A 118324-nucleotide genomic window follows, 5' to 3' on the forward strand; every position below is an offset into this window, starting at 1 on the left:
AGGAGAATTTCCAGAGTGCAGTTTGGTTGCCCCTTAAGGAAGTTATCACCAGTTAAAGGTAACCGCTGGTTTAGCTGTAACCGGTGAACAGTAGAAACTGTTTTTTGGCTGCACTTCACACAGACTTCGAGGGACATCGACCTTGTGGACAAAGTCACCCCATTGTGTTTGTGGACTGAGTGGTGGCCCCAGAAAGACCCCTGACACTGGCTTAGCATCCTCAGGATCCTTGAGCATCTGGTATCCCTTGCATCAGGACCACTCCATTAAACTCAATGGTGGTTTGCCCTGAGAGCCTGGAACTGGACTGGAGACTGCTTTGACTGTGAGGTACCTGTTCCACTGTAGCTTATTGGTCCCATTGACTGGCTACCTGTCGGAGCTGGTCACCACAAGAGGTCTTTTAAAGCGGCTTTCAAGTTATATGTTGTGGCTAACATTAATTCAATAGTCGCTGTAAGATTACGATGATCTATTCTGTGATTTATTGTGTCATTTCTCAGGGACCCTCAGGTGTATTTTGTCATTGAAGTGTCTATTTATATTTAAAAATACAACCTATTTTTAGGTCTCGACTATTATATTCCGCAAGGAATAAATAGACAAGAGTATTGTGGGCAAACCAAGCTCTGAAACCAGTGGATTTTGGACAGTTCGTGTGGCTTACTGGAGCGGAAAGCACGTCCACATCAAAGCAATCAGCCTCCCTCCCACAGGCATGTGAAGCTTCCCCCAGCGTGCGCTCGGCCTCAGGCTGTTTCACTTTCACGGCCGCGAGGCCGTGCTTCAAAGGGATCCGCTCCCCCGCCCCCTGCTTCACACTTTAAAGGAATGCTCTCCCCCACCCCCCCAGCACCCGCCTGTTAACCGTCCATTGGGAGTTTGCAGTCTTTTTGCCGTAAATCTGGTAAGATCCTTTACATCTTTTCATGGCTATCCACACGCTGCCCTGAGTTAGCTTTGCAAGACAACCTTTTGCTGGCATTAGTTACGTTGCCTTTTAATCCCCGTTTTTACATATTTCCTAGGTACTTCACGGCACCGCCGTTTCTCATTTTCTACACAGGCACCTTCCATGCTGGATCTCCGCCAGTCCGGTAATATCTGCACTGATGTTAGTCATCAGCTGTTTTGCAGTCGCAATTGAATGCACCTTTTAACGCTGAGCATGTTTTGTTTCAGGTTACCCTAATATCCTACCCATCCTTTGAATACTACACCGTTCATTTTGATACAGTCATTTTGATTATACGACCGGTGGCTGTGAGTTCTGTTGGTGTGTTTTCTTTTTTGTTTACGTCTTTTTTGCTACTCATCACCACAGAGTAGCATTTATTATTAATTTTATAACTTGCGGGTGTTATTTACTTATAGATTGCCTCAAACATCTTGGATTTTCGTCACAATAAAATACACTGAACATAATCTTCACAAAAGTTATTTACAAAAGTTTAAGCTATTGCCATTATAAATTACAATCACTTTTATTTAAGTATTAATTATTAAAAAAAATTAAAAGCCATTGTTATTTGTAATATCAATACATCTAAGTCACGTACATACAAAACATGTTGCATTACAAATGCTACAGGTGTCACATTTGCGAAAGTTATAACTATTGGCATGGTAAATGACAAAGCTATTAATTTAGCTATTTTCAAAAACAACATATAAATAAAAAAAATGTCATTTACAAGACCAATAGCTCAAACTTTCCTAATGCGAGACCTATTGCATTGCAAATGCTTGTTATAAATTGGTGTTGAATTTTTATTAATCTGTTTTGGTACTTCATAAAGCTAGGACCCACACCTACTCCCTCCGACCACACCAGAATCATCATTGACACCAAGCCCATCATGAAATCTCAGATCAACGTTATCTCCTCTGCCTGCTTCCTCACTTTGGGCATGTTACGCAAGATCTTCAAGTGGCTACCCCTACTCACCAGACATACTGTGACAAAGGCCCTCATCTCTAGCCGACTGGACTACAGGAGCTCCCTCTACGTGGGAATCTACACACACCTCCTAGAAAGACTTCTGACGATAGAGAACACTGCAGCCGTACTCATCCTTTGCCTTCCCCGATGAACCCACATTACACCCCACCTCAGGCAACTCCCCTAGCTCCCCATACAGAGGAGATGTCAATTCAAGCTGCTGACCAAAGCACACAAGGCTCTACACAACCAAGGACCCACCTATATCAACCACCGTCTGAACTTCCACCAACCATCGAAAAGACTATGCTTTGCCTCCCTCTCACTTGCCTATACTCCACCCATCTACCAAAGTAGAAGTGGAGGGCGCTCCTTCTCTCCCTTCACAGCAAAGACCTGGAACAACCTCCCCAATGCAACTCCGGACTATCACCTCACTTCTGGAATTCTGAATGGCCATCAAGACCTTACTGTTCAAATAAGCCTCCGGGACCTGCAAGTGCCTGGATTCCCCATTGCGCGATTAGCCACTCTTTATAAATCCTGATTGATTGATCGTTTCCAAGCTCAACTACCATCTACTCCATCCCTGCTCAAGTAATCTGTTTTCCATTCACCTATAGTATTTTTGCATTCACCTCCCCTCAGTTACTCTCTAACCTCTATCCCTCCACATTATTTTTCACCCGCCACATGTTACCTGTGATACCTTCATATTTTTCTTGCTTTTATGCAACACTTTCCATGCTGGGATTTTCCAGCCCTTTTTAATTTACAATGCTAAAAGTAAAATTGCAAGTTTCAGAGAATAATATGCTGTAGCCTAAACATTCAAAACTAGGTTAAGGATCACAGCTGCCACTTAACAGCCATGATGGTAGTGAAGTAGCATAATTTTGGCTCCATCCTTTTATGTTTGGTTATGCAACATACATATTTATATGTGGCCTTATGTATTTGTGTGATGCAGTAATACTAAGGAGATATAGTGTATCAAAGGTATAAAAAGAGCATTTATTGTGTATTTTTGACATATATGTGTGTGTGCATATTAAAATGGTACCTTTTCAGAAACATCTGGACTGCTGATATTAATCTTCTGTAGGTTTAGATTGTAAGGTGGTGTGCTAAAATGCCATCAATGCAGTGCATTTGTCAGGGAATAGTAAGAATGAATCATGTGTCAATGCTTTCTTTATAAAATGTGACCATTTGTCGTTTTAGTTTATTAATACATTTACTAGATTATTTTGCTGCGTAAAAGAGTAAAGTATAATATAGCTTGATATATTTATTAGCAATTTCATTTATTGTATTTAATGTAGGATGTAGAAATAATATGCAGAAAACTGTTAAGTTAGAATGAATATGGGCCTTGAGCTTTCAGTTGAGACATTTAATATTAACGTAAAAGTTATTTTTCTGCATGTTTTCTCCTCAGCCGGTGCAAACCAAAGGCATTTATTAGTTAGTAAAAAGCACATTGCATGTCTGAGATAGTAAGGCGAGGAAGAACTGGCATGGTCAAATAATTTCAATGAAGAACAGAGGGAGTGTTACCGGTAGGCACCATCAGATGAAGGGAGGCACCAAAAGATGCTTTGGATGCGGGGACTGGAATATTGGTGTAGTGTTCAAGGTACCAAGTTTATTTTTGGGAACTGGAAAAGTACTGCGATGTGTATAAGATCATATTTCTTGAATGTTCTTTGTGCATTTAATTAGTGAACCCACCTTGGAGTTAATCAGATTCCCTTTAGAATTGAAGAGGAACATACCTTTCTTGACATTTCTGACAGTGTGTCTTCGTGCTATACATGATTCTTTACCTATAGAACTTCTCCAGAGGTTCTGATGCTGACACCTTTCTTTCTTCCTTGATTCAATAGGGTTTTCCCTAGCCGTTGTCTAGTGTAGGGTTTAGTGGATGTTGCAAATCTTCTCCATGTTTGGGGAGAAAGATTGAACCATTCGTCTAGTCATCATATACTTTTCCTTATTTTCTGTATTGCTGCCACAGAAATTCTTATATGCTCTTTGCTGTTGATGACCACTATTGTTCGATGCTTTGGTCTTCCTTTGGTAATCCTGTATTTTTGTAGTATTTTCTTGAAATTGATATATATCAGCCTGGCTTTGAGTTTGTAATAAACCTTTAACTTCAAGTTATTGACTCGAGCTTTTATTGGGTGGTCTTAAATGATTACACTGCACCTTAAGATTTAAATTTACGTTACCCCCTTTCCTCTCAGGCTACTACAAAAGTCTATTGACCAGAGTTTAATTGGAATAAATGGACCACAGCATTCCCAAAAGCATGAATCAGTCTCGAACAGCTTTAGACTCCATTTTGGCCTCTTGTCTAGGGATGTGTTCCTTTTGATCTGTGTCCCTTATGAGCAGTGTATGATAAGTATTAGAGGGGAGATAGCCTGCATCTAATAAACTCATTCTATAACCCAAACATGACTACATGTTAAATACAACAAACAAAGAAATGTGAGTAAAGGTATTTATAAATTGTGGCAAGCAAAAAATAAACAACTGACATCTCGCTATCCACAAGGGACTACTGCTTGTGTAGTATGATGAACAATCAAGTAGAATCCAGTAGAAGATGCTTCCGAAAGGAAAGAAACTTGAAAAATAAGGTTCTAAACGGAGAAGAAAACCTTTTACTAAGCAGTTCAAGCATATTGGAACCGAGAGCCCCACTAGTAACCGACCATCGGTCGCCCTCTACTTATATGTGCCAGTCGCTGTTTGGTTTTCCTTCTTCCTTTGACTGCTGCCTTTGAACACCTGCTGTATCAAGCTTTTACCTGACCGGTGAGTGTGGACACGTTCCTGTTGCAGAGCAGATTACACATCGGTCGCCCACACTGAACCAGTTCGGGGAAGGAAAGGCGAATGGGTGACCTTCAACCGAAGTACAAGTGTTAGCAGTGCTACAAGTGAAGTACGTGACCTGTCATCGTTCGCCCTCAACTTTAATTGTGCCATCGGTAAATTGCTCATTTCTCGGACAACTGTGTTTCTGTAGCCTACATGCTAGTCTGCCTTCATCCGTGTTCCGTGACATCGCCTAGAACTACGGATCTGTCAGCTGCATCGTGTGTTTAGCCGCCTTGCCTGCTCTTCATAATACTCGAAAGTGTTTTTTGTGGCAGACTAAGTACATTTTATTCACTGCTGGCAGCCTACAGTCCACAGGTTTGGTATCGGACTTAAAGGTAGAGTACAGTGCCTGGATAATCACACCGCAGGTGAGCCCATCTTATATGCAGCATTTTATCTGAGTTCTCTCTTTTGTGTTTTCACACCCACGGTGGCACGGCACATTGCGCTGACATTTTATTTGTTTTTATTATTTTCAACAAACTTTCATTTGGCAGTTTAACCGCCTTGCCACATTCAAAACACGCTTGAGCTCCTCACCGAGCGCATGCACTCAGCGCATGCCACCTCACCTGCTTTCCGTGCCAACGTCATCCTCCTCTATGACGTGAGTCTGCTGTCAGGGCCGGCCCTAGGCATGTGCAAACTGTGCACCTGCACAGGGCCGCCAAACCCGAGGGGCCGCCACGACAACCGACCGAGCCGAGGATCGGATCGGATTCGGAACTATCACTGGCGGCCCCCTACAGGATTTGGCGGCCTCCGGGCAATGGCAGCGACGGCGCGCGAGAGCGCTGTTGTTGTGTACAGTCATAGTCATTGGGTTTGGTTTCACTTGAAGTTGCCCAGGCAGCCAGGCAGCCAGCCAGCAGTTGGGTCCCAGGGCCGTCAATCTTACCCTATGATGACGTGACGGCCCTGGGACAGCCCCCGCGCGCTGTACGCAGTGCGCAATTTAGCCGCTCAGTGACGCGTCACGGTGCTGTGTGTGGTCACGTCACGCTCCACCCCGTGGCGCCTCACTGTGAGCGGTGCGTCACTGTGAGCGGTGCGTCAACTCCGAGCTCGTCACGGTCACAATCCCCATCGTGTAGAGAAGAATTAAAAATCATATCATAAAGAACAAATAAATTAACCGACTCCTCGTCCTGTCGCCCGATCATCGATAGAGACACTAGAACACCTGAGTGTCCTCCGACAAGTCTCTTCCCCGAGAGTCCGACTAACGCCGGTGAGAGACTGTGCTCACAAAATATATTTATAATGACTTGTAATAATGGCCTGCCTGTCTTTCCAGTTGAGCTGCCTATTAATGAGTATGATTTATCATGAGTGTACTGTTAATAACATCTGATGCGCTGCGTAGTCGTCAATAGTACTGAATGGTATTGGTTTGTCTCTGCGCCACATTATGTTCACGAGACACGACACGCGTGTGTAACTATGTGAGGTGGTGCCTGCCTGAATGGCTTTTGAGAAGAGAGTAAGACTGTGTTCCTTGTCATGTGTCACCCCAATGGTTGGTTCTGTATTAAGATAGAGTCATCATAGACATTAAAAAGGCCAAACTGCAGTTAGACGTCACATCGGGTGAAAAGGCAGGGTCTTCGTCGGTCGACAGCACAGCAGGACGAGAATGGATTTCAAAAGGTTTGCCAGCCAGGCCTTGACCTTACTCTTCAGCTCTTCTTGTGTTTTGAATGCGCCGCAAGGCCTGCCGGGATAGATTTTTTTGTAAACTCAGACAACCACCTACTCTTAACTCTGGCTACGAGCATCCAGGAAGATCATACAGGTAGTACGCACAGGCCTACTGCGCACCTCATAGAACAAACTGCTAGAGGTTTACTGTTAGAAGACATACTTATATACTGTGCAATTAATTAATTTCGTAGGATTTAAAACAAATTAAACTTAAAGAGACGGGAGTAACCTCGTTACTGTTTTAGTTCACGTTTCAGCACGCAAACACCACCACGACGCAACTCTGGGTCGTTCGGTTGCCAAAAAAATGAACTTTTAAACACCACCCGCCCCCGTGCCTCCCGCCAACGCTCCGGACTTGTATTCAGTTGGTTTTGTTAAGTTCACCTGTGTTGCCATCGCAGGCCCGCTTCACTCCTCCCTTTATTTTTGAAATGTAGAAAGCGAAGTGTTTGTTAAAAGGGTTAAACAATGCCATCATTTTGACTCGTGTTTAATTTCAGCAACAAAATGCTTACCGTCGCAGTTTGTTTCACCTTTTCGCATCAGATCTGTGTTGAAGCCCAGCAGCCAAAGGTCCCTTGGGATACCTTAATATAGCTTATATTGGGATCAATCCTGCCTAGCAAGTTAGCGAAGCCTATTTGACCCCTGCACAACATAGTGAACAAAAAACTACACATCCCAGAATGCAAAGTGCTCTTGGTTGAAAACAAGCTCTTGGTGTGAGTGCATGCCAATAGACACGATAAAACGGCAGAGTCCCGATTTTTTAAAGGCCAACACTTTTATTTTAGGTGACTCCCGCCTAAAACCCCCTCTGCTTTAATGCAAGTCAATGGGAATAATCAATTCCTCTTAGATTTTATTCCTTGTCTTCCTGAGCTCCGCCCCGTCCGGACCCGATCTTCCTGGGGCCCCCACCTACTCTCCCTGCACAGGGCCACCATGAGCCTAAAGCCAGCCCTGCTGCTGTCAGTATCATTGGGGAGCACGCTATCGACGGGAGCCTTCCGGTATCTCCCACGTTGACGTCGACGTGACGCCATTTTGACTGACACTTTTCATCATTTCATCATCTCATGTGCAGTCTACATTCCATCTCTCATCTCAGCATTCTTTACAGCGATAGGCACGCTTTGTTATTAATTTGCGACCATCGGTCGGTCACTAGTGGGGCTCTCGGTGCCAATACGCTTGAACTGCTTAGTAAAAGGTTTTCTTCTCCGTTTAGAACCTTATCTTTTAAGTTTCTTTCTTTTCGTTCCGTTTCGTTTTTCTCCTTTTGAAAGTCTTTAAAATTAACATGGAGGTATACCCCACTCCGGGTACCAAAATGTAGTATGATGAACAATCAAGTAGAATCCAGTAGAAGATGTTTCCAAGATGTTTATTAGATAATTAAATATATAAATTATGAACCCCACCAGGAGCAGACTGTATCATGCTCAGCCCCTTCAGCAACTGACCTAACTCTCTCACTAACGTTCTGAATACTAACATTCTAAACTACAATCACAATGCTGAGCATCATATTACGATTCAGAAAAGGGGGTGGTGATGAACAGAGTGTCTGAATTAAGCAGACCACTCTTACCCAGTCCAAAGATCAGGGCTTGATACATCACCGTTTTTTTAGCTCACTGCACCATCCCAGCTCAGAACCTGGCTACATGCAAATTAGTCTGTTCCTGTCCCAGTGCATGATGGGAACAGGGCAAACCAAACTACCAAGCCAATTCTTATACTGGGAAGGAAACAAGCTTCCGGGGACCGGTTTCTGGCATTTCAGCCGTCGTCGGCCCGGCTTGCTTGAATCCTGATGGTGCAATGAGCAAGGGACTCACATCTGAGTATACCCTTCCACGCTTATGGTGGACAAAATGATTCAGAAAAGGGGGTGGTGATGAACAGAGTGTCTGAATTAAGCAGACCACTCTTACCCAGTCCAAAGATCAGGGCTTGATCCATCACCGTTTTTTAGCTCACTGCACCATCCCAGCTCAGAACCTGGCTACATGCAAATTAGTCTGTTCCTGTCCCAGTGCATGATGGGAACAGGGCAAACCAAACTACCAAGCCAATTCTTATACTGGGAAGGAAACAAGCTTCGGGGGATCGGTTTCTGGCATTTCAGCCGTAGTCGGCCCGGCTTGCTTGAATCCTGATGGTGCAATGAGCAAGGGACTCACATCTGAGTATACCCTTCCACGCTTATGGTGGACAAAATGATTCAGAAAAGGGGGTGGTGAAGCCCTGATCTTTGGACGGGGTAAGAGTGGTCTGCTTAATTCAGACACTCTGTTCATCACCACCCCCTTTTCTGAATCATTTTTGGCCACTATAGGTGTGGCAGGGTATACTCAGACATGAGTCCCTTGCTCACTGCACCATCAGGATTCAAGCAAGCCGGGCCGACGACGGCTGAAATGCCAGAAACCGGTCCCCGGAAGCTTCTCTCCTTTCTGGTGAAGAATTGGCTTGGTAGTTTGGTCTGCCCTGTTCCCATGATGCACTGGGCCAGGGACAGACTAATTTGCATATAGCCAGGTTCTGAGCTGGGATGGTGCAGTGAGCTAAATAACGGTGATGGATCAAGCCCTGATCTTTGGACTAGGTAAGAGAGGTCTGCTTAATTCAGACACTCTGTTCATCACCACCCCCTTTTCTGAATCGTTTTTGGCCACTATAGTTGTGGCAGGGTATACTCAGACATGAGTCCCTTGCTCACTGCACCATCAGGATTCAAGCAAGCCGGCCCGACGACGGCTGAAATGCCAGAAACCGGTCCCCGGAAGCTTGTCTCCTTTCTGGTGAAGAATTGGCTTGGTAGTTTGGTCTGCCCTGTTCCCATGATGCACTGGGCCAGGGACAGACTAATTTGCATATAGCCAGGTTTTGAGCTGGGATGGTGCAGTGAGCTAAATAACGGTGATGGATCAAGCCCTGATTTTTGGACTGGGTAAGAGTGGTCTGCTTAATTCAGACACTCTGTTCATCACCACCCCCTTTTCTGAATCGTTTTTGGCCACTATAGGTGTGGCAGGGTATACTCAGACATGAGTCCCTTGCTCACTGCACCATCAGGATTCAAGCAAGCCGGGCCGACGACGGCTGAAATGCCAGAAACCGGTCCCCGGAAGCTTCTCTCCTTTCTGGTGAAGAATTGGCTTGGTAGTTTGGTCTGCCCTGTTCCCATGATGCACTGGGCCAGGGACAGACTAATTTGCATATAGCCAGGTTCTGAGCTGGGATGGTGCAGTGAGCTAAATAACGGTGATGGATCAAGCCCTGATCTTTGGACTAGGTAATAGTGGTCTGCTTAATTCAGACACTCTGTTCATCACCACCCCCTTTTCTGAATCGTTTTTGGCCACTATAGTTGTGGCAGGGTATACTCAGACATGTGTCCCTTGCTCACTGCACCATCAGGATTCAAGCAAGCCGGCCCGACGACGGCTGAAATGCCAGAAACCGGTCCCCGGAAGCTTGTCTCCTTTCTGGTGAAGAATTGGCTTGGTAGTTTGGTCTGCCCTGTTCCCATGATGCACTGGTCCAGGGACAGACTAATTTGCATATAGCCAGGTTCTGAGCTGGGATGGTGCAGTGAGCTAAATAACGGTGATGGATCAAGCCCTGATCTTTGGACTGGGTAAGAGTGGTCTGCTTAATTCAGACACTCTGTTCATCACCACCCCCTTTTCTGAATCGTTTTTGGCCACTATAGGTGTGGCAGGGTATACTCAGACATGAGTCCCTTGCTCACTGCACCATCAGGATTCAAGCAAGCCAGGCCGACGACGGCTGAAATGCCAGAAACCGGTCCCCGGAAGCTTGTCTCCCTTCTGGTGAAGAATTGGCTTGGTAATTTGGTCTGCCCTGTTCCCTTGATGCACTGGGCCAGGGACAGACTAATTTGCATATAGCCAGGTTCTGAGCTGGGATGGGGCAGTGAGCTAAATAACGGTGATGGATCAAGCCCTGATCTTTGGACTGGGTAAGAGTGGTCTGCTTAATTCAGACACTCTGTTCATCACCACCCCCTTTTCTGAATCGTTTTTGGCCACTATAGGTGTGGCAGGGTATACTCAGACATGAGTCCCTTGCTCACTGCACCATCAGGATTCAAGCAAGCCGGGCCAACGACGGCTGAAATGCCAGAAACCGGTCCCCGGAAGCTTGTCTCCTTTCTGGTGAAGAATTGCCTTGGTAGTTTGGTCTGCCCTGTTCCCATGATGCACTGGGCCAAGGACAGACTAATTTGCATATAGCCAGGTTCTGAGCTGGGATGGTGCAGTGAGCTAAATAACGGTGATGGATCAAGCCCTGATCTTTGGACTGGGTAAGAGTGGTCTGCTTAATTCAGACACTCTGTTCATCACCACCCCCTTTTCTGAATTGTTTTTGGCCACTATAGGTGTGGCAGGGTATACTCAGACCTGAGTCCCTTGCTCACTGCACCATCAGGATTCAAGCAAGCCGGGCCGACGACGGCTGAAATGCCAGAAACCGGTCCCCGGAAGCTTGTCTCCTTCCTGGTGAAGAATTGGCTTGGTAGTTTGGTCTGCCCTGTTCCCATGATGCACTGGGCTAGGGACAGACTAATGTGCATATAGCCAGGTTCTGAGCTGGGATGGTGCAGTGAGCTAAATAACGGTGATGGATCAAGCCATGATCTTTGGACTGGGTAAGAGTGGTCTGCTTAATTCAGACACTCTGTTAATCACCACCCCCTTTTCTGAATCGTTTTTGGCCACTATAGGTGTGGCAGGGTATACTCAGACATGAGTCCCTTGCTCACTGCACCATCAGGATTCAAGCAAGCCGGGCCGACGACGGCTGAAATGCCAGAAACCAGTCCCCGGAAGCTTGTCTCCTTTCTGGTGAAGAATTGGCTTGGTAGTTTGGTCTGCCCTGTTCCCATGATGCACTGGGCCAGGGAAAGACTAATTTGCATATAGCCAGGTTGTGAGCTGGGATGGTGCAGTGACCTAAATAACGGTGAAGGATCAAGCCCTGATCTTTGGACTGGGTAAGAGTGGTCTGCTTAATTCAGACACTCTGTTCATCACCACCCCTTTTTCTGAATCGTTTTTGGCCACTATAGGTGTGGCAGGGTATACTCAGACATGAGTCCCTTGCTCACTGCACCATCAAGATTCAAGCAAGCCGGGCCGACGACGGCTGAAATGCCAGAAACCAGTCCCCGGAAGCTTGTCTCCTTTCTGGTGAAGAATTGGCTTGGTAGTTTGGTCTGCCCTGTTCCCATGATGCACTGGGCCAGGGAAAGACTAATTTGCATATAGCCAGGTTGTGAGCTGGGATGGTGCAGTGAGCTAAATAACGGTGATGGATCAAGCCCTGATCTTTGGACTGGGTAAGAGTGGTCTGCTTAATTCAGACACTCTGTTCATCACCACCCCCTTTTCTGAATCGTTTTTGGCCACTATAGGTGTGGCTGGGTATACTCAGACATGAGTCCCTTGCTCACTGCACCATCAGGATTCAAGCAAGCCGGGCCGACGACGGCTGAAATGCCAAAAACCGGTCCCCGGAAGCTTGTCTCCTTTCTGGTGAAGAATTGGCTTGGTAGTTTGGTCTGCCCTGTTCCCATGATGCACTGGGCCAGGGACAGACTCATTTGCATATAGCCAGGTTCTGAGCTGGGATGGTGCAGTGAGCTAAATAACGGTGATGGATCAAGCCCTGATCTTTGGACTGGGTAAGAGTGGTCTGCTTAATTCAGACACTCTGTTCATCACCACCCCCTTTTCTGAATCGTTTTTGGCCACTATAGGTGTGGCAGGGTATACTCAGACATGAGTCCCTTGCTCACTGCACCATCAGGATTCAAGCAAGCTGGGCCGACGACGGCTGAAATGCCAGAAACCGGTCCCCGGAAGCTTGTCTCCTTTCTGGTGAAGAATTGGCTTGGTAGTTTGGTCTGCCCTGTTCCCATGATGCACTGGGCCAGGGACAGACTAATTTGCATATAGCCAGGTTCTGAGTTGGGATGGTGCAGTGAGCTAAATAATGGTGATGGATCAAGCCCTGATCTTTTGGCTGGGTAAGAGTGGTTTGCTTAATTCAGACACTCTGTTCATCACCACCCCCTTTTCTGAATCGTTGTTGGCCACTATAGGTGTGGCAGGGTATACTCAGACATGAGTCCCTTGCTCACTGCACCATCAGGATTCAAGCAAGCCGGGCCGACGACGGCTGAAATGCCAGAAACCGGTCCCCAGAAGCTTGTCTCCTTTCTGGTGAAGAATTGGCTTGGTAGTTTGGTCTGCCCTGTTCCCATGATGCACTGGGCCAGGGACAGACTAATTTGCATATAGCCAGGTTCTGAGCTGGGATGGTGCAGTGAGCTAAATAACAGTGATGGATCAAGCCCTGATCTTTGGACTGGGTAAGAGTGGTCTGCTTAATTCAGACACTCTGTTCATCACCACCCCCTTTTCTGAATCGTTTTTGGCCACTATAGGTGTGGCAGGGTATACTCAGACATGAGTCCCTTGCTCACTGCACCATCAGGATTCAAGAAAGCCGGGCCGACGATGGTTGAAATGCCAGAAACCGGTTCCCGGAAGCATGTCTCCTTTCTGGTGAAGAATTAGCTTAGTAGTTTGGTCTGCCCTGTTCCCATGATGCACTGGGCCGGGGACAGAATAATTTGCATATTGCCAGGTTCTGAGCTGGGATGGTGCAGTGAGCTAAATAACGGTGATGGATCAAGCCCTGATCTTTGGACTGGATAAGTGTGGTCTGCCTAATTCAGACACTCTGTTCATCACCACCCCCTTTTCTGAATCGTTTTTGGCCACTATAGGTGTGGCAGGGTATACTCAGACATGAGTCCCTTGCTCACTGCACCATCAGGATTCAAGCAAGCCGGGCCGATGACGGCTGAAATGCCAGAAACCGGTCCCCGGAAGCTTGTCTCCTTTCTGGTGAAGAATTGGCTTGGTAGTTTGGTCTGCCCTGTTCCCATGATGCACTGGGCCAGGGACAGACTAATTTGCATATAGCCAGGTTCTGAGCTGGGATGGTGCAGTGAGCTAAATAACGGTGATGGATCATGCCCTGATCTTTGGACTGGGTAAGAGTGGTCTGCTTAATTCAGACACTCTGTTCATCACCACCCCCTTTTCTGATTCGAGCATCATATTACAACATCTCCCTCCTTTACAAAGAAAAGGGAGAAATGAATAAGGCAAGTTATAATGCAACATACTACAGCTTGTTCTTTGTTTATGCACTGGGTATTTTAGTGCTTGCTAGCTTGCCTCCTGTCTCTGCTGGCCTAGCCACAAAAAATCCATGATTTCTAAACATTCTTCCCTTAGTGGTGGCTCAGGTGCAGTGCTGAGGGTCTGTCCCAGAGGAGCCAACCAGCTGGAGCAAGTGAAAAGGATGCTCCTCCTTGGCGTATGCAGCTGAAATTCATTTTGTTTGCCTTGGGAGCTGCAGTCCTGCATACAGTACATCTGAGTGTTTGAGACTAGCAGGGACCAAGCAAGCGCTACACTGCCATTACTAGTGATAAACACTGATTTCCATGGAACAGAGAGACAAAGTGTGCTGCCTGTGTCTGCGGTGGAGATCACTGTATTGGTGAGAGTCTTGTTCTGCTCTCAAGTTGACAAGCAGCCGTGGAGGCCTAGGGGGACACAAGGTCAGGGCACCGAAGGCTTTCTTAAGCTGCTGGGCAGGGACAAAGGGCAAGTAAGGGCATCAAGGTGCACTCGGACTGTCAGCGTTGTGATAGGAAATAAAGCTGAGACTGGTCAATGGTCAATCAAAGCTGAGCAGACAGGTTGTTTGCCTGCAGTGTAACCTGTGACAGTGACATATAACAGCGATTCTAAATACTGCATAATGTCATGAGAGGAAGTATGAGCGGTGCTGCGAATGGCGATGTATAATCAGGACCAACGGAATTATGTGATTCTGCAGTGGCAGCATTTTCCACATAATTATCGATTTGGCACATTTGCCATGTAGCTCATCTTCTGCAGATTTTGCAGATTTTAACAAAAATATTTTTCCAGCTCAAACGGGTCAGCATATTACTCTTGTATAGTGCACACAGTAAACCGAGATTCCCATAGTTGTTTTTAACTGCCCACAATTGAGATCAATGCTGAAGATTGAGATAAATGCTGAAGCCACTGCCAGTTTCTTACAGTGCCTGTTAATGGGTCATTGAGGTTTTGACAATACATGGTTATCCAATCCTTGACCTGTTTGTAGAGAGCATTAAGAAATGGTCATTGTTAGATTTCGGGGTCTCTAATTGGCACAGGTAGGTACTTGTCACAAATAGGGACCCTGGCCTCTAGTCAGGGTAAGAGGGATACACTCTTTAGATAACCCCTGCTCATCCCCTTGGTAGCTTGGCACGCGCATACAGGCTTATCGAAGGCAATGTGTAAAGTATTTGTACCTACACTCACAGTAACACAGTGATAACACCACAAATGGACTCCACACCAGTTTAGAAAAAATAGAAGTATTTAATCTAAACTAAACAAGACCAAAACGACATAAATCCAACATACACAGTTCAAGAATATGGTTACAAAATAGTTCTTAGGGTTGCATTATAATAATCCACAGTTGCGTCACGTTTTAGCCAAAAGTACCTTCAGATGTGACAAAAGTTCCAAGTAAAAGCTGTAGAGTTGAAAAACAAGCGATGCGTCACTCCTGAGACCCTGGGGAGGCAATGCGACAACCCCGCTGGACACAGCGGGCGTGTTGTGGTGACTCCGGTCTGTATGGGGAGGGATGCAATACCTTGTATGGATTCCGGTGCGCATGTTTCGTAGGAAGCGTCTCGCAAAGGTATGATGCGACGATCTTTGGAACGGCGACGATCTCAGGTGCAGCGGCGATGCGCAGCGTCAATCTTCTCCTCTCACGGGCGATGGCTCTGCAACGACATCGCAGCGACGTGATGCAGTCCGCAAACAAGCAGTGCGACGATCTCACCCAGCGACAACAGGCTCTGCGACGATACTCGCAGCGATGGTAACCTTCCCGCACTGGAGCGATGCGTTCCGCAAGCGAAGGATGCGTCGGTTCTTGCAGCGGCAACAGGCGCTGCAACGATCTCGATCTTCGCGGCGGCGGGAATTTTCTCGCACTGTCGGGGATGCGCTCCGCAAGCGAGCGATGCGTGAAGCTTTGCAGAATGTCTTTAGTTTCTCCTTGTCCAGCTTCTCAACAACAGGTACAACTTCCAGAGGCACCACAACTGGCCCAAGCACTCTAGAAAGGACAGAACTCTCTCAGTAGACAGGGGGGAAGCTGGGGGTGAAGTCCTTTTGTTCCTGGGACTTCTTAACAGGGAGCCAGCTCAACTCAGGCCCTTGGAGATCTCTTCAAGCAAGGGGACACAGCACAAAGCAAAGTCCTTTGTAGAATCTAATAAAAGTGTCAGACTCAATAAATGCTGTATCCAAGATGTAGTTTTATTTCCAAGTTGAAGTCACAGGATAAGCAGTACAATAATCCAAAGTAGTATGGTACAAAGTAGAAAGCCCCACCGGGAGCAACAGCCCTGCTGCTCAGCCTCCAGAGATGAACTGACACAGACACTTAAACATACACAGAGGCAATATTCCGTGACGTCACAGAGACTGGCTGAGTAGCAGAGAACAGGACAAAGTGAAAGGACAGAGAAGAGTAGAAGGCAGGATACCACACACCTCCCTCCCTAACGGAGACAATAAGCAAAATTAAGGAGGCGAGTGGCACAAAAAAAGAACATATAACAGAAGCGAAAGAATTTAAGAAAAACACTAAAAACACACATAACACACTTCTCCAATACACACGAGAGAGAAGTGTAAATAGAAAATTTCAAGTCCAAAAATAGACAATGCAACTTATGCAATAAAATGTACAAGTCCAAAAATAGACAATGCAACTTATGCAATACAATGTACTATACTTGTACATAAAATGGAGTATATAGTGCCTCCAAACTCAGGAATGTGAGCTACAGTTATGCTCTACATAAATTAACAGAAACAGGGTGAAAACGTAAAAGTGCTCCCCCAACCTCAAGGTGGACTAAAGTAATGTCCATCACAATTTACATGTAGGGTGGAGCGTAGAGTGCCCCCCAAAACATAGTAAGGTAGACTTTTAAATCATGTCCTACACATACTTACTTGTAGGGTGGAGGGTAAAGTGCCCCCCTAAAGCTAACAAGATGAGCTAAAATCATGCTCTACACTAGTTAACACTAGAAAGGGTGGAGCGTAAAGTCCCCCCTAAAATCTGTAAAGAGAGCTTAAATAATTCTCTACACAAATCAACATAGGTGAGGAAAGAACAACACCAGTAACAAGAATTGAGGACTGAAATCCCCCAGCTCCAGTACACAGAATTAAAAATGTAAATGCTCAGGAGTAATCAATAGGATTGAGCATGATGGAGCAAGGTGAAGAACAAGATTTTGTTCAAACTTGTGAAGTTAATCTCCCATAACAAGTAATTAAATTGATAAGCTTGCGGTGAAATTACTAATCAACTTAGTTTAAGAATACATTCATCAATACACGCGGGATAAACTAATGTGCTTTATGTTGCATATGCAAAGAAAAAATTATAAACTAACCTTGTCTATTGTCTTTGTCAGTATTAAATGCAGCAGTTAAATTAATGGCATGTGCTTATTTTGTGTGCTTATGTTATGTTTTTTCTGTGATGAAGAGCTTAAGGAGTTTGTGCTGTTCAAAAAGGAAAAGTAATTATAATGCTGCTTGATTGTGCTTATTGCTAGGTAACATAATTAACAGGATTAATTAGTAAAGGGGGCGGGTAACAGAATGGGTCTCAATTCTTTAATTAATTGATGTCTTGTGTTTGTTTAATAATAGTTTCCAAAGTGAGGACTAAAGGTGGTTCAGAAAATATGGCTGACAGAGCTGCCGATGCAAAAGCTTGTCCAGAGTGAAGTCTTTGCACATGCGTAGCTGTGAAGATTTTTACTGCACTGTCATCGTTAATAGAAAAGCAGTTCTTTGGTCGCGTTGAACGTGCTCATGGAGAGAAGGCTCAAGGACAGGAACTTAAAGTGTCTGCCAAGGTTAGGAAGTAAATGTTCGAAACTCGAGGAAAAAGTAACTTTCTTGAGGAAGCTGAAAGATGTGGACATGAAAGACAATAGGGCTTATTTGAAGCCTGGACTTGGTCAAGAGTCGGAGATGACCTAATAATTTTATCATGGACTGACACAGGACAGCCTATGAAAAGCTCGGATTTGCTTAAAAGAATGTAAAATGTAGAAAGTTTAGCTAGAGAGAAAGGTATAAAGTCTGACACTATGAGCAAGGAAGAAACTCTTACTTTCCGATTCCAGAGTGACGTGACATGCTGATGGACCTTTGGCACATGTAAGGACAGCAGACTTTTTTTTTTTTTTTTGAAAACCTTTATTTATCATAAACATGGTACACAGCGTCTGCCTACAACCACTGCGGGCCGGCCGCTATGACAATATATAACATTCCAAGGTACCTTGTGTTGCAATAGATGACAAAAATAACAACACTACGGTAGACTGGCAAGGAGCCACAGGAAAAGGATAGAGAGGGTTTCATTTTGTAATTTTGACGAATCGTCCTAAAGTCAGATCGGGTAGCTGAAAGGGCGGACCAAGTAAAAGGATATCCACGAGTTAAACATCATTATCAAAATACTGGCGTAAATCATTACAATAAGGATACACAAGCACCGAAGTACATATCACCCCAGTTAGCGCCCGCCCAGTCAATATATCACATCAGGAGTTGCAATCTAGCTTGTCTACGGTATAGTAGGATATAAGAGGGATCATTCTATACCAACGATGAAAGGATCCTACGACATACAAAAAGGCACTTATTACATGGGAAAATATGCAAAAGAAAATGCGCCCTCAAACAGTAGTATAAGAGGGGAGGAAAAGCAGGTTATGTAATCATTCAGTAACTATGCATTAAAATCGATATCCTGGTCGTGAATCAATAAACCTTGCGATAGTGACATAGACGCAAAGCGCGAAAAATCGTCCCGGAAAGAACTAAACCCAACCCCCATCTGACGCGAGACATATAGGAAAGAAGAAGAGAAACAAGAGAAAAAACAAGAAGAAAAGGCCATAGAAACAAAAAAGAAAACAAAATCCAGCCCCAACCCCCCCACCCTGCACGTCGAAGAGGCTACGGCCCACCCCCCCCCTACTAACGTGCCTGTCGCCCCAAGAATACCCACATAAGGGAAAAGACATGGGAAAGTCAACACAACCAGACTCCCGCCCCACCCCATTCGCACAAAGCAGCTCAGGCTCGATCACAAACAGACCAGCAGGTCGACAAGCAATGGCGGCGTCGTAGTATAGTTCAGCAAAGCGTCCACATCATAATGGGTGACCGGGGATCAGTCCTGCGATGTATAGAGGAAGATTTCACCCCTGTCCCAACTTGACCCTTCCGTCAATACGTAGCCACTGGAAGTTTGCAATGGGGCACCGCCCCGGACGAACAAGGTGGCCAGGCGGGTAGAACAAAAGCAATTCCGTGAGAGACCCCAGAAGCAAGGGACTGAGAAGTGATCTCCTCAAGACATGTAGGCACAAGAACAGGGCTCCGAGCAAATCCCTCAGATTGTGACCCAGTAGGGGCAGCACAAGATGGCTGGGTGGTGAAACAGGCCCATAAAGGCAATCCGCACGTTTTGCAGCACTAGGCCCCGATGTTACATTCACGCGGCCGGTTAAGTGGGATCTGTGACCAACATCATCCAGGGCCCTCCATGGCACCACCAGTAGACACGTAGCAGGCGCATTCAATGGCGGCAAAGATCCGCTCACGACACTACTTCTCACGGGATCGCCGGAGCCTTCTTCCCACGGCTGGGTGATAATAGCGTCTAGGCGCCGTCCAAGGTCCCTGGTCCCATCCACCCAGGTAAGGCGCAGGGAGCGCAGAGCAGCAATGAGGTCACGAGCCGTAGGTTCCATGGTGCCTAGCCGATATAAACTCACTCGCTCTCTGGGTATCTTCTACCCCGGCCAGTGTCAGTGGCCCCCACCGAACCGCCCAGCCAAAAAGTTAGTATGAAATCCACCAGAGCGGGGGCTGGCGCCACCTCCAGCTGCTACGATCAATCCGCCATTACACTTTGCCAATACACAGTTCACTCAGTCACAGGGTGCCCCATAAGAAGCGCGGGCAGCATTAGCGTTATGTGGCACAGAGTCTCAGTAGCAGGGACAGACCCACCAACTGTGCGCAGGAGCGCCGACCTCCATACCTCCGAGGTCTGAAAACGATGCACCGGTCTGCCCCAGGTCCGCCAGCGCCAGCAACGTTGCTCCCGTTCCAAAATGGCGATCCCAGCCCGTCCAGTAGATCCACACGCAGCACAGAGAACAAAGGAACAGTCTTACTAGGCGGTGGATCAGATCTCCAGCGTGTGCGTCCGTGTCTGTGGCGGCGCTAAATCCCCACGTCCGTCTGGGATGGCGCAGTGTATCTCCAGCAGCTCCAAGATATGGGCTTCGTGGCCCGCAAAGCCGCGACCTCGAGTGGCATCCGCGGCCGGCATCAACATCCGGTCCCTCGGCCAGCAGTCGGACGCCGCCACGGCATCAAGCAAAAAGGGTGAATGGAAGGGCCGCCGATCACGGCCAAGCGCCGGAGTTGCCGCCCGCTAATCCTCGCAACTTCCGACGCCGTGTCAGCATTGCCCGAGCTTGTGCGACCCGGGGAAGAGCAGGATATTCAAAGGATGAATGCCGTGGCGAGCAGAGCTCGCGGACTAAGCGGCCATCTCGCTCCGCGCTCGGCCACGCCCCCGGACAGCAGACTTTTAAATGATTTTTCCTTTTTAGGTGAAGTGAGAATTAGTCAGGGAAATAGATTATGGAATGGAAACTGTTATTCTGCTAATACTTCGGTTTTCTGAGCTTGCTGAGAAAATGTCAGTTTAATTCATTTCCTCATTTAAATGCTGCTTTCTTAATTGCTTATAAAAAAAAGATTTTAAAACGTATATGCTTTTTCTTTATGAAAATAAAGTTAATAAAATTAGATTTGAAAAGACAAGCTGGTCTTGTTTATTCATGGTCTAGTTTCCATCAGTTGATCCAATCACCTTAGTGGTTTGATTAATAAATAATAAATGTTTAAAACCATGGTGAAGATAAATAAACTGCAGCTGTATATAATAATGTAAATAATATGTGAATAGTTTTATTAATCATACCACCTGATTCAGTTGCTCAAAAATTGTCTCATTGGTTTTATGGGCCTTTATATGTGTTTCATGATTAATGGTGAGCATTGAGGTGATAGGTAGAGTTTATGAGACAGTTTTTCAATCAGAGCGCTGGATCAAGCATAAACAGCAAGAAGGAAATAGAAGAGTAGAAGGCAGGATACCACATACCTCCCTCCCTAACGGAGACAATAAGCAAAATTAAGTAGGCGAGTGGCAGGAAAAAAGAACATATAACAGAAGCGAAAGGATTTAAGATAAACACTAAACACACACATAACACAAAGTATGGTACAAAGTAGAAAGCCCCACCGGGAGCAACAGCCCTGCTGCTCAGCCTCCAGAGATGAACTGACACAGACACTTAAACATACTGTCACGGTTCGCGGCGATACCGCGGCCGGCCATCCCCGCATACACACAAAGAACGCCGGATACTCACTTCCGGCCGGAAGTTGAGTCCCCGGTCTAGTCCAGGGCAGCAAACTGGTAGCACAGAAGCACTTCCGGGGGAAACGCTTAAACATCACGTTTCCCGCCGGCTCTGTGCTTTGGATTCCGTGCTGGAGGTTCCTGTGAGGCGGACTACTTTCGCCTTTTGCCGAGACCTGCCAGTCTCTCTCAGAGCCAAGCCGTGCCGGAGCGCTGCTCAGCTGTTGCGTCAGCTACTCGCGCTGGAGCGCTTGTTGAGGCTCACCTGTCACTTCAGAGGCACCACGCTGGAGCACTGTTCTGTCCTCACGTATGCACTGTTCATGGGAGCTTGCTTGTAGTTCCTCCTGGGTGATCCAGGGAAGTGCCTGTTAGTGTTTCTTTTACCCTTACCGCGCAGGAGTGCCTTGAGGGTGTTTGTAGACCTTCCCAGGAGTATTTTGTTTTTGGGTCTTGTACATTTCGGTTTCCCACCGCGCAGGAGCGCTACTAGGGAAACAGCTCAGCTAACAGACTTGTGTTGCTGGACTAAGCATTACTACCGGATACACGTGCCGGAGCGCTTGTGTTCCTGTTTTGAATTGGTTCATTTGCCGCCGCGCAGGAGCGCTTCTTTATGGTTTGGACTTGGGTGAAACGCGCAGGAGCGCCTTACCTGAGCTTTTCATATTCCGGAGCTGAACCTGTCTGTGGACCTGATTCCCGGAACTCTTGGTCAGTCCTCAGAGGGTGACTAGGTCTGTGTGTGCATGTGTGGGGTGGTTCTTTTTCTGTTCTGACCCTTTCTGATCTGTCCCTTTCTTGGTTTATAGTTGACACCGGGACGCCCGCCAGCTCCACCCTATTATTTAGCCCTACACCCTGGCTCCCATCCCTGCGTCCATCTCATCCCTGCTGGGTATTGCCTTCCACGAAGGTCAGGTGGGTACAGGGATGGGTGCTCTTGTCGTCTCTGCGGAATTGCGTCACAAGCAAAGGTAAGACTTGTGGGGCACTTGACACATACACAGAGGCAATATTCTGTGACGTCACAGAGACTGGCTGAGTAGCAGAGAACAGGACAAAGTGAAAGGACAGAGAAGAGTAGAAGGCAGGATACCACACACCTCCCTCCCTAACGGAGACGATAAGCAAAATTAAGGAGGCGAGTGGCACAAAAAAGAACATATAACAGAAGCGAAAGGATTTAAGAAAAACACTAAAAACACACATAACACACTTCCCCAATACACACGAGAGAGAAGTGTAAATAGAAAATTTCAAGTCCAAAAATAGACAATGCAACTTATGCAATACAATGTACAAGTCCAAAAATAGACAATGCAACTTATGCAATACAATGTGCTATAATTGTACATAAAATGGAGTATATAGTGCCTCCAAACTCAGAAATGTGAGCTACAGTTATGCTCTACATAAATTAACAGAAACAGGGTGAAGACGTAAAGTGCTCCCCATATCTCAAGGTGGACTAAAGTAATGTCCATCACAATTTACACGTAGGGTGGAGCGTAGAGTGCCCCCCAAAGCTTAGTAAGGTAGACTTTTAAATCATGTCCTACACATACTTACTTGTAGGGTGGAGGGTAAAGTGCCCCCCTAAGGCTAACAAGATGAGCTAAAATCATGCTCTACACTAGTTAACACTAGAAAGGGTGGAGCATAAAGTCCCCCCTAAAATCCGTAAAGAGAGCTTAAATAATGCTCTACACAAATCAACATAGGTGAAGAAAGAACAACACCAGTAACAAGAATTGAGGACTGAAATCCCTCAGCTCTAGTACACAGAATTAAGAATTTAAATGCTCAGGAGTAATCAATAGGATTGAGCATGATGGAGCAAGGTGAAGAACAAGATTTTGTTCAAACTTGTGATGTTAATCTCCCATAACAAGTAATTAAATTAATAAGCTTGTGGTGAAATTACTAATCAACTTAGTTTAAGAATACATTCATCAATACACGCGGGATAAACTAATGTGCTTTATGTTGCATACGCAAAGACAAAATTATAAACTAACCTTGTCTATTGTCTTTGTCAGTATTAAATGCAGCAGTTAAATTAATGGCATGTGCTTATTTTGTGTGCTTATGTTATGTTTTTTCTGTGATGAAGAGCTTATGGAGTTCGTGCTGTTCAAAAAGGAAAAGTAATTATAAAGCTGCTTGATTGTGCTTATTGCTAGGTAACATAATTAACAGGATTAATTAGTAAAGGGGGCGGGTAACAGAATGGGTCTCAATTCTTTAATTAATTGATGTCTTGTGTTTGTTAAATAATAGTTTCCAAAGTGAGGCCAGAAGGTGGTTCAGAAAATATGGCTGACAGAGCTGCAGACGTAAAAGCTTGTCCAGAGTGAAGTCTTTGCACATGCGTAGCTGTGAAGATTTTTACTGCACTGTCATCGTTAATTGAAAAGCATTTCTTTGGTCGCGTTGAATGTGCTCATGGAGAGAAGGCTCGAGGACAGGAACTTAAAGTTTCTGCCAAGGTTAGGAATTAAATGTTCGAAACTCGAGGAAAAGTAACTTTCTTGAGGAAGCTGAAAGATGTGGAAATGAAAGACAATAGGGCTTATTTGAAGCCTGGACTTGGTCAAGAGTCGGAGATGACCTAATAATTTTATCATGGACTGACACAGGACAGCCAATGAAAAGCTCGGATTTGCTTAAAAGAATGTAAAATGTAGAAAGTTTAGCTAGAGAGAAAGGTATAAAGTCTGACACTATGAGCAAGGAAAAAACTCTTACTTTCCGATTCCAGAGTGACGTGACATGCTGATGGACCTTTGGCGCATGTAAGGACAGCAGACTTTTAAATGATTTTTCCTTTTTAGGTGAAGTGAGAATTAGTCAGGGAATTAGATTTAGGGAATGGAAACTGTTATTCTGCTAATACTTCGTTTTTCTGAGCTTGCTGTGAAAATGTCAGTTTAATTCATTTTCTCATTTAAATGCTGCTTTCCTAATTGCTTATAAAAAAAGATTTTAAAACGTAAATGCTTTTTCTTTATGAAAATAAAGTTAATAAAATTAGATTTGAAAAGACAAGCTGGTCTTGTTTATTCATGGTCTAGTTTCCATCAGTTGATCCAATCACCTTAGTGGTTTGATTAATAAATAATAAATGTTTAAAACCATGGTGAAGATAAATAAACTGCAGTTGTATATAATATTGTAAATAATATGTGAATAGTTTTATTAATCATATCTAGGGCTCCCGGTTTTCCGGCTTTCCGTTTTTACGGATTTATACATATAAATACAGACGGAAATCGATATTTCCTTTGTCTGTATTTATATGAATAAACGGCTAAATACTACTAAATGTTGCTGCGCTCTGCCGTGCTCCAGTGAAGAGTTTCCTTGCCACGCCCCCGTTCCAGGAAATTCCTTGCAATCCTTCAATCAGGGTCTTTTACTGCCCTCATGTGGGCTTTTGGGCGCAGGGTCTTTCAGTGATGATCGTGCCCCTCAGCCTATCCTGGTCTGATCATAGCGTCATTGTGTGGGCATTCCAACACCTCCGGCCCCTCCCTCATAACTTTTGCACTTTATTTCGCTGGCTCACCTGCCTATTCTTCCTGTTTGCCTGCACTACAGATGACTGTTTCCCTGCACTACGGACCACCAGGTGTGAAGGCGCCTTACTGTTGCCACCGTCGGCTTTATCTCTGCGCCAGCCCGCCGCCTTTCCTATTCACAAGATAAGTCTCTAACGAGTCAGAATTGCTTGTTGTGGCGGCTCTGCTTGAAGTGCGTGGGCGTACAGTTGGGGGCATCACCTCGGCTCTCAAAGCACGGGCAGCGAGTGGAGGAGCGACTGAATCACCCTGGGTGCCCCTGCACTGATTTCCCTGCCAGGGGCATGTGAGCATGTATGGTTTCTCTGCCTATGAACTGGCCTTGGAGTTGTAAGTGTTTATTTATGCATTTCTCCAACCGTGATTCTCTCCTCCGTCATCCCGCCTCGCAGTCTACTTCGACTGACCTCATGTTTTGAAGTACCCCCCCCTCCCAGGCCCTCACTGTCCCCACCCCTCCCAAGTCCCCTACCAGCCCCCTTCTGAACTTGCCCAAGCCAGGAGTGCACAAACACGGGTGCTTTTAAAACACGAACTCGAGAGGCACCTCTTTTATTAGATAGCTCCCAGAAGCTTTCCTATCCGTTATTGGGCCCTCGGTGTCTGTTTAAGAGATCCCAATGTTTTTAATACCTTAGTGCCAGGGGCGGGGGCGGTGCGGGGTGCCCGGGGTGGTCTGGTCAATTAATTTACTTTTAAGTTTGTATGTCGAGCAGGACATTGTTACCATGGTGTAAAAAAAAACTCAGACATTTATCGTGCATGTTCCCCTAGAGAAATGTTTTAAGATACAGCTCACTTTAGAGACAGTTTTTGAATACACATCCACAGGAGAGTAAATCGGAAGTGACGTGTGTATGGAGGGTGGATGTTTCACACCAATCGCGCTTTTGCCTATAGCGTTCATTGATTTATTTAAGGTTTTTGTGGAGCGCAGACCACATCACGTTACCTAAGAGAACTTTGCATTGGAGTGATGCAATGAGGAGAAATTAGTGAGCATACATATATAAAGACTGTATATTTTGAAATGCCATTTTACCCACACGTACTCTAATCCCAGAGAACAGGCTGGATTAGAGCAGCAAACAGAAATTCTTAGATTACAGTGGTTCCTGTTCAATGCTAGCCATTAAGATCTAATCTAGAAACAGTGAAAGACTATGGAAAGTGTTATGTGTGATGTTCCAGAACCACAATTGAGAACCAGGCATGTCCAAGGTGTGAGATATAGTAACTGTAATTTTGTGTTCAACTAGGAGCGCTTTCATTCCTCTTGAACGTGCTGTTTGTAGGGACCGTTCTCAGGACGGAGGAATGCTATTCCACCTCTTGGTTGCTGCCCAGAGAAGGATTGGTGAAGATGTTTGCGCTTTTTGAATTTAGGGGGCTAGTGTGCATTGTCAATCTAAATAAATGCGGAGAAATACTAGCTGTAGCGGCGTCTTTTCCTTGTGGCAAAAATAAATGCGGAGAAATACAGAAATAATGCCCAAAAAATAAATATGAATAAATACAGACGGAAATGGCAAAAAAATAAATACCATAAAACCGGGAGCCCTAATCATACCACCTGATTCAGTTGCTCAAAACTTATCTCATTGGTGTTATGGGCCTTTATATGTGTTTCATGATTAATGGTAAGCATTGAGGTGATAGGGAGCGTTTATGAGACAGTTTTTCAATCAGAGCGCTGGATCAATTACTTGGTAGCAGAGTGATGGTTTCTATGGTAACTTGTATGTTACATGGTAATACATAGGATTGATGTCTAAAACATGTTAAGTTTGTTCAGTTGTTATATGTAGTCGAAAGGGTTTTTCCAGCAGTGTGAAAATTTCTGATTTGTGCCAGCATGAGAAGCGTGACAGGTGAAGTTACACAGTGCATTTGTTCTGTTTCAAAATAGTGGTATCGCCGTATATCACAAGTGTTGTGGTCGTACAGCTCAAGTTTAGGGTTTTTAGGTGTGTACGGTGGAATGTATAGTGAGGATTGTCTATGAAATAGTAGCTTTCGTGTATAGGGACTTCTGTCCTGTTTTAAAACTCATCGTGAAAAGAGTAGTAGAATTTATCTAAGCTTGAGTGAAGGGTAAGGAAGCGTCGTCTATCTTACTGGCGAGTGAGGATTTCTATTTGTGGGTTAAAGTCCTACTTAAGATTCATGTATGCATGGCTAGGGATTTTTCTGTATGAATGTGCATAAATGAATTTGTAATGTACGATTGAGTGAAACTCTAAATTAACTCTAAGGAGGTGTAAAATATCTCTGTATGTGCATTTAGAGAGAAACGAGTTCGTTATTACCTGCTAGAAGGGTAAAGCAGCCTTACTTTATCGACAAATTTAAATATTCTGTGAAAATAGTGTTGTCTATTTCACGTGATAAGAATACTTGAATGTTTGAGAAAGCTATCACTTTATTTTAGCGAAACAGACAAATGGTTTGTTTTTGTGGAGTTATTAACTGAATTCAATTGAAAGATTTGTAAATATGGCGCTGTGAAATTTTTTTGTAAAGGAGGTGTCAGTTTAAGGAGAGGTGTGAGAGACAGAGCAGGTGCAGCGGTAGCATACGTCACAAGTGTCGCGCTGTGATTGGCTAACATACGTCACAGTATTTGCGCACAGATTGGTTCATGTGACTAAGGCAAGCTTGCAGCTGATTGGATCATCCTGAAAAGGAGTAATTCTATTGGTTGAGCAAAATAGTGACGAAGCTTAACTTGATTGGTTTGTTGCTAAGTTTCGCGCATGGATTGGTTGGTGTTGCGGAAAAACAAGGAAGTTGTTACGATCTTTTCCGAAGTAAGGGAAATTGTTTAAAAACATGGACTACTATTACATAAAGGAGAAAAAGAAGCTTTCATGGTTTCAGAAATTGAAAAATAAAATTAAACCTGACAAGAAAATTTTAACGCGGGGTGGAAGATTACTTCATAAGTACAAAACACCTGCAGCTTATATGTTGGGTGAATATGGTTATCATACTTGTCTTTGGATTGAGAATTGGATGAAGTATACTGAAAATGATGGTGTATTAGCATGGCCAGAAGATGGATCATTTAACATAGAAGTTTTGAAAAATTTAAGAGACAAAATGATGAAGCTTGTACCAAAGCCTAGACCTACTCAATTTGAAGCTTTAGTTGAATGGGATGATGAAATGTTTGAATTACAACGAGAGAGTAGGAGAATATTAAGGGGAACAGGATTAGGTCTTGATAGAGAAACACATGAGGATAGAATGCGTCGATGGAGAAGTGCAGACATGTGTGATGGCTTGTATCCAGTGAAATTAATTGATGAAGTAACTGGACAAAAGAGTGCCAAAAAGAAATAGAAAAATAGTGAAGAAAGTGATTCAGAAGATGCGGTATTAGAAGAAATTTATACTAAAAAAACGCCACCTTATCAACCAGTTTGTTCATGGTTTTCTCCAAGTGCTCCTCAAAGAGAAATTATTGATGAGATATCTCCTGAAATAAATCCGAATAATAGAAAAACACCTGAAAGAGTAGAAACAGGACGTTATTCAAATATATCAGGAGAAAATAGTAATTATACTGAAACCCCAGTTCAAAGAAATGAAACCCCAAGAAATGGAAATAGAACAGAAAGGTATGAGGGATTACCAAATACCTCAGAATATATTCGTTCTACGAATTAATTAATACAGCAGTTAACTAAAAGCATGGAAGCAGTAACAGTACCTGTAACGATTGGACCTGTTCTTCCAGTATTTGATCAAAATTAAATTAGACATTCAGCGTTAACTGTTCCATTAAATTCAGAAAGACAGAAAGTGACTGAAAATTTTTATTCAGACTTGTCTGAAATACATAGAGAGAAAATAATGATGCCTGACTTAACTTTTAATCAAAGTTTGTCATGTAAAACTCCAACTGGTGCAGAATCTGACTCTGGAACTCCGGAAAAGAGTCTGAGTAAAGTAGATTTAACACAAACCCCAGAATGAAAATTACTTGATGTTGGAAAATTGAAAGCAGATTTAGAGGAATTCATAATTGGAACTGACAGATTGAAGGCATATCAGGATGATGAATTAATTTTTATTTACAAAAGCATAACATGGACAACGAAAAACAAATATGATCAATTAGAGGATATGGCTTTTGAATTAGAAGTAGATTTAAGTAAGCAGAAGAATTTGCAGAAAAATTATAGGGTGGATTTCTCTGAAAAAGACATTGAAAATATGAATACTACAGGAAGAATCATCCATATAAAAGATTTAATTGTGATTTTGAGAAAATGGGGTGAAATAAGTAAATGGAGAGCAAAATGGACAAAGAAAAGAGATGAAGACAGAACAAGTTTAGCTTTTCCTATCAGGGAAAAGGAAAAAGTAGTAAATGAGTTTCCAATGAGAGAAATAGCGGGAGGAGGGTATGTGCATGCCCCATGGACACGACAGGACATTTTACTGTTTACAAATGATTTTCCTCGATTAAGAGAAAAACATGTAGAATGGTATCGACAGGTAGACAGATTTGTGAAATTTTCAAAAGTTTTGTGGATTGATCTTGATGGATTATTTGACATAGTTGTCCCATCAGATCTTTGGACAGACTTTAAAACTACTATAGATTGTCCTAGAGAAGAATATGAACGAGATAAAGTAACAGGTGCTCCTTCACCAGAGGTAATGAGAAAGTACAAACAGGTAATTGTGTTTTTGAAAAACAAGATTTGTTATGATCCAGCTCCTCAGGGTCGGTATGATGATATAATGATTCCACTTCTAGATCGTTCCAAACTCAATACGTATAACACTGAGTTCTGGTCAGATCAGGCAGGGGACAAAGGACGGGAAGGGACAGCAGGGACTAAGGATCTGGAATACATAATCAGACACATTAGTAAACACGACATTTCCTATTCTACTCTCAATAGGTCTCACTAAAATGTCTATTACCTTGTATAATCAGATCCTACAACCAATAACCAAACACGAAGACTATCCAGCCTTCATTAAGCATTACCCTTCAACTCAGGTTATACAGCAAGACCAAAGTAAAGTACTGCCCCTTTCCTCAAAAATAAATGATTGTAATGTACTCCAAAGCTAACAGGCAAGTCGAGTTACTTATAATAAGTCTGGCTTCCACGGTGTAACAACCGTCGCCTTAAGTAAGCTCGATGCAGCGCTCCTCCTCCCCTAGGTATCAACACGCTGTCTGCTGTTCAAATTCCAAGGACTCTTATTCTGCTCCCTCAGCGCTCCTCCTCTCCAGGGGATCAACACGTTGAGTATTTACAAACGGGGAGGGTTTCCAAAGTGTGTATGACAACCAAAGAACAAATCACAGGGCCGCGGGATAGCACCGTTACTTCACGGTATCTCTACCCGGTTTCCGATTACAAAGTAAAGCAGATGAATACGATAGGTCTGAGAGAAAGAGCTGATCCCAACTCCTCTCTCCCTACCTGACTTCTGAACCGCCTACTAGTTTCGGGACGACGTGAGTGAATCCTCTCCCACCAACTGGTCCACACGAAACTCGGGACACAGCGGTCCAGCCTCGGCTTTAAACAGCGCTGCAACTCAGCGGGTGAATCCTCTCCCTTCCGAGCTCCACTTTAATCAGCCGGCACAGCAATATCCAATATTCGTTCTCCAACGCGATGCTCCATCCACGGACAAAATTACGCACATGCGGAAGTGCGCACATCCCCTTTTTAAAGGCTCCTCCTCCCATGGGGATTCTGGGACACATAGTTCTTTCTTCAGCCGGTTTCTTATTACTCGGCAGGCGCATCAATTGTCATTGTCCCGGCGCGATCCTGACAAGATTCCCCCAAAAGAGATAGATTGGGTTAAAATAGATAGAACAATCCAAGAGTCTAAGGAATCAGTACATTCATTTTATGAAAGATTACTGCTGGTATTTAAACAATACAGTGGTTATGAACATTTAAGTGAGAAAGACATGAGCCATTTAATATACAGATTTGTATATGGCTTGAGACCTGAAATTAGTAAAATGGTAAGAACTGGAATAGTTGGTTAGCAATCACACACAGTAGATGATATCTTGAGAAAAGCAAAATACTGTAGTGATGAAATAGAAGCTAAACAAAAGAAGTTGAAAGAAAAAGCTATGTGGGCACAAGTAAAAGTGGCTGAACAACAAATAGCAACTTTAGGAAATAAGAATGTTGATCAGAATCAAGGGAAATTTAAAGGTAATTATAATAAGCCAATATTGATGGGAAATATAGAAGAGTTAAAACAGAAACTCCCATGTTTTAATTGTGACGAAATTGGACACTGGAAGCGTGAATGCAAGAATTCCCCCAGAATTCATTTAAAAAATACATCATTAAATCCACAGATGCAGAATGAGATAAATGAGCAGCAACAGCTACAGCGACAGGTAGTGATCCAGCAAAGTCAGTTACCACAACCGCCACTTCCAAACTGTGTAAATGTGCAGAGATACAGTGCAGAAACAGGATTCAGCGGAGGTGAACAGGTAAACAGATCACCAAGAGTGAATGTGTTTAATGTGTCTCAACAATATTGGCTGAAAGAAGATGGAGGGAGTGAATCTGAAGAATACTTCTGACGGTGCCTGAGAGAGGAGGAAGAGTGTGTGCTTGGAGCCACTCTTGAGGTAGATCAATCTGGTCCATTTGTAAATGGTAAAGTGATTGATGTAGAAATTACTTTCCTAGTGGATACAGGTGCTACCCGTTCTACTGTTAGATCAGTGGAAATAGAAATCTTCCTCTCTCTGGAGATAAAATCCAAGTAGTAGGTGTAGCTAATCAGCAAATAAAAACAGATTTAACTGAACCTGTTGAAGTTGAAATAGGTAAATTTAAAGACATGCATAGATTTGTAGTTTGTGATAGCAGTCCTGTAAATCTATTAGGTAGGGATATCTTATGTAAAATGAACTGTGCAATATATTGCTCACCGGATGGTATAGAGCTTCAAACTCCTGAAGAAGATGGGCTTTACAAATTAACAATGTCAATGGTTGAGGCAGAAGAAAGTAAATTATTTCCTGTGTTTGATAAGAATAATCTACCTGAAGAATTAAAAGACACAGTGAATGTAAAAATTTGGGATTTCACTGGAGATGAAATGGGTTTGATGAAAAATGTAGATCCAGTAAAAATATCAGTAAAACAAGGAGCAGATTATCTAAACACTCCTCAGTATAAAATGAAAGCAGAAGTGATTGAAGGTGTTACCCCTGTAATAGATAAATTCATAAATCAAGGTGTTGTAAAAGAAATTGAGAGTAGTCCATGTAATTCACCAGTTATGGGAATTAAAAGCCAAATGGAACTTTCAGAATTGTTCAAGACCTGAGAAAGGTTAATAAAATTGATGTTCCATGTTGCCCAGTTGTACCAAATCCAGCGGTAGTTTTATATCAGATTCCGCATGATGCAGAATGGTATACAGTTATTGATTTGTGTAATGCATTATTTACTGTTCCACTGCATCCAAAAAGCAAACAAATGTTTGTGTTCCGGTTCAAAGAGCGTATTTTAGCATGGTATAGAATCCCTCAAGGGTACACCGAAAGTCCATCTATTTTTAATCCGTTGCTGAAGAAATCATTGGAAAATCTAGATTTACCTGGAAAATCTACGTTAGTGGAGTATATTGATGACCTCCTTGTGGCCGGAAAAACGAGAGATAATTGTGTAACAGATACCATTACTCTTTTAAATCATCTGGTAGATGAGGGACATAAAGTATCTCCTGCAAAATTACAGTTTTGCAAACAAGAAGTAAAATATCTTGGTCACAGAATTGCAAAAGGAGTCAGTCAAGTAACAACAGAAAGAATAAAAATGATTCAAGCAGTGCAACCTCCAAAAACACAGAGACAAGTTAGAATGTTTCTAGGAATGGTAGGTTATTGTCGCCAATGGATTAGTGGGTTTTCAGTAATCGCAAAACCATTGCAGAGACTGACAAAAGCAGACTTAAAAGACCCAATTAGCCTAACAAAAACCGAATTAGAAGCTTTTGAACAGTTAAAGAAAAGTTTGTGTGAAGCTCCAGCACTAGGAATGCCTGATTATGAAAAATAATTTGAGCTGTATTGCAGTGAAAGAGAAGGATGTGCATTATCAGTTCTGATTCAAAGACATGGAAGAGTGAGAAAGCCAATAGCATATTTCTCAGCTGTTCTTGACCCTGTTGCAAAAGCATTACCAGGTTGCTTAAAAGCAGTAGCTGCAACAAGTGTACGTTTAGAACAAAGTGAAGGAATAATAATGGGATTTCCTGTAAAAGTATATGTACCACACTCAGTTGAAATTCTCCTTACCAGAAGCAGAACACAACATTTGACAAACAATAGGTTAACAAAATATGAAAAGGTTATTCTTGGCTTGGACAATGTTTCAATTGCGAGATGTGTGAATTTAAATTCTTCCACATTATTACCTGATACTACTGAAACAGAAATCAGGGATGAAATTGATCATGAATGCCTGGATGTATTAGAATATTGCACTAAACCAAGACAGGACATTAAAGATGTCCCGTTACCTGAATCAGATTATGTTTTGTTTGTTGATGGTTCATGTTTAAGAATAGATTAAGGTGTTTTGAGTGCAGCATATTCAGTATGTACAGTTGCAGATGTAATTGAAGCTTCCTGTCTCAAAGGAATTCATTCATCTCAAGTAGCAGAATTAATTGCTTTGATTTGTGCATGTGAATTGGGAAAAGAGCTAAAAATTACCATAGTGGCTGATAGTCCATATGGTTATGGTATAGTCCATGACTATGGCTAGCTCTGGTCTGAAAGAGGTTATTTAACTTCTGCGGGATCACCAATAAGAAATGCTCAGTTGATCAAAAGATTGATTGATGGAATTCAGCTACCAGAAAAAATTACAGTAGTAAAAAGCACAGCACATAAGAAAGGAGAGGATTACATAACAAAAGGAAACTCATATGCTGACTCAATAGCAAAATTCTGTGCAAAACATAATGTGTCCATTAATCGGGAAAAAGAAAATGAACATGTTTTGAACTCACTTATGCTAACATCTGTAGTTGAGACTTGGCAGGGAGTAAAACAGTTGCAAGATAAGGCAAATGATGAGGAGTAAAAACACATGGTTAAAAGCAGGATGCAGACAAAGAGAAGAAGATGAGGTTTGGGTTTACAGAGATGACAGAGCAGTAATGCCAGATAGTATGATTTCTGACATGGCACGCATGTACCAGGGTCCAGGACATGTTGGAAGAGATTCAATGATTAGATTATTTAGACAAATATGGTACAATCCAAAATTCAGAATAATTGCAGAGTCCTTTTGTCAAAGGTGTCTTATCTGTCAACAGATCAACCCAAACAGAAAAACTGTTGTAAGCATGGGAACCATAGGACAGGAAGGTGGTCCATTTACCAGAATACAGCTTGACTTCATTGACATGCCACCTCACAATAAACTCAGATATGTGTTGGTGATAATCTGTTTATTTTCAAGATGGGTAGAAGCATTCCCAACACGTCACAATAATTCAATTACTGTGGCAAAATTGCTTTTGAGAGAAATCATACCAAGGTATGGATTTCCAGTGTCGATCGAGACAGATCGTGGCACACATTTTGAAAACAGATTGCTAAAATTGATTTGTGAAGCACTGGATATAAAGCAAAAATTACATTGTGCTTACAGACCAGAAGCATCAGGTGTTGTTGAGCAAGTGAATGGTACAATAAAAAACAGAATAGCTTAGCAACAGGAATGAAGTGGACAGATGCCCTTCCACTTGTTTTGATGTCTTTGAGAAGCATTCCAGATAGAAAAACAGGATTGAGTCCTCATGAAATTTTAATGGGCAGGGTTATGAGGCAAGCATTTGTTCCAGTCGATAAACTGTTAAGCATTAATGATAGCGTCATTATGGATTATTGGAAAAAGCTATCTTTTTTTTATTTTATTTTTTAAATAATTTTTATTGCAGATTTCCACAAAAACAAAATAAGACATACAGTTGTTAACCTCGGCGCACCCACTCCCCTACAAACCATCAATCAGTTCTCTTACACAGCCACTTTGCCCACATCCCGGAGGCTGGGCGGCGTCATTTAGCTAGCGTTGATCCGACAGCGGTTAAGGAAGGGCCAGGCGCGCCCCTAGGCAGGAGAATATATATCTGCTTTTGTATCCCTAACCTCCCTTCCCCCGTCCCCACTCCTTACAATTGAATGGTCTATGCCTGAAGCCAAGTAGGGGATCCTAGCTTGTGCTCTTAATATGGTCCTTTGACCCTTCAACAGCCAACTCGTCTTTTGGTGCAGGTACTCCAGGGGTTATGTCCCCCAGGCACTCATTTTATCCCACATATCTTGACCACATTGCTCAGTGCATCACCCCACTTCTTTCTGCTACCGATCTCAACCCATTAAAACAACTCGGGGTTGCCCACCCACCCCTCCCTCTCCCCCATCAACCTCAACTGGTGTGGGCCTAGCTCGTAATGAATATCTATCCTTGGGAAAAGACTACTGGGACCTGATTCGTTATCTTGTGTATCTATAGGAACTACTTTTCACCACCCTTCCCGTCTAGCCCTCTTCAGTCTCTAGACTGTTTTTGAACGTTTGCGTTAGATCTTCCCATGCCCTTGCCATTTCTAGGCTTTTCTCATTAGCTGTGCGGGTAGCCTGTCTGCGTCTAATAGTGCCCTCACTACTAGCCCATTTGCACATTTCACTTGCCCATCTTTTACTCGAAGGGCCCTCCTTCGACTTCCAGTGCCAGGTTATCTCTCTCTGGGCCAGCATAAGGCCCAGGTCGATAAACTTGCTGGTGATTTTAGTATTTTTTGTGTGAGGAAACCATAGGAGCAGACAAGTCGCCATGTCAAATTCTATATGCCTGTCCGTGGTCTCGTTTAAAAGCTCTCCTACCTCATCCCAGTAGGGTCCCAACTTAGGGCAATCCCATAACATATGTTCGAGTTCTACATCAAGCATCCGGCATTGTGGGCAGGCTGCATCTTGGACCTGGAAATACTTCTTTATTTTCCCAGGGGTAAGGTAAGCCCTATGAAGCACAAAAAAGTGCACTTGTTGGAAGTGAGCATTCCTGCTCCCCTTCCACGTCCTCCTCAGGATCTGGCTCCACGTCACCTCTGTTATAGGTTTCCCCACCTTCTCCTCCCATTTCTGTCGGAGTGTAGTAAGTGGTTCCAATTTTTCCTGCAACATTCGTGACTGTAAGCAAGTTACCGCCTTGAAGGTGCCCGCCGCCATCCCCACGTATTGGCAAGCCATCGTTGTTTTGGGTTCTAACTGCCCTGATTTCCAATGTTTCTTAATTGCTGAAGTAACAGCCATGTGTAGTAGGAAATGCCCATCAGGGAGACCAAATTGTTATTGTAGCGCTCGGAAAGGTAACAGTTCACCCTCAGCATACAGGTCCCCTATTAGTTGGAGCCCCAGATCTTCCCATTTCAACAACCGCGACCAGTCGCCTCCGTGCGGCAAGGCCGTCAGCATACCAGTGGTATTTCGGGCGCATATGGGTGCATAACCCCCGCCCTACGCTGACTTTTATTCCAGCAAAATCTCAGCGTTCTTTCTTCTGCTGTTAACTCTTTCAATTCCAGTTTTTGTTGCATGACAATATAGGAAAGTACATGCCTCTGGATTCCCTGCCCTCGGTTCTGTTCCGGACCCCTGAACTCACGTGCCACACTCTGTGTCAGGACCTGCAGCTGTGCCGCTAAGTAGTAGAGTTCAAAGTTAGGGACAGCCAATCCTCCGTCTAATTTCGGCCTCAACAGCGTATCTAGTGCCACTCGTCTCCTCCCATGTCCCCAAACAAAATCTGTCGTGAGCGTACGTAACTCGCGAAAGAATCTCGGGGGTAGCCACAATGGTAGCGTACGGAAATAGTAGAGTAATCGGGGTAGGGCCACCATTTTCAAAGGAGCCACTCTTCCCAACACTGACAAGGGGAGCGTAGCCCAAAACGTCATACAGCCTTTCAAAGCCCTTATACAGCGTCCCAGATTCGCGTCCAGCATGGCATCCTTCTCATGATATATTCGGACTCCTAGGTAGGTGAAACGTAATCGCTCCCATATCAGTGCAGACGGCAACACCGGCTGCTGCATGTCCGCCTTCAAAGGGAAAGCACAAGTCTTTCCCCAATTAACCTTAAGTCCGGACAGAGTTCCAAATTCCGTGAGCAGGGCCACCGCTCCCTGTAGTGCTACAGTTGCGTCTTCCAGGAACAGGAGCAGATCATCCGCATACAACGCAATGTGATGTGGACCTCCGCTGCACATAAGGCCATTATAGGCCCTTCCCGTTCTAGCTTGGGCCGCCAGAGGTTCAATCGCCAATGCGAACAGCAAGGGCGAGAGCGAACAGCCTTGCCTTGTGCCTCTCTGGACAGGATATTGCGAGGATATGACATTACCCATTCTCACCCTGGCCGTTGCTAAGGAATACAGGACCTTTGTCCATCGCCTAAATCGTTTCCCAAGGCCAAACCTCTCCAGCACTCTATCTAGGTAATTCCACTCCAGGCTGACAAATGCCTTCTCTATGTCCACCGATAAGACAGCCAGTAGCATATCAGCATCTAGATCGCTTTCCAATATTCGTACTAGCCGTCGAATATTACCCAACGTATTCCTAGTTGGAATAAACCCCGCTTGGTCCGCATGTACCAGTGCAGTCATGTGCGGTAGCAACCTTGTTGCCAGTACATTACTCAGGATCTTATAGTCCACCGTCAGCATTGACAATGGTCTATAAGAGGTCACATCACCACCATCCCTTCCAGGTTTTAACAAGGGAATTATCAGCGCCTCCCTCATGGACTGCGGTAAATGGCCCTGTTCCACCACTTCATTATACACTTCCACCAAACGGGGTGCCAGGACATCTATGTACTTCGCATAGAATTCTATAGGGAGCCCATCTACTCCTGGGGTCTTATTCTTGGCCATCTGTTTGATCGCTCCTCTCACCTCTCCTAGCTGAATGTTCTGCCCTAATTTCTCAGCATCTACTCTCTCCAACTGCGGCAGCTGGGTCCCCATTAGTCTGGTCCCTCAGCCTCTAATTGAGTGCAATACAATGTTGTGTAGTATCGCAAGAAGCATGAGAGAATTTCGGACTGGGAATACACAACATCTCCCGAGTCTGTTCTCATGCTTATTATTGAGCACCCCCCTGTCCCTGGTGTTGCTAGTTTCGCTAAAAGTGTCCCTACTTTATCTCCCTCCGCATGCACTTTTACCATATACTGTCTGTAGTCAAAGCATCGCAATCTTTCAGTCTCCACCGCCACGCGTTCTTTAGCTTCCACCAGCCGTTCCTGGAGCGCTCTCTGCTCTGGTCTTTGCTTCTCCACTTCTCGCAGCGCCTCTTCTGCCTTTTCTACATCGGCCACCACTACTTTCCTCCCGCATGACTGCTAATGCATATCCCTCGGACTACTACTTTGAAAGCGTCCCATTCCATTCCCCTAGTAGATGCCATTCCTTCGTTCACTGCGAAATAGTTATCAATTCCAGTCTGTATTTTAGTACTAAAGACCAGATCCTCCAGAGTGTCCGGTTGCAACCGCCAAGTGGGAATCGCAGTTCTCGCCTGTTGCCATTGGAGGGACACCACTGGAGGATTATGATCCGACAATGTCCTGGTCAAGTATTCAGAGCGAGTCGCCAGAGGCGCTAGTGCATGACTACAAAGAATCGTGTCAATTCTGACATGCAACTCGTGGAGTGCAAAGAGCAAAAATCTATCTGATGTGGTGACTTCTGTGTTCCATCAGGTAGGAACTGAAGTATTTAAAAAAAATAGAAAGAACAAGCTCATGATCTGTTACCAGGAGACTGGGTAAGGACAAAAGCACATTGAAGAAGAAATTGCCTAGTACCAAAGTGGCAGAGGGCAAGACAGGTGATATTAGTCACAACAAATGCAGTAAAGTGTAGGGGATTGAAGAGATGGATTCATGCTAGCCACACCATACGTGTGCCAACACCTGAGAATCCTGACGAAGGTGAAACAACAGCTGATTCAGATTCGGAAGACGAACCTGAAAGAAATCCAGATCCTGAAGATCGACTAGAAAGTCGACATCTGGAAAATTCAAATGTGAATGAAGCATTGAATGAAGAAAATGACGAAATTGTGATACAAGATTCTGAAGAAGAAAATGATAAAGATCTGCTAGATCAAGAAGCAGAAAAGGAAACTGAACAAGAAGTGATTCAAGATCAAGATCAGGAGAGTATTGAAAAGCAGATTGGAAGCTTTGGAAGAAGGAACGAAAATTCTGAAACTGGTGAATTGGAAGTAATTGAGGAAGAAGCGGAAGAAGAGATTCCAAGTACCAGCTATAAGGATGTTGTTCCTAACAGAGTGAAACTGCTGAGTAAAGAAGTACCTGAATCTAAAGAAGAATCTAATGCAATAAAACTGATTATTAATGAATCAGCTGATAACACAGACAGTGAAACAGATGATAGTGGAGATGAATCAAAACTGAAAAGATCAAGGAAAAGAGCTTGGAGAGTGGAGTATAATCTAGAGGAACCAAAAAGGAAATTATCAAGAAAAGGTGATAATTGGCCAAATGAAAACGAAGGCCTAAAATATAAATTAGTGAATAAAGCAAAGGAGCAGGTGAATGAGATCCCAAGTCAAAAAGAAGAAGACTTAAATAAGAAAAAACAAGCAGGAAAGAAAATAGAAGTGATAAACAGCAGAGCAAAGAGAATAATAAAGCCAAATCAGAAGTACAAATCTACTGATTGGACCTATATTATAATTAGGGCTCCCGGTTTTCCGTTTTTACGGATATTTACTTATAAATACAGACGGAAAACAAGTTTTCCTTTATCTGTATTTATATGTATAAACGGGAAAATACTAGTACATTTTGTTCTGTTGCAATCTGGTGTCTCCCCCTCCTTAGAGGGTTAAGAGGTGTCAGCCCGGGCTGAGACACCTTCCCGGGCAGGCACCGAGCTGCCAGCCGCACCCGAGCACTTCACAGGTCTTTGGAAGACCATTTACAGAGACGCAGCAGGGTGCTGGGCCACCTTTGTCGCAGAGATGAACGACGGGAGAAGAGACAAACCCTTCCCAGCAAGTTAGTTAAACAAAGCATCTGGCAAAAAGAACGTCTCACACAGAGAATGCAGAGAGCTCAATTGCAAAGCTTTATGCTGATGGATTTAAGAGGGCCAAACCCGCTCTACTCCCCTCATTATCATTGGGGGTAGGGATGTGAGAATTCTATTTGTCTGGAGCTCAGTGACTCCTCTTAGAAGACGGTTCTGTTTAGGCGCTACACAGCAAGACCTCCTTTGCACACACACTAGTGTCACTCACAGTCTCTCGTGCAATTCTAGTGCTTGAAAGTTACTAGAACCCGAAGATTTTGGAGCGCTTTACCTGACGACAATCACATTACGCATGACAGTTATTAATTTTTTGTAGGCACGGGGAGATTAATTGACTTGCCCATGTTGACTTGCCCTTGTTGAGCCGGCGCTGAGCCTCGAGCCTCGAACTTCGTTCTAAAGTTCCACAGTAGGCAGTTTTGGCTGTTATACCACATCCCCTCCCTGATATTCAGAGAGGATTATTGCACAAACTGCGAGACACTCGACTCTAAATATAATTTTACAAATTCTTGCACAATTTGATTGCTCCCTCCCCAACATATCGCTTCTTGTCTTTTATTCGGTCTGCTTTTCCTTCCCCAAGAATTCTTGTATTTGTAGTTTTTAATGTCCTCCGTATTCTACCGGCCAAGTGGGCCCGCCGGATATAGCCATTAGAAAAGCCTCGAGCTAGTTAGCAATTATAATTTGAAATCATGTTCTGGAAGTTTTCATGTACACATTTCATGCTTTTTGGCAATCGTCAGAGAGAAGTATTGCTATCTTTTTGGAGGAGGATCCCAGTATGCTGTTTCCAGTGGTCGAAGTGGGGTACAAAAAAGTAGGGAAACTGTGGGAGTTTGAATCAGACAGCGGGAATTTCCAGAGGAATGGGTCAGTTAGTGGAGCCAGAGGTGTGGCCAGAAAGAGCAAAACATCCCAGTTTTTAGTATTTGTTTGGGATTTCAGTGACCAGTTCCAGCTTAGCACATTATTTAATTCAACCAATGGATACACATGTTTAAGGTTTAATATGAGTTATCGACATTAAAATACATTCACAAACTGGAATACATTTCGAATCAAAGAATGTCCCAAATAAGCTTAAAAAAGGAATCACAAGCCATATGTCTCTGAGCCATGCAGTTTCTATAATCAGCACTTCTACAATTTTACACAAAAGCAGTTCAAACATGAATGGCAAAATATCCTAGTTTGCAAATGTTTTACACATAATTAGGCTCTGCCATATTTGCCACATAATACATCATCTGCTGCATAATCTGACGATTTTAACCAAAAAAACGGGTTTGTAGCTCAAACAGATCAAAAGTTAAAACAAGCATTTACAATGCAATGGTTTCGCCTTTGGAAAAGTTTGAGCTATTAGAATGTAAATGACAGCATTTTTATTTATGTGTTGGTTTTGAAAATAGATAAATAAATGGGATTGTCATTTACAATGCCAATAGCTTAATCTCTTGCAAATGCGAGACCTATTGCATTTGCACCCACACAGAGCAACACACAGAGCCACATGCACCCACACATACAGAACCACACACACACAGACGGACGCAGACAGAAAAGAAAACACAGAAAGGGCACACCACACAGACTCTCACTAGCAGGCAGGCACGGGCAACAGAAAAGAACAGGGAAAGAGACAGATGGATACACGAACAACCAGCGCCAGAACACACCGTGCCGGAAATGGAAGGTCCACTCTCCCCCCTGACCAAGAACGGACTGTGTGGGTCACACTTCACTGGAGACCTCTTTGCCAATATGTGACTGGGTTCGCCCCACCTCTACTAACCATTCAGAGGCATGTGGCGTATGGTGGGTGGGGATGGAGGGGGGGGGGAGTCAGGGAAGGGTAGCAGTCATGCTTAAAATAATGATTAGCAACACAAGTCAAGTCAAGTAAGTAAATGTATAGATTACTAAAACTATACACGTACACACCTTCTAAATACAGCATTACATGGTACTGCCACGCAGCCTACTACCACAGTGCACAGGAAGATAGCAACTTTGGGCTACGCCAAGGCAAGCGCCCTGCCTCTACAGCTGATAGTGTGCTTTGTATGTTACTACAGAAGTTACTGTGGGAGACCAAGAACCCCTGTGCTGCCTGCGCTCCAAACTCCCCACCCCACCCGGTGTGAAAGATTGGGATCCTGCTTAGAGCGTTCGCAGTGTTTTAAGGCCAGCCTATGATGTGCTCAGAACATGCTATGAGTAGCAGCAGTGTCGGCCCTGAGGGACACAAAGAGTTAATAAAAGCACTTGGCTGTCTGTCCAAAGTTCACCGCGCTAACTTCACTCATTTGCTTGTATTGGATACCTGTCTCGTCACAGTGTCCTTCTTCATATTACTAGTGCGCGTCACCGCGAGCGTTTTCACGCTTTGCACGTTAAACGGTTGGGGCCTGTGAGCAGGGATGTGGCGGGGGATTGGGGGTGTGTTGGATAAGATGTCAATCGTGGCGAGGATGTGATTCGAGGGGAGATTTGGCTTAGGATGGAACAGTGGGAGTAGGTGTGCTGGACATGTTGCCTACGGGAGGTATGTCCCATGTGGAGAGATATGGAGGGTGACATGTCATTTGGAAGGATGTGTGGGGTGATATGATTTGTGGAGGAGGGTGTGGTGACGCGAATGTGATCCACAGAAGCACGTGCGGCCAATAAAAGGAGGTATCTGCGGGGAGGGGGGGTATGTGCTCTAAATACGAAAAGGTGGGAGAGGCGGTGTTTATTTAAGGAGATATTGGCCGGTGTGCTCTAAGACTGGGGCGGTGGGGTGTCCTCTAGCCCTCGACTTGCTCCCTGTGGACCCGGCTCCCTGTGCTGCAATCTTGACACCCTCAATCTGATTGGTATCGGAGGAGTCAGTGTACCCCCGAGCGCTTCATTCACTCCAGCAGCCTTGTAGAAAGTGCCAGTCTATTTGGCATTATTTAGATCACCAGGCGGGCACACTTCATCCTCAGCCTGCTGCCAGCGGACAAACTGTGCCCGGCCAACAAGTGGTAAGAAAACACTTTTGCCTGGCACACCAGTGCCTCCACCCTGAAGAACCCGGGGGCACCACAAGCAGTGAGTGGGAAGTACTGAACTGTGAACCAAGTCGGGGGTGCATACCACCCAGCCCCCCCCCCCCCACTACAGAAGCAACCAGCGAGCCATCTGCTTCAACCCTGACAGCAACAAATAAATATGAATGCTTTTCCTTTAAATCCAACAAGTTCACGAGCACAGCACTTCCTGGCGGGGGGTCCGGCGCTGCGGAGAGGCGGATTTGGAAATTACCATTGAGTGCATAATAATAGCCTGTTCGGGATCTTCCTCTGAATCCTCAATGCGCCCCTCTCCTCCTGTCGGTCTGTCACAGAAGCTGTACAGACCAACAGTAAACCGTGTGCTAAAGGAATGAGTGAAATCCACGTGTGAGAAGGAAAACAAAGTACTCAGTGAGCTCGGGTGCCGTGCAGGCGGTTTGTGGGTGTGCTGTGTGTGGAGTGGGAATGCAATACATGCTGCTCTCCGGAGGTGCCGTGTGAGAGGTAGGGTGCCGTGCGTCCTCTCTGGTGGATCTATGTGAGGTGGGCATAGAATGGAGGAAACTGGTGGTGTGCGGCGGGGGAAGAACGCGGGCTGCTCTGTGGGGGAGCGCTGTGACGGCAACGCATGCTCCACTGTAGACAGCAGTGCATTTGAAGACATACCCTCCACCACCGTGTGCGTTCGGTGGGAGCACACGGCAGGGTGCGGGGAAGCTGTAGTACGAGCACTGGGGCAATATGCAGGGTGGCTGCTCTTTACGTTTCAGCGGGAGGGGGGGCGGGCAGGCACACGGACAGCGGGAGGGGGCGGGTGAACAGACAGCTGGAGGGGGGCGGGTGAACGGTCTCACGGACAGCGGGAGGGGCGGGTTAACGGGCACACGGACAGCGGAAGGGGGGGCGTGCGGGCACACGGACAGCGGGAGGAGGGGAGCACTCACCAGGACTTCTTCCGGTGGCGGTCGGCCGCGGAATGAGCAAATGAAACCTCGACGACCAAAAAATAAACCCCGCCCACCACTGCACTGACGTCCTAAAAGGGGCGGGACTTAAAAAAAGAAACGGAACCGCCCCCGAATCGCGTTCCGATGGGGAAAGAGTGATTGACAGCCAATCTCTTCCAATGGCTAGCCTCCATTTATGGAGCTAGCCAATGGAAGACAGAGGCGGGACTAAGCCCCATATTGTAGGATCATAAGATTTCGCCCTAGGCGGAGCACCTGCTTCGCAGGTGCTACAGCCAGGGCGAAACCTAAAAAATGTGACTTGTGTTGCTGCAAAGGAGAGGGCCTTTTGCAAAGGTTGACTGGTCACCGTTCTCACTGCTGCATTTGTTACCGATGGTACACTGGTGCAGATGAGGCAAAATCTTTGCAGAGACTGTTAATATGTGTAAAGATGTCAAAATAATAAAGTATCAGAAAACGTACAGCATTACGATACAGTCTTTTTTTGCTGTATAATTTAGTTAACACTGCAACATAATTTTGTCCTCCATTGCTGCATAATTCCATTGGCCACAAAGGAGGCAGCATGTGTTAAAAGTGCTTGTGCATGAAGCAGAGAGACCGTAACGTTTGCAAACTTAGTTTGGTGCACGTGCAAATCCTGCATTGCCGATCCGTGGTGAGTTGCACTACCACTGCTAAAACAAGGCCAATGGAGGTACCACTGGGTGAGGAATACTGGCCTCAAGGGTTCTGAGACCTCATTCACAGAGTCGCTGTTGCTCTAGGGTATGCTGCTTCGTAGGCCTACCCGCAAGACTGGAGTTGAACGTCAGTATGGATTGTGGTGGACAGGCCTTAAGGGTTAACTCACACTTGCCACTGCTAGGGCCAACCTGCTGATGCTAAGACACCAGGGCTTCTAAGGTCTGGCGTGGCCTTCTAAGGTCTAGCATGGGAATGTGCTCCCTCAGGAGAGTGGTCTGGTGGACTAGGCATGACGGCTGAGCCTGGTTCCCCAGTTCCATATTCAGCAGCTCTGGCCATAGTGCCACATCCTCTCCCCACTGAACACCATACTAACCCACTGAGAGAAAATTTCAGTGCCTTCAGCTACAACCCAATTGTGCCCCGCTATGAACTCCTGGATGTGACTCAATTCAAATTATGCACTACACAAGAGTAATATGCTTTCTGGAAAAAAAAAGTAACAACACCCTGGAAAAAGCAAACACTTATAAGGAGTGCAAGATTAAGTAAAGCATATGAAATGTGAGCAGGAACAACATGGTTACCTTAACGCTTTTACACTAATTATTCAGAAATCAATGAGTGTTTTTGCCTGAAAAGTTAATGACATGACTACAGGGCCCGGAAAGGACCAGTTACAATGTCCATTGGTTATATACTTACAAAATGGAAGCAGTATAGTGGAAAAATAATTTGTAATTATTTAATGTACATGCACTCTGTGTTGTTTAATGAAACATTTGATTTTGCTTCATGCAGCCTGCCTGTTGGTATGCAACAAACATTTTAAGATATTATGAAAGTGTTTTCGATTCAAGTAGTGTTACAAGAAGCTTGCTAGTCTCCCTGGAACATGCTATGGGCAGACAAAGGAGTGATTGACAAACATTTTCAATGCAATAAGTCTTGCATTTACCCGAGTTAAAGCTATTGGCATGGTAAATGACAATGCCTTTTATATATATATATATTTTTTAAAACAGATAAATAAAAGGCATTGTCATTTACAATGCCAAAAGCTTAAACTAGCGTAAATGCGAGACCTATTGCATTGCAAATGATTGTTCTCCTCTGCACACACAAAACATCAATCCTCATAGTAATGGCCAGGGACAGCTTTAGCGCTGGTGGGGCACAATTGGGTTGCAGCTGAAGGCAGTGTGAGTTTCTCTCAGTGGGACAGTATGGTGTTCAGTGGGGGGAAGGATGTGGCATTCTGCCGATGACAGAAACTGCAAGGCTCTGAGACAAATGGCTTGTGATAGCACATTTAAGCATATTTGGGACATTTTGCAAAAGGCAAAGTTTTCAAATGAATGTATAGTGTTGACCAATAACAACTGAGCGCATGTGTGCATTGTCAATTTAAATAAATGTGGAAAAATACTAGCTGTAGCGTCGTCTTTTGCTTGTGGCAAACATAAATGTGGATAAATACAGAAAAAATGCCCGAAAAATAAATATGGATAAATACAGAAAAAATGCCCGAAAAATAAATATGGATAAATACAGACGGAAATGGCGAAAAAATAAATACCATAAAACCGGGAGCCCTAATTATAATTCCACCAGTAGTGGAAGTAAATAGTAGTCAAGGAAATTTAGATGATGCAAGTGATAATGATTGATTTTGTTCATTAGGTGACACAAGGTTGAAGAAATTGTGTTAGGGGACACAAGGTCGAAGAAACTGTGTTAGTGGGAAAACACATTGATGTAGGACATAAGGTCGAAGAAAAGCTGTTAGAAAATAAAGTTATCTGTTAAAAAAAAAAAGAGGAGAGTATATTTAGTAATTTTTCAGTAATTTTTCATTTTCCATTTTTTTAGGGCTTTTATTTGAAAGTAAAGATGCCTTATATTAATAATATTTTGAGATGCTCAATTTTCAAAAGATGTTGCAAATTGTCTTCAATATGTGTAATCTTGATAATTTTCGTTTGGTTAATTTTAGCTGTCATTTTTCCTTTTGGAATAGATAAAGAGATGTATAAAACTAACATGACTAGTAAAGTTGTGGTTAATCATGATAAAGTTGATGAGACTGATAAAATTATTGTACATAAACCAGAGATTCATCAAGATAGATCTATGGGAGATTTTTCTAGTAATACCTTTTCAAGACTTTTATCTGAATATGTTAAGGTGATGGATGCAAAAGACTGCTACATTTGTGTGAAATTACCTACTTCTGTGTCTAAAGGTGTTACGTATAATATGCTTCCTCTTACTTATGGTATAACATGTAGTGTAATAGCTAGTTTGTTTTATAAAACTGGACGTTTGGAATATAACTATTCAAATTTTGATGAGATTTTTGCAAATTTAAAAGTTGAAGAAAACTTGAATAAAGTGAAATATGCTAAACAGATGAGGGAATTTTTCCTAACGACTAGTGAACTCACTTATGAGTATGCTTTTAGAAATAATTTAACATGTAAATTGAGAACAGAAGAGAAGACGTTCTTAAATATGGTGGAAGAGAGAAGGGCACTTTTCAAGCAAAATTAGATGTTAAAACCTATTAAGTCTAAATTTTGGCAAGTGGAGGATGGAAAGCTTAATGGTAGAAATGAAAATGTTGCAATTCACATAGATAAACCTGTTAGTGGAAAATTTTGTATAACGAGAGCTAATACTTTGTTTGAAAATTATTTTGTAGGTGCAAGTCAATGTGAAGACACTTATCGTATTATAGGGGGTTGGGGATTTAAAGGAGGCAAGGATCCAATTTTTCCTGGAATTTATTTTGTTTGTGGGAATAAAGCTTATTACAATCTCCCAGACCATTGGTATGGGACGTGTTATGTAGGTTTAGTTTTTCCAATTTTTTTTCATGTAGATAGAAATGCAAAAGGTTCATTTGAAATTAGCAATCACTTGAATAGATTTAGAAGGGAAAGTTTTACAGAAATAATGGGAGACTGTGAGGAGGACCCGGGGCTTACCTATGAAACGCTGGATAGAGAACCTGTACTTCGGGAACCAGCGAGGAAACAGCATACAGGACTTCCACAATGTTTTCCTGTTTCTACACAGGAGCGCGACCAGCAGCGTGACCCGGCAGTGGATGCGTCGTCTCCCCGGAAGCGGCAGCCTCGAGCCAATGAAGAGGCTCAGAGGTCAAAGGGAAACGGTCGAGAGTGGCGCAGAAGGAGAGAGACGCCGAGAAGACGCGAGACCCGATTCTGCAACACCGGTCGACCTTTGAGAGCAGAAAGAAGACGCGGGACCCGTTATTGTAACGCCTGAAGACCCGGGAGAGCGGAGAGAAGACGCGGGATCCGATAGGCGGGACGCCGGGATACCAGGGAACCAGGACGGAGACGAATGCTGGAGTGAAGACTGGTGGTGCCCGGAGGAGGCTGTGGAGCGGCCGCAACTCGGAGGAGAGTTGCGACGGGCCTGTAAGTAAACTTGTTCTATGTGGTTGTTCTTGTGAATAGGAAGTGGGAGGCGGTGTCGGGTGGATTCGTAACAGGAGGTAACAAGGTTGTTCCTATGTGTTCACGCTGCATGACCCCTTAGACACTATCGACCGCCTATCTGCTACTCTGCTAATTCAGCCATAATTCTCTTGCTCTTGATATCGAATTAGACTCCACATTCATATTTGAACTTGACATTAGAACCCTATCCCTCACTCTTGCTTCCATTCCCCCCTTGCTTGAACCTAAGTCTCTTGGGCTTCCAGGAATATCAGTCCTACTATCTTTCCTCACCAGTTAACCCAATAGTGAGCACAACGGTGTGGTGCAGGAAGACAAATCACTAAGTCAGAAAACAGACTACTTACGGTTCCCTTCTTTGTCTCATTCCCCTCCTATGAGCCTCCGGGACGATCAGGAGAAGGAAAACAAGACATTCAGCTCATCTGACGAAACATCCGAAGAGGAGGAACCCAAAGAACCCAAAGAACTGACTAGTTATTCAACCCAAACCTCATCTGTTTTCAATACCACTTCTAAAGCCTCCTCGCCTGTATATCAAACCTGCCCTCCCAAAGAGACATATTTGGTGCATATTTGGTACATTAATACCTATGGTAGGAATAACCCTGAATGCAAACAAAATCAGAAAAATGTCTACAATTGTTGACAGATTGTCAACAGATACTGCAAGTGGATTTCAATTAGTGAATACAGAGCTTGTTGCCATGAGAACTATGGTGATGCAAAATCGTCTTGCATTAGACATTTTGTGGCAAAATAGGGTGGAGTCTGTGGAATTTTGCATGTTTAACATTGTTGCACTTACATACCTAACAAAATTCAGAATATAGAGATGTATATAAAAAATATTACTGAGTTACATAATGAAATAGAACCTTTAGAAGACGAAAGTTTTTCAGAACGTTTAAGTAAAAGATTTGCAGCAATTAAACACTGGTTTCAAGAGATGGGTAATTCAATTATAGGCAAAATAGTTTTTCCTTTAATAGTCATAGCTATAGTGATACTTTTGTTAAAAATTATTTGCATGATACACAAGAGAAGAAAACATGTAATAGAAAAGAAAAGAATTTGCAAACTAAGAAAAGAAAAAGAAATAGAATTAGAAGAGTTTCGGAAAATTCAATAGGAAACATGCAGAAAATCAGATGAATCTAAAGTTTAGAAATACTAATATTAAGAAAGTCCAAAACCTGTTCAAGGGTTGAAAATGTATGAATTTGGGGTATTATTTGGTGATTTAGAAATCACCAGATGAGGGAGTTGATGGAGCAAGGTGAAGAACAATATTTTGTTCAAACTTGTGAAGTTAATCTCCCATAACAAGTAATTAAATTAATAAGCTTGTGGTGAAATTACTAATCAACTTAGTTTAAGAATACATTCATCAATAGACGCGGGATAAACTAATGTGCTTTATGTTGCATACGCAAAGAAAAAATAATAAACTAACCTTGTCTATTGTCTTTGTCAGTATTAAATGCAGCAGTTAAATTAATTGCAAAAAACACAGTTGATGGACAGAATGTAGAACAATGTCATACATTCACCCCAGTACAAGGATCTGGGCCTAAATCCATTGTTTTTTTGCACTTTGCACTCCACACCACCCTGGGTTAGACACTGGCTATATGCAAATCAGCTCTGACCCTGTGCCTCATGGGAACAGTCCAGTCCGAACTACCAAGCCATGTCTTTCCCAGACTGGAATCAAGCATCCAAGGACCGGTTTCTGGCTATCAGCCTTCATCAGCCTGGATAGCTTGACTCCAGTGGTGTGGAGAGCCTGGGACTCACGTCTGAGCATCCCCAGCACACTCGGGTGAAATTTGCAAAAAACACAGTTTATTAACAGAATATAGAACAATGTCATACATTCACCCCAGTACAAGGATCTGGGCCTAAATCCATCATTTTTTTGCACTCCACACCACCCTGGGTTAGACACTGGCTATATGCAAATCAGCTCTGACCCTGTGCCTCATGGGAACAGTCCAGTCCGAACTACCAAGCCATGTCTTTCCCAGACTGGAATCAAGCATCCAAGGACCGGTTTCTGGCTATCAGCCTTCATCAGCCTGGATAGCTTGACTCCAGTGGTGTGGAGAGCCTGGGACTCACGTCTGAGCATCCCCAGCACACTCCGGGTGAAAATTGCAAAAAACACAGTTGATGGACAGAATGTAGAACAATGTCATACGTTCACCCCAGTACAAGGATCTGGGCCTAAATCCATCGTTTTTTTGCACTCCACACCACCCTGGGTTAGACACTGGCTATATGCAAATCAGCCCTGACCCTGTGCCTCATGGGAACAGTCCAGTCCGAACTACCAAGCCATGTCTTTCCCAGACTGGAATCAAGCATCCAAGGACCGATTTCTGGCTATCAGCCTTCATCAGCCTGGATAGCTGGAATCCAGTGGTGTGGAGAGCCTGGGACTCACGTCTGAGCATCCCCAGCACACTCTGGGTGAAAATTGCAAAAAACACAGTTGATGGACAGAATGTAGAACAATGTCATACATTCACCCCAGTACAAGGATCTGGGCCTAAATCCATCTTTTTTTGCACTTCATACCACCCTGGGTTAGACACTGGCTATATGCAAATCAGCTCTGACCCTGTGCCGCATGGGAACAGTCCAGTCCGAACTATCAAGCCATGTCTTTCCCAGACTGGAATCAAGCATCCAAGGACCGGTTTCTGGCTATCAGCCTTCATCAGCCTGGATAGCTTGACTCCAGTGGTGTGGAGAGCCTGGGACTCACGTCTGAGCATCCCCAGCACACTCGGGGTGAAAATTGCAAAAAACACAGTTGATCGTCAGAATGTAGAACAATGTCATACATTCACCCCAGTACAAGGATCTGGGCCTAAATCCATCGTTTTTTTTGCACTCCACACCACCCTGGGTTATACACTGGCTATATGCAAATCAGCTCTGACCCTGTGCCTCATGGGAACAGTCCAGTCCGAACTACCAAGCCATGTCTTTCCCAGACCGGAATCAAGCATCCAAGGACCGGTTTCTGGCTATCAGCCTTCATCAGCCTGGATAGCTTGACTCCAGTGGTGTGGAGAGCCTGGGACTCACGTCTGAGCATCCCCAGCACACTCGGGGTGAAAATTGCAAAAAACACAGTTGGTGGAAAGAATGTAGAACAATGTCATACATTCACCCCAGTACAAGGATCTGGGCCTAAATCCATCGTTTTTTTGCACTCCACACCACCCTGGGTTAGACACTGGCTATATGCAAATCAGCTCTGACCCTGTGCCTCATGGGAACAGTCCAGTCCAAACTACCAAGCCATGCCTTTCCCAGACTGGAATCAAGCATCCAAGGCCCCGTTTCTGGCTATCAGCCTTCATCAGCCAGGATAGCTTGACTCCGGTGGTGTGGAGAGCCTGGGACTCACGTCTGAGCATCCCCAGCACACTCGGGGTGAAAATTGCAAAAAACACAGTTGATGGACAGAATGTAGAACAATGTCATACATTCACCCCAGTACAAGGATCTGGGCCTACATCCATCAATTTTTTGCACTCCACACCACCCTGGGTTAGACACTGGCTATATGCAAATCAGCTCTGACCCTGTGCCTCATGGGAACAGTCCAGTCCGAACTACCAAGCCATGTCTTTCCCAGACTGGAATCAAGCATCCAAGGACCGGTTTCTGGCTATCAGCCTTCATCAGCCTGGATAGCTTGACTCCAGTGGTGTGGAGAGCCTGGGACTCACGTCTGAGCATCCCCAGCACACTCGGGGTGAAAATTGCAAAAAACACAGTTGGTGGACAGAATGTAGAACAATGTCATACATTCACCCCAGTACAAGGATCTGGGCCTAAATCCATCGTTTTTTTGCACTCCACACCACCCTGGGTTAGACACTGGCTATATGCAAATCAGCTCTGACCCTGTGCCTCATGGGAACAGTCCAGTCCAAACTACCAAGCCATGCCTTTCCCAGACTGGAATCAAGCATCCAAGGCCCCGTTTCTGGCTTTCAGCCTTCATCAGCCTGGATAGCTTGACTCCGGTGGTGTGGAGAGCCTAGGACTCACGTCTGAGCATCCCCAGCACACTCGGGGTGAAAATTGCAAAAAACACAGTTGATGGACAGAATGTAGAACAATGTCATACATTCACCCCAGTACAAGGATCTGGGCCTACATCCATCAATTTTTTGCACTCCACACCACCCTGGGTTAGACACTGGCTATATGCAAATCAGCTTTGACCCTGTGCCTCATGGGAACAGTCCAGTCCGAAATACCAAGCCATGCCTTTCCCAGACTGGAATCAAGCATCCAAGGACCGGTTTCTGGCTATCAGCCTTCATCAGCCTGGATAGCTTGACTCCAGTGGTGTGGAGAGCCTGGGACTCACGTCTGAGCATCCCCAGCACACTCGGGGTGAAAATTGCAAAAAACACAGTTGGTGGACAGAATGTAGAACAATGTCATACATTCACCCCAGTACAAGGATCTGGGCCTAAATCCATCGTTTTTTTGCACTCCACACCACCCTGGGTTAGACACTGGCTATATGCAAATCAGCTCTGACCCTGTGCCTCATGGGAACAGTCCAGTCCAAACTACCAAGCCATGCCTTTCCCAGACTGGAATCAAGCATCCAAGGCCCCGTTTCTGGCTTTCAGCCTTCATCAGCCTGGATAGCTTGACTCCGGTGGTGTGGAGAGCCTAGGACTCACGTCTGAGCATCCCCAGCACACTCGGGGTGAAAATTGCAAAAAACACAGTTGATGGACAGAATGTAGAACAATGTCATACATTCACCCCAGTACAAGGATCTGGGCCTACATCCATCAATTTTTTGCACTCCACACCACCCTGGGTTAGACACTGGCTATATGCAAATCAGCTTTGACCCTGTGCCTCATGGGAACAGTCCAGTCCGAAATACCAAGCCATGTCTTTCCCAGACTGGAATCAAGCATCCAAGGACCGGTTTCTGGCTATCAGCCTTCATCAGCCTGGATAGCTTGACTCCAGTGGTGTGGAGAGCCTGGGACTCACGTCTGAGCATCCCCAGCACACTCGGGGTGAAAATTGCAAAAAACACAGTTGATGGACAGAATGTAGAACAATGTCATACATTCACCCCAGTACAAGGATCTGGGCCTAAATCCATCTTTTTTTGCACTTCATACCACCCTGGGTTAGACACTGGCTATATGCAAATCAGCTCTGACCCTGTGCCGCATGGGAACAGTCCAGTCCGAACTATCAAGCCATGTCTTTCCCAGACTGGAATCAAGCATCCAAGGACCGGTTTCTGGCTATCAGCCTTCATCAGCCTGGATAGCTTGACTCCAGTGGTGTGGAGAGCCTGGGACTCACGTCTGAGCATCCCCAGCACACTCGGGGTGAAAATTGCAAAAAACACAGTTGATCGTCAGAATGTAGAACAATGTCATACATTCACCCCAGTACAAGGATCTGGGCCTAAATCCATCGTTTTTTTTGCACTCCACACCACCCTGGGTTATACACTGGCTATATGCAAATCAGCTCTGACCCTGTGCCTCATGGGAACAGTCCAGTCCGAACTACCAAGCCATGTCTTTCCCAGACCGGAATCAAGCATCCAAGGACCGGTTTCTGGCTATCAGCCTTCATCAGCCTGGATAGCTTGACTCCAGTGGTGTGGAGAGCCTGGGACTCACGTCTGAGCATCCCCAGCACACTCGGGGTGAAAATTGCAAAAAACACAGTTGGTGGACAGAATGTAGAACAATGTCATACATTCACCCCAGTACAAGGATCTGGGCCTAAATCCATCGTTTTTTTGCACTCCACACCACCCTGGGTTAGACACTGGCTATATGCAAATCAGCTCTGACCCTGTGCCTCATGGGAACAGTCCAGTCCAAACTACCAAGCCATGCCTTTCCCAGACTGGAATCAAGCATCCAAGGCCCCGTTTCTGGCTATCAGCCTTCATCAGCCTGGATAGCTTGACTCCGGTGGTGTGGAGAGCCTGGGACTCACGTCTGAGCATCCCCAGCACACTCGGGGTGAAAATTGCAAAAAACACAGTTGATGGACAGAATGTAGAACAATGTCATACATTCACCCCAGTACAAGGATCTGGGCCTACATCCATCAATTTTTTGCACTCCACACCACCCTGGGTTAGACACTGGCTATATGCAAATCAGCTCTGACCCTGTGCCTCATGGGAACAGTCCAGTCCGAACTACCAAGCCATGTCTTTCCCAGACTGGAATCAAGCATCCAAGGACCGGTTTCTGGCTATCAGCCTTCATCAGCCTGGATAGCTTGACTCCAGTGGTGTGGAGAGCCTGGGACTCACGTCTGAGCATCCCCAGCACACTCGGGGTGAAAATTGCAAAAAACACAGTTGGTGGACAGAATGTAGAACAATGTCATACATTCACCCCAGTACAAGGATCTGGGCCTAAATCCATCGTTTTTTTGCACTCCACACCACCCTGGGTTAGACACTGGCTATATGCAAATCAGCTCTGACCCTGTGCCTCATGGGAACAGTCCAGTCCAAACTACCAAGCCATGCCTTTCCCAGACTGGAATCAAGCATCCAAGGCCCCGTTTCTGGCTTTCAGCCTTCATCAGCCTGGATAGCTTGACTCCGGTGGTGTGGAGAGCCTAGGACTCACGTCTGAGCATCCCCAGCACACTCGGGGTGAAAATTGCAAAAAACACAGTTGATGGACAGAATGTAGAACAATGTCATACATTCACCCCAGTACAAGGATCTGAGCCTACATCCATCAATTTTTTGCACTCCACACCACCCTGGGTTAGACACTGGCTATATGCAAATCAGCTTTGACCCTGTGCCTCATGGGAACAGTCCAGTCCGAAATACCAAGCCATGTCTTTCCCAGACTGGAATCAAGCATCCAAGGACCGGTTTCTGGCTATCAGCCTTCATTAGCCTGGATAGCTTGACTCCAGTGGTGTGGAGAGCCTGGGACTCACGTCTGAGCATCCCCAGCACACTCTGGGTGAAAATTGCAAAAAACACAGTTGATGGACAGAATGTAGAACAATGTCATACATTCACCCCAGTACAAGGATCTGGGCCTAAATCCATTATTTTTTGCACTCCACACCACCCTGGGTTAGACACTGGCCATATGCAAATCAGCTCTGACCCTGTGCCTCATGGGAACAGTCCAGTCCGAACTACCAAGCCATGTCTTTCCCAGACTGGAATCAAACATCCAAGGACCGGTTTCTGGCTATCAGCCTTCATCAGCCTGGATAGCTTGACTCCAGTGGTGTGGAGAGCCTGGGACTCACGTCTGAGCATCCCCAGCACACTCGGGGTGAAAATTGCAAAAAACACAGTTGATGGACAGAATGTAGAACAATGTCATACATTCACCCCAGTACAAGGATCTGGGCCTAAATCCATCGTTTTTTTCCACTCCACACCACCTTGGGTTAGACACTGGCTATATGCAAATCAGCTCTGACCCTGTGCCTCATGGGAACAGTCCAGTCTGAACTACCAAGCCATGTCTTTCCCAGATTGGAATCAAGCATCCAAGGACCGTTTTCTGGCTATCAGCCTTCAACAGCCTGGATAGCTTGACTCCAGTGGTGTGGAGAGCCTGGGACTCACGTCTGAGCATCCCCAGCACACTCGGGTGAAATTTGCAAAAAACACAGTTTATTAACAGAATTTAGAACAATGTCATACAATCACCCCAGTACAAGGATCTGGGCCTAAATCCATCGTTTTTTTGCACTCCACACCACCCTGGGTTAGACACTGGCTATATGCAAATCAGCTCTGACCCTGTGCCTCATGGGAACAGTCCAGTCCGAACTACCAAGCCATGTCTTTCCCAGACTGGAATCAAGCATCCAAGGACCGGTTTCTGGCTATCAGCCTTCATCAGCCTGGATAGCTTGACTCCAGTGGTGTGGAGAGCCTGGGACTCACGTCTGAGCATCCCCAGCACACTCGGGGTGAAAATTGCAAAAAACACAGTTGATGGACAGAATGTAGAACAATGTCATACATTCACCCCAGTACAAGGATCTGGGCCTAAATCCATCGTTTTTTTGCACTCCACACCACCCTGGGTTAGACACTGGCTATATGCAAATCAGCTCTGACCCTGTGCCTCATGGGAACAGTCCAGTCCAAACTACCAAGCCATGCCTTTCCCAGACTGGAATCAAGCATCCAAGGCCCCGTTTCTGGCTTTCAGCCTTCATCAGCCTGGATAGCTTGACTCCGGTGGTGTGGAGAGCCTGGGACTCACGTCTGAGCATCCCCAGCACACTCGGGGTGAAAATTGCAAAAAACACAGTTGATGGACAGAATGTAGAACAATGTCATACATTCACCCCAGTACAAGGATCTGGGCCTAAATCCATTATTTTTTGCACTCCACACCACCCTGGGTTAGACACTGGCCATATGCAAATCAGCTCTGACCCTGTGCCTCATGGGAACAGTCCAGTCCGAACTACCAAGCCATGTCTTTCCCAGACTGGAATCAAACATCCAAGGACCGGTTTCTGGCTATCAGCCTTCATCAGCCTGGATAGCTTGACTCCAGTGGTGTGGAGAGCCTGGGACTCACGTCTGAGCATCCCCAGCACACTCGGGGTGAAAATTGCAAAAAACACAGTTGATGGACAGAATGTAGAACAATGTCATACATTCACCCCAGTACAAGGATCTGGGCCTAAATCCATCTTTTTTTGCACTTCATACCACCCTGGGTTAGACACTGGCTATATGCAAATCAGCTCTGACCCTGTGCCGCATGGGAACAGTCCAGTCCGAACTATCAAGCCATGTCTTTCCCAGACTGGAATCAAGCATCCAAGGACCGGTTTCTGGCTATCAGCCTTCATCAGCCTGGATAGCTTGACTCCAGTGGTGTGGAGAGCCTGGGACTCACGTCTGAGCATCCCCAGCACACTCGGGGTGAAAATTGCAAAAAACACAGTTGATCGTCAGAATGTAGAACAATGTCATACATTCACCCCAGTACAAGGATCTGGGCCTAAATCCATCGTTTTTTTTGCACTCCACACCACCCTGGGTTATACACTGGCTATATGCAAATCAGCTCTGACCCTGTGCCTCATGGGAACAGTCCAGTCCGAACTACCAAGCCATGTCTTTCCCAGACCGGAATCAAGCATCCAAGGACCGGTTTCTGGCTATCAGCCTTCATCAGCCTGGATAGCTTGACTCCAGTGGTGTGGAGAGCCTGGGACTCACGTCTGAGCATCCCCAGCACACTCGGGGTGAAAATTGCAAAAAACACAGTTGGTGGACAGAATGTAGAACAATGTCATACATTCACCCCAGTACAAGGATCTGGGCCTAAATCCATCGTTTTTTTGCACTCCACACCACCCTGGGTTAGACACTGGCTATATGCAAATCAGCTCTGACCCTGTGCCTCATGGGAACAGTCCAGTCCAAACTACCAAGCCATGCCTTTCCCAGACTGGAATCAAGCATCCAAGGCCCCGTTTCTGGCTATCAGCCTTCATCAGCCTGGATAGCTTGACTCCGGTGGTGTGGAGAGCCTGGGACTCACGTCTGAGCATCCCCAGCACACTCGGGGTGAAAATTGCAAAAAACACAGTTGATGGACAGAATGTAGAACAATGTCATACATTCACCCCAGTACAAGGATCTGGGCCTACATCCATCAATTTTTTGCACTCCACACCACCCTGGGTTAGACACTGGCTATATGCAAATCAGCTCTGACCCTGTGCCTCATGGGAACAGTCCAGTCCGAACTACCAAGCCATGTCTTTCCCAGACTGGAATCAAGCATCCAAGGACCGGTTTCTGGCTATCAGCCTTCATCAGCCTGGATAGCTTGACTCCAGTGGTGTGGAGAGCCTGGGACTCACGTCTGAGCATCCCCAGCACACTCGGGGTGAAAATTGCAAAAAACACAGTTGGTGGACAGAATGTAGAACAATGTCATACATTCACCCCAGTACAAGGATCTGGGCCTAAATCCATCGTTTTTTTGCACTCCACACCACCCTGGGTTAGACACTGGCTATATGCAAATCAGCTCTGACCCTGTGCCTCATGGGAACAGTCCAGTCCAAACTACCAAGCCATGCCTTTCCCAGACTGGAATCAAGCATCCAAGGCCCCGTTTCTGGCTTTCAGCCTTCATCAGCCTGGATAGCTTGACTCCGGTGGTGTGGAGAGCCTAGGACTCACGTCTGAGCATCCCCAGCACACTCGGGGTGAAAATTGCAAAAAACACAGTTGATGGACAGAATGTAGAACAATGTCATACATTCACCCCAGTACAAGGATCTGGGCCTACATCCATCAATTTTTTGCACTCCACACCACCCTGGGTTAGACACTGGCTATATGCAAATCAGCTTTGACCCTGTGCCTCATGGGAACAGTCCAGTCCGAAATACCAAGCCATGCCTTTCCCAGACTGGAATCAAGCATCCAAGGACCGGTTTCTGGCTATCAGCCTTCATCAGCCTGGATAGCTTGACTCCAGTGGTGTGGAGAGCCTGGGACTCACGTCTGAGCATCCCCAGCACACTCGGGGTGAAAATTGCAAAAAACACAGTTGGTGGACAGAATGTAGAACAATGTCATACATTCACCCCAGTACAAGGATCTGGGCCTAAATCCATCGTTTTTTGCACTCCACACCACCCTGGGTTAGACACTGGCTATATGCAAATCAGCTCTGACCCTGTGCCTCATGGGAACAGTCCAGTCCAAACTACCAAGCCATGCCTTTCCCAGACTGGAATCAAGCATCCAAGGCCCCGTTTCTGGCTTTCAGCCTTCATCAGCCTGGATAGCTTGACTCCGGTATTGTGGAGAGCCTAGGACTCACGTCTGAGCATCCCCAGCACACTCGGGGTGAAAATTGCAAAAAACACAGTTGATGGACAGAATGTAGAACAATGTCATACATTCACCCCAGTACAAGGATCTGGGCCTACATCCATCAATTTTTTGCACTCCACACCACCCTGGGTTAGACACTGGCTATATGCAAATCAGCTTTGACCCTGTGCCTCATGGGAACAGTCCAGTCCGAAATACCAAGCCATGTCTTTCCCAGACTGGAATCAAGCATCCAAGGACCGGTTTCTGGCTATCAGCCTTCATCAGCCTGGATAGCTTGACTCCAGTGGTGTGGAGAGCCTGGGACTCACGTCTGAGCATCCCCAGCACACTCGGGGTGAAAATTGCAAAAAACACAGTTGATGGACAGAATGTAGAACAATGTCATACATTCACCCCAGTACAAGGATCTGGGCCTAAATCCATCTTTTTTTGCACTTCATACCACCCTGGGTTAGACACTGGCTATATGCAAATCAGCTCTGACCCTGTGCCGCATGGGAACAGTCCAGTCCGAACTATCAAGCCATGTCTTTCCCAGACTGGAATCAAGCATCCAAGGACCGGTTTCTGGCTATCAGCCTTCATCAGCCTGGATAGCTTGACTCCAGTGGTGTGGAGAGCCTGGGACTCACGTCTGAGCATCCCCAGCACACTCGGGGTGAAAATTGCAAAAAACACAGTTGATCGTCAGAATGTAGAACAATGTCATACATTCACCCCAGTACAAGGATCTGGGCCTAAATCCATCGTTTTTTTTGCACTCCACACCACCCTGGGTTATACACTGGCTATATGCAAATCAGCCCTGACCCTGTGCCTCATGGGAACAGTCCAGTCCGAACTACCAAGCCATGTCTTTCCCAGACCGGAATCAAGCATCCAAGGACCGGTTTCTGGCTATCAGCCTTCATCAGCCTGGATAGCTTGACTCCAGTGGTGTGGAGAGCCTGGGACTCACGTCTGAGCATCCCCAGCACACTCGGGTGAAAATTGCAAAAAACACAGTTGGTGGACAGAATGTAGAACAATGTCATACATTCACCCCAGTACAAGGATCTGGGCCTAAATCCATCGTTTTTTTGCACTCCACACCACCCTGGGTTAGACACTGGCTATATGCAAATCAGCTCTGACCCTGTGCCTCATGGGAACAGTCCAGTCCAAACTACCAAGCCATGCCTTTCCCAGACTGGAATCAAGCATCCAAGGCCCCGTTTCTGGCTATCAGCCTTCATCAGCCTGGATAGCTTGACTCCGGTGGTGTGGAGAGCCTGGGACTCACGTCTGAGCATCCCCAGCACACTCGGGGTGAAAATTGCAAAAAACACAGTTGATGGACAGAATGTAGAACAATGTCATACATTCACCCCAGTACAAGGATCTGGGCCTACATCCATCAATTTTTTGCACTCCACACCACCCTGGGTTAGACACTGGCTATATGCAAATCAGCTCTGACCCTGTGCCTCATGGGAACAGTCCAGTCCGAACTACCAAGCCATGTCTTTCCCAGACTGGAATCAAGCATCCAAGGACCGGTTTCTGGCTATCAGCCTTCATCAGCCTGGATAGCTTGACTCCAGTGGTGTGGAGAGCCTGGGACTCACGTCTGAGCATCCCCAGCACACTCGGGGTGAAAATTGCAAAAAACACAGTTGGTGGACAGAATGTAGAACAATGTCATACATTCACCCCAGTATAAGGATTTGGGCCTAAATCCATCGTTTTTTGCACTCCACACCACCCTGGGTTAGACACTGGATATATGCAAATAAGCTCTGACCCTGTGCCTCATGGGAACAGTCCAGTCCAAACTACCAAGCCATGCCTTTCCCAGACTGGAATCAAGCATCCAAGGCCCCGTTTCTGGCTTTCAGCCTTCATCAGCCTGGATAGCTTGACTCCGGTGGTGTGGAGAGCCTAGGACTCACGTCTGAGCATCCCCAGCACACTCGGGGTGAAAATTGCAAAAAACACAGTTGATGGACAGAATGTAGAACAATGTCATACATTCACCCCAGTACAAGGATCTGAGCCTACATCCATCAATTTTTTGCACTCCACACCACCCTGGGTTAGACACTGGCTATATGCAAATCAGCTTTGACCCTGTGCCTCATGGGAACAGTCCAGTCCGAAATACCAAGCCATGTCTTTCCCAGACTGGAATCAAGCATCCAAGGACCGGTTTCTGGCTATCAGCCTTCATTAGCCTGGATAGCTTGACTCCAGTGGTGTGGAGAGCCTGGGACTCACGTCTGAGCATCCCCAGCACACTCTGGGTGAAAATTGCAAAAAACACAGTTGATGGACAGAATGTAGAACAATGTCATACATTCACCCCAGTACAAGGATCTGGGCCTAAATCCATTATTTTTTGCACTCCACACCACCCTGGGTTAGACACTGGCCATATGCAAATCAGCTCTGACCCTGTGCCTCATGGGAACAGTCCAGTCCGAACTACCAAGCCATGTCTTTCCCAGACTGGAATCAAACATCCAAGGACCGGTTTCTGGCTATCAGCCTTCATCAGCCTGGATAGCTTGACTCCAGTGGTGTGGAGAGCCTGGGACTCACGTCTGAGCATCCCCAGCACACTCGGGGTGAAAATTGCAAAAAACACAGTTGATGGACAGAATGTAGAACAATGTCATACATTCACCCCAGTACAAGGATCTGGGCCTAAATCCATCGTTTTTTTCCACTCCACACCACCTTGGGTTAGACACTGGCTATATGCAAATCAGCTCTGACCCTGTGCCTCATGGGAACAGTCCAGTCTGAACTACCAAGCCATGTCTTTCCCAGATTGGAATCAAGCATCCAAGGACCGTTTTCTGGCTATCAGCCTTCAACAGCCTGGATAGCTTGACTCCAGTGGTGTGGAGAGCCTGGGACTCACGTCTGAGCATCCCCAGCACACTCGGGTGAAATTTGCAAAAAACACAGTTTATTAACAGAATTTAGAACAATGTCATACAATCACCCCAGTACAAGGATCTGGGCCTAAATCCATCGTTTTTTTGCACTCCACACCACCCTGGGTTAGACACTGGCTATATGCAAATCAGCTCTGACCCTGTGCCTCATGGGAACAGTCCAGTCCGAACTACCAAGCCATGTCTTTCCCAGACTGGAATCAAGCATCCAAGGACCGGTTTCTGGCTATCAGCCTTCATCAGCCTGGATAGCTTGACTCCAGTGGTGTGGAGAGCCTGGGACTCACGTCTGAGCATCCCCAGCACACTCGGGGTGAAAATTGCAAAAAACACAGTTGATGGACAGAATGTAGAACAATGTCATACATTCACCCCAGTACAAGGATCTGGGCCTAAATCCATCGTTTTTTTGCACTCCACACCACCCTGGGTTAGACACTGGCTATATGCAAATCAGCTCTGACCCTGTGCCTCATGGGAACAGTCCAGTCCAAACTACCAAGCCATGCCTTTCCCAGACTGGAATCAAGCATCCAAGGCCCCGTTTCTGGCTTTCAGCCTTCATCAGCCTGGATAGCTTGACTCCGGTGGTGTGGAGAGCCTGGGACTCACGTCTGAGCATCCCCAGCACACTCGGGGTGAAAATTGCAAAAAACACAGTTGATGGACAGAATGTAGAACAATGTCATACATTCACCCCAGTACAAGGATCTGGGCCTAAATCCATCGTTTTTTTGCACTCCACACCACCTTGGGTTAGACACTGGCTATATGCAAATCAGCTCTGACCCTGTGCCTCATGGGAACAGTCCAGTCTGAACTACCAAGCCATGTCTTTCCCAGATTGGAATCAAGCATCCAAGGACCGTTTTCTGGCTATCAGCCTTCAACAGCCTGGATAGCTTGACTCCAGTGGTGTGGAGAGCCTGGGACTCACGTCTGAGCATCCCCAGCACACTCGGGTGAAATTTGCAAAAAACACAGTTTATTAACAGAATTTAGAACAATGTCATACAATCACCCCAGTACAAGGATCTGGGCCTAAATCCATCATTTTTTTGCACTCCACACCACCCTGGGTTAGACACTGGCTATATGCAAATCAGCTCTGACCCTGTGCCTCATGGGAACAGTCCAGTCCGAACTACCAAGCCATGTCATTCCCAGACTGGAATCAAGCATCCAAGGACCGGTTTCTGGCTATCAGCCTTCATCAGCCTGGATAGCTTGACTCCAGTGGTGTGGAGAGCCTGGGACTCACGTCTGAGCATCCCCAGCACACTCGGGGTGAAAATTGCAAAAAACACAGTTGATGGACAGAATGTAGAACAATGTCATACATTCACCCCAGTACAAGGATCTGGGCCTAAATCCATCTTTTTTTGCACTTCATGCCACCCTGGGTTAGACACTGGCTATATGCAAATCAGCTCTGACCCTGTGCCTCATGGGAACAGTCCAGTCCGAACTATCAAGCCATGTCTTTCCCAGACTGGAATCAAACATCCAAGGACCGGTTTCTGGCTATCAGCCTTCATCAGCCTGGATAGCTTGACTCCAGTGGTGTGGAGAGCCTGGGACTCACGTCTGAGCATCCCCAGCACACTCGGGGTGAAAATTGCAAAAAACACAGTTGATGGACAGAATGTAGAACAATGTCATACATTCACCCCAGTACAAGGATCTGGGCCTAAATCCATCGTTTTTTTGCACTCCACACCACCTTGGGTTAGACACTGGCTATATGCAAATCAGCTCTGACCCTGTGCCTCATGGGAACAGTCCAGTCTGAACTACCAAGCCATGTCTTTCCCAGATTGGAATCAAGCATCCAAGGACCGTTTTCTGGCTATCAGCCTTCAACAGCCTGGATAGCTTGACTCCAGTGGTGTGGAGAGCCTGGGACTCACGTCTGAGCATCCCCAGCACACTCGGGTGAAATTTGCAAAAAACACAGTTTATTAACAGAATTTAGAACAATGTCATACAATCACCCCAGTACAAGGATCTGGGCCTAAATCCATCATTTTTTTGCACTCCACACCACCCTGGGTTAGACACTGGCTATATGCAAATCAGCTCTGACCCTGTGCCTCATGGGAACAGTCCAGTCCGAACTACCAAGCCATGTCATTCCCAGACTGGAATCAAGCATCCAAGGACCGGTTTCTGGCTATCAGCCTTCATCAGCCTGGATAGCTTGACTCCAGTGGTGTGGAGAGCCTGGGACTCACGTCTGAGCATCCCCAGCACACTCGGGGTGAAAATTGCAAAAAACACAGTTGATGGACAGAATGTAGAACAATGTCATACATTCACCCCAGTACAAGGATCTGGGCCTAAATCCATCTTTTTTTGCACTTCATGCCACCCTGGGTTAGACACTGGCTATATGCAAATCAGCTCTGACCCTGTGCCTCATGGGAACAGTCCAGTCCGAACTATCAAGCCATGTCTTTCCCAGACTGGAATCAAGCATCCAAGGACCGGTTTCTGACTATCAGCCTTCATCAGCCTGGATAGCTTGACTCCAGTGGTGTGGAGAGCCTGGGACTCACGTCTGAGCATCCTCAGCACACTCGGGGTGAAAATTGCAAAAAACACAGTTGATGGACAGAATGTAGAACAATGTCATACATTCACCCAAGTACAAGGATCTGGGCCTAAATCCATCGTTTTTTTGCACTCCACACCACCCTGGGTTAGACACTGGCTATATGCAAATCAGCTCTGACCCTGTGCCTCATGGGAACAGTCCAGTCCGAACTACCAAGCCATGTCTTTCTCAGACTGGAATCAAGCATCCAAGGACCGGTTTCTGGCTATCAGCCTTCATCAGCCTGGATAGCTTGACTCCAGTGGTGTGGAGAGCCTGGGACTCACGTCTGAGCATCCCCAGCACACTCGGGGTGAAAATTGCAAAAAACACAGTAGATGGACAGAATGTAGAACAATGTCATACATTCGCCCAAGTAAAAGGATCTGGGCATAAATCCATCTTTTTTTGCACTCCATACCACCCTGTGTTAGACACTGGCTATATGCAAATCAGCTCTGACCCTGTGCCTCATGGGAACAGTCCAGTCCGAACTATCAAGCCATGTCTTTCCCAGACTGGAATCAAGCATCCAAGGACCGGTTTCTAGCTATCAGCCTTCATCAGCCTGGATAGCTTGACTCCAGTGGTGTGGAGAGCCTGGGACTCACGTCTGAGCATCCCCAGCACACTCGGGGTGAAAATTGCAAAAAACACAGTTGATGGACAGAATGTAGAACAATGTCATACATTCACCCCAGTACAATGATCTGGGCATAAATCCATCTTTTTTTGCACTCCATACCACCCTGTGTTAGACACTGGCTATATGCAAATCAGCTCTGACCCTGTGCCGCATGGGAACAGTCCAGTCCGAACTATCAAGCCATGTCTTTCCCAGACTGGAATCAAGCATCCAAGGACCGGTTTCTGGCTATCAGCCTTCATCAGCCTGGATAGCTTGACTCCAGTGGTGTGGAGAGCCTGGGACTCACGTCTGAGCATCCCCAGCACACTCGGGGTGAAAATTGCAAAAAACACAGTTGATCGTCAGAATGTAGAACAATGTCATACATTCACCCCAGTACAAGGATCTGGGCCTACATCCATCAATTTTTTGCACTCCACACCACCCTGGGTTAGACACGGGCTATATGCAAATCAGCTTTGACCCTGTGCCTCATGGGAACAGTCCAGTCCGAAATACCAAGCCATGTCTTTCCCAGACTGGAATCAAGCATCCAAGGACCGGTTTCTGGCTATCAGCCTTCATTAGCCTCGATAGCTTGACTCCAGTGGTGTGGAGAGCCTGGGACTCACGTCTGATCATCCCCAGCACACTCTGGGTGAAAATTGCAAAAAACACAGTTGATGGACAGAATGTAGAACAATGTCATACATTCACCCCAGTACAAGGATCTGGGCCTAAATCCATTCTTTTTTGCACTCCACACCACCCTGGGTTAGACACTGGCCATATGCAAATCAGCTCTGACCCTGTGCCTCATGGGAACAGTCCAGTCCGAACTACCAAGCCATGTCTTTCCCAGACTGGAATCAAACATCCAAGGACCGGTTTCTGGCTATCAGCCTTCATCAGCCTGGATAGCTTGACTCCAGTGGTGTGGAGAGCCTGGGACTCACGTCTGAGCATCCCCAGCACACTCGGGGTGAAAATTGCAAAAAACACAGTTGATGGACAGAATGTAGAACAATGTCATACATTCACCCCAGTACAAGGATCTGGGCCTAAATCCATCGTTTTTTTGCACTCCACACCACCTTGGGTTAGACACTGGCTATATGCAAATCAGCTCTGACCCTTTGCCTCATGGGAACAGTCCAGTCTGAACTACCAAGCCATGTCTTTCCCAGATTGGAATCAAGCATCCAAGGACCGTTTTCTGGCTATCAGCCTTCAACAGCCTGGATAGCTTGACTCCAGTGGTGTGGAGAGCCTGGGACTCACGTCTGAGCATCCCCAGCACACTCGGGTGAAATTTGCAAAAAACACAGTTTATTAACAGAATTTAGAACAATGTCATACAATCACCCCAGTACAAGGATCTGGGCCTAAATCCATCGTTTTTTTGCACTCCACACCACCCTGGGTTAGACACTGGCTATATGCAAATCAGCTCTGACCCTGTGCCTCATGGGAACAGTCCAGTCCGAACTACCAAGCCATGTCTTTCCCAGACTGCAATCAAGCATCCAAGGACCGGTTTCTGGCTATCAGCCTTCATCAGCCTGGATAGCTTGACTCCAGTGGTGTGGAGAGCCTGGGACTCACGTCTGAGCATCCCCAGCACACTCGGGGTGAAAATTGCAAAAAACACAGTTGATGGACAGAATGTAGAACAATGTCATACATTCACCCCAGTACAAGGATCTGGGCCTAAATCCATCTTTTTTGCACTTCATACCACCCTGGGTTAGACACTGGCTATATGCAAATCAGCTCTGACCCTGTGCCTCATGGGAACAGTCCAGTCCGAACTATCAAGCCATGTCTTTCCCAGACTGGAATCAAGCATCCAAGGACCGGTTTCTGACTATCAGCCTTCATCAGCCTGGATAGCTTGACTCCAGTGGTGTGGAGAGCCTGGGACTCACGTCTGAGCATCCCCAGCACACTCGGGGTGAAAATTGCAAAAAACACAGTTGATGGACAGAATGTAGAACAATGTCATACATTCACCCAAGTACAAGGATCTGGGCCTAAATCCATCGTTTTTTTGCACTCCACACCACCCTGGGTTAGACACTGGCTATATGCAAATCAGCTCTGACCCTGTGCCTCATGGGAACAGTCCAGTCCGAACTACCAAGCCATGTCTTTCTCAGACTGGAATCAAGCATCCAAGGACCGGTTTCTGGCTATCAGCCTTCATCAGCCTGGATAGCTTGACTCCAGTGGTGTGGAGAGCCTGGGACTCACGTCTGAGCATCCCCAGCACACTCGGGGTGAAAATTGCAAAAAACACAGTAGATGGACAGAATGTAGAACAATGTCATACATTCACCCAAGTAAAAGGATCTGGGCATAAATCCATCTTTTTTTGCACTCCATACCACCCTGTGTTAGACACTGGCTATATGCAAATCAGCTCTGACCCTGTGCCTCATGGGAACAGTCCAGTCCGAACTATCAAGCCATGTCTTTCCCAGACTGGAATCAAGCATCCAAGGACCGGTTTCCAGCTATCAGCCTTCATCAGCCTGGATAGCTTGACTCCAGTGGTGTGGAGAGCCTGGGACTCACGTCTGAGCATCCCCAGCACACTCGGGGTGAAAATTGCAAAAAACACAGTTGATGGACAGAATGTAGAACAATGTCATACATTCACCCCAGTACAATGATCTGGGCATAAATCCATCTTTTTTTGCACTCCATACCACCCTGTGTTAGACACTGGCTATATGCAAATCAGCTCTGACCCTGTGCCGCATGGGAACAGTCCAGTCCGAACTATCAAGCCATGTCTTTCCCAGACTGGAATCAAGCATCCAAGGACCGGTTTCTGGCTATCAGCCTTCATCAGCCTGGATAGCTTGACTCCAGTGGTGTGGAGAGCCTGGGACTCACGTCTGAGCATCCCCAGCACACTCGGGGTGAAAATTGCAAAAAACACAGTTGATCGTCAGAATGTAGAACAATGTCATACATTCACCCCAGTACAAGGATCTGGGCCTAAATCCATCGTTTTTTTTGCACTCCACACCACCCTGGGTTAGACACTGGCTATATGCAAATCAGCTCTGACCCTGTGCCTCATGGGAACAGTCCAGTCCGAACTACCAAGCCATGTCTTTCCCAGACCGGAATCAAGCATCCAAGGACCGGTTTCTGGCTATCAGCCTTCATCAGCCTGGATAGCTTGACTCCGGTGGTGTGGAGAGCCTGGGACTCACGTCTGAGCATCCCCAGCACACTCGGGGTGAAAATTGCAAAAAACACAGTTGATGGACAGAATGTAGAACAATGTCATACATTCACCCCAGTACAAGGATCTGGGCCTAAATCCATCGTTTGTTTGCACTCCACACCACCTTGGGTTAGACACTGGCTATATGCAAATCAGCTCTGACCCTGTGCCTCATGGGAACAGTCCAGTCCGAAATACCAAGCCATGTCTTTCCCAGACTGGAATCAAGCATCCAAGGACCGGTTTCTGGATATCAGCCTTCATTAGCCTGGATAGCTTGACTCCAGTGGTGTGGAGAGCCTGGGACTCACGTCTGAGCATCCCCAGCACACTCTGGGTGAAAATTGCAAAAAACACAGTTGATGGACAGAATGTAGAACAATGTCATACATTCACCCCAGTACAAGGATCTGGGCCTAAATCCATTATTTTTTGCACTCCACACCACCCTGGGTTAGACACTGGCTATATGCAAATCAGCTCTGACCCTGTGCCTCATGGGAACAGTCCAGTCCGAACTACCAAGCCATGTCTTTCCCAGACTGGAATCAAACAACCAAATACCGGTTTCTGGCTATCAGCCTTCATCAGCCTGGATAGCTTGACTCCAGTGGTGTGGAGAGCCTGGGACTCACGTCTGAGCATCCCCAGCACACTCGGGGTGAAAATTGCAAAAAACACAGTTGATGGACAGAATGTGGAACAATGTCATACATTCACCCCAGTACAAGGATCTGGGCCTAAATCCATCGTTTTTTTGCACTCCACACCACCTTGGGTTAGACACTGGCTATATGCAAATCAGCTCTGACCCTGTGCCTCATGGGAACAGTCCAGTCTGAACTACCAAGCCATGTCTTTCCCAGATTGGAATCAAGCATCCAAGGACCGTTTTCTGGCTATCAGCCTTCATCAGCCTGGATAGCTTGACTCCAGTGGTGTGGAGAGCCTGGGACTCACGTCTGAGCATCCCCAGCACACTTGGGGTGAAAATTGCAAAAAACACAGTTGATGGACAGAATGTAGAACAATGTCATACATTCACCCCAGTACAAGGACCTGGGCCTAAATCCATCGTTTTTTTGCACTCCACACCACCCTGGGTTAGACACTGGCTATATGCAAATCAGCTCTGACCCTGTGCCTCATGGGAACAGTCCAGTCCGAACTACCAAGCCATGTCTTTCCCAGACTGGAATCAAGTATCCAAGGACCGGTTTCTGGCTATCAGCCTTCATTAGCCTGGATAGCTTGACTCCAGTTGTGTGGAGAGCCTGGGACTCATGTCTGAGCATCCCCAGCACACTCGGGGTGAAAATTGCAAAAAACACAGTTGATGGACAGAATGTAGAACACTGTCATACATTCACCCCAGTACAAGGATCTGGGCCTAAATCCATTATTTGATTGCACTCCACACCACCCTGGGTTAGACACTGGCTATATGCAAATCCGCTCTGACCCTGTGCCTCATGGGAACAGTCCAGTCCGAACTACCAAGCCATGTCTTTCCCAGACTGAAATCAAACATCCAAGGACCGGTTTCTGGCTATCAGCCTTCATCAGCCTGGATAGCTTGACTCCAGTGGTGTGGAGAGCCTGGGACTCACGTCTGAGCATCCCCAGCACACTCGGGGTGAAAATTGCAAAAAACACAGTTGATGGACAGAATGTAGAACAATGTCATACATTCACCCCAGTACAAGGATCTGGGCCTAAATCCATCGTTTTTTTGCACTCCACACCACCTTGGGTTAGACACTGGCTATATGCAAATCAGCTCTGACCCTGTGCCTCATGGGAACAGCCCAGTCCGAACTACCAAGCCATGTCTTTCCCAGATTGGAATCAAGCATCCAAGGACCGGTTTCTGGCTATCAGCCTTCATCAGCCTGGATAGCTTGACTCCAGTGGTGTGGAGAGCCTGGGACTCACGTCTGAGCATCCCCAGCACACTTGGGGTGAAAATTGCAAAAAACACAGTTGATGGACAGAATGTAGAACAATGTCATACATTCACCCCAGTACAAGGACCTGGGCCTAAATCCATCGTTTTTTTGCACTCCACACCACCCTGGGTTAGACACTGGCTAAATGCAAATCAGCTCTGACCCTGTGCCTCATGGGAACAGTCCAGTCCGAACTACCAAGCCATGTCTTTCCCAGACTGGAATCAAGCATCCAAGGACCAGTTTCTGGCTATCAGCCTTCATCAGCCTGGATAGCTTGACTCCAGTGGTGTGGAGAGCCTGGGACTCACGTCTGAGCATCCCCAGCACACTCGGGGTGAAAATTGCAAAAAACACAGTTGATGGACAGAATGTAGAACAATGTCATACATTCACCCCAGTACAAGGATCTGGGCCTAAATCCATCGTTTTTTGCACTCCACACCACCCTGGGTTAGACACTGGCTATATGCAAATCAGCTCTGACCCTGTGCCTCATGGGAACAGTCCAGTCCGAACTACCAAGCCATGTCTTTCCCAGACTGGAATCAAGCATCCAAGGACCGGTTTCTGGCTATCAGCCTTCATCAGCCTGGATAGCTTGACTCCAGTGGTGTGGAGAGCCTGGGACTCATGTCTGAGCATCCCCAGCACACTCGGGGTGAAAATTGCAAAAAACACAGTTGATGGACAGAATGTAGAACAATGTCATACATTCACCCCAGTACAAGGATCTGGGCCTAAATCCATCGTTTTTTTTGCACTCCACACCACCCTGGGTTAGACACTGGCTATATGCAAATCAGCTCTGACCCTGTGCCTCATGGGAACAGTCCAGTCCGAACTACCAAGCCATGTCTTTCCCAGACTGGAATCAAGCATCCAAGGACCGGTTTCTGGCTATCAGCCTTCATCAGCCTGGATAGCTTGACTCAAGTGGTGTGGAGAGCCTGGGACTCACGTCTGAGCATCCCCAGCACACTCGGGGTGAAAATTGCAAAAAAACACAGTTGATGGACAGAATGTAGAACAATGTCATACATTCACCCCAGTACAAGGATCTGGGCCTAAATCCATCGTTTTTTTGCACTCCACACCACCCTGGGTTAGACACTGGCTATATGCAAATCAGCTCTGACCCTGGGCCTCATGGGAACAGTCCATTCCGAACTACCAAGCCATGTCTTTCCCAGACTGGAATCAAGCATCCAAGGACCGGTTTCTGGCTATCAGCCTTCATCAGCCTGGATAGCTTGACTCCAGTGGTGTGGAGAGCCTGGGACTCACGTCTGAGCATCCCCAGCACACTCGGGGTGAAAATTGCAAAAAACACAGTTGATGGACAGAACGTAGAACAATGTCATACATTCATCCCAGTACAAGGATCTGGGCCTAAATCCATCGTTTTTTTGCACTCCACACCACCCTGGGTTAGACACTGGCTATATGCAAATCAGCTCTGACCCTGTGCCTCATGGGAACAGTCCAGTTCGAACTACCAAGCCATGTCTTTCCCAGAGTGGAATCAAGCATCCAAGGACCGGTTTCTGGCTATCAGCCTTCATCAGCCTGGATAGCTTGACTCCAGTGGTGTGGAGAGCCTGGGACTCACGTCTGAGCATCCCCAGCACACTTGGGGTGAAAATTACAAAAAAACACAGTTGATGAACAGAATGTAGAACAATGTCATACATTCACCCCAGTACAAGGATCTGGGCCTATATCCATCGTTTTTTTGCACTCCACACCACCCTGGGTTAGACACTGGCTATATGCAAATCAGCTCTGACCCTGTGCCTCATGGGAACAGTCCAGTCCGAACTACAAGCCATGTCTTTACCAGACTGGAATCAAGCATCCAAGGACCGGTTTCTGGCTATCAGCCTTCATCAGCCTGGATAGCTTGACTCCAGTGGTGTGGAGAGCCTGGGACTCACGTCTGAGCATCCCCAGCACACTCGGGGTGAAAATTGCAAAAAACACAGTTGATGGACAGAATGTAGAACAATGTCATACATTCACCCCAGTACAAGGATCTGGGCCGAAATCCATCATTTTTTTGCACTCCACACCACCCTGGGTTAGACACTGGCTATATGCAAATCAGCTCTGACCCTGTGCCTCATAGGAACAGTGCAGTCCGAACTACCAAGCCATGTCTTTCCCAGACTGGAATCAAGCATCCAAGGACCGGTTTCTGGCTATCAGCCTTCATCAGCCTGGATAGCTTGACTCCAGTGGTGTGGAGAGCCTGGGACTCATGTCTGAGCATCCCCAGCACACTCGGGGTGAAAATTGCAAAAAACACAGTTGATGGACAGAATGTAGAACAATGTCATACATTCACCCCAGTACAAGGATCTGGGCCTAAATCCATCGTTTTTTTGCACTCCACACCAGCCTGGGTTAGACACTGGCTATATGCAAATCAGCTCTGACCCTGTGCCTCATGGGAACAGTCCAGTCCGAACTGCCAAGCCATGTCTTTCCCAGACTGGAATCAAGCATCCAAGGACCGGTTTCTGGCTATCAGACTTCATCAGCCTGGATAGCTTGACTCCAGTGGTGTGGAGAGCCTGGGACTCACGTCTGAGCATCCCCAGCACACTCGGGGTGAAAATTGCAAAAAACACTGTTGATGGACAGAATGTAGAACAATGTCATACATTCACCCCATACGCAAAGACACAATTATAAACTAACCTTGTCTATTGTCTTTGTCAGTATTAAATGCAGCAGTTAAATTAATGGCATGTGCTTATTTTGTGTGCTTATGTTATGTTTTTTCTGTGATGAAGAGCTTAAGGAGTTTGTGCTGTTCAAAAAGGAAAAGTAATTATAATGCTGCTTGATTGTGCTTATTGCTAGGTAACATAATTAACAGGATTAATTAGTAAAGGGGGCGGGTAACAGAATTGGTCTCAATTCTTTAATTAATTGATGTCTTGTGTTTGTTTAATAATAGTTTCCAAAGTGAGGCCTAAAGGTGGTTCAGAAAATATGGCTGACAGAGCTGCAGACGCAAAAGCTTGTCCAGAGTGAAGTATTTGCACATGCGTAGCTGTGAAGATTTTTACTGCACTGTCATTGTTAATTGAAAAGCAGTTCTTTGGTCGCGTTGAACGTGCTCATGGAGAGAAGGCTCAAGGACAGGAACTTAAAGTGTCTGCCAAGGTTAGGAAGTAAATGTTCGAAACTCGAGGAAAAAGTAACTTTCTTGAGGAAGCTGAAAGATGTGGAAATGAAACACAATAGGGCTTATTTGAAGCCTGGACTTGGTCAAGAGTCGGAGATGACCTAATAATTTTATCATGGACTGACACAGGACAGCCAATGAAAAGCTCGGATTTGCTTAAAAGAATGTAAAATGTAGAAAGTTTAGCTAGAGAGAAAGGTATAAAGTCTGACACTATGAGCAAGGAAAAAACTCTTACTTTCCGATTCCTGCGTGACATGACATGCTGATGGACCTTTGGCGCATGTAAGGACAGCAGACTTTTAAATTATTTTTCCTTTTTAGGTGAAGTGAGAATTAGTCAGGGAAATAGATTTAGGGAATGGAAACTGTTATTCTGCTAATACTTCGTTTTTCTGAGCTTGCTTTGAAAATGTCAGTTTAATTCATTTCCTCATTTAAATGCTGCTTTATTAATTGCTTATAAAATAAAGATTTTAAAACGTAAATGCTTTTTCTTTATGAAAATAAAGTTAATAAAATTAGATTTGAAAAGACAAGCTGATCTTGTTTATTCATGGTCTAGTTTCCATCAGTTAATCCACTCACCTTAGTGGTTTGATTAATAAATAATGAATTTTTAAAACCATGGTGAAGATAAATAAACTGCAGTTGTATATAATAATGTAAATAATATGTGAATAGTTTTATTTATCATACCACCTGATTCAGTACTCAAAAATGGTCTCATTGGTTTTATGGGCCTTTATATGTGTTTCATGATTAATGGTGAGTATTGAGGTGATAGGTAGCGTTTATTAGACAGTTTTTCAATCAGAGCGCTGGATCAAGCATAAACAGCAAGAAGGAAAAAGAAGAGTAGAAGGCAGGATACCACACACCTCCCTCCCTAACGGAGACAATAAGCAAAATTAAGGAGGCGAGTGGCAGGAAAAAAGAACATATAACAGAAGCGAAAGGATTTAAGATAAACACTAAACACACACATAACACAAAGTATGGTACAAAGTAGAAAGCCCCAACGGGAGCAACAGCCCTGCTGCTCAGCCTCCAGATATGAACTGACATAGACACTTAAACATACACAGAGGCAACATTCCGTGATGTCACAGAGACTGGCTGAGCAGCAGAGAACAGGACACAGTGAAAGGACAGAGAAGAGTAGTAGGCAGAATCCCACATCCTTCCCATCTTCTTGGCAGCAAAGCAACTGCAGGTCAGCCCACAAACACATAGCAGGACAGTCCTTCCTCTTCAGTCTTCCAGCTTTCTCCTTGGCAGAGGTTCCGTCTTGATTCCAGGATGATCTAATTTTATGTAGTCTGGGGTCCTATACTTATAGCCCTAAAAGTCTTTGTTCCCTTTGTGCAGGAGGGCTCTGAGCCCGGTCTGAACCAGTTCTGAGTGTTACTTGAGCACTTTGTTTTCCTGGCTTCTCCTTTCCTTTCAGAGAGAGGGGCAGGGTCGTCAGCCGCCCAGCAGGAGGTGGAGCCAGCATTGTGGAAGGCAGGCACAGCCCCATTCAAGCCCAGGCTCTATCTCCTCCCACCACTCTAGATGCTTCAGCCCAAGGATGTCCCAATCAGCCTCTGGGAGCCACCCAGCCCCTGTCACTCACAAACCAGACAGTCAATTCACAAACAGACCAAGGCGCACAGAAAGGTCAGACAAGAGAACAGCCGCTTTCTAAAAGTGTTGTTCTCAAACACACAATTTAAAAACCACCTTTCCTAAAAGATGTGTTATTAAATTCTGAGCTCAGGGATACCAGACTTTTATGTCCATCTTGCTCCTATGGGAAGATATGCAGGTAACCACTGTACACAGCATTCCCCATTATAGCCTATGGGCAAATTAGCCTTACAGCAGTGCACAAAAGAAAATGCCTGTAATTCACTACCAGAACATGTCACCTGCACTAGTACATGCTCTACCTTTCACATACACTGCACCCTGTCCAGGGGGGGGTACCTTGGGCCTCCCATAGGGGTGTCCAATGTGTACAGAAAGGGAAGGGTTAGCTGGTCAGTGGGGACACTGGCAAGGTTGACATTTCAGTCCACAGACTGCACACAGGCACTGCTTTGGCAGGCCTGAGACTCCATTTTAGGGCTACTCGTGTGGGTGGCACAATCAGTGCTGCAGGCGCACTAGTAGCATTTGAATCACCAGCCCTGGCACACTGAGTGCACTTTACTAGGGACTTCTTGGTAATACAAATATGCCAATCATGGATAACCAATTACAATAATAATTTACTCAGGGACCATTTGCACTTTGACACTGATCAGCAGTGGTAAAGTGCCCAAAGCATCTAAACCAGCAAAAACGAAATCCAGCACAGAGTCAAGAATACAGGAGGTAGAGGCAAAAAGTCAAGCGAACCACGCCAAAGATGCCAGGTCTAACAGTCATGTATTCCAGTTGCAACTGTGATTCTATGCAAATGTTTGTGAACGATGTACACTGTTGTCAAAATACTGACAAGTCACACAAAAATGCAGTGCTTAGAGATGAGTGGGTGCTGTGGTGAGCAGCCCGGCCACATCAATACACTGTTGCACATTCAACTCCCTGGGGACGGGCTCGGACCAGGGAGTATAAATAAACGGCGACGTCAGCACACATGGATGACGGCACGGATCAAGCAATTGAGTGGCTGTGCATCCTTATTGCGCTCCAGCATAATTAGGCCTCCCTCCTTGTATCACTCCATCTGCAGTCCCCTCCGACCCCGGCATATTCCCTGGCCCCATCTGTACTCACGACTAACACATTGGCGACGAGGAGTGATGTTCGGACCGCACATGCGCGCCCGCCTCTCGCAACGCAGGTCGGCGTTGGTGGCAGGCGCGAAGGCGCGAGGCGGTGCTGGCGATACTCTGCAGCAGGCTTGCTGCGCGTGACGCCCGGAGGCTGTGGGGGACTACCGAGAGCGGTAAAGTGACCGCGCGCGGCGGATCTGCTGGAGCAGTGGAGGAGTGGGCCGTATTTGAGGCCTAGGGCGGTGCGGCCAATTGGAAGAGCGTGCGCGGCCTTCTTCCTGGCACGCATGCGCAGTGAGTCCGGAGCGCTGTGGGAGCACGGGGAGAGCGAGCTGAAGCACCGGCAGGCATGGTAGGCCCTGATCGGGGCCGGGCAAAGTCACGTTGACCCAGCTGATGGGGCGAGCTGCCTGGACATGGGTGAGAGAGCAGAGGCCCACACCAGCAGACAGTGGCTGTAAGGATCGTCATACGGCTCAGTACTGGGGACTGAAGGTAACTGCAGAGGGAGCAGTATCTGTTGGTGGTGGCAGCAGTGGGGGGCGCCAGAGGTGAACGGCGAGGGATCGCGCAAGCCAGGCAAGGGGCAGCAAGAATCCAGAGACTACCATGACTACGCCGCAGGCGTCAGCGGCCCCCTAGGACGAGGGAGCTGCAGGGGGTAGACCTGGACCATGCATGGCAGTGAAAGCCCTCCCTGAATTTAGCCAGCTGGCAGACCCTGCGATAGGGGCGCTGCGGTGCGCAAGTGGATAGGCCAGCTGGAGAATTACTTTGTGGCCACCAGGGAAACAGACAATGCAGTAAAGCGTTCCACTATGCTCTTGATGGGGGATATGAACTATACAACCTCTTACAGGACCTCCCGAACACGGGGGACGGCAACGACTATGAGAAGGCCGCCAGAGCACTTAACCGCCATCTTGATCCACAGGTCAATACGGACTTTGAACATTTCAAACTCCGCCAGGCTAAACAGAGGGAGGATGAGTCCATAGACATGTTCTTTGCATGTCTGCGGAAGCTGGCGAGCTCCTACGTGGCGATTGACCGGCAGTTCAAGACAAAGGCGCATCTCATAGTGGGGTGCAAATCTCTGGAACTGCGGAAGCTGATATTACCACAGCCAGGAATATCTCTGGATGACATCTTGGTCCTGGGTAGGTCCCACGAGCTGGCAGATGTTCGGGCTGGTGAGATGGAATCTGCATTGGCCAAAAGATCTACGAATCCTCCACCACTGTATCCTAGTCCCATCAAGGAGGAAAGAGTGGAGGCTATCATGAAGACATTTAGTAGGGGAGCCAGTACCACTACAGGCACTGAGGAGCGCCAGAACAAGCAAGGGTGCTGGAACGGCGGTCAAGCGAATCACTCCCAGAGGGGATGTCCGGCTCAGGGGCGACAATGTCTCAAGTGCAACAAATTTGGACACTTCGCAAAAATGTGCCAGAGCAGGGCAAGATCTGGAGCGGGTCGGCCCAAAGGCCCAAGGTTCCAACGCAGCGCTGAAGCCATTCAGGAGGCAGAGGAACTGGATAGCTGGTGCCAGAAGTTAATGGTGACTGAGGATGACAACGACAACGTATTAGTAGTGTCAAACATTCGAGAAGTCAACACCACAAGAAGGCCGCCTGCACTGTGTCAGATATGGATAGGAGACAACTGCATTCAAACTCTCATCGAGACAGGGGGATCAGTGAATATCCTAGATGCGGCGCAATATGATGGACTACGACCCAAACCTCGGCTGGTGCCTACCATGGTAAAAATACTCACCTATGGGGGACATACCCCAATCTCACTCAAGGAGTAATTGACGTCAGAAGTAAGGCATCGGGAAAGGTCAACGCCTACGAGATTCTACGTCACCAGTGACAGGGCTGGGTCTTTGCTGAGTTGCCATACAGCGGAAGATCTAGGGCTTGTAATGTTTGCAAGGCACATACATCAGTCGCAGGCAGAGGTGGTGCTGGCTGAGTTCCCAGAGCTATTTCGAGGACTGGGATGTCTGAAGGGAGTGGAGGTTCAGCTTCACATTGACGATGGCATCAAGCCAGTAGCCCTTCGACATCGCCGAGTACCATTTCATCTTCGTCCATTGGTGGAGGCCGAACTGGAGCGCCTGGAGAAGGATGGAGTAATTGAAAAAGTATCGGGACCAACGCCATGGGTATCGCCTTTGGTTATAGCACTGAAGCCCAAACAGCTTGGGGCAATCAGACTATGTGTAGACATGAGACTACCCAACAAGGCCATCCGAAGAGAGAGGCACATCACGCCCACTATCGATTAGATCGTGTCAGACAACGACAGGCGCAATGGTTTTCCAAGGTAGATCTGAACTCAGAATACCACCAGCTGGTGTTGGCGGAGAAGAGTCGCTATATAACAACCTTCTCTACACATGTAGGGCTCCGCCGATTTAAACGTCTGAGCTTTGGGGTCTCTTCAGTGGCAGAAGTGTTCCAAGATGCGGTGAGAGAAGCATTGTCAGGACTGGTGGGCGTGATAAATGTCAGCGACAACATTCTCATTTTCTCCAAGTCGCTAGAAGAACACCATGTTCCTCTAAGAGCTACTCTGAAGAGACTGGTCGAGCAGGGCCTGACACAACATAGAGCTAAATGTGACTTCTATGCCAACAAGGTCGAATTCTTCGGATACAGATTCTCTGTGAAAGGCCTACAGGTGGATCCAGCAAAGGTGGAAGCTAACTGGGCAGTGGCTATTCCCCAGACACAGTCAGAGGTTCGAAGTTTCTTGGGGATGGCTAATTATTGTGGCTGTTTCCTTCCGCACCTTGCAACGCTGTCGGAACTGCTTCGGAGGTTCACGAAGAAAGATGTGCCGTGGCAATGGTCCGACGAAGAAGCCTGAGGGTTCAATTACATTAAAAGTGCACTGCTACAGGGGGCCACCATAGCATACTTCCAACCAGGAACAGCAACAGAGCTGGTAGTGGATACCGGCCCAGTGGGGTTGGGGGCAGTGCTGCTCCAAAAGAACACACAAGATGAGTGGGTGCCCATCGTCTATGCCAGTAGAGCACTCACAGCTGTAGAGACAAGATATGCTGAAATTGTGCGAGAAGCGTTGGCAATTTGATGGGTGTGCCAACACTTTGATATTTACCTGTGTGGATACACGTTTACTGTGGTTACTGATCATAAACTGTTAGTATCACTTTTTACAGGCACTGCCCGCAACGGCCCTCCCTGAATAGAATGCTCGGGTGTTCAAATCCAACATTACAGGTTCGAGGTAGTATATCAACCAGGAGCTAATAATCCGGTAGATTACTTGTCAAGGAACCCATTGGCACTTCACTCCGGGAACAAGGGAGAAGTGGACGAAGGAACAGAATTGTTTGTGATACAGATTGTAGATGCTGCGTGCCCTCAGACGTTGTCCCTGGAGGAGATCCAAGAGGCTACCAAAAACGATGGGTGTCTACAAGACGTAAGGTGGTCCCTACATAACCATCAGTGGAAGTGGTTTCAGCAGGGGTCTGGCAGGTTGACAGCTGAAGAAAGAGAGAGCCGTGAGAGCCTCTGGAGGTGCAGAGAAGAATTGAGTGAAGCCGGAAATGGGGTAATCCTCAGGGGCACCCAGTTGGTGATGCCGGCGAAACTCTGGAAAAGGACAGTGGATCTGGCCCACCAGGGCCATCAAAGAGTCGAGAAGACAAAGGCCCGACTTCGGTCCAAAGTGTGGTTTCCAGGGGTAGACCGCATGGTGGAGAAAAAGGTGCGGGATGCCAAGCTTGTTTGATCACAGGAGCCGATCCACCAGTGGCTCCTATCATCACTGAGGGGCCCAGCCAGACGCAGTGGACTCAAGTGAGCCTGGATTTCGGAAGTTTCCCTGATGGAAGGCACACCGTCGTAATGGTGGACAGTCATTCCAAATTTCCGGTGGGGGAGGTGGTAACATCCACAGCATTCCACTGCATTCATCTGGTGCTGGAAAAAGTATTTGCACTCCGGGGATGCCAGAAGAGATATGCAAGGATAATGGACCGCCTTTTCAGGGACAAGACTTCACAGAATAGCTGAATCAGCACGGTATTAAGCATCGCCGAGTGACAACTTAATGGCCCAGCCCATTGGGGATGTAGAGAAATTCATGAGGACTAAATAAAGCATTGAGGATTGGAGTAGACCAGGCGGAGAACCTGGAGAGTTGCCTGCATTGTTACCTAAGAGCTTACCGGCAAACCCCAACACTGTACCACCCGGTGTGCTCCCAGTGACTTAATCATGTAGTGAGCCGTGCAGGACGGAATCCCCTCGAGTGACCAATGGGCCCCCGCTGTACTGAACACGGAGCGCACCCAAGCTCAGCAGCAACGCAACAATGACCGGGCCAGTCAGAAAAGGGGAGCCCGACCATCAGCAATACGTGAGGGTGACCACGTGGTGGTGAAGGACCGGCATTCTGGGTCCAAGTTTCGCACGCCATACGAGCGTGAGCTGTAGGAAGTGATACACGTAAAAGGGTCCATGATTACTGCTCGGAGGGGTGCCCAACAGACAGCCTGCAATGCATTGTGGTTAAAGAAAGCCAGGAAGCCAGAGGAGCTGGTAACTGAGTTCAAGCCTGTTGGACAGAGTGAAGGTGAGCGCCCATCTCACGAAGCAAGTACAGGAGTCGAAGGCACGCCAGAAGAGGAGCGAGAGGAGGATCCTGGGGGACTCCTCGGGGCAAGCAGACCCAAGTGAAGAGGCACCCGTCAGTCACCGAGGTAGTCAGCGTTATGGACTGAGGGGCAACACCAAACCCAGTACTCGACTCCGAGATTTCCTGTGTTGAAGACCAGGCGGATGGCGGAGGTCGGCTGTACGAACACTTCAAGAAACAAACTGTTATCCAAGTTTGATGTTATGTTGATGTTGTTGGTATCCTCACATTTCCGTGGGATAGATGGGATGTAGTGAGCCACCCGGCCACTCTAATACACTGTTGCACATTCATCTCCCAGGCCGGGCTCGGACCAGGGAGTATAAATAAACGGCGATGTCAGCGCACATGGCTGATGGCGAAGGCCAAGCAACTGACTAGCTGTGCATCCTTATTGAGCTCCGGCATAATTTGGCCTCCCCCGTTGTATCACTCCATCTGCAGTCCCTTCCGACCCCAACGTAATTCCTGGCCCCCATCTGTACTCACGACTATCACAGATGCCTTGTGTGTTTGGAGGGTGCTGAAGGGATGGGCATCTGCTGAAGTATATTCAAGAGAGAGTGAAAGGGATGGGCATCTGCTAAAGTATATTCAGGAGAGAGTGAAAATAATGTGCTGAAGAGGAAACAGATGAGGTGTAAGATATGAAAATGGACGAGATATGAAGAGGAAATAGGCGTACACGTCTTAAAAAATTAACATAATGAAAGTTACTAACCTACTCAAATACACATACCAATAGATCTGATTCAGACAGGAGACTGCAGATTTAAAAAGCAAAAATATCTGTAATTGAGTGTGAGGAAGTACTCAACGATGCGGTCCCGTGGGCCGATAATCTTCACAAACGGACTTCCGAGACAACAACATCCAATCCGGATCCATGTCGTCTTTTCCTCTCCCTACAGAGAGCTGAGAGGCAGAACCCTGAAGAGGACGGCGGCAACCCCGGAAGTGGTCAAAGGAGACCAATGAAAGCAGCGGTCTGCGAGGACAGGGGCGGGCATCCAGACGAAGCAGGAGAGACGGAGAAGACGTCGGGTGGAGCGGCGCAAAGAGAGAAACTATACGGAGAAGACTGCGCGGAGAAGCCCAGGAGCGGAGAAACCCAGGACGAGGAATCGGACGAGCCCTGGAGTGAGGAGTGGTGGATCCCACCGGAGGACGCTGAAGAGCGGCCACGGACTCAGGAGAGTTTGCGGCAGGAGCCGGTGAGTTAGGGGTTACCACGTGAACGGGGAAGCGGGGAAACGTACTGGAGGGTAGCGGGAGGATACTGGAGGGTGGCGGGTGGAGTGATAAGTCATGTTGAGTGAATAACTCCGCTATTTTCACGGTGAACCGCTACTTTCACAGTAAACCGCTGCAAACCTGAATTTGACTCGTAATAGTGGGCATTGATTTCATGTGACCAGACAACCTGAATCTATGTTCAAACCTTTGTTAGATAAAGTGACATATGACTAGACAACCTGAATCTATGTTCAAATCTTTGTTAGATAAAGTGAAAGACTCCTGACTTTCCTTTTCCCTCCCATGATTCCTTACCCTCACTACTTCCCTATTTTAACTTCACGCCCACATCTGCCTTACACTGAACACAACCGAGGTGCGGTGACGGGTTAAAACTTCCCTGATAAAAGGTAAACTAGTGTTCTGACGCCTCCCTCTCTTTCCTCTTTTATGAGCCTCCGGGGAACACCCTTCGTTTCCGAAGACGAGGAGCCCGGACCATTGCCAAATACCGAAGAGAATTCACAAGAAGAAGACTATTGTGACGCCCGGACATCTATTTTACCTGACCCTACTCTTGTTCAAAATATAACTTTGCCTGTTCGCAAATTCATTCAGCCTCCTCGCCTGTATATTAGACCCGCACTCCCACAAGTGGTGTCAGAAGTGGGATCTAAAGGAGCTATGGAGGCCGCTCTAGCTAAAATGGCGGAAAACCAAGAACACCTGGGGAAGGTTATGGAGCGTTTCCTAACTGTTGTGGAAGAAGATCGAGGCAAAATACAACAAGTACTTTCTGGACAAGGACAAACCCATGATGCCGCCATGAATAAACTGACAGAGGCTTTGGGACAACCAAGAGGTCCCACAACCCTTCCCTCAGTGGTGTTGCAGAGATATGTGAGTGGAGAAGATCCCGACTTTTTCTTCAACAATTTTGAACGGATGGCTACGGCAGCATCGTGGCCCGCCGATAAATGGGGACAATACTTAGGTCCTTTATTATCAGGAGATTTACAGGCAGCATACCAAGCTGCGACAGTGCAAGCAGGAGTGACCTATCCTGACATTAAGAGATGTATCATGGAACGTCTAGGAGTTGATGATGAATCATATCGACTTAAACTTAGACAAATGAAAGAAGGACCACAAGAGACACCTAGAGCTTTGTATTTCCGGGTTAAGGACATGGCAGATCGATGGTTAAAACCCGCCACAACTGATAAAAACGGTATTATGGCCAAAATTTATTTGGAACAATACTTGACCTCCTTACATCCTCCCATTCAAAAATGGGTACGTCAACAAGCCAACCTTACCCTAGAGACAGCGGTGGAGATAGCAAGTGCCTATAGTAGAGCACAGGAATTGCAGAGAGGTAAAGATGACTTCCACGGAAGAGTAGGAGGCCAGGTACCTCATCGCCCTCCTCGACCTCCGATGATTAAGAAGCCAGAACCAATATCCATTGTGCCAGGAACCCCCATCTTTAGAGCTCCGATGGGACCACAGTGTTTCCAGTGTGGAGGTATGGGACACATAGCAAGATTCTGTCCACAAAGAGAGAAGGAGGAGCCCATGGAAATCGGAGTAGCTCGGAATTATTATTGTTCCTCATCAGAAAGGAGACAACCACCTTATCATTGTACTGTGTCAGTGAATGGACAGCCAGTGACTGCCTTGGCCGATACAGGGTGTCTGCATAGTGTGGTACGTCCACAGGACCTAGGTCCTAATATCGGTCCGATTGATGGAGCAGTTGCTATAAGATGTGTTCATGGGGACACTAAACCCTATCCTACTGCTCAAGTACAGATACAGCATGCCGGCGATACCGGCACCACCCTAACTGTTGGTCTGATCCCAAGGTTACCTGAGCAAGCTATTCTTGGGAATGACTATCCCAAGTTGTCACAGCGCCGGCACCACCCTAACTGTTGGTCTGATCCCAAGGTTACCTGAGCAAGCTATTCTTGGGAATGACTATCCCAAGTTGTCACAGCTATTAAAGGACAAACCTGACCAAACGGACGAATGGTTGGCCAACGCTCCGTTTGCCCAAGAAGAGGAAAAAGAATGGCCACCTGCCAAAGAACGAAAAAGCAAAAGGCAAAGGAGAGCAGAGAAGAACCGGTCTAAAAATGTGTTTCTGGTCTTTCAAGAGGAAAATCCATGGGAGACTGACAGAAGTTTTCATGCAGCCCAACATGAAGATCCTGTGTTACAGGAAGCTTGGAATCAGGCATTACAAGACGAAGAACCCCAACATGTAGGTCCTTATTTTTTTACGAAGAACGGTTTGTTATACCGGAAGGGAAATCCTAATCAGAAAGCACAACTATTGGTCCCAGGTCTCTTCAGGGAAAGGGTATTGTATTTAGCCCACAGCCATCTTCTTGAGGGTCATTTCTGGGCTGAAAAAACTGAAAAACAGATTCTAGAACTCTTCTACTGACCCGGAATATACCAACAGGTTAAGAGATATTGTAGGGAGTGTCCCGTTTGTCAGCGGAATAGTACATACCATCCACCACGAGTTCCCCTTAGACCACTTCCAATCATTGACGAACCTTTCCAGAGAGTAGGAATGGACATAATAGGGCCTTTATTACCCTCGTGTAGTGGCTGTTGATATGTACTTGTAATGGTAGATTACGCCACGAGGTTTCCCGAGGCCATACCCTTACGAAGACCGGATGCGTCTAACATCGCCAAAGCAATGATCACGGTCTTTTCTAGAGTAGGTTTTCCGAAAGAAATCTTGTCTGACCAAGGGACACCCTTTGTGTCACGATTAATGAAACAAGTATGTACACAGTTAGGAGTCAAACAAATCCGTACCTCGGCTTATCACCCACAAACGGATGGATTAGTCGAGAGGTACAACTCCACTATAAAAATCACCCTAAAAAAACTCCTTGCTTTGGAATCTAGAAAGTGGGAAGACATGCTACCACTGGCTCTATTTGTCATTAGGTGCAAAGAACTGAAAAGCACGGGATACTCTCCATTTGAGTTGTTGTACGGACATAAACCGCGTACTTCATTAGAAATGGCACAGGAAAGATGGGAGAATGAACCCCATGACTCTAAACCTATCACAGAATACGTGTCGAATTTGCGTACACATCTAGGTCAAATTAGGACCATTGTTAAAAACAATCTAGAAGAATCCCAAGAGGCTCAAAAGAAACAGTATGATAAAGGAACAAAAGAAAGGACTTTTAAGGTAGGAGACTCAGTACTACTTATGATGTCTTCCTCCGATCATAAGTTGTTGGGGCAGTGGCAAGGCCCATATACGATACTTGACCAGGTTACTCATGTGACCCATAGGCTTGAGTTAGATCCAGTGAAGCATACATCTCAGATATATCACGTTAACTTACTAAAGAAATGGGAAGGTCCTGTTCCGACCACTGTAAACATGGCCCAAAGTGTGTCCACCCCATTTGATCAATGTGTAGACCCTGGGTTGCCTGAAGTCCTGAAAGAAAGCCTAACACAGGTTTTGAGGCCAGTACAAGATACTTTTTCCACTAAACCTGGTAGAACCGCGTTTATGGAACATGCGATATAAACTGCTCCCGGGAAGAAGGTGAGACTTCGACCCTATCGCATTCCTGAAGCCCGAAGACAAACCATACGGGAAGAAGTCCAAAAAATGTTGGAGATGGACATTATAGAACCCTCCGTAAGTGAGTGGAATTCGCCAATAGTTTTGGTTCCAAAACCAGATGGGTCGGTGCGTTTTTGCATCGACTTCAGGGAAGTCAATAAGATTTCAGAGTTTGATACTTATCCCCTTCCACGGGTCGATGAAATGATAGAAAGAATAGGCCAAGCCAAATATATCAGCACACTCGATTTGTGTAAGGGATACTGGCAAATTCCCTTAAGAGCCGAAGAACGAGAAAAAACTGCGTTTTCCACTCCTGATGGATTATACCAGTTTAAGGTATTACCCTTTGGCTTACACGGAGCTCCAGCAACTTTTCAGAGAGCTATGAATATCATCTTACAGCCCTATGAGACATATGCTGGTGCTTACATTGACGACATAGTCATATATAGCGAGACTTGGGAACAACATCTCTGTCATCTCTCCAATGTAGTGCAAGCTCTGGGACAATATGGTTTAAAGATTAACCCTGCAAAAAGCCATCTGGCTGCTTAAACTGTTAAGTATTTGGGCTATTTGTTAGGGGATGGTGTAATTAGACCACAGGCTTCCAAACTGACAGCCATATCACAGATTCCTTTACCTCGTACTAAAAAGGACTTACGAGCCTTTCTGGGTTTACTGGGATATTACAGAAGATTTATTCCCCAGTTTTCCCAGACGGCTGCGCCTCTGACAGATTTGCTTCAAAAAAATTGCAAAACAGAAGAGCTGTTACGGTACCCCTCCTTAGGAATAGTACAGGCATTTGAAACTCTGAAACAATCCCTAACATCTGACTCTGTGTTAACCAGTCCAGATTATAATCTTCCTTTTGTGCTACAAACTGATGCTTCAGATCAAGGTCTAGGGGGGGTATTATCACAAGAAACCTCTCAGGGAGAGAAGCCCATATTGTACATCAGTCGTAAATTGTTTCCCCGTGAAAAGAAGTATGCCACTATAGAAAAAGAAGCATTAGCCATAAAATGGGCAATAGAAACCTTAAGATACTATCTTGAAGGTAGGGAATTCACTTTGTACACTGATCATGCCCCTCTAGAATGGTTAGCCAAGAATAAGGGCCATAACAAAAGAGTGCTCAGATGGTTCCTTTCCCTACAACCATACCGATTCTGAACCAAACATAGGAAAGGAAGTGAACAAGGAAATGTGGACTTTTTATCTAGATTTCCTCAGGATCCAACCCCGAGTAGAAGGACAGCAAAGGAAAGGGGATGTGAGGAAGTACTCACCGATGCGGTCCAGTGGGCCAATAACCTTCACAAACGGACTTCCGAGACAACAACACCCAATCCGGATCCATGTTGTCTTTTCCTCTCCCTACAGAGAGCTGAGAGGCAGAACCCGGAAGAGGACGGCGGCAACCCCGGAAGTGGTCAAAGGAGACCAATGAAAGCAGCGGACTGCGAGGACAGGGGCGGGCATCCAGACGAAGCAGGAGAGCGGGAGAAGACGTCGAGTGGAGTGGCGCAAAGAGAGAAACTATACGGAAAAGACTGCGTGGAGAAGCCCAGGAGCGGAGAAACCCAGGACGAGGAATCGGATGAGCCCTGGAGTGAGGAGTGGTGGATCCCACCGGAGGACGCTGAAGAGCGGCCGCAGACTCAGGAGAGTTTGCGGCAGGAGCCGGTGAGTTAGGGGTTACCACGTGAACGGGGAAGTGGGGAAACGTACTGGAGGGTAGCGGGAGGATACTGGAGGGTGGCGGGTGGAGTGATAAGTCATGTTGAGTGAATAACTCCGCTATTTTCACGGTGAACCGCTACTTTCACAGTAAACCGCAGCAAACCTGAATTTGACTCGTAATAGTGGGCATTGATTTCATGTGACTAGACAACCTGAATCTATGTTCAAACCTTTGTTAGATAAAGTGACATATGACTAGACAACCTGAATCTATGTTCAAATCTTTGTTAGATAAAGTGAAAGACATTTCTTTAAGGTGTGGGTTCCTCACCAGACTCCTGACTTTCCTTTTACCTCCCATGATTCCTTACCCTAGCTACTTCCCTATTTTAACTTCACGCCCACATCTGCCTTACACTGAACACAACCGAGGTGCGGTGACGGGTTAAAACTTCCCTGATAAAAGGTAAACTAGTGTTCTGATGGCTCCCTCTCTTTCCTCTTTTATGAGCCTCTGGGGAACACCCTTCGATTCTGAAGAAGAGGAGCCCGGACCATTGCCAAATACCGAAGAGGATTCTCAAGAAGAAGACTATTGTGACGCCCGGACATCTGTTTTACCTGACCCTACTCTTGTTCAAAATAAAACTTTGCCTGTTCGCAAATTCATTCAGCCTCCTCGCCTGTATATTAGACCCGCACTCCCACATTGAGTTTTCTCCCGCCTGAAATCGTACTAATTTCAATACAAGCTAATGAGGAAATAAAGCCTTCTGATTTTCTGCTTATAACCTCACTCTTTCTGCTTTCCAAACGTTTGCATGTATGCTCTTAAGGCTGCTTCCCCTTCAGCAGGCGTCAGAAATCTTTAGGACACAACCTCATAATTTCAGAATTCGAACATGTCATTATTATTTACAACCAAAAACATCGTTCTTACTCGTTTATTCTTACACAGCAATCATCGACCAAGCCAATAGTCAAAGCTGGTTTAAGGGGTATCTCAAGTTGATGTGTCACAGAAAGCTCAAAGAGGAGCCGAAATACAGGTCGGATGGCACACTATGATAATCAGAGAAATGTAGTTTATGTGTAAAACCGCGCACATAATTACTTAGGTCACGTCCGTTTCAGCGACCCCAACTTTTTCCATACTACTTAAAGCCCTGCTTTCAGACAACACTGGCAGTTGAACGTCCGAGGTACAGAGGTGATTCATTAGAAGTAAAATACTTTTCGGAGTTGCGCGAAATACTATAATATGCCACACTTCAAATCGATGAAACGTACAATAGACAAATATTGGGCAGAACATCGCATTAAGCCTCAGAAACACTCACACACTGACTCAGCCTGAGCGTGACTAGTAGGCTTTCACATAGCCAATCTAAAGACACGGTGTGCATGCCTTAGACCCAACAGCCAATGAACAGGGAGGATTTCGTTAGCCTATCGCATACAAGTACCTTGAACCAATCCAAGGTCATCACGCTTTTCTTTCACAAACAGGGTTTGCTTATTCCTACCTGATTGGTCGTGAGGACCTGGATGGGGTACCCTGAACCCTGGCCCTTTTCGCCGTAATTAAGTTGCGGAAGAGAAGTCCCCTTTTAAAGGAATAGAAAGAGGTTACTCGTCTGTCTCAGATGACTAGCTGTCCAAAGAATTTATGCACATGTCACCCTTTCCCCATGCCCTCCCGCTTTCATTTTCTCCCCACTAATATGTGTTCAGCATGAGTGAAGGTCCTCTTGGAGAGCCTGTAAGCAAAAGAGCAAGGCTGGGCATCTCTGAGGTGGATGGGAAACCAACAGCCCAGCCGCACGTTTCCCACGCTCTGCAGGACCAAGGATCTCAAAAGGGAACTGCTACTGCTGCAGGTAAAATACAGTTAATGTCTAATCTTAAATACTTTTGCGAGTTTGAAATAGGATAAAACAACACACCCTGGTGCCTGGTAGATAACAAAGGAAGAGAATATTTAATCTAGTGATTACGTTGCTAACATTAGACCCATGCTAAATGGTTTGTAAAACTGCAATTGCATCTATACTTATTTAACCCTTACTACCCCTGACGAGACATTGAAACACTTTACACCGGGCAGCATACTGCACCGGAACCCAAAGTTAGCTATGACCATTAGTTGACGGTCTATGTGAGTTCATGGAGATGTTTGGTGGGATTAGTAGAGAAGCTTGAAGAAATTTGGTATTGGTAGATTGCAGGGGTGTTAGGTTCAAAGAAGGAGATGTTGTGGTCTTGGATATGAATTTTGGGCAATTTCCAAAAATACTATCTTAGAGATGAGGCAAAAATGTACGTGACTTTGAGAAGGTTTTGCTCAGAGTGAGAGCAAGCAGGAGAGGGTAGGAGAGTGCCATTGGAAAGAAGGAGATGGCCATTTTTTTAAGTTCAAAATTATTTTATTGAAACAATATGCAAAAACAATACAAAAGAATGATTCTCATATGCGTGAATGATAACATTGCAAATATAAAGTGCAATAATCCAAGGAATAAGAAAGAGGGAGAATAAGGGAGGGAAGGGACGGGGTAGGGGGCATATCAGAGAATCGTAAAAAACAACAATGATGGCCATTTAAAAGAAAAAAAAAGAGGCAACAGACAGAGTTTTAAATAAAGGTCAGATTTTCATGACAGATTTAGAATTACATGGGATTGTTTTTGACCTGGCAAGCTGTTTGACGATGCAAGACTATAGAAAGACCTTGCGTAATTTGCATGCAACAATAGAGATCTATTAGGTACTTTTGATAGGCAGTATAATACGATGAACTCTGTCAACTGCTAGGCTACCACTGGACCACAACTCCCACAAAGCAAGCTGATCAGTTTAGGGGTTGAAAGTAACTTAATGGCTGAATACATATACTGGTAAATATCAAGAGCTTTAGCCTGTGCTCAAAGGAAGCAGCAACCGTATGATCGTAGCAGTGTGCGAAAATATATTGGTAAATAACACTAACATTGAGAAGGAGATTTTGCAAATTGTTTAGTGGGTGTCAGGTTAGTTTTGTCTTTTAGTTTGGCTCACAGTATTTATTATAAACATAAGAATGGGATCCATTGTGGAAGCCCTGGTTGTGGTATGGGATGAGATGGAGAGCAAGGACAACTTTTCCAGACATTGGAAGTGTATTGCTGTTATTCCGGTGGCTGAAGAGTAGAGATCCAGACACTGATGTGAGTAGATTGGTGACTGGGCTCCGATTAGACATTAAAAAATGCTTTGGTCTTTAGCGAAATTGCTGGATAATGGGCAAATACATTTATTTTCCTTTAATTTAATTCCTGTATTTTCCAACTAAAGGAATTCATACAAATAGAACTGTTAAGCTTCTCCCCTCTATATTTTAATTCATAAAAATGTCAAAGTTTAGTTCAGGTTTTATATTCGGCGGCCATAAGGAAGAGGCCTCCAGTGGTTACCCAGGTGGTTTTCCGGGTGTGGCGTGGTGCCCTACGCTGCATGGGGTGGTGGAATAAATTAACAAGAGAAACCCCACTGTGGCAGAATGGGCGGCTGCTGGCACTGGCGTCCTTGCAGGGATTCCGCGGCTGGGATGCCATCGGTATATCGGCGTTGGGCCACGTCATGAAAGGCACGACCCTCAAAGTGTTCCAAGCATTGAGAGAAGAATATGATATGCCTCGACCCAATTTTTTAAATACCTGCAACTCCGCCATGCCTTATCCCCCTCCTTGGTAGGCCTGGACACGTTGCCAGAATTTAGTCCCCTTGAGGCCAAGGTGTTTATGGGGGAATTGGAAGACAAGAAAATATCTAATATATATCAGACTCTGGTCACGCATTGCTCTTTCTCCACTAGATAAACTGCGATCTGCGTGGGAGGCAGACATAGGTGCCTTGGAGGAAGAAGACTGGAGGGAAGCCCTAGAAGCTCCGAGAGCGGCGGCAATAGCAGTGCGCCTGCGTTTCATTCAATTCAAGTATCTACATAGAGCCTACTATACTAGAGACAGATTGTGGAGAGCTGGTCTGATTGCCTCCCCTGAGTGCTTGCGGTGTGGGCGTGCGGTGGGCACATTCATACATACGGTGTGGTCGTGTGAGAAGCTGTCGAGGTTCTGGACGGGTGTATGGAATTGCTTGTCTGAGGTGTTGGGCTGGGACCTCCCCCGCTCACCACAGCTGGGCCTTCTCCATGTTATGGAACAGGTTGGAGGAAATATATACAAACGCCATCTGCTGGTTCTGGGCCTAACGGTGGCCAAAAGAGATGTAGGTCGGGTCTGGAAGGACCCTAGGGCTCCTCTGATAGAGGGGTGGAAGAAGGGTTTGGACTTTTGTATGGGACTGGAGCGCCCGATCTTCGAGGCCAGGGGTTGCCCCCGAAAACACTTTAAAATATGGAAGCGATGGGCGGACTATGGAGGGCTGGGGCTGGAACCACCAGCGCAACAGGATGCTGATGCAGAACAATTGCTCGTTGACCCTGGGTGAAAAGGGGTACACACTGATTGTGATTTGATAAGTTTTTACTTTTGGACCATGTAGACACTGTGCGGGGATGGGGGTGGGATCCGGGAGTGAGGGCAAGGGGAGGGAGTTCGGGTTTGTTCTTTTATATCAAAATGTTGATTGAACTGACTGTATGTGATGGCTCATTATTTGCTCACTGGTCCTTCGGTTCATGGGGGGCAGTGTCCTCTATGTAATTCATCAACAACATAATAAAAATTTGTTCTGTAAAAAAAGTTTAGTTCAGGTTGTAGGAAAACAATAGGGAGAGGATGTAGTCAAATAATGTAGTGTTTGTGACACAAAACGTAAAGACGTTTGAAATTCTTAATTTATGTTACCAAACCCAAATTCAACTCCCACCTTTTCATAAAGTTTCAATAAGTTGCTGTGTGTGGTTGAGAGCCATAGTTTTAATTATTCATTGACAGCCCACTGAATCCAAGATAAGTTTACCACATAATCTGAGAAAAGTTTTGTCATTAATAATAGGGTATTTAGTAAGTTAAAGCATGTGTTTCAAGAGGCACAAGTTAAGCAACAAGCTGAAAGAGTGTTTTGTATGTCAGTAAAGTAGAACCATTCAGGCCCAATCCGGACCACGCTGCCTCCAGATTCTCCAATCTTTTGAGAGGGTGGTGGGCCTGCGCCTTAACCAGGCAAAATATACCTTGGTCCCCGTCCACGCCTCTAGAGTGTGCGGATTGGCAAACAACAATCCCTCTGAGACAGCTTTCATTCAAATATCTCAGTGGCGCTGCTTACAGGGCTGACTTGGTCCCTCAACCTCGCCCTGTTGCTCAAACGCACAAAAGACGACCTCTGTTGTTGGCAATCCCTCCCCCTCAACCTCCCTCGGCACGATTGCCCTCTTCAAAATGATGATCCTGCAGCGTCTCCTGTATGTACTACAAAACCTTCTGGTCCACCTCCCCCCACAGTTGGTTCCGGGGACTAGATCAATCAATCAATCAGAGTACTTTTAGAGCGCGCTACTTACCCGTAAGGGTCCCAAGGCACTGGGGGGAGGGGGGAGAGGGGAGGGGGATGCTGCTACTGCTCGAAGAGCCAGGTCTTGAGGAGCCTCCTGAAGGCGAAAAAAGTCTTTGGTCTGCCGTATGTGGGTAGGGAGGGTGTTCCAGGTCTTGGTGGCAAGGTAGGAGAAGGTTCTGCCGCCGGAGGTCATTTGTTGGATGCGGGGGACAGCTGCGAGGGCGAGGTTGGCGGAGCTGGCGGGTGGGGTTGTGGAATCTGAGCCTGCTAATCAGGGAGGCTGGTCCGGCATTGTGGAGTGCTTTGTGTGCGTGGGTGAGGAGCTTGAAGGTGAGCCAGTGTAAGTCTCTCAGGTGGGGGGTGATGTGGCTGCGGCGGGGGACGTTGACGATCAGTCGGGCAGAGGCGTTTTGGATGCGCTGTAGGTGTTTGGCTGGGATTCCTGTGTAGAGTGCGTTGCTGTAATCCAGCCTGCTGCTGACGAGGGCCTGTGTCACCGTTCTTCTTGCTTCGGTGGGGATCCACTTGTAGGTCCTGCGGAGCATGCAGAGGGTGTTGTAGCAGGAGGAGGAGACGGCGTTGACCTGCTTCGACATGGAGAGGGAGGAGTCGAGGATGAATCCTAGATTGCGTGCATGGTTGGTGGGTTTTGGTGCTGTTCCCAGTGTGGTCGGCCACCAGAGTTGTCCCAGGCTGAGGAGGGGGTCCGAGGATGAGGACCTCCCGTCTTGTCCGAGTTCAGCTTCAGACGGCTGCTCCTCATCCAGTCGGCGATGGCCTTCAATCCCTCGTGGAGGTTGGTTTTGACGGTGCGTGGATCCTTGGTGAGGGAGAGGGTGAGCCGGTGTGTCATCGGCGTAGGAGATGATGTTGAGGTTGTGATGGCGGGCCACTTGTGAGAGGGGGGCCATGTAGACGTTGAACAGCGTCCGGCTGAGGGATGAGCCCTGGGGGACGCCGCAGATGATGTCGGTGGCTTCGGATTGGAAGGGTGGGAGGCTGACGCTCTGGGTTCTGCCAGAGAGGAAGGACGTGGTCCAGACAAGAGCCTTCTTTTGGATTCCGGCTTCTAGGAGGCGTGTATTTAGAGTGCGATGGCAGACCGCGCCGAAGGCGGCTGACATGCCCAGGAGGATGAGGACTGATGTTTCGCCATTTTCTAGTTGGCGCCTGATGTCGTCTGTGGCGGCGATGAGGGCTGTCTCGGTGCTGTGGTTTTGTCTGAATCCGGACTGGGATGGGTCCAGGTCCAAGATGTTGTTGTCTTCCAGGTGGCAGGTCAGTTGTATGTTGACGATTTTCTCGATGACCTTTGCTGGGAACGGGAGCAGGGAGATGGGCCGGAGGTTCTTGGGGTCCTGGGGGTCCGCTTTGGGCTTCTTGAGGAGGGCGTTAATTTCGGCGTGCTTCCAGCTTTCCGGGAGTTGCTTTTTCGAAGGAGATGTTGATGACCTTCCGTAGTTGGGGTGCGATGGCAGCGTCTGCTTTGTTGAATACGTGGTGTAGGCATGGGTCAGACTGAGATCCTGAGTGGATGGAGTTCATGACCTTGCGTGTCTCGTTGACGTTGGACCAGGAGGTCAGGCGGTTGGCGTTGGTGGTGTTCACAGGGCGAGTGGAGTCTGGCGTAGTCGAGGCGGTCGTGGTGTTGAAGCTGTCGTGGATGTCAGCGATCTTGCGGTGGAAGAAGAAGGCTAGTGAGTCGCACAGTTCTCGTGAGGGCGGGATGTCGTTTGTGTTGGCGCTGGGGTTGGAGAGTTCCTTTACGATGCTAAAGAGCTCTTTGCTGTCGTGTGCGTTTTTATCCAAGTGGTCTGTGAAGGAGGATCTTTTGGCTAATCTGATGAGGTGGTGGTGCCTGCGGGTGGCGTCCCTGTGGGCTGCGTGGTTGTCCGTTGTGTGTTTGTGGAGCCATGTCTTCTCCAGTTTCAGGCATGTGCGTTTGGAGGCCTGGAGCTCGTTGGTGAACCAGGTGGCTCTCTTGTTGGCGTAGCTGTTGGATGGTTTTTTGAGTGGGGCGAGGGTGTTTGCACAGTCGTCGATCCACTGTCTGAGGTTGTGGGCTGCGGTGTCTGGGTTGGTGGGTGGCTTCTTGGCGAGGGAGGTGATCAGCTGGTGTTCGGTGACTTTGCTCCAGCAGCGGCGAGGCAGCTGTTGGGTGCAGTGGTGCGTGGTTTGTTTCTTGAAGGTGAAATGGATGCAGTGGTGGTCGGTCCAGTTGAGTTCGGTGGTGTGGTCGAAGGTGACGTGGGAGCCTGTGGAGAAGATGGGGTCAAGCGTGTGGCCGGCTGCGTGGGTGGGTGCGGTGACAAGTTGTCTGAGGCCGAGGTTGTCGATCAGGGTGGTGGAGTTGGCGTTGTTGTTGTTCTCAAGGTGGAAGTTCAGGTCCCCAAGGAGGATGTAGTCCGTGGAGGCGACTGCGTGGGTGCTGGTGAGGTCAGCGATGGAGTCGCTGAACTGAGCCCGGGGTCCGGGGGGCATGTAGATGATTGTTTCTCAGAGGGTGTTGTTGGGGTCCGTGTGGATCAGGAAGTGCAGGTGTTCGGCGGTGTTGAGGGTGTCGTCAGCATGGGTGGCGACCTTGAGGGTGGACTTGTGCACGATGGCTATTCCTCCTCCCATTCCGTTGGCGCGGTCCCTGCGGGTGATCCTGTAGCCATCCGGGATGGCTATGGCGATGTCGGGCGCCGAGGAGTCGTTCCACCAGGTCTCGGTTAGGAAGGCCACGTCTGGGGCGGAGGTATCGAGCAGATCCCACAGCTCGCCGGTGTGTTTGCGTGCGGAGCGGGTGTTGAGGAGTATGCAGGGGAGGTAGTTGGGTCCAGTCTTTAGAGGTTTGGTGGTTCTGTCACAGGTGAAGCTGCAGGTGTGGCAGGAGAAGGGTCAGTTGGTTCATTTCGGGGCGGCATGGAAGCAGGTGTGATTTCGGCCGATGTTGAGTGCTTGGAGGGTGCTGGTGTCGTTGTGGATTCTGGTGTCGTGGCGTTCGTGGGGTCCAGGGGTTTTGGCGCTGGGCGCGGTCCAGGCGCCAGAACGGGCTTGCCTTAGGCGCGCCAGCGGCGCTGTAACGACCGGATTCTCAGACCAAGCAGACTACCAACCGTAGCTAACCCAGTCGTCACGTAACCACACTCTTCTCAGGTCACTATATACATGATATCTAGAATACTCACCTGAGAAGGTGAAAAAGAGCTATTTACAAGCCTATACAGTCAAACATACCACTAACATCTAATGGATTCCATATCTCATCCTATAGTTACCTCACTTTATATTCTTTAATGTCTCCCGACGATATCTTTAACTTCACCCGACGATATCTTTAACTTCACCCGACGATATCTTTAACTTCACCCGACGATATCTTTAACTTCACCCGACGATATCTTTAACGTCACCCGACGATGTCTTTAACGTCACCCGACGATATCTTTAACGTCCCCCGACGATATCTTTAACGTCCCCTGACGATATCTTTAACGTCCCCCGACGATATCTTTAACGTCCCCCGACGATTTCTTTAACGTCACCCGACGATTTCTTTAACGTCACCCGACGATTTCTTTAACGTCACCCGACGATTTCTTTAACGTCACCCGACGATATCTTTAACGTCACCCGACGATATCTTTAACGTCTCCCGACGATATCTTTAACGTCTCCCGACGATATCTTTAACGTCTCCCGACGATATCTTTAACGTCTCCCGACGATTTCTTTAACGTCTCCCGACGATTTCTTTAACGTCTCCCGACGATCTACACTAATGGGGATTCACCTTTAAAAGTTATTTCCCAAATGAAGTTCACACTTTCCCCCCCATCATCAGTTACCTTTTCAGAAGGGCATATCCCATCCTTCTGTATGTCAGCACCTGGTTAAAAGGAAAGGTCAATCTCATTCATAAAACAACATTCAAATATATTTATCATTAAATCTTTATTCTACAATTAAGCATAACAGAATGAGCAAAAGAAACATGAGTTAAGTTAGTCGCTACCTATAACCTAAAAGGGGGGTAAAAATGAATGATTAGATATATTCTACACTAAGCTCAGAACGCCTTACCTTAGACGTGTGTCTTTCCATCTCAGCTGATCCCTCTCTCTCTCTCTCGCTTTGTCTTCAATATGCTTGGGACTCTGCTCTCCCTCTATGGCTCACGAATACACGTCTGCACCGCTACGCCTCATCTACGCTGCCATGGTTCCGAAATACTCGAACCCTCTTCTGGAGTCAGTCTCTGCCACTCCTGTATGATGTCACTACAAGACCCTTAGTCACTTTCCTACTTCGTTTCAGGATTTCAATTAGCTGATGGTATAAGTCTGTCTGCACCAGCCTTCGGACCAACTTCTTCTGTCTACTCCACACGTTACTTTCTCCTATCTCACTGCTCGCTCCTTGATAATATAGAGCTCTCTTTCTCTATGGAAAATTCCAGTATTAGGCCGACTCCCACCAAATTCCTGTACCAGTCCCCGGCTCCCTTCGCCTTCCACAGTGGCCACCTGCGTATTGCGTCTAGAGCCGGGGAGACAAACACATTCCTTCGATAAGGGCTAGTCTTGACCGGTTCCTCACTAGCGAATAACAGGCAAAATTCTAAACTCTACCTTTACACTGCAAGCGCCTCGGACAGTCGAGGCAGAATTACAAAATTGCTTCTCTCTAGCTTTCGGGCCTGTAGGCCCAAGAAAATGGAAAAAGGCACTAAACCCTGTCAAAGCGCATAGTTAAGCACTACAAATGAACGCAAATGCAACTAGGACTGAGATGATAGTGGATTATAGTCACCACCAGTCTGAAAATAGACTAAAATTACCCTGTCGCTACACGCGCCCGCTGCGCGGCCGCTTCTCTGCCTGCATATGAGGTGGTTTGGGAGGGAGGAGCAGCTGGGAGGTGGGGAGGCGAATGGGTGTACAGGGGGGGGACGGGGCCGCAGGGAAGCAGCCGCGGGAGCGGGCCGGAACGGGAGCAGTGGGGGGCGGGGGGAACTGGCGCACGGGCAGGGGGAAGGAGAGAAAAAAACTCAGCAAACACGAAGATATAGAGATATAGCGGCGGCCTGGAAGAGCTCAATATTTCCTTCTGTCGCAAAGTGGCGTAAAGGAGTGGATTGGTGAGCCGCTCAGGAAACAAGCATTTACAATGCATTGGTCTCGCCTTTGCAAAAGTTAGAGCTATTGGCATTGTAAATGACAAACTTTTTATTTATGTGTTGGTTTTGAAAACAGATAAATAAATGGCATTGTCATTTACAGTGCCAATAGCTTAATCTCTCACACTTGTATGTGCTTAGGGGGGCAGCCTCACAGGTGTCTTTGGTTAAGTGATTTACTTCTCCTTCCTTATTGTGTATTTGACTAATTTCCCTCACTATAGCAGATTGCGTGATTTAAATTAGGTGGTGCTGTCATTACCATACTTCTGATTACAACTACTGCACGTGCTTCTAACAACAAGTAACAGTAACCTAACTAAAAAGATATATCCCATCCGTGCTACTAAAGCCAAGTGTGCAGAAAGTTCTTTGAGTTGGACTCCTACCAGATGTTCCAGTGAGTTGTTAATCCGAATTGCCTCGAACACTCCTGCTTTCAGCTCACAAGTCTATTTTTCTTTATTCACACCCCTCGATTACACTTCCTCATGCCTTGATCCTCAATGCTACCATCGCCACCATTTAGGCCACATTTAGCCTGTGGGTGGAAGAAGGTACTAAAATTATGAATTATTAAACTGTAGGGATCTGAGAGAAGATCCAGGCACAGTGAGGGAACAGTGGTATACCATGTGCTGATCAACTGTTACCTGGAAGTATACCCAGCTTTGTACATGGGATAGTGCAATGGTAAAATTTCTACAAACCTAAACAGCCCACTGTTTTTCGTATTCAAATATTATATGTGCATTTCTCTAATGCAGATAACTATAAGGTGTCAGCACAGAAGGTCCCTTATTGGCAAGCCTAACGTCAGTCATTCGAAGATGTAAGCCTGTAGTGCTATGATATCAATGAGACAGACAATGACAAGTGCGAGTGAAAGATATTCTAGTAAGAATGAGAGAGCGAAATAATTAATGGAAGGCATATACGATGCATATTGTATGCAGTGACATAGTCACTGCTAGATATCTCATAATTGGGATTAGAGTGTCTCCTTGTGTCAAAAATACATAACAAAGTTGTTGGTGTTATTAGTGTGTTAATATGACATATAAATAGAGATTCTCTGCGCGGGGAACGAACGTAGAAATGCTGTACATGAGACACAAACTAAAGACACACTCTCCACTCGGCTCATTTTGCGCCAGATACATTTCTCCGACGGGATATGTGAAATATTACGAGCGCTACAGGCAAGGGGCACAGGCCGTGCCACTCCCTTCCTTACCTGGTTTGGCTGGTTTCGGAGGCGGTTTGGACATGTTGGTTGCAGAGCGGTAGGCACTCTGCTTCCTCTTTTTCTGCTCTTTTACTTTAAGAAAGAGGACTTTATAGCCAGACGAACAGGGTGATAACCTCTGAACTGACAGCAAAAAAAAAAGGTTGTTCGTCTGCGGCTTGGAGGTGTCCTGCAGTTCGGCAAAGGTCAGGGGTCCGGGGTCCGCTGACTGCCAATCCCTGGGGCTATCGGATCCGCCGATGCTGCACTGCTGTCGGCTCACACTTAACCTCCTCCTGCTGCATGGAGGATGCAGAAGCACCCGCCTGTCATTCACGACAGGGGGAGGAGCCTAGGCGGTACCGCGCAGGGCAGGACTGAGGGAGGAGAAGCGGCAGAGCTTCTGTATATAGTCAGCGAAAATTCGGCAGTGTTTAGTATGAAGCTACAGGAGTGACGTAGCCGCCGCCCCAAACAAGCAGGACAGGAGGAGCCAACCTTCCCGTCGGTAGGTTCTGGGGCCACTTTCAACTGTTTTTTAACACCCTGGCACACATGACGTCCTTGTTAAACATGTTTGTGCTTCACGTTTGCATCTCCGTCCGTTATGCCCTGATGTTGCATCATTCCATGTACAACAAGGAAAACAAGCTGGAGATGGGCTCGGGCGCAGCACGTGGGCTTGGGCGCAGCACGTCTTCCGGATACGAGCACTCTGGAGTTAACGCCCACAAGCTGTTCCACTGTTAAGCGCGTTCACAGACCAGAATCGGCTCGTGCCCAGACCAGAATCGGCTCTGTAGAGTATAAACGCGCTCGTGCACAGGTCTGTCTCCCTTGGGAGGAAACACGGCGACTATAAGTCTCATTGGCGGCAGCGCTTCGCGCTGCAACGCCAGCGAGACCTAAAAACTGTATACGAATGCATATGGTCCAAGTAGCTGGGCTTGATAGGCTGAGATTCCGTAGCTCATGGTGGGTAGGCCCAAAGGGGCAATACTATTCTCGACTACTTCAGGCGAAAATGATGAAAATGTATCCTGCTCTCTTGTTGCATCACAATGCTGTACTGTTTACGTTGTCTATAAAACCGATAAAATTGAGTATAAAAAAAGGTAGACCCATTCAATTGCTGATTTTATATAGTATGCCACTATTCAAATTGTTTTCCCTTACAAACTGTGTACCATCACATATCATTGTGTTGGTTCACCTCAGTACTATTGAAAAATCATACTTGTGCAAGATGTGCCATCATCTGTAAAGTCATCTTCTATAATAATGTGAGGCGTGCAGGGTTGGGAATTAAGGTTTTGTCAGTACCTTAACTTCAAGTGTTTTTTGGGTTGGTTGTCACACTACACAATGCAACTCTTATTTTTAACTACTCCCCCACAGACTCAACTGAACCTAGAGTAAATTGCATATGTTTCGTAATTATATGCCTTCTCAATCTTGTTAGGGCTCACCTGAGGCAGCCCACATGTGCTGTTGTATGCAACAATCTATTGTTTCTTGAAAACAAAAACTCTAAAAAGTGGCTTTCAGCCTGCCTGTTACTTTCCTTTGGTTGGCTTCATTGTCACTCTTATTTTCTTTCTTTTCTTTGGTGGGTGCATGTTGGCTTTATTTCCTTTCCGTGTTTTTGTTTTCTTCCCTGGATCAGGAACTAAGAACTGATTGATTTCTTGAATAGTTTTCTTTGGCTCTGCTCGCACTCTGATTGTGGTACTCTTTTATGAGTTTGTATTGATTAATTGTATGTTCTTTTTACCTGCTGGTATTCCACTCTATCTGTTTTTAGGTCTCGCCTGTCGATGCGCATGCGCATCGAGCAAGGCGAGAGTATTGGCACTTATCCGCTCTTTATCCACACTGCAAGGAATCGTGGCGATTCCTTGCAGTGCACGATAAATTTAAGCTCAATGCGCATGCGCATTGAGCTTAAATGCGCGTGCACATGCCCCCAGCCGCCTACTCTCTCTCACAGCCTCCCCCAGCTCCGCCCCCTCACTACTTGATTGCACGGCCGCTAGGCCGTGCCTCCCCTACTCTCCTCCCCCCTCCTCCTCTCCTCCCCTGCCTGCCTGCCGCTAGCCTTGCCTACTCTCTCTCGCAGCCTCCCCCAGCTCCGCCCCCTCACTACTTGATTGCACGGCCGCTAGGCCGTGCCTCCCCTACTCTCCTCCCCCCTCCTCCTCTCCTCCCCTGCCTGCCTGCCGCTAGAAAGCAAACAAAATGTTAGCGGTAGCAAGCAGCAGTATTGCTCGATACCCCGACCTCTTCCGGTGAGAATATTAATGGTGTTATGCTTTGGCGACTTTAAGAACGGACACATCTTTCTTGTCGGATAATGATTTTGTCCCTTTGTTTATTATATATGTCGGAGTGTTCCCGGCTTCGAGTAAACAGCTGACACCTATCCTGAGCAGGCCCAGCTGTCCCGTCGGTGACCAGCCGTTACCATTCCTCAGTTTAGATTTCAAGTTTATTAAATAGAAGGCGCTCCCGTACTTTCCACCTCTCGAGTCCCAGCGCCGCCGCTGTCGCCGCGCAGCTCGTGTGCTGCCAGGTTCATTATCCCTTCGGCTCGATGCTTCCCACGTTTGATTGCAGCTCCCATGGAACGCGTTGGGCCCACTGGTGAAACCCGATCTCCCGCCTTCTCAGGAGCTTGTGTTCCAGCCGCGTCGTTTGTATGGCCTTTCTCACTTTCACCGGCTAATGCTTTATTTATGTAGCGTGCTGTCAGCACTGGAGGCTGCAGCAGCCGGTTCCACGCGTTCTTGCAGCTTTTGTTAATGCAGGAGAGGTGATCGAGGCGCTGCGCATGTTCACCCTCTCACGTCCCCCTCGCCCCACAGACCCCAGCCAAGGGAGCTCCCAGTATAGAGCGGAGGGGCCCCTCAAATTCATCCTCTCCCCTCCCCCTCGCCTCACAGACCCCGGCCAAGGGAGCTCACATTGTAGAGCGGAGGGGCCCCTCATGTTTATCCTCTCACGTCACCCTCGCCTGTAAGACCCAGGCCAAGGGAGCTCCCAGTATAGAGCGGAGGGGCCCCTCATATTCATCTAATGAGAAATGATGATCGTTGTCTGAGAGAAAGCAATTGTTAAATTGTTGTAGACTCTAATGGCTTACAGCTGGGTATGTTTTCGAATTTGTTCTCGCTAGCCCAGGCTCATTTTTAGCCACCGTTACCAATCACAGTCAGACGGATGTGTTCTCTTTGTGCAGCCCAGTTACATACATAACAATAAATAATAGAAGGGTGTTGTTTTACATACATTCAGATCTGTGGCACTCACCCTCAACCCCTCACCCTCAAACCCTCACCCTCAAACACTCACTCACCCTCAACCCCTCACCCTCAACCCCTCACTCACCCTCACTCTCACTCATCCTCACTCACCCTCAACCCCTCACCCACCCTCACCCTCACTCACCCTCAACCCCTCACCCTCACTCACTCACCCTCAACCCCTCACCCTCAACCCCTCACTCACCCTCACCCACCCTCAACCCCTCACTCACCCTCACTCACCCTCACTCACCCTCAACCCCTCACCCTCACTCACCCTCACTCACCCTCACTCACCCTCAACCCCTCACCCTCAACCCCTCACCCTCAACCCCTCACCCTCAACCCCTCACCCTCAACCCCTCACCCTCAACCCCTCACCCTCAAACCCTCACCCTCAAACCCTCACCCTCAACCCCTCACTCACCCTCACTCTCACTCATCCTCACTCACCCTCAACCCCTCACCCACCCTCACCCTCACTCACCCTCAACCCCTCACCCTCACTCACTCACCCTCAACCCCTCACTCACCCTCACTCTCACTCAGCCTCAACTACTCCCCCTCACTCACCCAAAACCCCTCACCCTCACTCACCCTCACTCACCCTCAACACCTCACTCACCCTCACTCGCCCTCACCCTCACTCACCCTCACTCGCCCTCACCCTCACTCACCCTCACCCTCACCCCCTCACTCACCCTCACTCGCCCTCACCCTCACTCACCCTCACTCGCCCTCACCCTCAACACCTCAACCTCACCCTCACTCACCCTCACTCACCCTCACTCACCCTCAACCCCTCACCCTCACTCACCCTCACTCACACTCAACCCCTCACTCACCCTCACCCTCACTCACCCTCACTCACCCTCACCCTCACTCACCCTCACCCTCACTCACCCTCACCCTCACTCACCCTCTCGCTCACTCACCCTCAACACCTCAACCTCACCCTCACTCACCCTCACTCACCCTCACTCACCCTCAACCCCTCACCCTCACTCACCCTCACTCACACTCAACCCCTCACTCACCCTCACCCTCACTCACCCTCACTCACCCTCACTCACCCTCACTCACCCTCACCCACCCTCACCCTCACTCACCCTCACCCTCACTCACCCTCACCCTCACTCACCCTCACCCTCACACAGTGCAATAGGTCTCGGAGCATTTGAGTTAGAGCTTTTAGAATTGTTTATGGCTTTTTTTATTTGTAATTCTTTAGCATTGGCTACAGGAAACAAAAATGCTAAAGATTTACAAAAAAAACCCATAAACAATTCTAAAAGCACTAACTCTAATGCTGCGAGACCTATTGCATTTCCAATGCTTGTTTTAGCTGCTTTTATGCCCTTTAATTTTTACTTTTTTAGTTTTGGGTCTGCTGCTCACTCGCTCGTCGTTTGCTTTCCAGATTTTTCAAAACTTCACTTTCCAGTAAGCATTTTTTTGTCAGGCCATTCTTATCCAAGCTTCATAACAACAAATTAATTACATTTTAATAAAGTTTTTATTATTTTTTTATTTTTTCCACCAAGCAGCATCAAAGAACATCCAATTTGCAAAATTAATTATCACGCACAAGTCCCAATTTCCCCGTGCCCACATAGATAGACATCCCAAAAAAATACAAACTTTCAGAACAATCCCCGGCATATGACTCAATACATGTTCAAAAAAGATTACAATCAAAGGATCTTACTTATGAACCACTTTTGTCACAGCTATGACCGGACTTGACATTTACATTGATGCTATTGTACCAAAGGGTCGTATTGGATAATTGTCCCCTTCCCGTGTACATGTGTCCCTCTAAATTTTGTAATCAAGAGTCGTCGTGAGACAGCTGTAAATAATCCAGTAATGGTTGCCTGAAGTCTTTAGGTCTGGAGGCCTGAGGTATTTCCTCCTCTTACGCACCTAGTGTTTCTTTACAATATAGCAAGTCGGTTATCCAGTCCTTAAATCTGGGTGGTCGTTTGCTACCCCACTTAATAGCTACTCGTCTTTTTGCGAGTAAGAGTGCTACTGCAAGGAGTTTACATCTTTTGGCCAGTTTGAGTTTGCGAATTCCCAGCAGACATACTAGCGGTGTGTTTGGGATTTGTTCGGCTAGCATATTTGATAGTGCGGCCGTAACTTCCTGCCAATATTTGTTCAGACCGGGGCATGCCCACGCCGTGTGCAAGAAGTGCGCCATGGGCGCGGAGCAGTGTTGACATTTGTCATCCGCTCTAAGGCCATAATGGTGTAACTTAACCTGTGTGTAATATGTCTGATGGAGAAACTTAAAGTGGACGATCCTTAGATTACAGTTTGACGTAAATAAATGTAATGCGGCCCTGAGAGTCGCGATTGCCCAGCCAGGCTTCCAGTTCCAAACCTTTAGCCTCACTCCCGCCGCCGCAGGAGGCGGCAGCGTAACGTAACGCCGTTCAGGACGGTCCTGCAAAGCAAAACCATTAGGCACGGCCTCTACTGACACAGATCACTGTCAGAAAATAAGGCCTCGCCCTGGAATACTTTATTTATTGTATCAAAGTCCCCGAAGCCTGCCTGGGAAGCAGTGTGCTCGTAACAGCGCCACTCCCAACACTAGTTTTCCAGTCAGGATAGCAGCGCTACGACTTGACAGCCGAGGCAGAAGCTACGCCTACAATGCGTGACTTTGCATTTCAGTGCGGTGATGCGGATGACCACACTGATATGCGTTAGTCTAACGCCCGTTGCGTGACACTTGGCAGCACTGTAGCATAACGTCATCCAGGACGGTCCTGCAAAGCGAAACCATTAGGCACCGCCTCTACTGACACAGATCACTGTCAGGAAATAAGGACTCTCCCAGGAATACTTTATTTATTGTATCAAGCTCCGCTTCAGCCAGCCCCTGAAACCTGCCTGGGGAGCAGCATGCTCATAACAGCGCCACTCCCGCCGCTAGTTTTCCAGTCAGGATAGCAGCGCTACGGCTTGACAGCTGATGCAGATGCTACGCCTACAATGCGTGACTTTGCATTTCAGTGCGGTGATGCGGATCACCACACTGAAATGCGTTAGTCTAACGCCCGTTGCGTGACACTTGGCAGGACTGTCTGTGTTCATTTAGACAAGTCAGGCTGGAGGCCTCTGGGCAGACGACAGACAGCAATATTTTGCTGCAAGATTAAGTAAAACATGAAATATAAACAGGAACTAAATAGCAGAAATGTAATGTGATGTAATTTGTACTTGTAAAGTGCACTAATACCCCAACTGGGGTGTCCTGGCGCTGTAACGCATACCGCTGTGGTACCCTTCCTGGCTTTTTCATGTGAAATGTCCACTCCTGGGCACCCGCAAGGTGAAGCCAGGCATCCCAGCGCTGTTGGGGCCATAGTGGAGATTAAGCAAGCTATTGCCCAGAGTTTCAGAGTGGGACCCATGACTAGAATAGGCACCGAGACGAGAATTATCAGGTCCGAGGAAATTGAGCCCAAGACCCGCCTAGGCGGGAATTGAACCCTGGTCCCGGGCCAGACCTCTGCATCAGGGTCTGCCGCTCTAACCATTGAGCCACACTTCTCCACAATGGATTACGGTGAGGTGTTTTACTTTAATTGTTCAGAAAGCGGAGAGACCCGGTTAACTTAATGTTCCGGGTAAAAGGAGTGTCATTGAGCAGCGTACTAGGCTTAAGCTCTCCACTTCAAGAGTCACGCACCCAATCACACACCCACTCAGAGACCCATGGATTCACTCAAGAGACCCAGTGAGAGAGAGAGACACACACACACACACACCCATAGAGCACTCACACACCCACTCACAGACCCATACAGTCACTCACACACCCACTCGCAGACCCGCACAGCCACTCCCACCCACAAATCACTCACAGAGTCATATAACCACTCACACACACGCTCTCCGACTTATACAGCCACTCACACATACTCTCTTAAAGGTTACAATTAGGAAATAACATTACAAAAACCTTAGAAATTCACTGAAAAAAACCAAAAGTTACAGAGAGGTTGTAGATGAGAAATATAATTTGAAAAAACATAGAAATTCTTTGAAAAAAACAAAGGTTACATGGACGTTATAGTTAGGCTCAGATTAACACTCGCGCAAAACCAGTCAAATTCAGCAGCTATAGTTACCCAAGCTAACTATAACTTTCACCCCCTCAATACACTGCTTAGGACCTCGCATATTACATCACTCAGGATATGGTCAGTGATCACATCACAAATGACATAACTGATGCCATCAACCATCCTGTGAGTGTAAGTATTTTCTAAGAGTTTGATTGTAAAACTTATGTACTAAGCTACTACAAAGGGTAAATTAGTTTGCTGGGTGAACTACTGGATGATACTACTTCTAACATGTGACTGACTGTGTGTATGTCCATGTGTGAGTGGGTGTGTGAGTAGCTGTGTGGGTGAGTGGGTGTGTGAGTGGCTGTATGAGTGAGTGAATGGGTGTTCAAGTGGCTATATGGGTGAGAGTGATTGGGTGTTTGGTTAAGTGAGTTGATGTGTGTGTGGCTGTGTTATAGAGTGAGTGTCTCTGTGAACAGCTGTTTGGCTGAGTGGGCGGATGCAGGATTCCGGGTATGGATGTGTGAATGCGTACGTAAGTGGGTGTGTGAGTGAGTGAGTGTGTGAGTGCTTGTAGGGGTGAGTGAGTGGTTGTGTTAAGAGGCTGTGTAGGTAAGTGATTGAGTGGGTGCATGAGTGACTATGGGTGAGTGTGAGTGTCTGTATGAGTGAGTGGATCTGTGAGTGGCTCTATGGATAAGTGAGTGGATGTGTGAGTACTTGTATGAGTCTATGAATGGGTATGTGAGTGGTTGTGTGGTTGTGTGGGTGGGTGAGTGGGTATACGAGAGGTTATATAGGGGTGTGAGTGGTTCTGTGGCTGATTTCATCAGTGATGTCATTTGAGATGTCATCAGTAATGTCACTGACTGGCATTGTGTGGGGCATAAGTTATAGTTAGATCAGGTAACTATAACTGCTGATTTTCACTGGTTTTGTAAGAATGAAATCTGAGCCTAACTATAAAGTCCCTTTCAGTGAATTTCAATGGTTTTTTAAACTTTATAATCCTAACTGTAACACGTCACCTTTGAGAGTGGGTGTGTTATGGCTGTGTAGGTCTGTGAGTGCCTGTGTGAGTGAGTGGGTGTGTGAGTGTCTGGATCTGTGAGTGTGTGTGTGTATGTCTGAGAGGTGCTCACACTTTGGGCATTTGTATACTTAGTGTATTTAAAAGGGAGAACCATGGACTCTGCTCTCTTCAGCCAAAATCAGTTGGAATCTCACTCAAGGACCTTTCATCAAGCTATCCATAAATGTGGGAAAAGGCAGGCAAACCTTTGCATTCTACTAAGGAAAATGGGGCTTGTGCCAAACGGGCAGAGCTTGGAGATGATTTTGAGCATTTGCGTATTCTTGGTAATTAAAAGGGAGAATCAGGGACTCTGCTGTGACCAGGAAATGACTCAAAAGAGAAAACTTGTTAGTCACCCCAGATCCAATTGCGCTCCAATAGATGTAGTCACCTCCAATAAGGATTTTACATTGTTTTTCAATGTGGAATACGAGAGGAAACACACTTGATTGCCTTCCCCAAGAAGTTAGGAGCCTTTTACACAAGAGGAGAGGGCTGCGTCATCCCCAGGGCCAAGCTGAAAATCAGTGGGGCAGGGGTCCCCACCCAGGGCACCCAGTGTGTGTGTGTGTTGGGAACCACAGGAGAGTCTCAAGGCCCCCGCGGTCCCAACTAGCTCCCTGCCTCTTGACGGAGCTGACATTGCTCCCGCACTCAGGGAGCTGCTAGAAATGCAGATCCCTGCTTGCGCAAGCAATACTTTCATCTCTTTCCGTGCCCGCATGTCTGCGGGCAGAGAAAGGGATGAAAACTCGGCTTTTAGCATGTATGAGCAATTTGACAGCTCCAGGTTGCTGGGAGCGGAATGCTTGCTTTTGCAAATGGTGGGGACCACGGGACATAGTGGGAGCCGGCCATGGGGGCGATGGTTCCTAGGGCCGTATATGGCTCCCAGAGGGGGGCCACACCGCCCCCCTCTTTTCTTCTATACTGGCCGGCCCAGGGGTCCAGCGTCTCTACCCATTGAAAAATAAACCTAAGAAAGTATTTTCATTTGCTGCACTACTTCTCTTAAAGAGCAGCAGTGTACCTTTGGCATACGGCAAGCATTGCTCTTTACATCGTCAGGAACAATTTTAGCAACACTGTCCGTATTTTCAGTCAATTTCACACCGAGGCTTACTGCCAGAGATGCAGATTCCTATGGGCTTTCCAGAATTACAGCTGTTGAAGTGCTGCCATGAATGATTCTATTAAAGGATTCTTGTAAACTTTCAAAAGACTGACCTTGTTGATGTTTTGTCACCATCTCCTAGAAATGCCCTTGTTCATTCTACTACTTAACTGTGGTGTAGACTGTGAATACACCGCCAAAAGTTGGTGTGATTTTATAAGCAATCCAAAACAGAATCTTGTTCTTCTTGATTCAGCAGTGCTCCATTACCGCATTAATAGTTTGTGGATTAATGGTTGGTGCTTAAGTATGTGTGTATGTTTGATTTATGCCTAACCCATCTGTACATTACTGTTGTAAAATAGGTTGTCTACCTCTACCCTTAACATTTCTCTTGTTATGTCAAAATCATGTTTACTATCACGCAGGATTCAGTGTGTATATAGCTAGTGTGGATCATGGTTTCCGGCAGTGCTAAAGGTCCTAGACCCACAGCCTAAATAAAGCTTGGAATTTTAGCAGGAAAATAATCAGATGGGCCCTAAGAGTGCTTCCTTAACAAAGCCATTAGAAGACAAAAACTTGGGAGGCAGAACCACATGGACTCGAGAGCATTCGCGCTTTCATGGAGCTCTGGCTCAGCTCCAGGTCCTCGAACCAATGCTGCGGCTAGAAGCATAAGCGGAGAGAGTTCTGGAGGCATTAAATGGTAGTGCTTTGGATAGATGCTAAGTGGAGTGCTTGAGATGCTCCTCACCCTTAGAGGCAAGTGTGACACTGCTCTTCTCAGTCGCAAGCCTATAAGAACAAGACGGATGCTCTGTACTGCAGGTCTCCATACCCTTCCTGTGAAGTCCTGTTGGGCAGCAATGTTGCCATTGCACATTTCGGAGCAGGGAAGGGCCTGAGGGACATACTTCTTAATAATATTATTTACAGTAATTATATTGCACACAGCTACTGCATGGAGTGTCCCTGCGCATTACCTACAGAATGGAATAGGCAGGCGCATGCACAGATTATTTAAAAGGCCATGTTTTCAGCATCCTTTTAAATGACCCGGATCGTAAGTCTATCAGGAGCAGATTCCAGCCCACTGCACCCAGCATGGCCAGTGATCAGCTCTCTGTCTGTGGGTCCTGCCTGTACAATACAACAGCTTATTAGAGGATCGCAGTTGCCTCGATGGCATGTAGAAGCTGAATCTGGATCTCAAATAGGAGGATCCTTTGCCATATAATGCGGTATGTACCATCACTAAGGTCTTGAACTAAACTCTTTTCCTTATAGGCAACCAGTGGAGATCCCTGAGATGCAGGGTGACATTTGCCCTCCTAGGGAGGTGGAGCAGCATCCGGGCCGCCGCATTCTGGATCACCTGGAGTTTGTCGAGGATATCCCAGCAAGCCGGCATATAAAGCATTGCCATAGTCAATGTGCGACATAACCAAGGCTTGGGTGACCGTTTTCTTAGCATGTACAGGTAAAAGCGGACGAAATTTCTTTAGAGCTTTCAGAATCCTAAAACAGGTTCACTTTAGCCTTATGATTTGAGGCCCAAAAGACAACTTGACATCAAACTATATGCCCACATTATTTACCGGCCCGCCCAGAGAAGCCGGTGTGGGCGAATCCTAGGGCCAGAATGAGAGCCAGAACAGTGGAGGGAAGTTCCCAAAGAGAAGAATCTCTGTCTTGCCCACGTTACATTTCAGTTGGGCCTTAGCTAACGATTGGAAAACTGAAGTGAGGCAGGATATAAAATGAGAGCAATTTATTTCACTCACCTCATTCTAGGAAAAGAGCAGCTGTGTATTGTCTGCATAAGAAATAACTTTTGCCCTGAATTTGTTCGCTAACTGAATTAACAGGGTCATATAAATATTGAACAGCATGGGGATTAGTGCTGAGCCCTGGGGAACCCCATTATCCAAATTTCGCGGAGCGGCTGAAAAGGGAAGGATCCAAATGTGTTGGATTCTGTCTTCCAAAAAGGATTTAAGCCAGTTCCATGCTGATCTGACCACCCCCATCTCCCACAATAGATTTAATAACAGGGTGTGAGCACTGTGTCGAACGCTGCAGACTGATCCAGTAGTACCAGTGCCGCCCTACCCACATTATCCAGTGTGTCCCTAATGGCTTCTCATACCTCCGACATTGCAGTTTCAGTGCTGTGTAGGGCTCTGATACCCAATTGAGCTGGATGGAGGAGCCGGTTGTCCTCGACAAACCTCAAAAGCTGTCTGTTCACCTGCTTCTCGAGAATCTTAGAAAAGGCTGAGAGTAATGAAATTGGTCTATAAATAGCCGGTGAGAAGGGATCTGCAGAAGGATTTTTTTAAGCAGGGGGATAATCCTTGCCTTCCAACCACTGGTTACCTTGGCTGATGCTAAAGATAATTTAAACAGTCGATTAATCTACTCCAGCCGCTAACAACTTGGGGAGGACAAGGATCGATTGGGAAGCCTGATTTTAACTTCTTAAGTGCGGATAGAGAATCTTTCAGGTAGATGGCTTTGAAGGCCTCTAATTTGGGGAGGATAGCCAAATTCCTAGTGATCGAAAAATCATCCTCATGGTCCTGCTTACTCCCACCGCATAGATTTGCCTGAATAGATTGGACTTTTTCGGAGAAGAAGCCCCCCAGTTCTTCGCACCACTCTTTGGAAGCCTCCTTGGAGTGAGAACTGGCCTCCGGAGTTAGAAAACTCTACACAATTGAAGAAATCTCTTAAGGATTGTTGCCAGAGCAGACAATACACTCCTCATTGTGAAGGCATTTAGCTCTTAGAATGGAAGCATAATAATTATTTTGAGCTTTTTTAAAGATCTCTTTGTCATCCAAGCTGTTATTCTTCCTCCACTTGCGTTCTAACTTCTTACAATGCTGTCTTTCCAGTTTCAAGGGACAGGAAAACTAGGGCTTACATGGGGTATTTCTTCCTCCTCTATGCCGGCAGGAGGGTGCCAGCTGTTCAGCAACTTTAAAAATCAACCTATAACAGCTGGAAGCCGCCTCCTTGATTTCCCCAGACAGCTCGGGGTGATCATGGCCACTTCCTTCTTGAATTCAAGGGGGTCATTCTTGTTAAGAGCTTTCCGCCTCTGCAACTTATCATTTGTGGTCTGTACCAGTTTAATCCGCATTAGCCAGGAAAACTTAGTTGAACAGTGATCCGACCAGATCACATGAATAGGGTCATCCATTAGTATTGCCTATTTGCAGCATACTTGATCTAAGATGTGACCTCCTCTATGAGAAGTTTTCACAACAAACTGTTTGAAGTTTAATTGGTTCATGATATCCATAAACTCGGATGCCTCACCTTCTGCCAGTTTGTCTAAGTGTATATTAAAATCACCTAGTATCACAAAATGGGAATATCTCAAGGCCTGGTGAGTGATTGTATTATCCAGAACTTTTAAGAACGTGCAGGCTGGATCAGGAGGTCTGTAAATCAGAACTCCTTCTAGTGAATACTGAGGAGAGAAGTTGATGCAGAAGCCTAACGCTTCAGCTCCTGTCAATTCTACCAGCTCATTCCACTGGCAGCCCCATTGCTCCCTTAGCATGATTGCTACAACCCCACCCACCCCACTTTCCGATCCACCCTAATATTCTTGAAACCTTTGGGGATAGCCATCGCAATAACCGGGTGAGAGGTCTTGGACAGCCATGTTTCGTTGATGAAGAGCAGGTCATGTAGCTCCTCATCAAGAAGGTCGAAGATGTCCTGAGCATGCCTCTGAATAGAGTGTGCATTATTAAGGGTTGCTTAACCATGCACTTGCGCTGCTTGGCTTGTGCCCGTGCTCCCGGTTGCACATGTAGTAGTGAGCCTTGATACAACTTAAAGTTACATTCCCCACAATATAGGTGAGAAAAATCAAAAGATTCCAGCCAGGTGGGGTGGGGGGTGGGGCGGACGACGACTAGGGGGGGACACAGGGGGAGGAACTGGGCGGGGGGCGGGGGGAGGTCAACTGCCAGGTCCTCTCCCCCTCGTGTGTCTGACTCAATCCTGGGTGTAGCTATTGTTACCATCATTGCTCCCTATTTCTATACCAGTGCGTCTCAGCTGTGGGATTGAAATCTTGGTGAACTTCTTGGGGCAGCCTTGCGCTTTGTATGTCACTCTTGCTGCAACCATGTACAGATCCATACTTGTCCTCCATTCTACAAGTGTGGGAAGTTCGGGGGCTCCTCAATGTTTAGCAACGTCCCTTCTGGCCACCAAAAGACGCACACTACATAATAGTAACTTTGTGTGGGGCAAACCTATCTCAGTAGAGATTCCGAGGAGCACATATTTAGCCTCCTTTGGGAGTTGGGTCTCTAGCGTCACGCTCCACTCCCCCAGTATCTGGTCCCAGTAAGTCTCTGTGGGGGCATTCCCACAGTGTGTGTATGTATGTGCCACGTTGGTTTTTGCATCTCAGGCAATTGGGTGAATCTGCTCTCCCCATAGTGTGGAGGTGTACCCTATCGAAGTATACTCTGCAGAGGATCTTGTATTGCACCAAGTGCAGATGCAGCTTAATCGCAGCTTCTCTTGGATGCATTAGTGCCTCTTGCCAGTCGATATCTGGCAATGGTCCGGTTGTAGGTTCCCATCTAGATCTAAGGGGGCCCAACCTATCTGGGATCTTATTGATTAATATTTTGTAGGTCCAGGATATCGCATTATCTTGAATTTCCTCTTGTAGCAATCTGTCTTCAAGTGGGGCAAATTAGGGGAGCTCTGTAGGGACTACAACTTCCGCTCTCCAGGCGTGTTGCAATTGTAAGAATTTATACCTTTGGGAACTGTGCATCTGGAACTCAGCCTGGAGCGCCTCAAAGGAAAGCAGGGTCCCCTCCTTGAAAACATCCCCCAGCCTGGAAATCCCCACCTTGCCCCACTTTTTATTTTTATTTTTTTAAAAACCCTTTATTTTCGGTATGCACAGTACACAGCGTCTGCCTACAACCCGAACGGGCCGGCCGCTATGACAATGAACCTCAGGATAGTAGGTATAGAGGCAGTACGGAGAATAGCAACTAATCAGTGTACAGGCACGTGAAACAGAAAAAGCAAAAGCATAAAATAGGTTTCATTTTAAGATTTTGGTGAAAAACATCTAACGAAACAACCACACAAGCACATGGCAAAGAACGATTCCAGGGGCTCAAGTGGGGAGGGCGAGGGAACCAATCCATAAAGAATATTGTGACATATATCCAGGGACGGGGGATTGGTAAACAGAACGATGTAAAATATTACTATAGACAAACGTCCGGAACGTCAACTACGGGGACAATGGGACATCAGTAGTGTAATCAAATGGAGGAGTGCAAATATCCCCACGATATGCGTTCCACTGGGACCAAATCCTGCCCCATTTCTTGGGACGGCCCGGAGCTACATAGACCATCTTCTCCCTGAACATGCACCAGTCCATGTTCTCCTTCCAAGCTGTTATCCCAGGCGGTCTGTGGGAACCCCAGAGTTGAGCAATATCCCTCTTGGCAACCATGTTACCAAGAGTGACCCAAAAAGTCTGAGCAGCAGTACAGTCCGTGGGCTCCCAGACGTTGAGCAGGCACAGTCGGGCCTGAGGCAAGAGAGAGACCCCGGTGACCCTTTCCATGATTGCATGCACTCGAGACCAAAAAGCGGACACTACAGGACATTCCCAAATTATATGCAGAAAGGTACCACTCATGCCACAGCCACGCTTACACAGCCCATCAATCGAGTAACCCATCCGCACCAGTCGCGTACCGGTCATATATACTCGATGGAGGATCTTCAGTTGTACAAAACGAAGGCGAGCTGGAATGGCCACGGACATCTGCCAATCCTCGTCATCTAATTCCAGGCCGTCTGCGGTCCACGAAGCCCTGAGCTGCACAAGGAGGTCAGCCCTTTTATTAATAAGCTTTTTGTAGATCAGAGAGATTGTGCTGTCAGGCACGTGGCCATCTAGAATCCGATCCTCGAGCGGCGACGACTGGGGAATCTCTGTCCCCGGAGGGAAAACCGAGATCAAGGCGTGCCGCACCTGAAGGTACCGAAAGTACTCCTTGTCACCAAGTTCATATTCCACCTTAAGGGCGTCAAAGGACTTAACCGTGCCCTTGGACCAGAGATCCTCCACCTTGCTGATACCAATCGTATCCCATTTATCAAACCCTTTCGTTCTCCACTAGCTACCCGATCTATCAGAGTCATACAATGGCGTCAGTCGTGTCAACCTATCGCCCCAGCCCGTAGCAACATACGCATCCCTCCACACACGCACAGCACATTTCGTGGGTCCAGTCAGAACACGGAATGGCTCCTTGGAATACAGTGCCCTGTTGAAATTCCCGCCCGGCAGGGGGAGCTTGTCCATCGCAAAAGCAGGAGCAGGACCTGGGGAATACGTTACATGGTTAACCGCGCTCAACTGGGAAGCCCAGTAGTAGCGCCTGATGCCTGGGAGGGCTATGCCGCCATCGTACCACGGCAAAGTGTTTGGGTAAGGAGATACGCGCCCGCCCATCCCAGATCAGTTGTCTCTGAAGGCTCTCGACCTCACGGAAATATCCGGAGGGTATAGGATCGAAAAAGTTTTGCAGTGCGTACAAGAATCTAGGGAGCGACATCATCTTAAAAAGAGCCGCTCGCCCTAAAGGGGATAGGGGCAAGCAGCGCCACCGCTGGACGTCCAATTTAAGTCGCCGGAGAGGAGTATACAAGTTGCGATCATAACGGTCAGAGGAGTCCAAGGAGACATGAATTCCCAGGTACTTGAAACCAGTCTCAACCACCTGGATCGGGAATCTACGAGGCAGTGGAGGAAGCTCCCCCGCTATGACCTAAACACAGGATTTAGTCCAGTTGATAACGAGACCCGAATTCTTCCCGAAGGAGGTGAGGACATCGAAGAGCACATTGAGTGACTTCTGGGGTGAGGTGAAGTAAAGGAGAATGTCATCGGCGTATAGCGAGACACGATCTTCAAGATCAGGGGCCCACCGGATGCCCCTGATCGAGGGCTCCCACCGGAGCCACTCCGCCAAAGGCTCCAGCGCTAGGGCAAAAAGCAGGGGGGAGAGCGGACAACCCTGTCGGGTGCCACGCCCAAGCGGGAACGAACCAGACACCCTGCCATTGACCACCACCTGGGCCAGTGGTTGTGGGTAAAGGAGTTTTACCGAGGCGATAAAATTAGGGCCGAAACCGAACTTTGAGAGAGCCGCCCAGAGATAAGACCACTCGATGGTGTCAAAAGCCATAGTAGCATCAAGAGAAGCCAAGATGGCGGGTTCCTTCAGCGTCGCAGCTCTCGCGAGAACTCCATGAAGCCTCCGAAGATTGAGTGCAGTATTTCGATGGGGGATAAAACCTGATTGATCCGGATGGATCAGGTCGCATATAACCGTTAGCAAACGAGTAGCAAGCACTTTGGCCAGGATCTTGGGCTCCGCGTTAAGCAAAGAAACGGGGCGATAGGAGGTACATTGGTCACGGGGTTTACCGTCCTTGTGGATGACAACAATAGTGGCCAAACGCTGATCAAAGGGGAGGAGGCCAGTTTCAGAGGCCTCCAAGAACATATTTCGCAAGTATACCGCCATTTTATTGGGGCGCAACTTGTAGAGCTCGATGGGCAGACCGTTTGGCCCCATAGCCTTACCCGATCGAAGGGATCGTATAGCAGTAGCGACCTCATCTACAGTTATAGGCTCATCCATAATGGACCTATTCTCATCCGAAATACAGGGTAGCGCGATATCACGCAGGAGCAAACGGGAATCAGACTCATCTCTATCACTTACCGATCGGTAAACCGTCTGGAAATGATCCACAAAGCAATCCACAACCTCACCTGGGTCAGACACACACTCACCAGTCAACCGTTCAATCACCGGCACCACACGGCTCATTTTCTCAGATTTATCTAACCACGCCAGAAGCTTACTCGCCTTATCACCCACATCATAGAGTCTGCCCAACTGGTTCCTGTGCATAACTTTAGCAGCGCCGGTCACCAGGGCTCTATAGTCAGCCTGCTTTAGCGCCAAGGAGTGTAGGACTGCAGGAGTATCATTACCACCCAATTCGCTTTCAAGCGAAGTAATTTCACCTTCGAGGTGCACTAAGTCCTCCTACTTGGTCTTCTTGTTGGCAGCGATCAATGACAATGCAGAACCCCGTATTACAGTTTTAAAGGCCTCCCATAAGGAAACAGACGAAAAAACAGACCCCTCATTTTCATTGAAGTAACAATCAATAGCCTTGATAAGCTCGGAACGCATCTTGGGGTTCCTTAGGTGTCAAGGATGAATAGGGGCAACCCTGCTCTCCCTACACAAACCCACCGAGACCCCGAGCAACAAGGGTGAATGATCAGAAATGCCCCTGGGAAAATGCGGACCTCACGCACAGAAGGAGTGTGGGCGGACAGCATCAGAAAATAGTCAATCCTAGAGAGACTACTGTGTGCTCCAGAGTGGAACGTATATTGCGTATGCGTAGGGTGTAGCATCCGCCATACATCTACCAATCCAAAGGTCTCAAGCAGCTCAGAAAGCCATAGCTGAGACGCCGGCAGGACTCTGGGGGGAAATCGGTCACAATCACCAGAGATCACTGAGTTAAAATCCCCACCCAATACAAGGAGACCATCTGGAAGCCCTAGGAGAGTCCGTCCCAGATCGGCGTAGGTGGTAGCTTGAAGACCCGGGGGAATATAAACACTAACAATTGTGAGCACCTTCCCCTCCCACCGCCCGGAGACAACGGCGTACTGACCCCTATCATCGAGTGTGACTTCATCTATTTCAAGGGGCAGGGAGGATTTGATAATTATGCCGACCCCTCTAGAGGCAGATGTGAATCCAGCAAGAGCTACCAATCTATAGACGCGTCTATCCAGGGCCCTGCACGCATTCCCTATCAGATGGGTCTCCTGTAACAGGACAATGTCAGGGGAGTGACGTATGAGAAACTGAAGTACAACACCACGTTTTATCTTGTCACCCAGACCATTAACGTTCCAAGACAACAATTTCAAATCACCACCCCCCCATCCCAGCAAAGCACCACACCCCTCCCCTCCTGGAGCCCAAAAGCAATAGGATAACAGCAATACTCGTTGTGCCATGTGAAAGGAACAAATACAAAAACAAAAGCAGACCCCCACTCCACCC

At 46.7% G+C, this 118324-nt stretch overlaps 1 protein-coding gene and 1 pseudogene across 2 annotated transcripts in view; both read left to right on the plus strand.

The window, feature by feature from the left end:
- Window positions 1-27669: 27669 nt before the first annotated feature.
- LOC147711330 (uncharacterized) lies at window positions 27670-78252 on the plus strand (annotated as a pseudogene).
- Window positions 78253-89167: 10915 nt separating this feature from the next.
- Window positions 89168-118324, plus strand: part of PARG (poly(ADP-ribose) glycohydrolase) — a 1076399-nt gene continuing 1047242 nt past the window's right edge. Inside the window, exon 1 of one of the 2 annotated variants that reach the window (XM_086922071.1) lies at window positions 89168-89546. In XM_086922071.1, the coding sequence (XP_086778197.1) occupies window positions 89402-89546 (145 nt within the window). In that variant the 5' untranslated portion in view covers window positions 89168-89401. The remainder of the gene's footprint in view (window positions 89547-118324) is intronic. The other variant, XM_086922072.1, reaches the window with a different exon arrangement.

This window comes from Lissotriton vulgaris, chromosome 5 (genome assembly GCF_964263255.1).
Source record: "Lissotriton vulgaris chromosome 5, aLisVul1.2, whole genome shotgun sequence".
In the NCBI taxonomy this organism is placed as follows: domain Eukaryota; kingdom Metazoa; phylum Chordata; class Amphibia; order Caudata; family Salamandridae; genus Lissotriton; species Lissotriton vulgaris.